At 42.2% G+C, this 111,090-nt stretch overlaps 2 protein-coding genes, 1 non-coding gene and 3 pseudogenes across 16 annotated transcripts; 4 read left to right on the top strand and 2 right to left on the bottom strand.

Annotated features, from left to right (window-relative positions):
* Window positions 1–6,474: 6,474 nt before the first annotated feature.
* LOC101095724 (P2R1A-PPP2R2A-interacting phosphatase regulator 1-like) lies at window positions 6,475–108,052 on the bottom strand. 13 transcript variants are annotated; one of them, XM_019824334.2, is made up of 12 exons: window positions 107,909–108,052; window positions 107,418–107,604; window positions 101,561–101,639; window positions 99,378–99,464; window positions 87,188–87,256; window positions 77,058–77,101; window positions 76,900–76,954; window positions 75,332–75,421; window positions 74,842–74,930; window positions 74,178–74,242; window positions 70,316–70,412; window positions 6,475–6,965 (listed from the first exon to the last, which is right to left on the bottom strand). In XM_019824334.2, coding segments are annotated over exons 2-12 (783 nt in total). In that variant the 5' UTR covers window positions 107,525–107,604; window positions 107,909–108,052; the 3' UTR covers window positions 6,475–6,964. The 13 variants fall into 13 exon arrangements, 12 of the variants coding, with proteins under 12 accessions (XP_019679893.1, XP_044906274.1, XP_019679888.1 ...); XM_045050339.1 differs by lacking the exon at window positions 6,475–6,965 and adding an exon at window positions 24,223–24,915; XM_019824329.2 differs by lacking the exon at window positions 6,475–6,965 and adding an exon at window positions 39,897–40,045.
* MOSPD1 (motile sperm domain containing 1) lies at window positions 8,183–32,322 on the top strand. 2 transcript variants are annotated; one of them, XM_019824341.3, is made up of 8 exons: window positions 12,560–13,714; window positions 13,923–14,147; window positions 19,551–20,044; window positions 20,969–21,226; window positions 21,338–21,413; window positions 23,584–23,801; window positions 28,379–28,540; window positions 30,460–32,322. In XM_019824341.3, the coding sequence occupies exons 4-8, from the start codon at window positions 21,073–21,075 to the stop codon at window positions 30,489–30,491; spliced, it is 642 nt and encodes a 213-aa protein (XP_019679900.1). In that variant the 5' UTR covers window positions 12,560–13,714; window positions 13,923–14,147; window positions 19,551–20,044; window positions 20,969–21,072; the 3' UTR covers window positions 30,492–32,322. The 2 variants fall into 2 exon arrangements, with proteins under 2 accessions (XP_011277783.1, XP_019679900.1); XM_011279481.4 differs by lacking the exons at window positions 12,560–13,714; window positions 13,923–14,147; window positions 19,551–20,044 and adding an exon at window positions 8,183–8,319.
* LOC123383266 lies at window positions 46,271–46,622 on the top strand (annotated as a pseudogene).
* LOC109496615 lies at window positions 57,102–58,016 on the top strand (annotated as a pseudogene).
* On the bottom strand, window positions 71,998–72,104 carry LOC111558913. The gene has a single exon (XR_002740023.1). It is a non-coding gene; the product is annotated as a U6 spliceosomal RNA (small nuclear RNA).
* LOC102900421 lies at window positions 91,377–92,417 on the top strand (annotated as a pseudogene).
* Window positions 108,053–111,090: the final 3,038 nt, after the last annotated feature.

Here is a 111,090-nt window from a genome sequence, read left to right as displayed (position 1 = left end):
TAAATTGTTTTAAGAAAGACTATGAGACCATTGTCCTCAGTGGGACCAAAAAGATCCAGGATTGTTCTCGGTTTAAATATTTTAAGATAGTGCTCCAACCTACCAAACAAACAGACAAAAAGGATTTGTTACCTATATCTAAATCATCTCTACAGATTTAGCCTGAATAAAGTCACTTGGTTTGTCATGATGCTTTAAGGTAATATGACCACAACTAATTACTTCCATAGTGGTCAATGTTACCTAAAATGCTGCTGCACTGGTAGATGACTAAAGGCAAGGAAGTGGTTTGCTTTCCTGATGAGTAAATTACCATAGCAGTGTTTTCTTGCTTGTTTTCAGAGGCTTGCTAACGTGGCCACAGATGAGTAGCAAAGAACCCAAAACTCCTTGGTCCTTTGCAATCACAAACAGACAGGCAATCATGGGCTCTCCATCACTGCCAAGAATATACAGTTCCGGAAGCTTGAATACCACTGGCCAAAGTGTATTTTGATGACATCATCATTTGTAATTCTGTTTTTATGGGTTAAATATAGTTTTATTTGGAGGTTTTGCTTCAAAGGCTAGGCGCTTATTTGGGTATGCGTAACCAGATTAAACCAGAATTGGCTTCATTTTTTTTTTTAAATGTTCATTTATTTTTGAGAGAGAGAGAGAACATATGAGAGTTGAGAAGAGGGCAGAGAGAGAGGGAAACAAAGGATCCGAAGCAGGCCCTGCGATGACAGGACAGAGCCCAATGCCAGGCTCAAACTCATGAACCATGAGATCATGACCTGAGCTGAAGTCTGACACTTAACCGACTGAGCCACCCAGCTGCCCCCAAACCAGAATTGGCTTCTTAAACATGGACTGTGGGTGTTTTCGATGTTGGAGTTCATTTATTTAGTAACGTTACTCATCCAAATATATATCTAAACTTTGATTTTACTCCCAATGCCAACATTAAAAATAACTTTCATGGGGCACCTGGGTGGCGCATTGGGTTGAGCGTCCGACTTCAGCCAGGTCACGATCTCGCGGTCCGGGAGTTCGAGCCCCGCGTCAGGCTCTGGGCTGATGGCTCAGAGCCTGGAGCCTGTTTCCCATTCTGTGTCTCCCTCTCTCTCTGCCCCTCCCCCGTTCATGCTCTGTCTCTCTCTGTCCCCAAAATAAACGTTGAAAAAAAAAATTAAAAAAAAATAACTTTCATGGTGTTATATAGAGAACCTCAACAGTTATATAATCACTCCCATTTTACGGATAAGAAAACTGAGGCTCTAAGAGGCAAGCTTGCCCAAGGTCACACGCAGCTCGGCAAGGGCCAGAGATGAGGTTTTCACCCGGATCTGAATGCTTCTTGTCAATGCTCTTAACCACGGCACTGCAGCATAGAGTGCCTGCCTCCTGTAGTGGACATTTGGAAAAATTCTTAAAACTGGATTACGGGGCTGTCACTTTTGAAGTCCGAAATCCCATGGTCTGGAGTGAAGTATAATTACATACAAGCTACGTCTTAAGTATGTGTTTTGCAGGATCTCCCTGCCATGGTTTACTCATCCCAGTCGTTACACTCATCTGTGCGTGTGTGATGAAATGTTCCCAGATGGGCTGTGGCGTGCGTGCTTACCTTAGAAACACTGTTTTCAGGTATATTAGTGCAGTCTGCCTTCCAAGTTTGCCCGTGAAGTGAGCAGGTGAGCAGGTGGGTGTGACAAGTTAAACATCTGGGAGCCCTGATGAAATTTTAGGTGCTGCCTTTTGGCATGTTCCTTCAACTGGGTGTCCCCAAAGTCTAAGAGCAGCTTAAAAAATATATATATATAAATATATTTTATGGAGTACCTACCAGCTTACTAGATAGAAAAGTCCCAGATTGGCCTGCCATTGATGAGAGAAGCCAAGGAGTTAAGCATGAAGCGTTGGGTCACAAGGAGTGCAGGCTTTGGAAAGGAGCAGGGTAAAAAGGTGAAGACAGCAGGAGAGCAGGAAGCTACTTCGTACCATGTGGGATCTCCCCGACACCCCTTAACATTTGCAGCAAAGTTACCGAATCTGGAAAATGCCGAATGCGTCAGGATTTCATGTGGGACGCGGTGAGACCCATCTGGGTTTGCTGTGGGAACCATGTTTCTGTGCTTGATTCTAGAAGAAACAAAACGGCACATACAAATGTCAGAGAGCACAGAGGCGCTGATGTATGGAGGATGTAAAAGCATGGAGATCCCCCCGGGAGGGTCCTGAGATATAAGCTGGAATCGGGGGTAACCTAAGCCAGTGTCTGGGCTATCCCACCATTAGATAGTATGGCCCCCCCCCCCTTGAGTTTTTGTTGTCGACTTGACCAGTGTCGGTAGCCCGTGGTTTTTATTTCTTCTTTCATCATCTCTCAGATTCTCCATAATAATAAGTAACACATCCTAAAGGCCTTCGATGCTGTAGTCTCTTGATCAGCATGCATTATTTCCTCTCTTCAGGCCATCTGAATGAAAGTTTTACAAATGAAGGATTTGAGCCCAGGGAAGTTAAGACTTACCCCAGTTTCCACAGCTCATGACTCCACGCTTCTTCCTGTAAACCACACCACCTCACACGCGTCATTCCACAGTCGTCGTCTGCAGTCAAAAGGAACTCCTGAACTTTGCATCTTTCCCCTGAACACTAAGCCTGAGACCATCTCCTTGTCTTGGCCAATTTTCTCTAGTGTGGTAAACAGAGAGCCTTGTGTAACAGTGTTGTAACCTGACAGGTGCAAAGAGTACAGGTGCCCCGGTTGCCACAACAGAAGGTAAAAATCATCCCACAGGCTCACTAAGTCACAGGCTCCTCTTGGTGTCACCGAGGCCACGACAAGCTCCTGGAGCATGAAAAATGCCCCCACCATTTCAAGAATAAAAAACAAAATCATTCATACGCAGTGTTGACATCGAGCAGGCAATTCAATAAATGTTCTTGACTAATTGGTAACTTAGTAATTTTTATAATACGGGTCATTGGGTGAAGGGGATGGGAAATACAGAACCATGTGTCTGTGCTTGATTCTATATGTTTGGGTGAGGAATCAGGGCAGGAGAAAGTCTATTTCCAGGACCCCGAGCATATATTTCTGGTCAGGCCTGCCACAGACTCGTAGTCCAACAACCTCATTGTACAGATGGGTGAATTTCGAGGCCCAGGATAAAGAGAGGGATTTATACAGCTAAAGAAACTCATACAGCTAATTAGCGGGACAATGGAACTCAGTTCCTTCCTTTGCAAAAAGTACTCTAGGTGATTCAAACTGTCTCTCTTCTCTGCCACCAAATGCCTGCTATTAGGATTCCTATTTTTTTTTTTTTTTCCAAAATGAGTTATGGCAAGAATGAACAGGAGAGGAGCTCTGGGCAAAGGCTTCCAAAAGGAATAGCAACGCACTATGTCTGAACAGTCTAGAAGTAAAGGCATGGCCTTTAATGCCTTTGTATGCCTGGATTTGCCATGTGTCTGGACTGCCAGCAGGTAAGAATGCAGTTGAAGCCTTGTTGATGTTCGACACTGTTTTAGCGACATCTTCCAGCCCCAGCCCCTGTCTCAAGGTAACGGGAGAGCCAAGCAGTATTCCCCACCCCTTTCAGAAGGCCTTTCTCAAACTGGCCTCAAAAGGCTATGAGCAATCAGTTTCCCCCGAGTCCTAATCCCAAGATTGCCAGTGCCAATGCCTAGCAAGCAGACTGCCTCTCTCCCGAATTGGTTACCCTCGGCTCTCCCCAAAGGGAGACCATTCGCTCTTGAACAGGCAGTTGCTGACCGATGACTCTGTGCGGCATGAGGCAAGGATGTGAGGATACAGCGTTGACTTGTGGCTGCCCTCAATGAGCTCCCAGTCAAGTAGGTGAAGCAGACAGTAAGCAATTTCACAGATCAGCCCAACATAAGTACTTACAATACATCAGGCACAATGCCACGTCCTTTGGATGCAAGGATGGACAAGACCAAATCCAGCCCTCTTCACCTCAGAGACAAACAGGAAAACAATGACAATAACAGTGTTTAACTGCCGTGAGAGAGCTCAGCTCAGGAGCTGGGGGGAAGGAAGTCTGAAGAGAGGGACCTAAAGGGAGTGTTGTTCACAAAACCACCGTGGCACTGGGAAAATTCTGGGAAACCACCAATGGGACTGAGGCAACAAAGGCCTCAAAATGAAAGGCTTAACACTTTGTCTTAAGTGTTGTCTTAAGAGCTGCAAGCTATAGGGCCCCAAGCCAGCTTCTTAGAACTCCAGGCAAGGACAAGGAACTTCAAGGGGAAGGTTTTGCCGATACTAAATTGCAGGCACAATTGTGACGCAGCCTGAAATCTGCCTTCTGGAGCCTCCTCCAAAGTTCTTCTCCAGTTGTGATTTCTCCCTGCCTGAAAAGACCTGTCCCAGAAAGAGTCCCAAACTAATTCATTCTGATAGGTGAACAACTGGTAAAGGCTGTGTCTCCCAGACCTGCCTGGGGATAAACCAGTCACCGGGTGTCACTCCTGACGGTACTGTTGACCTTGTTTTTCTCCTGGTGTAATACTGCGAGTTATAATAAGAAATATATATTTGGTCTACCTCCCCAGTTCTGGCACAAAGCTCCTAAAACTCTCGGAATTTCCTAGGTGATGAGAGTGATAAAGGTGTCTTGATACTTATCAACCCCCCTTCAACCACCCATGAGCTTATGTTTTTTTTTTTTAATTTTTTTTCAACGTTTTTATTTATTTTTGGGACAGAGAGAGACAGAGCATGAATGGGGGAGGGGCAGAGAGAGAGGGAGACACAGAATCGGAAGCAGGCTCCAGGCTCCGAGCCATCGGCCCAGAGCCTGACGCGGGGCTCGAACTCCCGGACCGCGAGATCGTGACCTGGCTGAAGTCGGACGCTTAACCGACTGCGCCACCCAGGCGCCCCGCATGAGCTTATGTTAATGAAGTAATTTTTGGAAAGCACTAAGGACAGGGGAACCAACCACGTGACTAGAAGGTTGACCCTTTCAGTCCCACCCTGCTGACCTCTCCGGATGGGAGAGGCGCTGGAGGTTGAATCAATCACCAATGGCCAGGGAGCCAATGATTTAATCAACCATGCCTGTGCAATGAAGCCTCCACAAACCCCCACAAGGACAGTGTTCTGAGGGCATCCAGGTTGGTGAACTGGAACCCTTCCACATGTCACCATGCTGGGCCCCAAGCTCCACAGGTACAGATGCTACTTTGTGCAGGACCTCACCTTAAGTATCCTCTCATAGCCTCTGTAAGACACTGGTAATCTAGTAAACTGGTTTCCTGAGTCCTGTGAGCTGCTCCAGCGAATCAACTGAACCCAAGGAGGGGGTCCCAGGAACCTCTGACTTATTGCCAGTTAGTAAGAAGTATAGGTAACAACCTGGACGTGCCACTGGCATCTAAAGTGGAGGGCAGTCTTGTGGGACCGAGCCCTTACCCTGTGGGATCTGCCGCTGTCCCCAGGTAGAGAGTGTTACCCTTAGGAAATAAAAATACCCATTATGTTGCTAACAAAAAGTGGGCTTATTTAGGAACAGCAGAGAATTGCAACCTGGGACAAGCAAGCCACGACAAAAACCATAGGCAAGCAAGTCTAGGGAACAAAGCCAATGAAGGCTCTTTTATAGAGGCAAGGTGGGGGGGGGGGGGGGCAGTTGGGAGGGCGGTTGTAAAGAAGAAGCCCATTGGAGTAAACTAGGAGTTCCAAGTACAGTGGCTTTTCATTGGCTGCGTTGTAACAGTCTCTCATTGGCTGGGCTGTTGCCGGGGGAGGAGGAAGCCTTCCTTCCTCTGGCCCGGATAGTAAAGTAGTGGCCACAGTGCAAGGTCCACCTCTTCACGTTGGATCCACAATTGACCAACAGTGGTAGGGTGTGAGAGCTGCCCCTGCCAAACCTCCCGACTCCATCTAAGTGAGGTTTTCCTTTAATGATTTTCACAATAGTGTCAGAATTGAGATGAACGGTAGGACACCCAGCTGGTGTCAGAGAATTGCTTTGGTGGTGTTGAAAAAAACCCCACTTTAGAATTGTTGGAGCAGAATTTTACCCGGGGATTTTTATTGAGTAGATCTGGGGTAGGTTCTGGGAATGTTTTTAACAAGGGCTCCAGGTGATGAATCTTCCCTTCAGGCAAATTGTGGAAACCATGAAGTAAAGCATTATCCTCAGGAATTTGCAATGAAGGCTTTGATTCCTAATGTGGGATCTCAAACACACCTACCTAAGTAGTAGAGTGTAAAGGTTTTTAATAATAAAACAGAACTTACATTTGAAGAGCATCCTATAGTTACATTATCACACCTGCTATAAATGTTACCACATTAGAACCTCCTAAGAGCCTAGTAAACTGGGTAGGCCAGGGATTCTTGTCCCCATTTTAGGGATGAGGAAACCCGCCAAAGTGTAGCTTGTAATATAATTAGAGCAAAAACAAATACGCATTAAGTGATGCAAGAACAACACAAAGCCAGATGCCTAACTTTGCAACAGCATATTTTATAACACGGTATTCAAAGTCCGAAGGGATATAGGGCCCAAGGGTAGCCTGAAGCAAATAGGAATCCAAAGCCTCCCAAAGGGGGAGAGAGTTCTACATCTGGAAACTCTTATTTTCTATGTCACCATGAAATTTGTCTACACTGACTTCTCATGTGAACTGTACCAGTTACATTTTCCACAACCACATATTATACCACAAACCAGTCTGACCTGCAAGGGAAGTACAGGCTTTGGGCCTTTTGCAATTGCAATGCTCTGCTGTCTAACCAGTTTGTTTTTGCAGAACGACATGTGGCTGGGTCAAGATGAAGACGTCCTAGTGAAGCCTTGCCTAGGCTCCCTTCCGGGCCTACTTTGGGCTTCAGATACAGTGGAGTCGAAGGATATCATTTCATCCAATTGTACTGATGTCTTTTCTGGATTAGGCATTGTGCCGGCAGCTGTGGGTCACTCTGAGGAATTCATAGTCTAGGTAGGAGAGAAAGGAAGACATAATACACAACCAGTGATTGCCTAAGTCAGGAAGAATTGCAAAGCAGAATAAGCAACGTTCTACGGTGATGGAGCGGGAATCAATAGTTCTCATGGAAGATCCTGGAAGGCTTATTGGAGGAAGTGGCATTTCTGCCGGGCCTTGAAAGAGAGGTAGGCATTCCAAAGAGAGAGAAGGGAATCCAGAAGCAAAGGCATCAGAAACCTGAGCCCAAAGAAGATCTACTGGCAGCCTGTTGCACGTGTGGGGCAAGTGGGGGGAATTCTCTGGGCCTTATACTTGTGGGTAGGGAACTTGTGGCAGCTGTACCTTGCTTCTCCTTTCTGAACATCATTAACATTTAATTCCGAGCGTTCCATCTTTAACGATATTGCAAGGGGCCTATGGACAGTACAGTGTGGCTTCCTTTCAAGGGGGAGTGTTTTGGGCAGGCAGTGCTGTCCCAGGACCCGCTGTCTTCCAGGGATGCCTAGTTTATTGGGTTAGAGCATTGTGTGCATCAGAAAAGGATTACAGAAGTCCTTCTATACCACGCTGAAGGATTGTAGGGACTTGCGACACATTGAAAGGTTTTTTGTTTTTTTTTTTTTTTTTTTTTTTAACATTGAAAGGTTTTAAGCGGATAAGTAACAGGTCACCTATACATCTTAGGTAAGATAAATCCCTTTGGTTGCAGTCTGGGAGATGGCGTGAGCCAAGGCAAGAGTGGAAGGAGAGAGCCCAGCCCGGAGGCTACTGTAGAGCTCCAAAGCGAAAAGTCATGGGGGCTGCACGGAGCCCATAGCACTGGGGACAAAGTGGAGAAAGGCGGTCAATAAGACGTGTCTCAGAGGTAGAATCAATTAGCTTTGGGTACTCACGGGATGGATGGATGTGTGTGTGTGTGTGTGTGTGTGTGTGTGTGTGTGTGTGTGTTTAAGGAAGAAGGGGGGGGAATCAAGCGTGACTGCCCGACAAGTGCAAAGAGAGATGAGCTGACCCTCTGTAAGAGTCTCCGGTCTCCTCAAGGGGCGGCAGGAGGGGAGGGGAGGGAAGAGGAAGGACAGGTCCTAGGCAGCAGGAAGAAATCTGGAGCGCGGATTAGGAAGAAACTCAGAAACTCCGGAGGCCAGGTGGCAGTAAGGAGGCTCCGCCCCCGGCTCCGGTCCCGCCCCCGGCTCCACCTCTTCTCCCTCTTCCCACCCACCCCCAACCGCAGCTCATCCTCGAGGGCGGAGAGAGGTGGCATTTGAGTCCTCCGGTATCCCAGCAGGCAGTGCAGCTTAGAGACGCTGACAAAGGACCGGAGGAGCAGTCGCAGCTGCTTTCCGAGGAGCCGGTGTTGCCGAGGTGAGTCCCCCCCCCCCCCGTCCCGTCACCCACTTCCTCCGACTTCGGGAAGACGTGGAAGTTACGTTGGCGCGAGACCCCGCGCAAAGAATGAGCCGTACCCAACCCCCGGGCTTGGCTCTGCGACTGACGGCGGGGCTCCGCGGCGCCGGGATGCGGGTGGGAGGTGGGTGCGGGCAGACGGAGTCCTTTCTGCCCCTTCTCTGACTGTCAGCTGCCCGGACGCCCGCGGATCCCGGCTCCGGGGTCGGTCCGGCCCGTGTGTGCCTTTTTCGTGCCCGGGCGGAGGCAGCAGGCTCGGGATCCTCCCGGTGCCTGCCCGGCAGAGTTCGGTTGCCCCGGGGATGCGACTCCAGGGACAACTCTTTGGCGGATGTTTCGAGGAGGACTGCGGGAGGGAGGTTGACTCCCCATTCGGGGTGACACCGACCTCGCCCTAACTCCTCCTTCCCCCCACCCAGTCGGTCCCCCCCCCGGCGAGCAACTGGAAGGAAATCGATGGGGCCGGAGCGAGGCGTCCCGGGATGGCCGGAGGGAGGTGAAAGTGGGGTGGCGAGGCAGGGAGGGAGAGCGAACGCCTTCGTGGAATAGTGACGGGGGGGCGGTAGTGGAAGGGGTACGTGGCCTGCATCCTTCCCCTTTCCTGGACCTCCGCACGGATCCTGATGGTTGCACCAGCTGCTCGGCTGTAAACAGGCTCACATGACCGGTTTCACATGGAGCCGGCCGGTGTGGGACGAAGGCTGGAAAGGCTGGGCCCCAGTCAGGTGGAGCTGAAGTCCTAGAACGGACCGTTTGATACTCCCTCTCCTGCCCTCCAGCCCTTAATCAATGTTCTGCGGTTTCGAAGTAACTGACATCTGCCCTCTCCGGACTGAAGTTGCATTTCTGCCCGAGTAGAGTCTAAGAGACCTCACAGCGGGGAGCGAGAGGGCAAATAAGAAAAACGGTCCCGATTGTTGACCTCTGAGGGGAATCAGAGATGGACGCAGACCTGGAAAATGGGATCCTTTGGATCTTGCCTAAAAAGCAGCCCTGTTCTATCGGAATGCATTGCGTTCTTAATGTGAATTCCAGACAGAAGGGGAAAAGTCTACTTTTTCAGCCAGGGCACACCTGGAATTTAATACATTCTTGATGATGAAAACCGTGTCCACATTTCCTTTAAGTGCTTGGAAATCTGCCTGTAAAATGCTATATACAGGATACTGACCAGGGAGTGAACACCAACTTTTAGATTACATACATATTTGATAGAAAGCAGTGGGAAGTTTGGAAAACAGGAAACGGGGCCAAAATGTGCCTTTCAAGTTGTTCACGTGTACATACCCAAACGGCATACAAGATCAAACTAGTTTCTGAAGCATTTCTAGAGCTCTCAAAAATACGAGGTTTACTCAAATACCAGGATGTTGGAAAATCTGGAGTTTCTCACATCAGTAAGGGGTAGTGGTGATAGATTCCCTTTACACGTAATATGTAATTGGATGTAATGGACAACATTCAGTGCAAAGTTACCCCCTTGTAGGCAAAGACAGAAAACAGAACAGGTAGCTTATAAAAGAATGCATGTTTCTCTCCTTGAATTGTTCATGCACATTTTCTTCCCCAATTTTTAATTTTTTTCTCCTGAAGTTTTGACATTTAAGTCTAGTTTCTGAAAACGAGAAACTACAAGAAAAGCTTCCCCATCCTCTAATAGCCCAATAAAGTAAGTAATCTGTTACTCTTCGTTTTCTGTTTTTAAAACGTTTAAGATGGAAAATAGAGGAATTTTAAATGTTGTCTAAAATCTACACGAACCGATTATCCATCCGTGTTGCTCTGAATCTTGTTTTGCCACCTTGTAGTGTTCTGGAAAAGCTTGCCCTACAATAAACAGATGAAGTGATTTGCTCTTTGAGGCCCTCTGTTTCCTCATCTATAGTATGAAAGTTTTGTTTTAATCTCCAGGGTGCCTGATTGCTCTCAACTTCCATAAAACAGTGCAGTTTTTGATCGGGAACTATTCTTGGACAAAATAAGTTGGTCAAATAAGCCAAGATATTGATATCAGCTGGAAAACATACGGTACATAATGAGAGGTATCCAGAGTCCTAGTAGAAATAGGAATTGTGCTCAAATTCTCATTAGGTAAATTAGCCGTGTGGGTTGTCCCTCTCACCTCTCCATCAGGAAATGGAAGATTTAGCCTCAGCTAAATCCTGCCTCCAAAGTTAGAAATAACAGGTACACCCGACTTTCTTGACCTTCCGGGCATCGTACAAAGTGACTCTTTCATTCATTCCAGCTTCTTCCTGAATTAAGTGGACTGTGTGATCAGTGATGAAGTTAGGATGAAAAGAAGGCTCTAGCAGGGTCTCACCTCGTCCGTGCCTTGGTTGGTTCGATCACCGGAACCGATGCCTATTTTCAGCTTTTCAGCGCTTGAAATTTAATTTTGCCAGCACATCCAGAAATTGTCAGTCAGTCTCAAGGATTGGATTCACACTAACCAAACTCACGAAAGATTTTTATGTTACTATGAATGCCAGGTTACTGACTTCCAGTGAGAAGTCGAACTGCCCAGCTGACCGGAAGACTCGTGTGGAAGCCAGGGCACCGTTTGTTTTTGCCACTGGAAACACAGACCTTGCGCTCCACCTCCCCTTTGGCTAGGGACCCCGTGGAACACTTCTTTCAGGAAACGCCTAGTGAGTGGTTGATCCCTCCGGCAAGGCTGCAGCTTTTATCTAAAAACCATTTCAGTCACACCTTTGTATGGATATAGCCTCGGCACCTGATTGAATCTGGGCCACCCGTAAAAGATCTCTAAACTCTGTTTCCTCTCCATTCCTACTGCCTTCATCTGGGCCCTCGTCTCTTCATGTCACATTCAAGCGTTGTTTGTATTTTCAAGCGTTGTTTGTATTTTCCTGTAACTACTCCGGAGTTGGGAGCCGTGCTGGCCCCGGCGGCGGCAACCGGTGCTCCTGCTTGAGATCTTATCCAGGCAGTTCTCTGCTCCAAACCCGTCTGAGCATCTTCTCATCGCCTGCAGCGTGGTTCTCCAAGCGCCGCCTGCGTCAGACTCATCCGGAGGGCTTGTGAAAGCGCAGGTGACCGGGCCCCACCTCCAGAGCTTCTGGGTCAGTAGGTCTAGCTTGGGACCCAAGAATTTGCCTTGTTAACGAGATCCCGGGTGAAGCTGCTGCCGGTCCAGTACCACATGTTGACAACCACGGGCATCCAGGATCAAGTCTACACCCCCGAACGTGGCTTACAGGATTTTTCACCATCCCTTGCCACTCCCCCATACATGCTATTTTTTAACCACACGCAGTGCCAGAGCTTCATCTTAAGAGTCCCTTTCGTGCTTCGACACATGTTCTTCCGGGAACTCACCCCCCTCTCCACTCCCACTGCAAACTCCTATTTAAGGCACACCGTCACTTTCTTTAGGCCCCTAGAGCTTTTTAATCCACCGGCATTTTAACGCGGTCACATGATACCCTAATTACTATGTATATCTGGGTTTTGTGCTAGACGGAGTTTTTCGAGGGCGGAGACCATGTTTCCATCCTTGCTCCACCTTCCCTAGCACAGTGCCTAGCGTATAATAAGTGCTCAGTTAATGGTCCCTGAATGACTTTGTGACTCTAAAACGTCGGAGAGTGCCGTAGGTAGCAACATAGGTATTTCATATAACGAAGTAATTAATGTGGATTCATAGGGATTTCGCTTTGAGAATTGCACATACATCTCGAAATAACGGAAGATCTTGAGATCTTGTAAAACAAAGGTTGGAAATAACTAGTTTAAGAAAAATGTGTTTCTTTAAAAAAATGTGTATTCATTTTCGAGAGAGCGTGAGCAGGGGAGGGGCAGGGGTGGGGGGACAGGGGAGCTGAAGTGGGGTCTTGGCCGACAGCAGCGAGCCCCATGCGGGGCTTGAACTCGCGAACCACGAGACCATGACCTGAGCCGAAGTCGGACGCTCAACCGACTGAGCCACCCAGGCGCCCCTAAGAAAAATATTTTTAGGGGCGCCTGGGTGGCTCAGTCGGTTGAGCGTCCGACTTCGGCTCAGGTCATGATCTCACGGTCCGTGAGTTCAAGCCCCGCGTCGGGCTCTGTGCTGACAGCTCAGAGCCTGGAGCCTGTTTCAGATTCTGTGTCTCCCTCTCTCTCTGATCCTCCCCTGTTCATGCTCTGTCTCCCTCTGTCTCAAAAATAAGTAAACGTTAAAAAAAAATTAAAAAAAAAAAAAAGAAAAATATTTTTAAAAAGATGCTACTGGAGGGCATCTTTATTTTTTTTTTAATCTTAAAACATACACTACTCAGCTTTCACAGTGTATAGACTGCTGTGAAGTCTTTTACTTCGGTAAGACCTCAAAGTACGTGGCAAACCTAGAAAATGTGTAAAAACCAAATGGCCTAATATTTGTACAATGAACCATTTAACCTATGGTGAACAGCAGAACAGTGCCTGTGAAACACCTGACTTCAGGAATGTACCAGCCCTTAAAAATCCTAACAGACAGCACTGGAAATTTAAAGAGGAAGAGAGCCGAGTCGATGAAATGGGAAGGAAGAAGCGGTTTTAACACTGGCGAGACTAGAGCAAAAGAACTCACTGCTCTTAACTGTTTAGTATTTAGCCGGCCACTGGCAGGCCTGCACCAAATATGGCAGAAGGAGATAGTTCCTGTGCCCAGATAAAAGGGAGCGGGCCCAGGGGTGGAGCCAGAACCCTGATCAGAGTAAACACGAGAGCCGGAGAGGGGGGGTCCGTAGCCGGTACATGGAGCCAAGCAGACGGGTCACTTCACTTGTTTCTGGGAAGTCTGCTTCAGGTTATCCTTAACCGTTTCAAACCTCAACCCACTTTCTGCACAAGAATCCCCAAGGGCCACTTACTCCATTTGATTTTCTCGCAGCCTCCCGTGTCCCCCCAAAAAAGGGGGGGGGGGTGCAAATGACACTATGCCTTTAAAGTGGTTTCTGTTCGCAATCTCCATTTGGAGTCTGTAGTGGGCAACGGTTAGGAAATTCCCACTTCTCTCCGAGTCTTCTCTTTTCCTTCTGGTCAATCGAAAGGGAGGAAAGCAGAAAAAAATAAAAAAAAATCACACTGTGGGGGGTGCCGGTCTCCCTGGACTGATAGTGGAGAGTGTGTGAGGACTTTATGTGTTTAGACTTTTGTGTGAGTGTGTGTGTGTGTGTGTGTGTGAGAGAGAGAGAGACAGAGAGGGAGGGAGAGAGAGAGTAGTTTACAAACTGGTCACAAGGTGGTGTACAGGCATCGGATTTTCTTTCAGATTTTCATTCATGGTTGTATCCCTGTGCCTTTGTACAGAGGGAAAGGACAAGGCCGTTCCTGCATCGCCAGCTGCCAGCTGCACTGTCTCCCCGTAAGGCTGGGGCTCTTCGGGAACCTAGGCGGCCACTGAGGAGCCAGGGCTGATGACAAGGGAGAGGGGCAGGAGAGCGGGCGGGAGGTGTGGGGAGAGACAGCTGGGAGCGCGTGTTCTCTGTTCTCTCACCTGAACCCCTGGCAAGCAGCCACCACAGATTTACTGCTCCCTTAACTGGGATCCTTTCCCTGTCTTTTATGGACAGAGTGTGCTCAGCTGTGAGGTACCGGAATGTTCCTTGATGGGGGAGACTGTTATCAGTAGACGCCGTAGGCAAAGCTGCTAAGTGCCCGAGGTTGGGTCCATGTAGGATGCCCCCAAACCCAAGCCGACAAAAAACCCACGGAAACACAATATGGCGTTATGCTTGAAGTCTGGGCCGTCAGAAGTAATCCACACAAAGCCAATGTCAGGATATGCCACGAATACAGTAAGTACAGTAAAAGATCACGTGACAAAATCAGTGAGCTCTGTATAGATCAGGGACGTAGAGGGGAGACCACAAAGGGGAAATGTGAAGTAGGCTTTGAAGAATGCAGAACATTTTGGTGTCCAGAGAGGAAGAATAAAATAAACCTTGGGTACGGTACCCATGCCCTAGTGAATAGCTACTGACAGCCGTAACTGTTCTTTCATAACCCGGAAAAGAAAGCGTGCTCAACTTAGTAAGTGAAATCGGCTCTCGGTTTCTTTGTAAAACTGAAGAGGAAACACACACACATCAGGACTTGAATTTGGGATCCTCCTTTTGAGAGCTCTTCTCTCCTGGAAAAGCAGGGAGGTTTTGTAGAGAGGAGGGCACGTGTGACAGGGAGCGCACCGGAGGCAGGACTTTGGGAATGAGACCCAGAGGAGATGGTTACTGTACAGGGAAGTGTGGGTCTGGAGACCAGAGATTCGCCACCAGTACCCTGTGCAACCTCGGGTAAGTCCCTTAACTCTCCTGGGCGTGCTCTCCTCTTGGGTCAAATGAGAAGGGCTGAGAGCTAACATTCTTTGACTTGGTGTGTCTTTGATTTGGGGAAAGTGACCTCCTCAACCGATCTGTAGTGAGGCTTTACCGGCTTTAGTATATCATCTCTCCCCAGAATTTTTGCACTTTATCATTTTGCGATATGGACAGAAGCAAAGAGAAGGCGTTAGTCTCTGGAAAACCATCAGTTAGAGGCAGGTGTTAGGCTTCATTATGTTTGTTGGCAAAGTCTCTAACGTTGCCCTTGGTGACCTGGTGCTAATTCCTCTCCCGTTTCCATCGGTTGGAGTTCGGGAGGCAATTTATATCTTAGCCAAGGTACGTGCGAAATGGGAACGGGGCTACAAAAAAGAAATAATAAAGTGCTAAAGCCGGCGAAACACTTCTTTCTTTAATGGTGACTGGGGGATGGACAGCCTATTCATAATTCATGGGAAAAGGTGTACGTATCCAACTCGTAGAGAGAAAGCTTCGAAACGAGAAGGATAAGAATTCTGAGCCATTACGGAGAGCTAGCAAAACTTGCACTCCGACGTATGCCAGTGAACCTCCCCCTAGGGTTAGAAGCAAGAGTTTAGTGCTTGTTCTGTGTGGTTAACTCTGACTTCCCAGTCAGATTTATAAAGCGTGTCCTACTCCTGTGTAACAGAACATTGCACGTTTTCCTCAGGTTGCCAGCCATCTTAAACCTTTGTTTTTCTCACTGTGATGTGTTTCTGTTGCATACACAATCATTTTAGGGGCGCCTGGATGGCTCGGTCGGTTGAGCGTCCGACTTCGGCTCGGGTCACGATCTCGCGGTCTGTGAGTTCGAGCCCCGCATCGGGCTCTGTGCTGACAGCTCGGAGCCTGGAGCCTGTTTCAGATTCTGTGTCTCCCTCTCTCTCTGCCCCTCCCCCGCTCATGCTCTGTCTCTGTCAAAAAATAAACATTGAAAAAAATTAAAAAAAATTATTTTAAAGAATTGCAGTCGTTGTATTTAACAGGTGAGGGCTTTCAGCGTTGTTAAAGGATCATGAATTGGAAAATGCAATTAATGGAGATTTGTCACACATTGTTTCTAAATTCCTTCTTGAGTTTCAACACTGGCACCTTTTCCGAATTAGGCCCTGGTAGAGTGGTTGTTTAATGCGAGTTTTAATTTAATTTAATATAACTTAATCTAATTTTCTTTTATTTATTTTTTATTTTAGGGAGAGAGTGAGCACACTCAGGGCGGAGGGAGGAAGGGACCGAGAGAGAGAGAGAGAGAGAGAGACAGAGACAGAGAGAGAGAGAGAGAGACAGAGAAAGAGAGAGAGAGACAGAGAGAGAGAGAGAGACAGAGAGAAGGAGAATGAGAATGAATGACTCTCAGGCAGGTTCCATGCTCAGTGCAGAGCCTGATGTGGGGCTCAGCCCCACAACCCCGGGATCGTGACCTGAGCTGAAATCAAGAGTCGAATGCTTAACCGACTGAGCCACCCAGGCGCCCCCTCAAATTTTTGTTTTAAACTTTTGAATAGGTATTCAAGGGTTCAGAATTCAAAAGGTACAAAAAGTCATCCAGAGAAAACCTCCCCTCCAACCCTATCCCCAGCCACTCAGTTTGTCTCTCCAGGGGCCGCCCTGGCTATCCTCCCACAGATACTTGACCCATGGCCAGGAAATGTCCCTCTACCACACAAGCGGCAGCATAGTCTATACTCCGCATCGTGCCTTGCTTTCCCCACCTAACACTACCCTTGAAGATCAGTCCATATCCACACTACACAAAGAGCTTTCTCCTCTTGTTTTAAAAAGTTTTTTTTAATGTTTATTTATTTTTGAGAGACAGAGCGCGAGCAGGGGAGGGGCAGAGAGAGAGGGAGACGCAGAATCCGAAGCGGGCTCCGGGCTCCGAGCTGTCCGCACAGAACCTGACGTGGGGCTCGATCGAACTCAGGGACCGTGAGATCACGACCTGAGCCGACGTTGGACACTTACCCGACTGAGCCACCCAGGCGCCCCAAGAGCTGCCTCTTGACAGACGCCTCGTATCCCAATGATTGGCTGTATCATACTTTATTTTATGACTCCCCTATTAAGGGACAGTTGGGCTGTTTCCAGTCTTTTACTATTGACGACAGCTAGCCCTTATTGAGTGTTGGGCTTTGTTCTGTGTGCTTCACATAAATTATTTAATCCTCAGTACTGAGGATTAAAAAACCTCCACATGCATAATGTCACACAAGAGGAATATTTATGGTGGATAAATTCCTAGAAGCAGAGTCTCTAGCACCAAGGACATGTGCGTTCATTTCTTACCAGCTATAGTCAGTGAGCCAGTTTATAGCCCTGTCAGCAATGTTAAGAGCGTGCCTGGTTGCTTCCACCATGTGCTATCAAACTTTTTAAAAAATATTTTTTAAATGTTTACTTATTTATTTTATTTTATTTTATTTATTTTTTTTTTTAAATTTTTTTTTTCAACGTTTATTTATTTTTGGGACAGAGAGAGACAGAGCATGAACGGGGGAGGGGCGGAGAGTGAGGGAGACACAGAATCGGAAACAGGCTCCAGGCTCCGAGCCATCAGCCCAGAGCCCGACGCGGGGCTCGAACTCCGGGACCGCGAGATCGTGACCTGGCTGAAGTCGGACGCTTAACCGACTGCGCCACCCAGGCGCCCCTACTTATTTATTTTAAAAGAAAGAGCGAGAGAGCATGTACGCACGAGCGGGGGAGGGGCGGAGAGAGGGAGAGAGGATCCCAAGCAGGCTCTGCCGTGCCAGCAGCGTGGGATCGAGCCCCGCATCGGGGATCGTGAGATCGGGACCTGAGCCGAAATCAAGAGTCAGATGCTTAACTGACTGAGCTACCCAGGCACCCCTCAAACTTTTTGATTTTTGCCAATCTGACAAGTAATAACGTGTTTCAGTATAGCTTTAGTTTGTATTTCTCTTGTGAGTGAAGTTACATGGCCTTTGGTAAGTTTAAAAACAATTTGTATCTTTCTTTCTTTCTTTCTTTCTTTCTTTCTTTCTTTCGAGAGGGCTCAAGTAAGTGAGGGGCAGAGAGAGAAAAGAGAGAGACACAGAAGCAGGGCTCACCCAAAGTGGGGCTTGTGTTCACCTGATGTGGGACTCGAACTCCTGAATTATGAGATCATGACCTGAGCTGAAATCAGATGCTTAACAGACTGAGCCACCCAGCACCCAGTATGTCAGTTTCTATAAAATATTGTAGCATTTGCTCATTTTTATAGAGTGCTTTTTCCTAGTGATTTATATTTCCTCTACATACAGTAGGGGAGTTAGACATGGCCTGTGATTGAAAATGTTCTTTTGGCTTTGCTTAAAAGTTTTCTTGTCTTGCAGTGTTTTAAGAGTTTTTATATAGTTGAATTTATCAATATATTTTGGTTTCTGGTTGTTAGAAAGCCTCAGATTATATAAAAAAAAAATGACCCATGGTTTCTGGTGTTTTATGGTTTTATTTTTCTACATTTAAAACTTGGATCCATTTGGAATTTACCCTAATAAAATTTTAGAATTTTCCAAGGTGTTAGGAATAAATTCAACTATTTTCCTCCCCCTAGTTGGATTCCTGGTTTTACCAACATTTATCGACTAACCTATTTTCCATAAATCAGAGGCCATCCCACCTTTTACCATCAGCAAAATTCTCATCCTAACATAGTTTCAGAATGAGATGTTGAATATCATTTAGTGAGGGCAAACTTGTTTGTTCTGTTTCTAATAGCCAAGCTTACTAAGCAAGTAATAGAGCTAATTATTTTCTGTCAAAAACAATATGCCAGACTTCTGAGAGCACATTATCCAAATGGACACGTGTATGGCTCTTAGCAGACAGAAAAGTCGTGAAAGAAAAGACAGAAAGTCGTGGCAAATAAAAACTCAAAATTAGAATGATTTCAGCAGATGTTCTTCAGAATGATCTTACTTTTATTGTATTACAACGGACAGTTTGGTAGAGTGGAGACGCCGGACTGAGGGCAGGAGGCCTGCTGACTTTATTGTCTCTGTCTAGTCTCTTCCTCATTTAATAACCCCAGCAAACACTTAGAACATTGCCTGGGCTACAGTAAGTGCTAAAAGCATTGCATGTATTAATTAATTCAGTATATGTAATTAATAAAAAGTTTGTAATCTGTTATGAATTATACACATATTAAATGTTATTACTAATAGAAATGTCAATAGGCCCTTTCAGCTTGGTCAAAAAAACCCCAAACCCAAAACCACCCCACAGCTGTCATGAGCTACATGTGTGCCACAGAGTATAAGGATAAGTCAAATGATGATCCAGGAAAGCTTGGAGATTATGACCTTCCCAATGTTGTCCCTCACCTCCGCATTTCTGTGACTTGGCATAGGCCGTTCCCTCGGTCAGAGAGCCTTTCCTACCTGTGGCCCCCACCCTCCCCCCAGACACAGAAGTATATATCTTTGTTTTCTTTAGGAACTACCTCAAATGTCGTCCCTTGGTCCCTCTTCCAGGAAGACTAACTCAGGTAGTCTTGTAAATGCCTAGCACTTTTATATAGAGTGGTGTGCCTCATGACAGGGGTAGATTAAATATTGTTCCATCAGTTAGACTCGAGTCTTTTGAGGTCAGGGCCCTCTGTGCATCTCTGCACAGCCCCTGACATAGTTGCTGGCTTATAACAGGTGTTCAACTGAAAGGAAAGAATAAAAACGTGTATCCATGATTACACACTATCTTCCTTGATGAAAGTTAGAAAGGCCTCAGGCAGAATCAGCACACAGGCCCCTGATAGCTGGTAAAACCAAACAGCTTAATCTTCTGTTCTATTTCTCTTTGACTGTGTGGGAACCTGAACGCAAAGTATTAAGTGGTGTATGGCCTATTTTAAAGGTATGCTCTACCGAGCGAAAAATCAGACATTTCCTGTGATCGCGTCGTTCCAGCTTCTGCATTTTCAAAAGCCACATTCTTAGGATGGTAGCTAAGTCGGAACGTTGTTGATTAAAATTAGCCCGAGAAACAAACACAGAGACATCACACACACCAGACCGTCAGACTTCTGCCAGCCACAACTATTCAGAACATACTCGAGAACCCCAGAAGGAATCCAAAAGGTCTCTAAGTTGGAAGCAAATAGTTCTCACGAAGCCTGTGTACTTGACGTAGGAGGGGAGGCACAGTGCCACTTGCATGCCACAGCCTATTTACTGACTTTGAATTTTCATAGAAGACTCCCAAGGACTCCTTAACAAGTCTGGATATTCAGCTTCCTTTCAAGACATTTTTGCTTGTCTTGGGTTTTCGGTAGAAAAAAGATGAAAAGAACTCTTCCACCCATGCGGCCAGAAAGCACTAACTAAAGCATGGTTGAAATGAGTGTGAAAGTAAGTCTCATGTTTTTCTCCCACAAATCACGGAAACGTCCTTTGTTTTATACTTTTTAGTCTTTAAGAAGTCTGGTTAGCTCACATAAAGTCAGTTGTGACAATACTTGATTTATTCTTTTTTAGAGAGGTTTGTTTATTTTATTTTATTTTTTTAATTTTTTTTTCAATGTTTGTTTTATTTCTGGGACAGAGAGAGACAGAGCATGAATGGGGGAAGGGCAGAGGGAGAGGGAGACACAGAATCGGAAACAGGCTCCAGGCTCCGAGCCATCAGCCCAGAGCCCGACGCGGGGCTCGAACTCACAGACCGCGAGATCGTGACCTGGCTGAAGTCGGACGCTTAACCGACTGCGCCACCCAGGCGCCCCAAGAAGTTTGTTTATTTAAGAGGGAGTGCGAGCAGGGGAGGGGCAGAGAGAGAGGGAGAAAAAGAGAGAAAGAGAGAGGGAGGGAGAATTTCAGACAGGCTCCATGCTGAGCGTGGAGCCTGACATGGGGTTCAGTCCCACAACCCTGGGATCGTGACCTGAGCCAAAATCCAGGGTCGGATGCTCAACCGACCGAGCCACTCAGGCGCCCCTGATTTATTCCGCTTCTTAAGAAATCCGAGGTTTTAAAAGAGTGCTGTCCGTGATCGCACCTCTTTGAAAGAGGGTGATTAATTTGAGGTAGAAACACTTCTTTATTCTAGCATTTATGTAACTTATCATAGGTTGAAATCTTGAATGTGAAGGAGTGTGTGTAAATTTCTTTGCATAGTTTGGTACTAACCGTATAAGTAGGCCAAGAGGAAAAGTCAAAAGGTATCTTTAAAATGATTTGGGGACCTATTTTAATGCAAGCTGAACATGCTTTTTTGTGGAGGGACAACAAATGAAAACAGGTATCATTCGATTTCCTTCTCTCTTCTTCTCTTTCTAGATTGCCAAAATGCTTTGGAGTTTTTAACTAACTGACTTAAGAAAAGTCCAAAATAGATTTGAGACTGTAAAAACAGAAGCTGCAGCAAGGGGGATTCAGTGCCAATGCATCAACAAAAAAGACAGCCAGAGTTAGTGGAAGGAAATCTTCCTGTTTTTGTGTTTCCCACGGAGCTAATATTTTATGCAGATGACCAGTCAACACATAAGCAAGTGTTGACTCTGTATAATCCCTATGAGTTTGCCTTAAAGTTCAAAGGTGAGTCTCCCAGGTCTATTTCATGGAGTTTTAACTAGTCCCTACTAATTTTTTACTTGTAGAAACTAATTTTTAAAAAACACTAATGGCCATTGTGACTTTTTCTTTCAGTTTTGTGTACTACTCCAAATAAGTATGTTGTCGTCGATGCTGCAGGTGCAGTAAAGCCTCAGTGTTGTGTGGATATGTAAGTCGAAATCACTTCCCGGTAACATGTTTTAAGTGTGTTCATATTTATGTGTTTAACTTGAAAAGGCTCTCGTCCTGAAGCCGTTCCCACACAGGCATTTGATATATTTTGAATTTCTGCTGGAAGTTTTAGTCTCAAAATTCTTAAGACGTCCCTAAGATTCCAAATGGGTTGACCCAATACTTAATAGTATTTCATGGTGTTGGAGCTGATATGTGTGTTAATACTTCCACGAACATTTCCTCATTGTTGTGCTTTTAGTCAGAGCAGGGTCATTTATGAAGGTAAACTTCTGACTTATTCTTTTAAATTTCTCTAGCTGTAATAGGGAATTTAGCTTTCTTCGGAACATCCTATTATAGCGGCATTTGGGAAACGAATAACACTACGTTCACAGAACGATGGTAATGTGAGTTCATCTGAAATGATTCAGCTAATAAGCCTGGAAGTTAATCTATACACACAGGAAGGAAGTGTGTGACTGCTCATCTGTAAAAGGTTATCTGAGCTCTTCCAGATAATTTCGTCTTAGGGTGTCAGATAAACGATTATTTGTTCAAGCTGTTCATATTTAATTTTCACTTTGGAGCCAGTGGTGACCAGATGGATCCATTGACCGGCTCTTTTTTAAAAAAAATTTTTTTAATGTTTTATTTATTTTTGACAGAGAGGGAGAGAGAGCATGAGAGGGGGAGGGGCAGAGAGAGAGGGAGACACAGAATCGGAAGCAGGCTCCAGGCTCCGAGCTGTCAGCCCAGAGCCCGACGCGGGGCTCGAACTCGTGAACCACGAGATCGTGACCTGAGCTGAAGTCGGACGCTCAACCGACTGAGCCACCCAGGCGCCCCGCCATTGACCAGCTCTTAATTTAAGCTACCGAGTAAACCATATTTGTTTAAATCTTCCATGAGAATGAGAAGCACACGTGTTTTTTGTCCGAACACATTTTCATCCTCTCCTGTCCGTAAGATGATATATCTTTAGAGGACGTGTTTTCACAGGTTTCTTTTGATTTTCATGCAATACACAATAAGCAAGGACTACTCCAAAGAAATGTAGTCTCTTGCCAAATAAATGTGTTATCTTTGACCTAATCGGTTTGTGTTCTCTATTAACAACGAAGCAAAATAAATGGAATTGCAGATAACTCTCATAAAAATTGAAGTGCTTTAGACTCTTTTCAGAGGAACACGGAAGTGCGTTGTCAGCCTTCTGGTTAGCCTTCTGGTTGACAGTGGTCATACTGGGTTATTTACTTATTCAATTGCTTGTTTTTACCTGTGTGCATAGACTTGCAATTCTGAGTCTACGTGAGGTTTGTTACGTGAATGATAAGTGTCAGTAGAAGTCGATGAGACTTTTGTGAGGAAGAAACCATCTTACATATGTCCTATTTAGTAACTTTTGCTGCCCACAGACATCAAGGGGAAAAAAATGCCATTGCTAAAAGGAATTTTCTTTACCTATGTTTTCTTTTACTTCAGACTTTAAAAACATTTTTTACATTTGCTTATTTATTTTGAGAGAGAGAGCGAGCAAGTGGGGTGGGGGCAGAGAGAAGGGAGAGAGAGAATCTCAAGCAGCCTTTTCAGCGCAGAGCCGGATGCGGGGCTCGAACTCACAAACTGTGAGGTCACGACCTGAGCTGAAATCAAGAGACCGATGCTTAACCAACTGAGCCACCCAGGCACCCCACTTAAGAGTTTTATTCTATGTTGCAGAGTATGTGTTCTCATCAGAGATTTTATTAAAACATTTTTTTTAAAGTTTATTCATTTTGAGAGAGTGAGATTGCACAGCATGAGCGGGGGAGGGGCAGAGAGAGAGGGAGAGAGGGAATCCCAAGCAGGCTCTGCGCTGTCAGCGCACAGAGCCCGACACAGGGCTCAGTCTCATGAACTGTGAGATCATGACCTGAGCCAAAATCCAGAGTTGGACCCTTAACCGACTGAGCCACCCAGGCGCCCTGTGTTTTCATCGAGTATTTTAGAACCACCCATTTCCTTTTGGTCTATGCTGTGATTTTGTTTTAACATCATTAGCCAATTTCTGTATTTGAGTATTTGGGTATAAGTCAGTTAATGTTCTCTTGTATGAAATCTCTGGCTGAATTCCGTTTGACAGGCCCCCAGAAACCTAAACAGCATTTATTTTTTAATGTTTTCAGTGTGATTCGTCATAGAGACGTTCGATCCTGTCACTATGGTGTAACGGACAAATTCCGTCTCCAAGTTTCCGAGCAAAGCCAGAGGAAGGCTTTAGGAAGGAAAGAGGTTGTGGCTACTCTTCTCCCGTCTGCAAAAGAACAACAAAAGGAAGAAGAGGAAAAAAGGATAAAGGAACATTTAACTGAAAGTTTATTTTTTGAGCAGTCCTTTCAACCAGGTAGTCTTGGTTTGCTTTGAAAGCCCTTTGGAGGTCTTATGCATGTCTAACTTGAAAACAGGGAGCTAAGAATCATTACTAGAAAAATGATCTGCCCCCTTAAACCTAATTAACTACTTCCAAACCGAACTTAGAGATCTGGTACCCTAACGGCGAGCAAGAGGCCTCGAGCTAGCCTTGAAACAGGGAGAAAGCGTCTCGGCAGCAGCCGAGCCGTCAGGACAGGGTTGCCATGGCCTTTTACATGTGTGTGGCCTGAGAATGCAGCTACCGCGCTCGATGGGGCTAGCGCAATTTGGCAGTTATGTACTTTTGTTTCTGTGACTTTCCCGTATCCTTTCTCATTTAATTAGTTCGAAGAAGGAGAGAGATTGTGTTTGGCAATAGGCCAAGCTTGGTGCACCGTTCATATTATTTTGAAAAAAAAAAAAAAATCTCATTAAAGTTGAAGTTAATTAAACTAAGTAGATTATAATATCCCCTGTGGGCTATTAATTGAATCCCTCTCCATTCCTCATTTCCTTCCAGCTTAGATATTCAGAAGCGTTATGATATATTCTTTCAGCATTGACACTATCCTCATATTCAACTCTTTGGACGTCAGTCCTCCTCCCTCTTAACTTCTCATTATCTTCTTCCAACCCTATTATAAGAGGGGGAAGATAAAATTTTCCATAGAAAAACATGGAAACTTTTTGATAGTGATAGATGAATGTGATAGCAGCTGTCCTTGAAACTGCAACATTATCTACGAGGAATTAAAAACAAATCTGCTTGTCATTACATTAATTCACAGATCCCTATCAGTTTGTTCATCCTAGAGTGTTTATTCGGATACCACAGGGAGTAATGCCTCTTTGATTTACTGTAGGCAAGAGTCTTCTCTGTCCATGCAGGCAGTGCCCAGATTTTCTGCTGTACCGAGACCAGGGACTAGGTAGCAGCCAGTAGATAGCTTTCTTCTCAGCAACTGTCATGGACGGACAGGACCAGATTTTCAGCTTTTGAAGCTGAAAGAGAACCTCCGGTAAATGTCGCTTTGATCTCCGATCAGTATCGCGAAGTTGACTTATAAATATTTATGAAATGCAAGATTCCCCCTGTAAAATGCCTTCTGTAGAATAAGAAGAGTCATATAATGAGTATTTGTTTTGTGATGTTAAATTCATAAATGCATAATTGGCTCATTTCTGTTTTTAACAGACCAGTTTATTTTATTAAAAAACATTTTTTTTTTTTGGTGTTTATTTATTTTTTGGGGAGAGAGAAAGACCAGAGCACAAGCAGAGGAGGGGCAGAGAGAGAGGGAGGCACAGAATGCAGAGCAGGCTCCAGGCTCTGAGCTGTCAACACAGAGCCCGACATGAGGCTTGAACTCACAGACCGTGAGATCATGACCTGAGCCGAAGTCAGGCGCTCAACCGACTGAGCCACCCAGGTCCCCAACAGACCAGTTTGATAGCCAAAAAACATAGGGGTTAAAAGTTCAGTTTTATCTATCTGTCTCTCTCTCTCTCTCTCTCTCTGTCTGTCTGTCTATCGATAGATAGGTATTTCCTTTAGTTTAAAATTTATTACAGTTCTGGTGAAAATCCTCCTAAAAGGTTAAGTAATTACAGCGTGTATTAATTGAGCATTTTATTCTTATTTTACTTTGACAGTGATCCTTTGGTATCTGAAGTGTATTAGGAAATTCTTCTAATTGTGAAATCAAAGTCGGTGAATGAATGAGGTGATTTCTGTTTTGAAAACGAAACAAACAAAACCTCCCTAAGCCAGCCGTGTCGGGAAGCTGAAGGAAGGCCAGCGCCTTACTTGTCTCACTGACCGTCACGTCCTCGGCACCTAGCACAGTGCCCGGCACAGGGTAGTTACACAGGAAGTGTGTACGTGGCCTTCACTAGGGGGCCTGGCCTTCTCATCTGGCAGGGTCTGTTGGCTTGGTTTTCTTTGTCTTACAAGGTTTCCATGGCTCTCGCCAGTCCTCAGAGCAAAGGGGACACCGCAGTGGAGCCCCATAGGAAGTCCCGACCGAGCTGTCCGGTTAGCAAGTAGTTACCCCAGTGTTTCCAACGTGGCAGGAAACCAAGTAAAGCTTTCTCCTCTAATAGAGTATAAGGGTGACTGATGGAGTCTGTGTTGACAAAGTAGTATTTGTCGCTTCTCCCGTTTATTAAATTCATAGTAAATTATGTCTGGGTTTCCAGTATGTAGAATTCGACACTTTTTCATTGAGTTTCTCTAAACCGAAGTGTTGAAACGAATCGAGATTGTTTGGGGGGAGGTTTTGAACTGTCCTTATTTTTGCACATCTTTGGCTCAGAAAGATGTCTATTAGACAGATTACAAGGGCAACAACGTTGTGAGCCTCCGCGAACCGGCCAGAAAATGGTCAAAGGCTAGATCATGAAAGATTTGGGTTTTATAAATGTATTGAAAGGCAGTAAAAATGAGAAATGTCTTCTCGAGTTGATTGTACTAGAAAAGACATAGCAGTAACAAATTCAGAAAGGAAGACAGCACCTACAGTCCCACACACTTCGCAGATCTGCTTATGTAAGTGTTCCGTGTTACTTTCCAGACCTCGTCTATGTGCGTGAATACACTCATACATACATTTTTTTCATTTAACAGAAATTTAAGAGAAACCCACCAAGCATACTTTCACAAACGACCACAGCCCAGGTTTATTAGGAAGATGTTTTGAAAAGATGCAGCTGAACCTTAGTGAGTCTGTCTTAATGATATTACTAATGAACTGCCCTGTCTATGCAGTGTTTGAGTCCGTGCCCTCTGGCTTAGGAAAATTACAGTCGTCATTACTGTTTGTAACAGTGAAAGACTGAAAACGACCTAAAAGTCCATCGATTGGGGATCGATTAAATTATGAGCGTTCATGAGATGGGATGCCAGGCAGGCATTTGTTTACAAGGATCTGATGGAATGATAGATGGTTATACATTGACCTACTAAGAGGCTCAAATATATTTCTGAGAGGAAAAAACAGTTATAGAACACTGTGTATATTATGGTCTCATTTATGTTAAAAAAAAGTTTTTACATGTTTATATGGGTATTTATAAAATCCAAAAGGATCTATATCAAGCCTTAACCGTGTTCCCTCTGGGGAGATGGGACCGGTCAGGAAACTGTTTTCTCCATCTCTGTAAAACCTTTGCAACAATCTTGTAGTTTCAGCAAAAAAGCAATTTCCCTTTTGAAAGATTTCAAGCATCTATGCAAATGTCTTTGGAATTTTTCTAAATACTAAAAGTTCCTTGAGATGATCTTCATTGTGGGTTTGTAGCCAGCAGTGTAGTTTTCACAAACAAATGTTTTCCTTGAAAGCCTATCTCTGCAGCAGATACAAAGATATTTCATTTATTAACTAACATAAGACTTGTTTTTCGGCATTTATGCTATGGTTTCATCTCAAGCAGGAATCACTACAAAATCTGAATTTGTTTTCACCTGTGTGGCTTTGGCAAGGCTCCATTAAACTTCATGCAACAGCTAAGGTGTTAATAATTTAGAAAAGCTGCATTTAATAATAAAATGAGCAGCGTTATTTCATTAATAAAACACCAGATTGTGTTGCTGTTGGCTGTTCCTTTTAATGAAAGAAGGGCGGTGCGAAAAGCTACATGACAGAATGTACTGTTACTGGGTTTCTTAAAAATATGGCCATGAATATTGTACACATACAGCCAGAACTGTCGAATAGCAGGCCTGATCGTGTTTTGTTTTGTTTTTTTAATTTTATTTGATCGTGGTAAGAACACTTAACACGGGATCTGCCCTACTCACACATTTTTAAGTGCACGATACAGTAGCGTTAACTATAGGCACAATGTTGTACGGCAGATCTCTAGAACTTACTCATTTTACTTTATGCCCATGATTAGCGTCTCCCATTTTAAACACACACCCCCCAGTCCCTGGCAACCACCGTCCTACTCTCCGATTCTGAGTTCGGCTCTTTTAGACACTTCACGTGAGTGGAATCATGCAGTATTTGTCCTTCTGTGACTGGTTTATTTCATTTAGCGGGATACTTGCCAGATACTGCTTTTGCTTTCTTCTTGGCTGTAAATGGGGTAGAGCAGAGGACAAGAATCTTCACGGGTAGCTTTAAAACACTCAAGTAGTGCCTTTCTGCTGCTTTAAACATTTTCAAAAACGGTAGCAGGATGCTACAGTTATTAGGACCACACTTGTCTGGAGACCTACCTAAGATGCTCTCAGAAGGCAGTGCGCTCCAAAATGGAGTAGACACCAGAAATACATTGGGGTGAAACTGATTAGGGCGAGGTTGGGGGCGGGGTAAGAATGGTGACCTTTCGGCAGGAGCTCGCTCCCTCATAATGCCACTTCACCACTCTATTCTGTAATGGCCCAGCAGTTATGGGCTTCCAGATAAGTCCAGCAGATAGGTCCCCATGGAATGGAAATGTTGGGGAAAGAGAGAAGTCAGACAGAACCAGAATCCTGGAGAGTGGTGGGCAGTTTATGTGAACCAACTTTGGTCTTAAGTCCTTTTCAAACAAGCAGGCTCGGGGATTTTTGTCTTTTTACAGAAAACAGAACTGTCTCTTCAGGACCTAGTTTACTAACTGTCTTCCTGGGAGTGGTGTGCATTGCGGCTTTGATGCTTCCTACGCTGGGGGATGTGGAATCGCTGGTGCCTCTCTACCTCCACTTAAGTGTGAATCAAAAATTAGTGGCTGCTTATATCTTAGGTAAGTGTTTGGAGGATGCATTTGGGTCCTATGTGTGGGCTCAGAGGTGGCGGTGGTGCTGACACCTGTTTAATTTTTTTTTTTTTTTTTTTTAGAAAAACAGGTAAGATTGCTTCAAAAGCATGTGTTGAGGTGTTGAGGTAACGTGCACTTGAAGATTTAATTTTTGGCTTTCACTGAGTTCTTTTTTTTTTGAAGGTCATTTATTTAAGTAATCTCCACACCCAACGTGGGGCTCGAACTCATGACCCCAAGATCAGGAGTCGCCCGCTCTTGTGACTGAGCCAGCCAGGTGCCCCTACAATTAGTTCTTTGTAGCCTATTGATCTAGCACCTAATATTGTATTCAGTTATCTTCATTTTGCTGACTTTCAATGGTATAAGACACGGAAAAGATGTAAAATGCATGTATTCCACGATCCAGCATTTCTACTTCTAGGAATTGATTGTAGGGAATCACCTCGACGTAGTGCATACAGTGACCTAGGTGAACACTGCGGCCTTGTCGAACCTCGTGAGTCTTTCTCTTTAAGCCCGTTCCCATATTTCCTGTTAAATTATTCTTTCAGCCATCCTAGCTTGAAATCTTATAATTACCTTAACTGAACAGTTACTCGGTACCTGCCATGTGTCGGGGATCAGGGTTCTGGTGACGACAGACCCTGTCTTCGTAGTCCCCTGGCACCTCTTCTGAGACGCCAAGTCTTCAGTATTCTTTCAGTATTCCTTGGAATGCTCTTCTTTTTTTTTTTTTAATTTTTAAAAAAATTTTTTAGAGAGCACAGGTGAGCAGCGGGTAGGGCAGGGGGAGAGAGAGAGAATCCTAAGCAGACTCCATGCTCAGCATGGAACCCGGTGCGGGGCTCGATCCTACAGCCCTGGGATCGTGACCTGAGCTGAAATCAAGAGTCAGATGGACGCTCAGCCGACTGAGCCACCCAGGCGCCCCCTTGTCTCTCTTTTTTTTTAATTGAAAAATTGTCTTCTGAATATGACACCCCGCCTTCTGTCTGTGTCCCTTCTCTTCCTATTCTCCCCCCGCCCCCCACACACCCTTGCCCTTTATTTTCTCCCAAATGCCCCATCACATTGCTGTTACATCGATTTCCCTTCTGGTCTGGTTTTACGGCCACCACTCCCTACCGAGGAGCCTTCAGTGGTTCCCCGAGTCCATAGGAAGAAGTAGGAGTCCGCAGTTCGGCATCTAAGGCTCTCCGCACTCTGTGACTTCTCTGAGCTAATCTTGTCTAGCTGGTTCCCTGGATACATCCTGGATCGGAGCCTGTTGGATTATTTATTGATTCCCCGAAAAGCTCATTCTGAGAGTCCGCTCGACCTCCTCGTGCTCGCTCTTGCACCTTTTCTGACTGCCCTGGGCCTACGCAATTATTCTCCTTCGCTGCACTTTATCACTCACTTTTTTTCCTTATGCCACTTACTTAGGACTGAGCATATTCTTCCGTTGTTACATGTTTACGGTTTTACGTACGGAGTCTCTTCAAAAGAGACAGGCCAAACAGGAATACTATGCTTCTGCCTCTTTGTGGTCCTAGAGCCCCGGGATGGGCTCGGAATGTGTTTGTCGATGAAGTTGGCGGGCTTTACTGATACTTGAAAATGCCGTGTCTGCTGTTGTGGCTGATGTGACTGGATAAAGCGGGAGGTATTTTTGATGGTTAAAAAATCAGCTATGGCCAGACATTAGTGATTTAATTAAATCTGTCCAGTGACTGCCCATTGCTATAAATTGGATTTCTTCTGTATAATATCAACTGTTCACACTGACTTTGAATTCTTGGTAGAGTGCCTGTCCATGTGCTGTATTTTATTTGCTCATTGGGGCCTAAACAATTACTTATTGAATGGAAGATTATGTAAAATGCACGGCTTTAACTTTTCTTCAATTTTTTTTCTTTCAGGTCTTATCACAATGGCCATACTTAGAACATGAGCAAGGAATTCAGTTGACTTCTGAAGTAAATTTATCTTGCAAATATGAATGTGGACTGCCTTTTATCTCTTTCACTCCATTAACATGCTACAAACTATTGAGTGATTTACAATAATTGCAAATGTATAATTGCAAACGTATAATATATATTTTAAATTACTCTATAATTTTATTTGAAGGACTCTAGCACATTATGATACAGACAGCAAGGATGCCTCTGAATTACGCCTAGGAAATTATTTGAAAAAATTCTTTTTATATCTAAACCGATTATGCAAAAGACTTTAACCATCTGTTATTTTCTCATCTTTTTTTCTAATTTACTTTGATTAAGGTCGTATGTCCTTCACAGTTAAAGGCCTGAAAGAGCAAACTGACCAGCTTAAATGTAAAATGACATTTCCTAACTACAAACATCAATGTTCCTATGTAAATTATACCTTGTCCTCTCATTATAAACAGTTGCCATGGTGTTTCTAAAATAAGTTTCACGGTTAATGTGTGGAGGGCACCAAGAGAAAAAACATAAAGTGCTGAGGGATCATGCTTATCCTATCCTAGGATCTCACAGGAGACCAGACATATTTCATTCATCTGGTGAACTACAGCACAGGTTGTGGTCCAGACACAAAGCATGTGGGGGTTTTTGCAACCCTCAGAATTAGGGTGACTTCTCTATTTGGCCTAAGAATTCTAAAGGAAGGTAGGCATTTGTTTAGTTAATTGGTTCACCCTGCCTTTACCTCTGGATAATGCTTTCTGTTAACAGGAGGAAAAAAATCACTTTATCATTTCTTCCTAGCCCTTTGCCTGACTGTAAGCAACTAGCCCAGTCTGGGGTTACCAGATGCCGGGTGGTTTATATGGAGATGTTTTTCACCTTTAAACTCCAAGCCAAGTATACAAAATCCTTGATACGTGTCTATTTTATAACAGTCACGGAGCTATTTTTTAAGTTTGTATTTATTAAAACAACTTTACCAAAAAAAAAAAAAGCCCCTAAAGCACAACTATTTACATTTCTTTGTAGCGTCTCTGATCTTTAACCATATATATGCAATTTGAACTGTTCTTATCATAATAACTGATCTTTTGACTTAGGGTTTTTTTTTTTTTTTTAAGTTTATTTATTTATTGCGAGAGAGAGTGTGCACGCGAGCAGGGGAGGGGCAGAGAGGGAGAAAGAGAATCCGGAGCAGGCTCCGTGCTGTCAGCGCAGAGCCCAACGCGGGGCTCGAACCCACGAACTGTGAGATCATGACCTGAGCCGAAATCAAGAGTCGGACACTTAACCAGCTGAGCCACCCAGGCGCCCCTTGACTTAGGATTTTTATCTGAGAGCACAATGCCTTGAGTCTCTTGAAAATCATCTTTCAGATCTTTTTACAGAACAAACTTCTGCACCTGCTACTGTAGTATTCTCAAGGAACGTACATAAACACAAAATGTATGCCTGAGGTTGGTTTTTGCAGGAAATAGTACTTTGCTTCTAAAGTAAAAGCTACGTATACTCTTTCAGAGAAAATCTTCACTGTTTAACCATTTGGGGAAGATAAATCATTAAATGGATCATGTCTGGACATTGTGTAATGACTGAAAAGCACATAAATGTAATCTATTTTGAACTTTGTAAAAAAAATTATGTTTGGAGGCTATCCTTGTTTCTCTGTCCCTTTCAAGTCCTCTGTGTGTATGTGTGTGTGTGCACGTGTGTGCATCCGCGCATGCGTGCGTCTGTGTGCAAGCGCACACGTGTGTGTGAGATAACCCGTTGTAAAGGACAAAAATTACTTTTAAAAAATAAAAGAAAATGGAGACCTCCTGAGTTTCACATTGACTTCCACATTTTATTTGAGTTACCTCTGAGGAACTCAGTTTTAGTCTCCTGTTTCCTAAAGCTGTCTCCTATTCCCGCGAGTTAAATAGGAAAAAGAAGGAGTGAGATATGTGAGCTAAAATGTATTAAGTTTCTTAATTTGCCAAGGGAATTAATTTGTTTAGATTTTTTTAATAGATAAGAGTCACATGCTTCAAAAATCAACTATAAAAAGGTATACAGGGGCGTCTGGCTGGTTCAGTCAGTGGGGCATGTGACTCTTGATCTGGGGGTTGGGAGTTCCAGCCCCGCCTTGAGTATAGAGATTACTCAAAGGTGTACAGTAAAAAAATCACTAGTCGCCACCCCTGTCCATCCCATTCCTTGTCCCCTCACCTCCTTTCAAGTGACCACTGTTGTTTAAATATGCTTCCACCGTTTCTTTATCCAAATACATTTCTTGTGTGGCTTACAGCATAATTCACTTATGGTATTTTTACCATGTAAACCTTATCCTAGGGTAGTTGAATTTATGAATCTTTTATGGCTTCTGGATTTTGAATTGTAGAAAACCCCGGACCATTCCAAAGTGCCAAATCATGGATACACACACAAACACCAGTTTGAAGATCTAATGAGAATAATCCATTTAGAGTAACAAAAAAAACTTAAAAAACCCTAGGTTTAAACTTAAAAGTCCATAATCTTTTCTAAGGCAAACTAAAAGACACTCCTGGTAAAACCAAAACTAGAACAAGTAGAAAGACCTCTTTTTGTTCTTGGACATACAGTGTTGACATGAAAATTTCCCTTGTTTGTAAGTTACATAAATTTAACATGGTTCCAATAAGAATACCAAGAGGTTTTGGTATCTCTTTTTTTACCCAGACAAGTTGATTCTAGATTCATATGGAGAAGTAGGCACAGCTAGGACAACTTCTGAAAGAAGATTAATGGGAGAAATGCCGCCAGAAATTAAAACATTTCTATAACCCCCCATAATTCTAGCTGTGGCACTGGGCCATGAAGGGAGCAATCGAAAAGAATTGCAAGTACAGAAATAGACCCAAATACATCTAGGAATTTAGTATATGCTAGAAGTGTCATCCCCAAACAGAAAAATAACACACTGGTCAATAAATGGCCTGAAAACAACTGGATAGCTATCTAGAGAGAAACTGAAGTCGGAATGACGCATTCCACCAAGATAAACCAAATGGATCAAAAATTTGAATGTAAAAAAAAAAAAAAAACCATAAAGGTGCTAGATCACCATGTGGGGGAATTTATTCCTTTATCATCTCGGAAGGGGGTTATTTTTGAAGACTAAATCTGTAACCAATGTCTTTCGTAGGCAGCTTTCCTCCTCTCTTTAGTGTGTCCTTTCCCAGTTTTGTAAAAGGACCCCCCCCCCAACCAATGAGTTTCCAAAGTAGATTCCCAGAATCATAAAGCAGTTATGATTAATTCAACTTTAGTCTCAAGTCCTTCCCTTTCATTCGAAACCTGTCACATTTGGACAGGCTGTAATCACCGAGGACTGGGTGACTGGCAGGTGATCACACACGGTGTGTCTGCGCTACCGGGACTTACAGTGCGTTGGAGTGTGGTGGGATGGGGGAAGGGAGGAACAAGATGAACCTCAGTCTTGGACCCAGTTCCGCGCTCAAGCGTGTGGCACACCCCACAAATGCTGCAGGAGTTGGAAGGATCTGAGCTGGCACTTAAAGGGGGGGCTCGATTCATATGCAGAGTTGGGTTCACAAGAAAAGGCAAGGATGAGTGTGCCACAAGATGAGGCCAGTTGTGTTGAAATAATTTCCAGGGAGATATTTGAGACCGTGATGTAGGTGCCATTATTTCCTGTCTGCCATGATTGAAGGCACTGACCACGAAGACCCAGACTCTCCAAGGGGCCATAGGTATTACAGAGTTTAATCAGGAACAAGGTAAAGAAATAGTTGTCATCGTGAAACAAATATGATTCATCCTGAAAGTAGCCGGCAAACAGGAAATGCACAGCAAGAGTTGTAATTATCTGTCGCGGCAGGTGTTTGTCACCTCGAAATCGTTAGGCCTGCACAATTCTGCCACCCAAGTTAACTTCAAAAGGACTTGTACGAAGTCGGCATGGAAAGTTCAGGTTTCTAGAAGGGATTCTGGAAATGAGCGTCTTTGCTAGATATTTTTATTTGCGAACATTTAAGGGGAAAGACAGCACAGCGGCTGCCGAGAAGACACCTTTGGGGTTTCAACATGAACACGGAAACAGCGCTGACATTTCAAAACGTTGTTATTATGAAAAAGATGGAACATTTCCAGTAGCACCTAAAGCCCTGGCATTTGGAGAGAATACGCTTAAAAGGAACAACTTAAAATGGACCGAAAGGAAACTGGAGGGAGTGGGTTGGAACTAGAAGATCCAGACGGGGAGCCCCACAGAGCCTAGCTGTGTTAGCCCAGCGGGAGAATGCCAAGTTCGTGATTATTTCATTAGGAAAATATTTGCTACACCTATAATCTGGAAGTGATAAACAACATACCAGAGCAGAACATTACTCTCCAGGATTAAATACCAAACAAAATAACAAAGAGTTGACCCAGCTACAGGCTATCGGGATGAGGCCTTGTCCAGTTACCACATCAAAGACCCTGCCATAGGCAGAAAAAAGAGGAATCAATTAGGACACTGGTTGGGAGAGGCTTTATACTTTATGTAACCAAGAGGAAAAAGAAATGCAAACAGACTAAGCTCAAGCTGGCTGCTTCCTTATTTTGTTCATTTAGTTTCTTTCTGACTTGCCCCCATCACTTGGTGAATCAAAAGACGTCCAAAAATTTGGGGGCACCTATCCTGAACTGTGTCAGCTCAGTACCTAATAAAAACCGGGCCCACTTCAAGGAAGATGATGAAGATTGTCCAGCTCACTCTGTGCGTTTTCCAGTTTTGCATGGCAATTGTTTTGTGAATCATGGACTTAATGAACGCACAAGCTGGGCAGTTCCGGATGTGATCCGGGTAGGTGGAGAAAAGCCCTGGTTCAATAAAGTGAAAAGAATAAATGATGTTATGAGGATGTGGACAGACTTTAGTCCACCAAGGTAGAGAAAAACAATGCAAAAAACATTGTGAGAAAATGAAGTGTGAGTTGTGCTAATAGTAAGGGAAAAAATGTGCTAAATCCTGGGGTGGATGGGGAAATTACTTTTGTACAATCATAGGTCACAGAAGGCAAGGTTATGAATGGATTTATTTGCAGAATTGGAAAGAAAGCTTTCTGTCTTCTAATGAACATGTTGTTGGAGGTAATCACTGTACTAGGCAACCTGTATCTCTTGCGGCTCTCACGCTGTTAGGAAACAGGTCTCTTTTGTTTGTGGGGTTTTTTTTTTTAATATTTATTTATTGTGGAGAGACAGAGAGAGACAGAGCATGAGCAGGGGAGGGGAAGTGAGAGAGGAGACACAGAATCCGAAGCAGGCTCCAGGCTCTGAGCGGTCAGCACATGAGCCCGACGCGGGGCTTGAACTCAAGAACCGCGAGATCGGGGCGCCTGAGTGGCTCGGTCGGTTAAGCGTCCGACTTTGGCTCAGGTCGTGATCTCACGGGTCCGTGACTTTGAGCCCCGCGTCGGGCTCTGTGCTGACCGCTCAGAGCCTGGAGCCTGTTTTGGATTCTGTGTCTCCCTCTGTCTCTGCCCCTCTCCTGTTCATGCTCTGTCTCTCTCTGTCTCAAAAATAAATAAACGTTAAAAAAAAAAATTAAAAAAAAAAAAAAAAAAAGAACCGCAAGATCATGACCTGAGCCGAAGTCGGACGCTCAACCAACTGAGCCCCTTGTGGGCGTTTTCTTGATTAGACTTCATCATTTAGAACAGTTCTGGGTTCACAGCAAACCTGAGCTGAAAGTACCGAGAGTTCCCATATACCCCATGCCCCCTCCCCACACGCGTAGCCACTCCACTATCCATATCCCCCAGTTGTGCATTTTTTTCAATGGATGGACCTCCACTGACAGGTCATTATCACGCGAAGTCCATAGCTTCTATTAGGGTTCACTCTTGGTGTATATTCTGTGGGTTTGGACAAATGTATGATGACCTGCATCCACCATTATAGAATCCTACAGAATAGTGTCACTGTCCTAAAAATCTGTTGGGGTTTTCTTCTTGGAAAATGTTAAACATGTACAGAAGCAGAGAGAATAGTATAATGAACCTCTCCCACATACCGATTACCTGCCTTCAGAAATGACCAACCATGGCCAATCTCAAAGAGCCATTTTGCAAAGGCTATGGGGAACGTAGCTATAGGCAGATTGGTATTATGTTTGAGGAAAAAGGGTTTCTTCTCAGTAATTTTTAAGTGAGAGATTGAATTATTTTGGGGTGCTCATGTATTAAGGCACTAGCTGTGCTGGCCCCTTTGCAAATGACTAGCAGCATGGCCATCACCTGGGAGCTTACTGGCCATGAAGAATCTCCCGCCCACCCCAGAACCTCCTGAGTCAGAGTCAGCAGTTCAACAAGATCCCCAGGCGATGTGTATGTACATTAAAGTTGAGAAATACTGACTGCCTGACCTAGGCCAGACACTTAAAATAGCCTCATAACGATCGGACAACACTTCAAGGCAGATGTTATCTTGCCCAGTTTACAGATGAGATAACTGAGGCTCAGATAGATTATTCAGTCTTCCCAAGAGCTCACAGCTAAGAAATTTAGATCTGTCTGGCTTCACAGTTTTTGATTTTACCACTTAGAGCATGCAGCCTCCCCACGAGGGAGTTTAGTTTTGGGGCAACTCAGTAAAAAAAGAAAAGATAACAGTATGTGTTTACACAACACAAAACAACGAGCCATCTCAGCAACAACAACAGCAAACAACAACAGAAAACCACACGGTCGGCTATTACGCAAGCAATCGCTTCCTCCACTGAAAGACCTTTTCGCTTTCCAATCCACTGTTATGGCATCACGTAGACAGCTCAATATTTTAGAGTGGTCACAAAACAAAACAAAACAAAACAAAACACTGGAGCAGCGATCAAAGGTACTCCCCCTTGACAGTGACTGTGGACCCACATAGGAACGAGACTGCAACCAGTCTCCCAGCACAAAGGGAAGATGCATTATCGACCCGCAGAGCTGGGCAATGCATTAAAAAAAAAAATCAGCCAGGCTGGTTTGACATCACATGGGCAGGAAGGGTAGGCTGTTGACTGACTGCTATCACACCTTCCAACCAGCGGAGTGGTCTGAGCCTATCAGACCTGTGCAGGAGAACTGCTTCCACGGAGAAGGGGTCCTTAAGTGGCTGGGTATTGCTGGGCAAGGCCACAGGACATTTTGTTTTCTGGGGAGCTTTTCGAAAAGGAATATTACAGGAAAAGGTAGAAAAAGCACAATTCCTGGATCATGCTCGTCTGAGAACTCATCAGATCTCAGGAACTTCTCCCCTGTAATCCTGGGAGATGAGGCCATCTCCTTCTCTTTCTGCTGTCCTAATGACCCTAGGGACCTGCGTTAATGGGTCAGCACGGCTACTTGGTTTTGCAACGAGTCGATCTGCTGATTAATTAGCCAGTAGCAGGAACCCGATGAAGTTCTCAGCTCAAAGCCCCAGGGATCCAGTTCAGGGCACGCTGCCCTCACAAAGAAAGATCAGGTGAAGAGGCACACAAACTGGCCCGGTCGCAGGCACCACGGGGTTATTCTGACTGACTCTCCACTTTACAACCGAATGACCTGGACACAACTCGCTGTTGTGAAACAGTAATCCCACTGAAAAGTAGCAAACCTATTGGCTCCACAAAGCTAATTGCCTTTATGGCTGAGATCAAATTCCTAGTATTTGGATGACTTTATCCCCCACTCTTGTTTTTTTTTTATATTAAACATAAAATAATATTAATTTTAATAATTTTAATAATTAGATTTAATATTAAAAATAAAATATTATGAGATCATTAGAAGCTCTGATGATTTCATAATATTTTATGGCCAACCTCACCCTCTTGCTAAAAAATATAATGAACCCTAAGAATGGAGTCATGATCGGCCAAAAAACCCGGCCTAAGGTAAAACAGATAAGACTTTAAGAGTTATTTTAAGAATGTTTTTCTATTTCAAGATTGCTCTGGCTATGCAAGGTCTTTCGTGACTCCATACAAAATTTAGGATTGTTTGTTCTAGCTCCGTGAAAAATGCTGTTGGAATCTTGATAGGGATCGCGTTAAATCTGTAGATCACTTTGGGCAGGAAAGACATTTTAACAATATTTGTTCTTCCAATCCATGAGCCTGGAATGTCTTTCCACTTCTTTGTGTCACCTTCATCTTCTTTCATCAATGTTTTATCATTTTCAGAGCACAGGTCTTTCACCTCTTTGGTTAAGTTTATTCTTAGGTGGTTTATTATTTTTGGTGCACTTGTAAATGGGTTTGTTTTCTTGATTTCTCTTTCTGCTGCTTCATTATTCGTGTATAGAAATGCAACCGATTTCTGTACATTGATTTTGCATGACGTGACTTGAATTCATGTGTCAGTTCGAGTAGTCTTTTGGTGGAGTCTTTCGGGTTTTCCATATAGAGTATCATGTCATCTGCAAAGAGTGAAAGATTTATTTCTTCCTTACCAAATCCGCATGCCTCTTACTTCTTTTTGTTTGCTGTGGCTAGGACTTCCAGTGCCATGTTGAATAAAAGTGGTGAAAGTGGACATCCTTGTCTTGTTCCTGACCTGAGGGGAAACGCTCCCACAAAAGACCTTGAATAGCCAAAGCAATCTTGAAAAAGGAAAAACTGGAGGTATCACAATTCCAGGCTTCAAGTTAGGCTACAAAGCTATACTAACCAAAACAGTATGGCACACAAATATAAACACACAGATTAATGAAACAGAATAGAAAACCCAGGAGTTCCTGAGTGGCTCAGTCGGTTGAGCATCTGACTTTTGATTTCAGCTTGGGCCATGATCCCAGAGTTGTGGGACTGAGCCCCGAGTTGGGCTCCATGCTGAGTGTGGAGCCTGCTTGGGATTCTCTATCCCTGTCTCCCTTGTTTGCTCTATCAAAAAAAAGAATAGAAAACTTAGAAATAAACCCATAATTGTATGGTTAATTAATCTTTAACAAAGGAGGAAAGAATATGCAATGGGAAAAAGAGTCTCTTCAACAAATGGTGTTGGGAAAACTGGGCAGCTACATGCAAAAGAGTGAAACTGGACCCCTGTCTTACACCACACACAAAAATCAACCCAAAATGGATTAAGGACCTAAATGTTGAGACACAAAATCATAAAAATCCTAGAAGAGAGCACAAGCAGTAATTTGTCTGACATTGGTTATAGTGACACCTTTCTAGATAGGTCTCCTTGAGGAAAGGGAAATAAAAAAAAAAAATAAACTATTGGAAATGCATCAAAATAAAAGCTTCTGCTCAGCAAAGGAAACAATCAACAAAACTAAAAGAAAACCCACTGAATGGGACAAGATATTTGCAAATGACATATCCAAATAAGGGGTTATTATCCAAAATATATAAAGAACTTACCCAACTCAACACCTCCAAAAACAAATAATCAAATTAAAAAACGGGCAAAAGACATGAAGAGACACTTCTCCAAAGAAGACATCCAGATGGCCAACAGACACATGAAAAGATACTCGACGTCACTCATCATCAGGGAAATGCAAATCCAAACCATAGTGCGGTATCACCTCACATGGGTCAGAATGGCTAAAATGAACAACACAAGAAACAACAAGTGTTGGTGAGGATGTGGAGAACAAGGACCTTTTGTGCACTGTTGGTGGGAATGCAAACTGGTGCAGCCATTCTAGAAGACAGTATGGAGGTTCCTCAAAAAATTAAAAATAGAACTACCCTATGATACAGTGGTTGCACTACTGGGTATCTCTCCCCAAATACAAAAAACACTAATTTAAAGGGATATAGGTACTCCTATGTTTATGGTAGCGTTATTTACAATAGCCACATTATGGAAGCAGCCCAAGTGTCCATTGACAGATGAATGGATAGAGAAGGTTTTATATATATATATATATATATATATATATATATATATATGTATCACACTGGACTCTTATTCAGCTATAACAATAATGAAATCTTGCCATTTGTAACAACAATGAATGGAGCTAGAGAGTATAAGCTAAGTGAAATCAGTCAGAGAAAAACAAATACCATATGATTTCACTCATAGTGGAATCTAAGAAACAGAAAAATGAGCGAAGGAAAAAAAAGAGAGAGACAAAACAAGAAACAGACTCTCACCTATAAAGAACAAACTGATGTTTGCCAGAAGGGAGGTGGGTGGAGGGATGGGTGCAATCGTTGATGGGAACTAAACAGTACACTGATCATGATGAGCACTGAATAACGTATAGACTTGTTGAATCACTGTATTTAACGAAAATTGTAAATGTTTATTTAAAAAAATTTTAAAAATCTTTTATCTATTTTTGAGAGAGAGAGACAGAGTATGAGTGGGGGAGAGGCAGAGAGAGCAGGAGACAGAATCCACAAAGCAGGCTCCAGGCCTGCTGAGCTGTCAGCACAGAGCCCTACGCGGGGCTCAAACCCGTGACCATGAGATCATGACCTGGGCTGAAGTCAGACCCTTAACTGACTGAGCCACCCAGGTGCCCCATTGAATCACTATATTGTACACCTGAAACTAATATAACACTGTATGTTAACTATACTGGAATTACAATTAAAAAAAAAACTTAATAAAAAATAAATGAAAGTAACCATTTGAATTCCAAAAAAAGAATGTTTTTCTAAACACTGAAGAACATTTTTGAACTATTTTTGATACTGTATTGGAATGTCTTGATCACTAGATTTTCCCTCTGAAACTTTCAGAAAGATGTTGCTGATGTGTTTATGTGAATGACCTCCTTTGTTAGCAGGACAGTCGTTATTTATCCCTCCTTTGCAGATGAGGAAACTGAGGCTGGGAGAGTTGAAGTTACTTGCCCTCCACAAGAAGGCCTCCCAGTGAGCAAGGGTCAGAGCCATGATCAGCTTCCAGACCAGGGAGTGGCCTTGTGTTCTGTCCATTTACCACAGGTTGAAGAAAAAACCCAAAAGTAGCCACAGAAATTACCCCCTTAAAAAACCGAAGCAGCCACGCCCGTGCCAGGATCATTAAAGCAATTGGAGATATCTTTTCACTTTGGAAATTACAAATTCCACACACAGGCTATTTAGTTAAGGGGAAAACGTTGAGACACGAGTAGCTACATTCACCTGAAGCACATATTTGAGGCCTTTTAGCCTTTGGGTTGAAAGCTGTGATGTGGACCCAGAGCCATGGCACTTGGGGTGGGGCACACAGCTAGCTGTAGTCTTTCCTTCCCTTCCTCACTGCTCATACGCTCTTCACCTAAGGGGAAGTGAGGGTTCTGGAAGGCAGGAGCCCCCACTCAGAAAGTGGTGAGCTAGGGTCCTTTGAGCCATATTTCAAGAAGGAGGAGGGTATTCATTAGCTTGCAGTGTCTCCTGGCCCAAAGTCAGATGCCCTCCCCACCACTACCCCTTGAAATCACTTCTTCTAAAGGCCACATCCTAACGGGTCTGAGTCTGCATTTGTGTAAGTGCCGCTGTTCAGTCGAGGAGAACAAGGTGCTCTTTGTGCAGAGCAAGTTCAGTTTGTGCAAAGTGGAAAGATTTCAAAACAGTACAGGGGAGAGCAGGTGGGGGATCCAAATTAATCCCAGCCATGGAACCCCCATGGCTTGACTTCTGCTAACCCCTTCTGGTCTTGGCATGCTTTTGAGTCATTATTTTCTGATGTTATGGGCTATAGAGTGCCTTGCAAAATTCTCTTACCCACCACAAGTGAGTCCCGAGGAGTTGGGACTCCAGGGCAGTTGGGTTCCACGGATTATCTCCCCGGAATGACTTATAGGTATCATGTAGATAACAACAGCCTGGGAAATAAATTCCACACAGGCACCACTTACGTTTGAAAGGCCCCAACTGCTGGAGGCCAGACTATTTCATCTATAGTTAAGGAAGGGATTTCTGGCATTTTCTGTGAGCCTTCCAGGCCTCCTGCATCTCATCCCACTCACTAGGTAAAAGGGTGGAAAGAGGAGGTGCTTGCTTGGGATAGAACAGGGTGTGATGGGAAAATCAGCACAGGAGAGGGCCTTTTGTAATATTTAGTGTAAGGGTAAAAGTTTTGACAGTTATTAAATAAGTTTGCAGGAGGAAACAATGTCCTTGCTCTCAATATTTGTATCACATACCGCGATATCCATAAGATCCTGAAGAAGGTTCTGGTTTGCATGTTGTAGCAGTTGGATGGACACTCGGAAGAACTGTAGAGGGAATTTGGGCATGGAGTGGGAAATGGGCTGGAGAAGTCACTCCTTCAAGCCTGAGATTCTGTGAAAACTGGAGATGCCAATCCATTTTCGTAAGGGAACCGTACTTTTTAAAATACAAGGTCTTTTTTTTTTAACGTCTTATTTATTTTTGAAAGAGAGAGCACGAGTGGGGGAGGGGCAGAGAGAGAGGTAGAGAGAGAATCCCAAGCAGGCTCCCCGCTGTCAGCCCAGAGCCCGACACGGGGCTCGATCCCACGAACCACGAGATCATGACCTGAGCCGAAATCAGGAGTCAGACGCTTAGCTAACTCAGCCACCCAGGCGCTCCTTTAAAGTACAAGATTATAGAGATGGGAGAATAAATTAATGGTTACCAGAGATTAGGGATGGTGATGGGGGTAGGGGGCAGGGCGGGTGTGACTACAAAGGGGTACACAGGGAGATCTTTGTGGTGATAGAATAGTCTTCCTCTTGATTGTGATGGTGGCCACGCAAATCTACACATGTAATGAAATGGCATACAACTACACATACACATTGTACCTATATCCATTTTCTGGGTTTTATATGGTACTATAATTATGTGTGATGTAATCACTGGGGGAGACTGGGTGAAGGGCAACTTCCTGTGACTCCATACTTATTTCAAAACCAAAAGTCTTAAAGGGGCGCCTGGGTGTCTCAGTCTGTGAAGCATCCGACTTCGGCTCAGGTCACGATCTTACAGTTCGTGGGTTCAAGCCCCGCATCGGGCTCTGTGCTGACAGCTCAGAGCCTGGAGCCTGCTTCGGATTCTGTGTCTCCCTCTCTCTCTGCCCTCCCCTGCTCATGCTCTATCTCTCTCTCAAAAATAAATAAAATTTTAAAAAAAGTTAAAAAAAAATCTGAGCACAACTCTGCATTTCTTGTAAGTGACCTACAAAACCTTTCATTTATCCCATTTTTCTTTTGAGAGAACCCTCCCCCCACCTCCCCTCCCCCCATATACCATAACTCTTTGACTCTTGAGAACTAAAACTACAGACTTAAGAAACTTATTCTTTTCACTGGGTAGAGAAAAAAGTCCGAGAATGCATGTGCCCTTCTTTTATTTTAATCTACGGATCTGATGTTTCAGATGAAGGCTATTTGATTGGCAACGCCTTGAGCAGACTGGGAAGATTCTATATCTGACTAAGCCAGCTCTTCTCCCTGCCATGGAAAAAAAAAAGCAGAAACACGTTCAATTCCTGCCATGCCTTCTATGTGAACAGAAGCGTAAGGGTAGGAAAGGAGGGAGAGGGGAGGCCACGGGGGGGTGGGGTGTGGGGTCTTGTGGTTCTCAAAAGAGAGGCTCCTCTCGGCTCAAAGGGGGCTGTGCGTCTGGGTTGAGAAACGTGGCGAAATTGTCCCACGAGGTCAGGCACTTGGAAGGTTAACAGTTCAGCCAGCCTCGGAGAGGGGGCAGCTTGAGTTGAAGGTAGAAATGTGAACTGGCTTCTCCTCCCCACCTTCCCAAGTACACCAGAAGAGAAGATGGACGGAGCCTGAGCCCTTCAGTGGGAACAGGTGGTTGTAGTGGGCAAGTTATAAAGGGATTTGGTATGGGAGCACCTGCTGCAGGCTGTCAATTTCCTGACACAGTCTTATCTCCCAGAGGCCCCATCCTGGCCTTCCTAGATTCCATGCATCTCACTGAAACTTCTTGAGTGCCTCTCATCTGGCCCATGCAAGCAAGTGCTTGCCTATAAGCCATCTCATATTATTCTCTTTTGTTGAGTCACAGGCCTGCTGGGCTTGAAGCCTGGTTCTACCACGTACTAGCTATGCGATCTTGGGCAAGTTGTCTCGGCCTCTCTGTTCCTCAGTTTGCTCATCTGTTATATAGGGGTAATATCTGCCCTCCCGGGTTCGTCAAGTGACTGGCACCTCATAGGTGCTTAGGAAGTGTCAACTTCTCTTTGGTCACTGTTTCCCATGTGGATGCCCACATGGTTCCCTTAGACTGGAAGATCCTTGAGAGAGCTTCCTTCTCTTCTTCCCCCACCTTCACTCCAGCACCTAGCCCATGGTTGGGCACACAGCACATTGTTACTGAGTCCTTGTTGGATGGAGCTTTCCCGGCTCCCTCAGTGATGCTGATGGAAACCCAGAAATGGGCACGAGGGAATATCAATCTTCCATTTCTGAGTATGAAGGTAACATGTTGAATTCTTTACTTCCTTGATATGTTGTTATAGGAAAACTGTCCCCGTGATGAGGCCTGCCTTTGGTGCAAATATAATCGTAGACAATTATGTAGCTCAAGTAAAATTAAAGCCAATGCCTCAGTATCTTGACAAAATGGCCTCTTGATTGGTGTATCAGAAGAGGAGCAGGAAAAGAAATCAATTAGGCTGGCATGCTCATTACCACAGAATTCAGAAGGTTATTAAACACAGCAACAGAATCTGGAATTGACCTGGTCAGATCTATACTTCATTGTCTTGGGACCACACCTCAGTCTTCAGTCATTTGTGAGGTACAGTGGAAAGAGTAATGGATCAGGAAATGGAGACCAGAGATACCGTCCCAGATTGAGTCATTCATTCACTCATTCAGGCAACAAATATTTACTGAAATTTAGTATCAGTAGTTGTGTGACTTTTTTGAAGTCACTTCATCTCTCTGGGTCTCGCGCTCCCCATCTGTCAAATGGTAACAAATCTATTTATATCATAAGTATGAGAATTCTGTGAAGGAATGCAGGGGCCAGAGCCTCGTAGACTGTTCCTGTTCTCTACTATCGTCTTCTATGCAATGGCTATGTGCATCGCTTGTGGTCATTTGAAAATTAACGTCCAAAGTCTATTTCAAGGGGGCTGAGGATGTTCTGCCTGTCTCATTTTCCTTCCTTACATGTTGGCAAGCCAACCAAGACCAGAGTGAGCAGGAAGGACAGAGAGCTCTGTTATACTGGGCTGAGGCATCATAGGGAATAGCACTCCACTTTGTGTTCCCAAGTGGGCTGGACTTCAGACATGGCTCCTGTTATGGGTTGAGTCAGGTCCCCCAAAAAGAGAGGCTGAAGCCCTAACCCTGGGTACCTGTGAAGGTTAGGGTCTTTGCAGATGTAATCAAGTTCAGATGCGGTTATTAGGGCGGGCCCTAAACCAATATAACCGAGGTCCTTATAAGAAGAGGGAAATTTGAACAAAGACACAGACACAGGGAGAATGCCATGTGAAGGCAAATGCAGACACACAGGGAAGATGGCGGCAGAGACTGAAGATGTGCAGCCACAAGCCAGGAAACACCTGGGGCCACCGGAAGCTGGAAGAGGCAAGGAAGCATCCTGCCCTCAAGGCTTCAGAGGGAGCATGCCATGCCCCTGCCACACCTAGATTTTAAACCCCAGCTCTTGGAACTGTGAGAGAATAAATTTCTATTGTTTTAGGCCACCCTGTTTGTGGTATTTTGGTACAACAGCCCTAGGAAACTAATACAGTCCCCGAACAAAAATAACTCCACCATGTACTTCCCTCTGCCTTCCATGTAGTCACGGTGCCTTTCGTTTTCTGTACAAGAACCCACATGAACATGATGCCTTGGCTCCCTGGGCTCCGACCTAGCTCGCAGCGACATGGCTAAATGCACCACGAAGGTCGGAATCGTCGGTAAATACGGGACCCGTTGTGGTGCCTCCCTGAGGAAAATGGCGAAGAAGCTTGAAATAGGCCAGCACACCAAGTAGCCTTGCTCCTTCTGTGACAAAACCAAGACGAAAAGACGAGCTGTGGGGAATCTGGCATCGTGGTTCCCGCATGAAAACTGTAGCGGGTGGTGCCTGGACCTACAACACCACTTCTGCCCTCACAGTAAAGTCGGCCATCAGAAGCCTGAAGGAGTTGAAAGACCAGTAGAAGCTCCACCATTTAACACATTGCTAGCCTATAATAAATAAATTTGTGTGACAAAATTAAAAAAAAAAAAAAAAAAAAGCAATGCCTCGATCCCACCGTCTAAAAATGTGGTCTCCGGAATGGCAGAAAAGGTTGGGTGGAATCCTGAATTCTGCTTTCTGTTTTTCAAATAAGTCAAAATGGAAGGCAAGAGTGCCCCCCATCTTTATCCTCTCTGCTCTCCACTTTGATGGAAAATAGTAAGAGTAGGCAGGCATGGGTCCCACAGGCAGGCGGCTGACTAAGCAAGCCGCTGCTGCTGGGCCTCAGCATGGAGACCATCTTGGGAAGGCCACGGAGTCCATGTGGGGTCCTGACACAGGCCAGCAGGGCTTAGAGCAGAACTGACCTCATTTAAGTTTTCCAAGCACTGCCGACTTTTCTCCACCTAGACTTCACTCTTGCAGCCAACTAGAAGCTGCTGTCCTAGCAAAGGAGGCATCCCTTCTGTAGGACAAATGAGCAATTCATTTAACCAATGCATGGATATTATGTTGAAAATTACTCTTTGACAACCACCATAGTAAAAACTGATTCAGGCAAGAGTCATCAATGGATCCTAAAACTAGTGACTGAAAGTTTTATGAAAAATATGTTATTTACATAGTCTCAAAGTATCTCCCCATACATTAGTTATTCAGTACAAAAAGAAAAATTGTATCTTTACACTGGAAAAACACGGCAGACGTCATCTTAACAATTAATCAAAGTTAACATCACCGACAATCACTGGATCCCTTTTAATGTTTGACTCATGCTAGAAATGCATGACCTCTCATCACCAGGACACATCAGGCAAACCCCAACTGGGGACCGTTCTGCAAAATAACTGGCTCATGCTCTTCCAAGATGCTGATGTCTTGAAAGACAAAGAAAGGCTGGGGACCAGGAAGAAAGTAGCTGTGACGGACATTCTTGGTACACATATTGATGTCTGCGATTTCCTCCCCAGAGCCTCACACGCAAAAATGTGTGTGTGTGTGTGTGTGTGTGTGCACGCATGTGTGTGTGTAGGGAGAATGGTCAATGTAACAAGATGCTGACACCAGATGAATCTTGATGAAGGGCACGTGAAACTTCTTTCTGCTATGTTTGCACACAATTTTCTGTACGCCGGAAGTATTTCAAATTAAAATTGTAAAAATGTATTATTTCGGGTATTTAACCATGTGCCCGATGCCATGCTCGGTGTGAGATATTCAAGGGAGAACAAAACACAGGCTTGATCCTTAACCCAGGAGCTCGTAGTCTGGGATGGACAGGACAAAAAAAAAAAAAAAAAAAAAAGAGGCCAGCATATTTTGGCGTCACAAAGGAAGTTGTGAGAGCACAGAGAAGGTATGCCAAACCTAGACTGCCTGAGGAAGGGGGTCATAGGAGGCTGTTTGGAGAGGAAGTAAAGGGGAGGCTTCAAGTTGGAGGAACCGATTAAGTTTGGGGGTACTAGGGGCATACGCAAGCAGAGTTGACCGACGGACTGCGGGGCACAGGGAAGATGCCCGGACCTGTAGGCAGCAAGGGGAAGCCACCTGCCTCCTGAGGACAGACAACAAGGCATGGATTAGCAGGTGTTGGGGGCCAGGCCAAAGTCCCCGTAGCTTCCTAGGTAACAGAAGAAGTGCAGACATAAGCAAAACAACTTAAGGCTGTATACTGAATGTCCTAGAGACATCAGCCCCCAGACGGATAAATATATGCAACCTGGACAAATGCATGGCCCCAAATTAGTTAGGATTGCTAATAATAGACCGTGAGGCAGGAAGAGAACATCAAGTGATCATAAAAAACCAAAGACGTGATTTTTTGAGAACAGGATGAGCCTCGCCAGCAATAAGGATAAGGTGGTACCCAATTAACACACAACAGGGTGGGGAGAGGTTGCTGTTAACAGGAAAAGTCCTGAAAATAGTATCGGGGAGGGGCGCCTGGATGGCTCAGTCGGTCGAGCGTCCGACTTTGGCTCAGGTCATGATCTCACGGTTCGTGAATTCAAGCCCCGTGTCGGGCTCTGTGCTGACAGCTCGGAGCCTGGAGCCCGCTTCGGATTCTGTGTCTCCCTCTCTCCCTGCTCCTCCCTTGCTCACACTCTGTCTCGCTGTCAAAAGTAAATAAAGATTTAAAAAAATTAAAAAAAAAAAAGTTGACGGGGGAATGGGACTTTATTCCCATTGAATTCTAAGATACAAGAGCCGGGATGAGTATTCCTAGCAAGAGTGTGGAGGGAGCTCACTTGTTTTTCTGTCTTTGAAAACTTTTGTATCATGGAAAATTTACAAAAAATGAGAACAGCATTAGCTTAAACTGCCTGGAATTGCCGCCACGTGGGCATCTTTGCCCTACAAGAGCGGCGATTTCGCGTTTCAGATGAAAACGAACCCCCACATACCTGTCCCCCAGCCTCAGCAATTACTGGCACATGGTCAGTTTCATGGCATCCAAATTCCCACCCATCCCCGGGGCAAACCGACTGGTTCGAAGCAAACTCTCTGGTGGGAGTTTTCGTTGTGCTTTTATTTTAATGATGTCCTATCTATAAAAGAGATCCAAATTACATACAGATACATGGATGTCTATATACAACGTTATCAGTTAATTATTTTTATTCCCTCAGTGAGTAATATATTCACGTGGCTCCAAATTCAAAAGCTGCATCACATTGTATACCTCGAATATATACAATTTTTCTCTGTTGCTTATACTTCCATAAAGAAAGACGAAAGCTACACAACAGAAACAGGAGGGCCAATGAGAAGTTGCCTTCCAAACAAACCCTGTCACCCAGCCAACAGCTCTCCCTCCTCAGAGGCAACCTGTATGAACAGTTTTTATGTATCCGTCTGGAGAGGTTTTACGCGTGGGTTAGCAAATAGACTGTGAACTATTCCCACTGATCGGTGCCTTGCCTCTTCCACTTAGCAAGAGAAACGTCCTCCCTTCTCCAGCCTCCTAGCGTCCCACTTTTATGAACCACAATTTATGTAACCAATGAAATCACTATTGATGGACCTTTCGGCTGCTTCCCATCTGTGGCCGTTACAGACAGCGCCGTCCCGACTCACCCTCAACACTCATCTTGCACAAAAGCAAGTAAGTATATCTGGACGAGACACCCCTCAAAGCTGAACTGCTGGACGAACGGGAACGTGCCTTTGGAATTTTGACAGATATTGCCAAACTGCCCTCTATCAGGTAGGCGTTATTGTACCGCTGTCTTCACCCCTCCGTCCGCACCGTTTCCTTGCTGCGCGACCCGCTTCCCCCCAGGGCTCCAGAGGAGACAGTTCAACGTGTCAAACTCAGAAACACCCCTCCGACCTCAGTTTCCTATTGGTCTCGCTCTACACTCTCTGGCCCACACGGCCACCAGCCTGTCCTTCCTCCCTTCTCCTTTCCCAGACGCCATCAGTAAGCCTGCTGGCATCCTTTCCTCCTTCCAGGTCAGCCCCATTTAGCCATGCTAGCATTGACCCCTGGACTCGCTCTCCCCGTGTCCTTCTGCAGCACCTGCTCTGCCAATCCCCAGCCCTGTGAAAATCCCACCACCCATTCTCTCCACCCCCCACTCCCAGGCTGCTGGCTATTGCTGGAGAAGGTCATGAAGTTGGCTCGGCTACAAAGCCAGGCCAGCCAGCCTCAGCGGGGCCCCAAGGGCTGCGAGGCAGTCCTTTTATATATCTGTATCAAATTTCTCTCAGTGATTGTTCCAAATCCTCTCCCTCTCCTCAGATCCCCTACCCAACCCCCTCTGCCCGACCCCTCAGTAGAGGGCCAGCTTTGGATTTCGATGATAGGACACAGGCCATGGGGCAGGAGCTCTCAGTGCTCACTCTTTCCCTAGCCCTGCGCCAGTTCTCTGCCTTTCCCCCAGCCCCCCGTCTGCTTGCCCCCCACCCCTCAGCCTCATGGAAACGAGGGACTTGCTCCTCAAGGTTGCCTCTTCCACCAGTGCCTTTGACACTTCGCCTGCACTTGGCCCCAGGAGCCATCCTCTTTCCCTTTGGGCACTCTCTCCCTCCCCACTGGTGTTTTTTTTCCCCTCTCAGCCTAGAAACGCTTCCCACAAATCTGTGTCACTGTTCCACACTACCGCCGAGCTTTTAAAAATGGAGCCATCTTTAAAATTACACAAGTAATTCACGCCTCCTGGCGGGACGTCCTCCCTCCAAGTCAGCCCCAAAACTTGACAGAAAAATCAGGAAATTATAAGCAAAAGGAAGAAAAGAGAAACCGCCCACAATCGCATCAGCCGACTGTTAATATTTTGATATATTTCTTTCCAAGTTTTTTTTTTAATGCACATCTATGCACTTACATATCTATGTGTATTTTTTTTTCTCATAAAAGTGGATCGTAGTGTACGCATTGTTTTGTCATAACATATTTCAGACATCTCAGCATTGCCTCCGTATTAGCAATTGCTACGGATTACTGACCCTGGGTAAGTAAATTAACCTCCCTGAATCCATTTCCTCCTGTGTAGTACTATTATAGGAACTACCTCACAGGGCTGTTATGAGGATTAAATGAGATAAAAATATATAAAAACACTTATCACAGTGCCTGGTACGCAGCATGCTGCATTAATGTTAGCTCTTCTGATCTTCCCACATCAATAAATATAGCCCCACATAACAATTTAATGAGTTCTGTCACTGCTGTGTCTAGTAGGAGTGACGAGTGCGCTTGAGTGAGCCACCAACACACGCTCATTTGGTACATGAGCAAGTATATCCGCGAGATAAACTCCTAAAAGCAGAATTGCTCCTTCAAAGGCTATGTGCATTTATAATTTTGGTAGATAGTGCCGGATTGTCCTTCACCCAGTGAGAGTCACCATGAGTTCTCGAATTGAACTCTGATTGATGGATGTTGAGTCTGTTGCAAAGTCTTCACTGCTACAAACTCAAGACGGTGATGGACATTTTTGTAACCAAATCTTTGAAAAAAAATTTTTTTTACAGGTATTTATTTTTGAGAGACAGAGAGAGACAGAGCACAAGTCGGGGAGGGGCAGAGAGAGAAGGAGACACAGAATCCGAAGCAGGCTCCAGGCTCCGAGCTGCCCGACTCAGGGCTCGAACTCACAGACCGCGAGATCATCAGATATTTAGTGACCATCTCCAAGGCCATGCACTGTTTTAGGCACTGTGCTCACTTCATCAACAGAACCAGTAAAAGGTTCCTGCCTTGGAGGGGCTTACATCCCAACAAAGAGACACAAATAAAGATAATAAGTAACCTAGGGGCGCCTGGGTGGCTCAGTCGGTTAAGTGTCCGACTTAGGCTCGGGTCATGATCTCGCAGTTGGTGGGTTCGAGCCCCTCATCGGGCTCTGTGGGGCCAGCTCGGAGCTTGGAGTCTGCTTGGGATTCTGTGCCTCCCTTTCTCTCTGCCCCTCCCCTGCTCGCTCTCTGTCTCTGTCTCTCTCAAAAATGAATAACATTAATTAAAAAAAAAAAAGTCACCTATAGAAAATGTTAGAAGGTGATACATCCTAGAGCAAAAAGGAAACGCAGAGCAGGCTAGAGGGGATCAGGAGTACTGGGAGGCGGGGGGGGGGGGGGAGATAGCAATATTAATAGTTAATATTAATATTTCACAGTACAATATTAAATAGGGTGGTCACTCCAGTACGGTTTGACCTTATTCTAGTGATGAGGAATCACTGAAGGAGGCATTTTACTTATATTCATCAACATCTTTGCCACATCCACATACCACGTGACACCTAACAATTCTGTTTAAATCAACTTACTTTTCCCTACTTGGATTTCTTTGTTTCTTTTCTTAAGTAGACCTCACGCTCAGTGCAGAGCCCAACGCGGGGCTTGAACTCTTGACCCTGAGATCAAGGTCTGACCTCAGGTCAAGCATCAGACGCTTAACCGACTGAGCTACCCAGGCATCCCTTAAACTTACGTTAAAGGAAGCTTTATAACCCATGTGTAAATAAAAACCAAGAATGGCATGCCGAAATGTCTAGAAAGGGAGACTGGAAGATACCTAGGATTGGCCTCTTCCTTTCCTTTTAGAGACCAGCTGGTAAATAAGAACGATCACAACAAGCACTTATAAAATTGTGTGCTTACGATTTGCCAGGAAGCTTAGCGTTTTGCACGTAGCGGATAATTTTGTCTTCACAATAACTTCCATGCTATCGGTGCCATTATTGTCCCCAGGGAGAAACTTGGGCACTGCGTAAGCCTCCCAAGTGTCAGTTTGCTCCTAAACAAATGGGGACGATAATGGAGAGAGAGGAGAGAAGGCCTGTGGCTTCTACCCACTCTTCGTTGCGTCTGGGGAGCGCTGGAGAGGGGGCAGGAAGGGGATGGACCGTCCCATCTACGTCATCTCCTGACCACTACGCCCCAAATTCCAGTGATGGAGATTAGAGCTAAATTGTTGCTTTAAAATACAAACAACCCTCCCCGGGGTTAGATTTATTGGCCACTTCCAATTTCCCGTGGAAAACTTTAATCAGGACGTACAAATTGACGTCAGACTGGCTAGGATGGGAGCTTTTCTTTTCCAGTAGAGTTAATATACAGTGTTATATGAGTTTCAGGCAAACGATATAGTGACTCAACACTTGTATGCATTACTCGGTGCTCATCAAGGTAAGTGTACCCTTAATCCCCTTTACCTATTTCACCCATCCTCCCTCCTACCCACCTCTTCTCTGGGAACCACTGTTTTCTTCTCTATAGTTTTTTGGTTTGTCTCATTTTCTTCGTTTGTTTTGCTTCTTGGATTCCACGCATGAGTGAAATCGTATGGTATTTGTCTTTCTCTGACTGACTTTTTCACTTAGCATTATATCCTCTAGATCCATCCATGTTGTTGCAAATGGCAAGGTTTCATTCTTTTTTATGACCGAGTAACATTCCATTATAGATACATACCGTGGACACTTCGGTTGCTCCCATACTTTGGCTATTGTCAATAACGCCGCTGTCAACACAGGGGTGCAGGTGTCCCTTTGGGTTAGTGTTTTTGCATTCTACGGGTAAATCCCCAGTAGTAGAATTACTGGATCATAGAGTAGATCTATTCTTAATTTCTTGGGAACCACACTGTTTTCCACACGCAACGCACCAGTCTGCATTCCCACCAACAGTGCATGAGTGTTCCCTTTTCTCCACATACGATGGGAGTTTTGATTAGAAGAGGGAAGAAGTGTCTCTGGAGCATCGGCCCTGGCCCCTTCTGGAAGGGAGCCGACCTGGGCAGATACTAGTGGAGGAGCGGGCACCTGGACAGCTGGAAGGAAACAGGCAGCAGAAAGCTGGGTGGGAAGAAACGATGACAAGCTGTATCGACTTCAACGGTCTCTGCTTCAAGTCTTTAGGGAGAGAGGAGCAGAATCTAAATACAATCAATAATACATCAGCAGAGACACAGTGCCTAGGTGCTCTTAACCTGCTTCATATCTCAAAGTGTGCTCCTGCTTTTCAACTTCCTGAGAAGTGTGCTGCGTTTCTAAAAAGAGCCGTTTCATTCACATGAAACAATACAGGACTCTGAACCACTCAGTCAAAGAATTCGAACCAGAAAAACGTCTGGGGCAGTTACCATTGAATAACAATTCCACAGAGTCACAGAGATGAATCCAGGTTCCTTGAAAGGTTTACGACCAAGAAAAGTTCAATATAATATAGTAAACCTGGAATGTATTTGATTTATACAGGAAAGACGAGCTCTTGTATAGAGTAAATGATATTTTTATTTTTTATTTATTTAAAAAAAATTTTTTTTTCAACGTTTATTTATTTTTGGGACAGAGAGAGACAGAGCATGAACGGGGGAGGGGCAGAGAGAGAGGGAGACACAGAATCGGAAACAGGCTCCAGGCTCTGAGCCATCAGCCCAGAGCCCGACGCAGGGCTCGAACTCACGGATCGCGAGATTGTGACCTGGCTGAAGTCGGACGCTTAACCGACTGCGCCACCCAGGCGCCCCAATAAATGATATTTTCAAATGGCTTCGAGAAAATTGGAGACTAAACAAAAGCTTCTCATAGATACAAAAAAAGCTGGGAGCAGAAGGGGTTAGTTCTCTGGGGCAGAGCGGGCATTGCCAAATGACCCCAAATAGCCCACAAATGCAATGTGTTAATGTGGGTCCTATATCACAGAGGAGAATAGTACTAAATCGGTTCTGTGCAGATCATCTACGATGGGATAGAAATCCTAGAGGCAAGCACACTACTCCTGATTTTACAGTGTAGAAAAGGAGATAGCAAAATCCTCTAGTCGAGAGCCTGGTGAACGTGGCACTACATTTTCTAGTATACAAATGGCTTCCTTCTCATGCCCAGCATTTGAGGAGTCCCAGACAAGACTCAAACAACCCTGGAACTTACACTAGAGTTCCTATATGCTAAAGTGAGATTAGCAAAGCTTGTTGCTTGGCAACACGTGCTCTATAAACCCTTGGATCTTGGGTACGGTGAGACAGACAAAGTACATCTAGTGTTTTGTTTCATTTAATTTTTTTAGTGTTTATTTTTGAGAGACAGAGAGACAACACGACTGGGGGAGGAGTAGAGAGACAGGGAGACACAGAATCCGAAGCAGGCTCCAGGCTCTGAGCTGTCAGCACAGAGCCGGACGTGGGGCTTGAACTCACGAACTGTGAGATCATGACCTGAGCTGAGGTCGAACGCTTAACCGACTGAGCCACCCAGCGGCCCCTGTTTTGTTTCATTTAATTTTTTTTTAAATGTTTATTTATTTTTGAAACAGACAGAGACAGAATGCAAGTGGGTTAGGGGCAGAGAGAGAGGGAGACACAGAATCTGAAGCAGGCTCCAGGCCCCGAGCCGTCAGCCCAGAGCCCGACGCAGGGCTCGAGCTCACAGACTGCCAGATCGTGATCTGAGCCGAAGTCGGACGCTCAACCGACTGAGCCACCCAGGCGCCCCCTTGTTTCATTTAAAAAGAATTTCTTCTTTGTCACCAAGATCCAAAGGCTGATACCATGCTTCATAGCTTTCCAGATGCTCACAGCCCCTAACCAACAGGACACTGGCAAATATCTATAAAGTCAGACTCTGCACCTGCCAGTAAGGAGGGAGTATGAGAGGCTACATACACACTTACTACGTCACTGGGAGTTTAGCGAGCCACAGCTTCTCTCTGAGAATGATTTATCTATGAATTTATCTCAGAGTTAACTAAAAAGAAGTGGGAAGTCATATGAAGCTATTCCTAAGAATTTTAGAAGACTCTGGAGAAAATCAGGTCAGTTTATTTTCTAAATCAAATAGGATTATCTTTTGAAGGAAGTATGCCCTTTAGCTGATCATTTTAAACAGTGATGAATAATTGCATTTGGCCAAATAACAAAACCCAAGATATACAGGGTAAATTCTTTGAAAACAAATAAAATCCAATGAGCGTTTTTTAAATAAAATAAACGTATTTAAACATATTCCCTTACTCTCACTGATGGCTTTCTTATCTTAAGGGAGATTTAACACAACAAATCCTCTAGAAAAGCAGGATCTCAAAATGCAAACACTGTTTAAATGAACCACACACATTTAGTACTCAAATGAATATGCACTGCGGGTGGGAATACAAAATGGTAACATCACTTTGGAGAACAGGCTGGCAATTTCTGAATAAAGTTAAACATGCACTCACCATTATAATATAGCAATTCTACTAGATAGTTACTCAAGAGAAATTAAAGTATACATCCACATAAAAGTTAAAACACAAATATTCATAGCAGCTTTATTCGTAATGGCCCCCAATTGGAAACAACCCAAATGTCCATCAAAAGGTGAATGGACAGGGGTGCCTGGGTGTCTCAGTCTGTTAAGTGTCAGACTTCAGCTCAGGTCATGATCTGGCAGTTGGTGAGTTCGAGCCCCGCGTCGGGCTCTGTGCTGACAGCCCAGAGCCTGGAGCCTGCTTTGAATTCTGTGTCTCCCTCTCTCTCTGTCCCTCCCCTACTCACGCTCTGTCTCTCTGTCTCTGTCTCTGTCTCTCTCAAAAATAAATAATAAACATTAAAAAAAAATTTTAAAAAGGCGAATGGACGAATTGTGCCATATACATACAATGAAATATGACTCACGATAAAAAGTAACGAACCACTGATACAGAAAGCAACATGGATGGATCTCAAGGACATTCTAATCGAAACCAGCCAGACACAAAAGAGTACATACTATGTGATTATACATGTATGTGAAACATCATAAAGAGAATCTAATCTATGGTGATAAAGAAAAGGAGACCAGTGATAACCTGAAGCCAGCAGCAGGGGTTGAGATTAACTAACTACAAGGGGGCATTCTCTCTGGCAATGGAAGTGGTCTGTATTTTGACTGCAGGCTTAAACTGGGTGCAGTTTGTGATAAGTATGTAAATTATATCTCAGTAAAGTTGACTTTAAGCATAGTATTAATGGAAAACTCTTCAAAAGTTGAAGATTTTTACAAACATTTTTATTTTTTTAATTAATTAATTAATTTTTTTTTTTTTTTAAGTAATCTCTATGCCCGATGAGGGGCTCAAACTCAACGACACCAAGGTCAAGAGTCACACGCTCTACCGAACTGAGCCAGCCGGATGCCCCCCAAAGTTGGAAGATTTAAAGTTACTTCTGCTTAGCAAGTATAAGTATTAAGCATCCTGTTGGAAACTATGCACCAAGATGCAGTCCTTGCAGTGAGGAAACTACTCTCTTGAAAACACTAGGCACACAGAACAAGGTAGCTGAGTGGAGCGGTGGCAGCAGCCTTGTGGACACAGAGATGCAGATCTTTGTGAAGCCTCTGATGGGTAAGACTATCACCCTCCAGGTCAAGCCCAGTGACACCACTGAGAATGTCAAAACCAAAATCCAAGACAAGGAGGGCGTCCCACTTCACCAGCAGCGTCTAATTTTTGCGGGCAAACAGCTGGAGGATGGCCGCACTCTCTCAGGCTACAATCTCCAGAAAGAATCCACCTTGCGCTTGGTGCTTTGCCCGTGGGAGGGCATCACTGGGCCTTCCCTCCGCCAGCTGGCCCGGAAATACAACTGTGACAAGGTAAAATCTGCCGTGGTATTCTCGTCTGCACCCCAGCGCTGTCAACTGCCGCCAAGAAAAAGTGAGGCCACACCAAAAACCTGCACCCCGAGAAGGTCAAATAAGGCCCCTCTACTGACTCTTACTTTGCTTGTAGGGCAGGCTCCTGCCCAAGCCCCCAGACCCTGTGCCCTCCATAAAGTTTCCCTTCCACTGACTGGAACAGTAAAAAAAAAAAAACAACAAAACACAACAAACAAACCAACAAACAAAAAATTAAGCACACAGGCACATACGCATGGTGGAAGGCACTGGGCTGCTGCTATTTGGAGCTGGTAGATACAGTTTACCAGGATCATTTAAATAGTGCCTACCATGTGGGAAGCATGGCGAAAGGGATAAAAGGCAAAGGAGTCATTAGGCTGGAAAGAAGACCAACGTATAGATTAGGTTGGTCAGGAGAACTGGGATCAGATCAAGGACAAGAAATGGTATTCTACATCACTCTGAACCCTAGCTTGTCACTGTCATCTTGTTAGGTGCCTCTCAATAGAGAGGCCAGTCAGTCTGGATGCAGCTCGACCGTGTCCAAAAACTGGTACAACGATTGGGACAAAGGGTGGAAAATGATACAGGACAAGAGGGTCTTCAGATTCCTTGGCCAGGCTGTAGGGACTCTCTTTGCCCTTCCCATCAGCATGAAAGCCCTCTTGTTCTCCTCTCAGTGTTTGATAAAAAGTTCTACTAAGGTTTTAACAAATACAGGAGATTGGATAAGGAACTTATCTGGAGTGTTTTATTAATCTATGTAGCTTTAGAAATTAAAAGATGGGAGGGGCGCCTGGGTGGCGCAGTTGGTTGAGCGTCCGACTTCAGCCAGGTCACGATCTCGCGGTCCGTGAGTTCGAGCCCTGCGTCGGGCTCTGGGCTGATGGCTCAGAGCCTGGAGCCTGTTTCCGATTCTGTGTCTCCCTCTCTCTCTCTGCCCCTCCCCCGTTCATGCTCTGTCTCTCTCTGTCCCAAAAATAAATAAACGTTGAAAAAAAAATTAAAAAAAAAAATTAAAAGATGGGGAAATAGCTAATTGAGTATCTACCATATAATCTTTTTTTTTGACAAATTCCTACCACAGTATATTTATTTTAAGCACTGAAAAAAATATCTGAAGCAAAATTTTTGTATTGAATATACAATTTGATAAGCTATTTTTGGTTTTACATTATATTATGAACATTTTCAAATGTCAAAAATAATATTTAAAATATTATTTTAAACACATGCCTAATCGTTTTTATAGTTATTCAGTTATCTTTATTTTTATTATTTTTTTTTACTTTTTTTAACTTGTTTTATTTTTTATTTTTTTAAATTTACATCCAAATTCGTTAGCATCTAGTGCAACAATGATTTCAGGAGTAGATTCCTTAGTGCCCCTTATCCATTTAGCCCAACCCCCTCCCACAACCCCTCCAGTAACCCTCTGTTTGTTCTCCATATTTAGGAGTCTCTTCTGTTTTGTCCCCCTCCCTGTTTGTATATTATTTTTGTTTCCCTTCCCTTATGTTCATCTGTTTTGTCTTTTCAAGTCCTCATAGGAGTGAAGTCATATGATTTTTGTCTTTCTCAGACTAATTTCACTTAGCATAATACCCTCCAGTTCCATCCATGTAGTTGCAAATGGCAAGATTTCCTTCTTTTTGATTGCCGAGTGATACTCCATCGTATATATATACACCATAACTTCTTTATCCATTCATCCATCGATGGACATTTGGGCTCTTTCCAGACTTTGGCTACTGTTGACCGTGCTGCTATAAACATGGGGGTGCCTGTGTCCCTTCGAAACAGCACACCTGTATCCCTTGGATCAATGCCTAGTAGTGCAATTGCTGGGTCGTAGGGGAGTTCTATTTTTAGTTTTTGGAGGAACCTCCATCCTGTTTTCCAGAGTGGCTGCACCAGCTCGCATTCCCATATAATCTTACAACAGGATTCAGAGTACAGTCACATAGAACCAGAAGTATTCTGAAATTGCTTTAATTAGAGAAATCTAGTATCACATTTTTTTAAGGAACTGATAATGAGATGCAAAAAAAAAAAGTGTGGTGTGTGGTGTGTGGTGGTCATTTCTCGGTCCCACACTTGAAGGATGTTGACGAACTGGACAATGTTCAGAGGCCAACGGCTAAGATGGTAACAGGTCTGGAAACCATCTCATAAAGACTAGAATGAAAACACAGAGGAGAAAACATTTGTGGCGACGTGGCCACTGGTGCCAAATATCTGGTGATGGACCCTTGAGTTGTTGCCACCTTTTGGCTGTCGTGAATAATGCCGCAAGGAATATTAGCATACCTGTATCTGTTTGCATCCTGGTTTTCAAGGAGTGGAATTCTTGGATCATCTAACAATTCCGTGTTTACTATTTTGAGGAACTGCGAAAATGTTTTCCACAGTCACTACATTCTAGCCAGCAGTGTGCAAGGGTCCTATTTCCACATCCTCACTAATACTCGTATATAGCCTTACAAAGTTTTTTTCTGTTATATATCCCCATAAAATACCTTTTTAAAACCTATACCTTTTTAAAACAAAAATGAGGTCCCATTAATCATGTTGCTCTTTCACTTGGCAATCTAGCGTAAACATCTTTCCCATGTCGAGTGACATATGACCATGTTATCATTCTTAATGGGTGCACAGATCTCCATGGAGGGAACGTACTGTAATTTGTTTAACCCAACGTTTTCCAAAGGCTGTACATAACATAGATCCCACAAGATCGCCCTCAAAAACAAGAACTTAAGTTAAAAAGTTAAAGACGCTTCATACCCTATCTCTTTTGTTGGGCTATCACAATGTTAAAGAAACGATTTTAATGGGTTTTCCTAAACTTCCTTAACCATCTTTTATTCTTCAGGACACTTAACTTATTCATATTTTATAAAACACCCTGAGAAATGGTGGCCTAACTGATCTGTGGCAAATACTAGGTTTCTTGTTTTTTACATAGAACTTGCCACTTCAACCACTTTCAAGCATGCAATTCTGTGGCATTACTTACATTCACAAGGTACACCATTCCAATGATCTATTTCCAAAACTTTTTCATCATCCGAAGCAGAGACTCTATGCCCATTATGAATAACTCCCCATTACCCCCTCCCCCCAGCCCCTAGTATCCTGTAATCTACTTTGTCTCTATGAACTTATCTGTTTTAAATATCTCACTCAGCATGTTCTCAAGTTTCATCCATGCTGTAGTACGTACCAGAATTTCATGCCTTTTCATAGCTGAACAACATCCCCCTGTATGTATGATGTAATTACACCATATCAACTGGTGATGAACACTGGGGCGGTCGCCACCTTTTCGGCTGTTGTGAATAACGCCACGAGGAACAACAGCATACAAGTATCTTTTTGAGTCCTCGTTTTCAAGGAGTGGATTGGAAGATCGAGGATCTTACGAGCATTCTATGTCTCATATTTTGAGAAGCTGCCAAAATGTTTGCCACAGTCAGTGCACTATTTTCCATTCCAACCAGCAATGTACAAGGGCCCTCTGTCTCTCCACCTCCTCACCAACACTTGTTAATATCTCTTTTATTACTGCCATCCTAGTGGGTATGAAGTGATACCGCTTTGTGGTTTTGATTTGCATTTGTTTAGTGACTAATCATATTGAACATCTTTTCATAGGCTTATTGGCCATATGTAAATCTTCTCTGGAGAAATGTCTATTCATAAAGTCCTCTGCCCATATTTTAATTGGGTTGTTCGTCTTTTTGTGGCTGAGTTATAAGACCTGTTTACATATTCTGGATTAAACTCATCACATATGATTTACAAATTTTCTGGTTGTCTTTTCACTGTCTTGTTAATGTCCTTTGAGGCACGAAAGTTCTTAATTTGATAAAGTTCAACTTATCTATTTTTTCTTTAGCTGCTCACGTTTTTAGTGATATATCTAAGAATCCATTGCCCAATCCAATATAATGAAGATTTACCCCTGTTTATCCCCTAAAAATTTAATGGTTTTAGATCTTACTATTTAGGTCCTTGATCCATTTTGAGCTAATTTTTGTATACGGTGGGAGGTAGGAATCCAACTTCACTGTTTGCCATGTGGATATTCAGTTGCCCCAGCCCCATGTGTTGAAAACATTACGTTTTTCACAACATTAAACATCCTTTTCAACCTGTCCCATATTTTTCCCTAAGAAAAATTTTTAGAAGAATTGCTGTGCCAAAAGAGGTGCACATTTTGAAGGCTTCTGATACATACCACCAAATGTCCTCCACAAAGGACATTAAGAACCCACTGCAGTGAATTTAAACACCACTTTCCCCATACTCTCAACAGCCGTGTATACTACAAACACATTTTAAATCTCTGCTAGTCAGGGGCGCCTGGGTGGCTCAGTCGGTTGAGCGTCCAACTTCGGCTCAGGTCATGATCTGGTCGTTCATGAGTTCGAGCCCCACGTCGGGCTCTGTGCTAACAGCTCGGTACCGGGAGCCTGCTTCAGATTCTGTGTCTCCCTCTGTCTCTGCCCCTCCTTCACTTGCGCTCTCTCTCAAAAAAATGAATAAACATTAAAAAAGAAATCTGCTAATCACTGTGGCATGGGAATGTATTCCAAATAAAGTTTAAGAGAGGTTTAGCTGAACTTCCCTTGATAGTCCCAACATGCTAGCCTCAGCACCTTCCTTTCCAAAGGCTTCACACTTATGAAAAGATTGTCTAAGAACAGGACTCAGTGTAATCTACTGCAGAGTTTAATATAAGTCGAGTTAAGGAAGCAAACTAAATCCTCCCTTTCAGAAGAGTGAGACTAGAAATGGAAAGTATAATTAGGTTCCTCTGCTAGATAACGTAATTTCAAAATATTTCCCTCCTCAGGGGCGCCTGGGTGGCTCAGTCGGTTAAGCGGCCGACTTCGGCTCAGGTCATGCTCTCGTGGTCCGTGAGTTCGAGCCCCGCGTCGGGCTCTGTGCTGCCAGCTCAGAGCCTGGAGCCTGCTTCGGATTCTGGGTCTCGCTTTCTCTCTGCCCCTCCCCCACTTGCAGTCTGCCTCTCTCTCCCTCTCAAAAATAAACAAACATTTAAAAAATTAAAAAATATATATATATTTCCTTCCTCAGCACAAAGTCACAAACCAGCTATTGGCGACTTTCAAGTGTGCCCTCTTTTGTGTGTGTTCAACGGAGAGTTACCAAGCACAAGAGTCATGCCATGAAATCAACCAAACCGAAGGTAGAGGGTTTTTCTTCTAGCCATATCCTAATTGTCAAGGAAAAAGAAAAACTATTTTGCTGGTGGTCTGCTATTTACTACTAGTTGAGCACTTCTGTGTGTCTCAAGCTGTAGTCACTAGAAGGAAAATTTTACGGTGAGTGTTTTGCCAGTGGGAACCTGTATTAATATGGAAATCCTGAGAGGATCGTTTATCCACACAAAACAAGAAACCAGGGGGAAATGAGCTTTTCACATTTCATCATAAAGCATGCATAATTCATACAAGAGAGGCGACTATTGATGAGGCTGAACACAATGAGTTTCTTGTTGCCAGAAAGAATCAAAATATTAGGAATCGAGCTCTCTGATCTCCTAAATACTTTCTTAAAGCCCCCAGAAGCTCAATGCCATCATGCATCTGTTACACTAGCAAAGATGAAGGCAAATGTTTTTCCAGCATCAATAAAATTTTAAGTGGCAGACCGGACCTTGTAAATATCTAGTTCAACCGTATTGTACAGATTGGAAATCTGAAGCCCAGATTGGTGAAGTGACTCTGCTGAAAGTCACGCAGAGCAGTGACCGAGCTGGAGCCAAAGTCAGGTCTTCTGACTCCTATCCTCATAATATAATTGGGTCATTCCCCTAAAAGTTTGACATAAATAGTTATGTTAATTGGGTCATTCCCCTAAAAGGTGGACATGAATAGTTATGTTACCAGTTTACTTTGAAGTCAGTGATGCCACGGAGATCTCCAATTTCATATATATATAGACTATTGGTCAATTTGTAGGATTCAGTTAATAAATGCATTAATTTAATGCATTTCTTCTGAGAGGTCATGGTCATTAAGGTCTCCCACTATTAAGAAAGTTGAGCAAGTTTCCAAGATTCCTATATATGACTCTCTCCACCCATACATTCTAGACATTTATAAAAATCAATCTCATTTACTCTTGGGTTAAGAACCACAGTGGAAGAAATCTGTAAGAGATCATAGAGTTTAAGGGAAACAAAGTTACCTTTTTGCCAGAGTACTTATTATTCTTGGGCCTTTTCTAAATGCATAGTTTCAATGATCTGACAGTGAAGTCTACCTATATGATATATTTTTCAAGCTCAACTTTTAAGATCTAAAATATTTAAAAACACTTGAGGCAAATTGTAATTAGTTTTCTCCATAGATATCCAAAGTATCATACGTGCATTTTCATCGTGGATATTTATATATAGTTGCTTCTAGGTGAATTTTAAAAATTCATTTAGGAGATGAGATTAAATATATCTTGTAGTGGGAGTAGTAATAATTCAAGGAGCAGGGACAAAGATTAATGCAGAATTAGAATCTTAACTCATCTGCTTTTAATAGCACATTTGATTTGTCTCTGTTCTAAAGAGCCAATGAAACAGGCCACCTAGATACAAATTCTAACCCCATCCCCCCTTTTTTAACATAAGAGCTTTCTGATAGTGAGAGTTGTCCAACAGCGGAATGAACTGTTGTGTGAAAGTCAGTTGATTACTGTAAGATTTCAAGCTAAGGCTAAAAGATCATTCGAGTGGAATTCTTAAAAGGATTTCTGCATTGAGAGGTCCATTAAAAGGCTTCTAAAATCCTATCATTCCAATATTGTGTTTCTCTCCTACTTTTATAGTTCAGACCTCCTTTCATACGTGTATCTGTAGTCATCTTAGATTGCCTTGTCTTGTATCATTATTATTTTTGTACTTATTCTGCTTGAAGGCAGGGATGGCATTTCACTCATCTTCATATATCTTACAATTTTAAATAGAGTTTCCTGACACTTAATTGAATATACTTGAAATTATAAGCTTGATTGGTCGATTTAGTCATAAATCTCAAGAACTGTAGTTTTTACCCTGGCCTGAGAATCTGACTTATTACCAGTGAGTCCTCATGTCAGGATGAATCCGGAGTGCTGCTCTTTTATAACGTTATAAGTAAAGTAGGAATATTTGATCAAACATGAATATATATTTAAGGCATAAAAATGATACTCTGAAAATATTTTAAAAACAGGGGCGTCTGGGTGGCTCAGTTGGTTAAGCATCCAACTCTTGGTTTTGGCTCAGGTCACAATCTCAAGGTTTGTGAGATCAAACTCCACATGGGGCTCTGCCCTGGGCACGGAGCCTGCTTGGGATTCTCTCTCTCCTCCCCTCCTCCCTCTGCCCCTCCCCCATTCATATTCTCTCTCTCTCTCTCTCTCTCTCTCTCTCTCTCAAAATAAATAAACTTAAAAAAATATTTTAGAAACATACTTCTACTTTCATTTATCCTTTTATTGACAATGTGAAAACTGGTGTATATGTACATAAACATACATATATATTTATAAACAAGCATAAATTTAAAATATATAAGAACAAGACAGGAGCACCTGGATGGCTCAGTCGGTTGAGCATCCGACTCTTGATTTTGGATGTGAAAATTAATGTATATGTACATAAACATACATATATATTTATAAACAAGCATAAATTTAAAATATATAAGAACAAGGCAGGAGCGCCTGGATGGCTCAGTCGGTTGAGCATTCAACTCTTGATTTCGGCTCAGGTCATGATCCCAGGGTCATGGGATTGAGCCCCGCATCGGGCTCTGGGCTGAGCGTGGAGCCTGCTTAAGAGTCTCTCTCTTTCTCCCTCTGCCCCTCTCCCCTGCTCACGTGTGCACTAAAATAAAATAAAAAAAAAAAGAAGAAGACATACCAATGCTATGTTCAATACGGTCACCTCTTATTCTGCTATTTTTTAAAATGGGTTATAAGATAGATGATTTAAAAAACTAACAAGAAAAATAAGTCAAAATTCTAAAAGTATCCTGCTGCAGGTTAAATTGTGTGCACAAAAAGATAATGTTAAAGTCCTAACCCCCAGTATCTGTGAATGTGACCTTATATGGACAGAGGGTCTTTGTCGATGTAATCAAGCTACGATGACGTCATAATGGATTAGCTTGGACCCTAAATCCAATGACTGGTGTCTTTATAAGAACCACATGAAAACACAGGGATACAGGGAGAAGCCCATATGATGACAGAGACAGAGACTGGAGTGATATGTCTGTAAGGCAAGGATTTTTGGCAACTGCCAGAAACTAGGAGAGAAATATTAACAAATTTTCCCTCAGAGCCGCCAGAAGGAAGATCTCTGTTGACACCTTGACCTTGGACCTTCAGCCTCCAGAACTATGAGATAATCTGTTTTGACTGTTGAGGCTACTCAGTTTGTGGTACTTTGTTATGGCGGCCCTAGAAAACAAATACGTGCCTTTTACTATGAAAACTGACATTATAATCCTCTGGCATGTTTAGGATGACAAAATAATAGTCTTACAATAATTTGAAAAAAATCAACCAGTCTGACAGGTATGAGGTGGTATCTCACTGTTGTTTTGATTTGTATCTCCCTGCCCAGCAATTGCACTACTAGGTGTTTACCCAAAGGACACACAAATACTGATTTGAAGAGACACATGTACCCCGATGTTTACAGCATAGCAGCACTATCAACAATAAGCAAATTATGCGAAGAGCTAAAATGTCCATCAAGTGATGAACGGATAAAGAAGATGTGGTATATATATACAATGAAATATTACTCAGTCATAATAAGAATGAAATCTTGCCATTTGCAATGAACTAGATGGAGCTAGAATGTATTATGCTAAGTGAAATAAGTCAATCAGAAAAAGGACAAATACCATATGATTTCTTTCACTCATATGTGGAATTTAAGAAACAAAACAGATGGACATAAGGGAAAAAAAGAGCGAGAGAGGGAGAGAGGGAGAGAGGGAGAGACGGGGGCAGGGGGGCAGGCAAACCATAAGAGATGCTTAACTATAGAGAACAAACTCAGGGTTGATGGAGGGAGGTGGGTGGGGTGATGGGCATTAAGGAGGGCACTTGTGATGAGCACCGGGTGTCATATGTAACTGATGAATCATTAAATTCTACTCCTGAAACGAATATTGCACTCTGTTAGCTAACTAGAATTGAAATAAAAACTTGAAACAAACAAACAAAATAAATCAATAAAAATCAACCACAAAATCTCATCATGTAAAAGTCAGAACTACTTTGGTCTCAAAATCATTTAAGAAATGAAAAATCATTGGGGCGCCTCGGTGGCTCAGTCGGTTATGCGTCTGAATCTTTGTCTCAAGTCATGATCTCAGGGTTCATGGGATTGAGCCTCATGTCAGGCTCTGTGCTGACAGTGTGGAGTCTGCTTGGGATTCTCTCTCTCCCTCTGTCCCTTCCCTGCTCTCTTTCTCTCTCAAAATAAATAAATAAACATTTAAAAAAATAAATGAAAATCATTTAAACAGATCCTCCTAATACCAAACCTTAAAAGGCAACAGATGGGAAAATCGACTACAAAGTCCTTGATTCTGAGCATATTATAGTAAGTGTGGCACCCTGGAGTACAACTAAATAAAAACTAACTGAACAGAGTTTAAAGGAATTGTCTGAGTTGAAAGAAGTGTATTGAGAATGTCCAGATTACCAAGATTTAATGATCAAAAGCTCCTTATACAACTGAGTAGTAGTCCCGCCCCCATTGTTCACTTTCTCCATCCTTGGTTTTTGTACTCCAAAGGTTTTGTATTTTGAAAGACTTTTTTTTTTTTTTTTTTGGCTAAAGTGTCAACCATACAGGAGGACACTATTGTCTGTCAATGATCTACAAATTCAGCAAGGAACATCACTGCCATCGCACCTCATCTCATGAGGGCCCCTGTATCTGTTCACAATTGGTCCACTGAGGGTCAGGTAAGTATAGAAGCTGAGTAACGAGGGCGATATCGATAGTTCACTTGTCCTTGGCCAATTTGTAGAATCGTGTCTCAGTTTCCAGAGACCATCATGACCTCAGTCATCTCATAAGTATTCATTTACTCATAGGTTGACAGAATCTTCCCCCACATATGTAACCATTAATTCCACTGGGGCCACTGTCAAACAATTCTTGGTGTAACAGTCTTTTTCCTATGTGGGGCATACCTATATCAGATTTTCATCATTCTGATGACTTCTAATGACAAGGAAAAACTTTTTATAAATATTTTAGATAACCATTCCTATTTTGTTAGCTGAGGAAATTTAAACTAATTCTCAACTTCATTTCATGAGGATACATTTCTATTTTTCAAAATGCTAGTGCTATCCTTAATTACTTAAAGCACTTACTTTAGATTTTACATTTTTAACACATACTTTTTCTTATTCAGAAAACCCTTAAGACTTTTAAATACAAAATTGGGGTTTAAACAAACATTTATAGCCCTTAGGGAACAACTGGAGGCATATGATTCTTGCAGAAAAACCCTAACATATTAAGCCTTATTTAATCAAATGCATAATCATGATCATGAATAAAAAGTAATTCATAGAAATGTAAAAGACCACCATTTATCAACATTGTCTTTTTTCCACACTTAATTAGAATACAAAATTGATCAGGGATAATCAGGTTAAGTACAAATTGAGTGAAGTCCCAATTACATATTATTTTCTTGCTATTCAATTAAATTTTTTTCATCTTGTTTCCCCTACCTATTCCTTCCAAACAAATTAAACATCCAAGGATTCATGTGCAAAATAGGCAATCCTTGCATCAGCATGTATAACTAGCTTAGTTTTAAAAATAAGTTTTTTTGGGGGGCACCTGGGTGGCTCAGTCGGTTGAGCATCCGACTTCGGCTCAGGACATGATCTCGCGGTCTGTGAGTTTGAGCCCCGTGTCAGTCTCTGTGCTGCCAGCTCAGAGCCTGGAGCCTGCTGTGGATTCTGTGTCTCCCTCTCTCTCTGCCCCTCCCCCGCTCATGCTCTGTCTCTCTCTCTCTCTCTCTCTCTGTCAAAAATAAACATTTAAAAAAATTAAAAAGAAGCTTTTTAGGGGTGCCTGGATGGCTCAGTCGGTTAAGCATCTGACTTGATTTCAGCTCAGGTCATGATCATGACCCGCATGGAGCCCCAAACAGTGTTACATGCTGGCCCTCCCCAACACGTGTGTGCTCTCTCTAAATAAATAAACATTTTTTAAAAAGTTAAAAACTGCTTTAAGACAGGTGATTTTTCTAATTATTGAAAATATCATTAAGAACTAGCACAGGTATTCAGTACAGAATTTAAAAAATTATTTTACTTGTTGATTAACAGAACAATTCTATTTCATCAGAACTTAAAATTTTATTTATTCAGATAGAGTTCTGAATTATGTTTTTAAAAACTCAAGGTGCAGCATGTTTCTACACATTAGCAGCTTGAAAATGTATGATTGTATCTTCAATATAGTTCTTATTTGGAAAACATCTTTGAAAATATCACTACGTTGCTTTTAAGGGCAAACACAGGAATTAGACATGCAAGTTCTGTAGATAAAGAGAATTTTAGGAAATTGAGAAAATAAGGTAATAGGAGATAGCCTAAGTTATATCTTGCAATTATTTTTTTAAGTTCATTTATTTTGAGAGAGAAAGAGTGAGCACACGAGCAGGGGAGGGGCAAAGACAGAGGAAGAGACGCAGAATCCCAAGAAGGCTCTGCACCGCCAGCACAGAGCCCAATGCGGGGCTTGAACTCACAAAATATGAGATCACTACCCGAGCCAAAGTCAGACGCTCAACCGACTGAGCCACCCAGGCACTCCTAAAACACACAATTCTGTTATTGCTCTAACGTGTGTGTGTGTGTGTGTGTGTGTGTGTGTGTGTGTGTGAGAGAGAGAGAGAGAGAGAGAGAGAGAGAGAGAGAGAGAGAGAGAGAAGCAAATGTGTGTTTCTCCATTGGTGAGAAAGTCTTGGGATGGGTGAATCACTTAGCGGAAAGTTCGTCTACTACAATAAAGGGAGAACGAGAATCAGAAGACGACACGGGAGTTTGTGACGGTGCTGATGCCAACTGGTGAGTTATAAGAAGATCCTGCGCTGCTACTGGTTCCACCAAGAGTATTTGAAGACAGACCAGGGGAAGAAAATACCATTCACTGACAACAGAATTCAAAAGATCTCTGTGTACTCCGCTTTGTCTACAAACAAATACAAAATATGTGAAGCAAAGAACTGGCCCTAGTTACAAGAGCGATTTCATACGTTCAGCCTAACAAAGCACACAAAAATCCAAGGTAGAAAAGATGGGCAGAAGATAACTTTTTTCCAAGCTTGCATTTTTATGTATTTCTCTGATACCTCTTAATCAAATGCCAAAACCCCACTTCTAAAAATGTATCCAGCATATATTAGTGTCACACATAAACGTTAGGGAGAAGAACTAAGGGTAATAGCATCCATTTGGGATATTAGTTGGATGACTTCTAAAAATATTTAATAATAGACCAGACTTCTGAATATATACAATAGTAAAAACAGACTTAAAAACCAAGTGAAAAATGGCCAACGAATGTTTAAAAATTCACGTTAATACTCACCAAACATTCACATCAGACTGTTGGGTAGTATCGGGAGAAAGCATGTTGGTCGTGCCTTCGAAAAATCTCTTAGGCGGATCTTTAGCTATCATTTCACCTATGACGAGAAAAGCAGACCAAGGCAGAATATGTTTTATCTAGCATGCTTTTTGCTTTTAGTTGCAGACAATTATTATAAAATACATAAAAACACAAAGAAAAAACTTTTACTGCCCCATTACCCAGAGATAACCACTTTCCAGTAATTCCTAAATATGTGTGTATATACATGATTGTTTTTAAACAAAACTGGATTTGTATTGAATATAATACTGATACATCGTCTACTTTTTGTTTTTAATGAGTATAATTTTCTCATATTATTTACTAAATTCTACAACGTCATTTTATAGAGCTATGTAGTAAGGCTGTATCATAATTTAATCTCATTCCTTATTTTAAATGTTTAGGTTATTGCTGTCTGTATTTTGCTAAAAATATACAATGAACTAAATAGACCAATTCTTTGATAGCATGCAATGAACAAAATAAATATATTTTTAAAGAATAAGGAGAAGCACCTAATGTCAAAAAACTATACTGCTGTAATCTTAAGTCAAAGTAAATGGTAAAATCTGCACAGTGTTACATAATCGTGTGATAACCATGTCTGGATGAGAGAAAACTAATGTTCAAGCCCATAACTCGTAGAGTGAAATATATATGAATGATGAAACACTAAGGCCTCCTACTCATTAAAAAATATCTCTAGGAATAGGAGCGCCTGGCTGGCTCAGTCAGTAGAGCGTGCAACTCTTGGTTGTGAGTTCAAACTCCACGATGGACACAAAGTTTACTTAAAAATAAAATTAAATTAAAATTAAAAAATATACCCCTAGGAATAGAAATTCCACAGACCTTCCTTACGAGTATAATCATGGCTCATAAAACTCAAAAGAGGTCCGGGTATCCTGTCCCATGCCAGATTACAATTATACCATTATGGAGAAATTACTCACCTCTCCTTTGGAGTTTAAGTTAAAAGCAAGACAAATCAAAACAAATTCATCATAGAAGAAAATGGAAATTTTCTTTGCTGAAACCATTATTACTTGTAAAATTCTCTTTACAGCTGTCTAATTTCTGCAGATTTCTCAGGATTCCCACTTGAAGCCTTATTTGCTCTTGCTTATTCCCAATGGAAGTAACTGCCTTCATATGCTTGGAGATTCTAACAGTGATCTCATACTCTCTTCCATTTTTTAGAGTTTTCATTGTTTTTCCTCCCTCACCCAGGACCTCTTTGGATTTTTTATGCCCTTTTCCCCCATATTTCATTAATAGGCTCCAAAGAGGACATCACTTATTGTTTCCCAAATGGATATTCATATTCTAAAATAGATAAATAAAATTAAATTTCCATTTAATCTGTTACTATCTCTAAAATGCCAGATAAATTTTGACCAAACTTGTATAGGCTACCTTCAGACTATGGTCTGACTTAAAATATAGACCACGTAGTACATATAGAATTTGCTTTGGAGTTCTTACGGACACTTCAAAGAAGTGAGTGAGGCAGTCATCCTCCAGAGCAACTGAAAACCAGGTACAAGAGGCTTGTGTGAAACATGACACATCCACCAAGACACTGGACAGAAACCAAGTCTATTATGTCAAAATTGTATCATAAAAATATATATTTTTTTAAATATGGAAGCTTCACAAATTTGTGTGTCATCCTTGTGCAGGGGCCGTGCTAATCTTCTCTGTGTCGTTCCAATTTCAGTATATGTGCTACCAAAGCAAGCACTAAAAATAACTTTTTAAGTCAAATTCCGGGGCACCTGGGTGGCTCAGTTGGTTAAGTGTCTGGCTCTTGATTACGGCTCAGGTCACGATCTCACGGTTCAAGAGATCAAGCTCCGCGTCGGGCTCTGTGCTGACAGCATGGAGCCTGCTTGGGATTCTCTCTCTCTCTCTCTCTCTCTCTCTCTCTCTCTCTCTCTCTCTCCCCCTCCCCCACTTGTGCGTGCATGTGCACTCTCTCAAAATAAATAAATAAACCTAAAAATAAATAAATAAATCACAACTTCTAAGAAAATTCCAGGAATTTTCAATGTCATAAAAACATTTTATGCATAAGTGTCTTAAAAGGAGAATTATTTTAATTTAGTAAAACACTGTCTTTAAGTGTATTTTATTTATTTATGTACTTATTTATTTTAAAGATTTTATTTTTAAGTAATCTCTACACTCAATGTTGGGCTCGAACTCACAACCCTAAGATCAAAAGTCACACACTCCACTGAGCCAGCCAGGTGCCCCTAAGCATATTTTATCTGAAATACTGAAATGACCCCAACTTCCTAACAACTCCTAAACTATCAATATATTTAAACGCTTTCTCAACACTAGCCCCCAGCTTCACGGCACAGACAAAATACTCCAAAGCTAGGTCATTGATCCATCATCATAAAACGATGTGCTTAGTTTGAAAGAGTGTTTTCCAGAACTGATCTTGTCTTAGTCCTAGAATACAGGAAGTACATAGTTAGTTAGATGTGTTGTTAGGGCAACTGCCATTAATTTATCCAAAAATACATGGAAGACTGAAGCACATTTCAATTTCTTTCTCTATAGTTTGCTCTCCTTTCCCTTCCCCTTCCCCTTCTCTTCTTCCCCCTCCCTCCTCTTTTTCTTCTTTTCCTTCTTCTTTCCTATCTTCTTTTTAAAGCTACTTTTTTAAAGTTTATTTTACTTATTTTGAGAGAGAGAGAAAGAGAGAGAGAGCAAGCACAGGAGGGGCAGAGAGAGAGAGAGGGAGAGAGAGAGAATCCCAAGCGGGTTCCGTGCTGTCAGTGCAGAGCCCAATACAGGACTCAAACTCACGAACCGTGAGATCATGACCTGAGTGTAAATCAAGAGTCGGAAACTTAATCTACTGAGCCACCCAGGCGCCCCTCTTCTTTCCTATCTTAATGGAATTTTCACGAATACACATTTTAAACTTTTAACCTTCTTTCCTATTTATCCATTTTCCCTCCTTATTATGGTTAAACTTTGTATTAACTTTAAAACTCAGTAGTGGTATTAACGAAAAAGGAAGAATAACCTAGCTTAGTGAGGCAGGATTGAGAAATGGGATCCAGGGCTGTGGGAGTTAAAAAAAAAACACACTACTGTTTTTTCCACTGTCCTTTTATTACTGAGTAGGTGGGTATTTTTCATTAATTTCATTAATTTCCAAAATTAATCCCCATAAAGAAGTGAACCATCAAAGGACACACACCTTAGCATATATTTTAAGTGTAGAAAGTGGGTCTGATTTGTGTCAACTTACTCATTCGATGTCAACAAGTAGGTGTGGCGGCAGGCGGGGAGGCAGGGCAGGGGTCGAGATTTAGCAGAATACTAGATGACTGATTCATTCTATCTGTTCATTCATTCATTCCCCACTTTGTTTTCACAAGTAGTTAAGGCAGCTAGCCTGGTGAATTATACTTATATAATGAAAATCCTACGAGTTGACTAAGCTGGAATTAAATTTCTCAATTCACATTTATATGGCAGTTTATGGCTTTAAAAAAAAAAATTTTTAAAGCTTTTATTTTTGAGTAATCTCTACACCCGGTGTGGGGCCTGTATTCACAACCCTGAGATCTAGTCGCATTCTCCACCGACTGAGCCAGCCGGGCACCCCAGCACTTTATAGCTTTTAAAATTGTCTTTATGTAGTTTGAGTAAAATGAAAGGCCTCTAGTAACTTCTCAAATATATTTTAAATAAATCCTTTAAAATGAAATTTTTATAGCACTTGATTTTATATAATACTTTATAAAAATAATTCAAAGTTATATTTATTTTTGCTAGTAGATAAAAGTACCTTTTCTTTTTAATGATCCAAACATACTTGGTCTAATAGTGTTGGTGGGGCTTTGATTTCTTCTTCTAAAATAAAATTATCACAATCATTACCAGAAAAAAATTTGAACAAAATCAGCTATGACTATTTCATTAGAATAGATCTAAGGACATACACTAAAAAAGGACTATGTAGTATCACATCATTTTATTGCTTTTCTCTAAATCTGGGTTAAAAACAGGAATGCCTCAGGATAGCAAACTGTCTTACAGTTTAGAAGGATTCAGGATTTTTTGAAACTATGGGGGGAAAAAGCTAGAAAGACCTACTGTTCTGGTTGTGACTTGCCTTGAATCAAGGTGAATCATCGGTAAATGAGCAGGTGCAGCTGTTTACAGCTCAAGAATTAGCTTTGATCCTTATCAACAAGCTTGGAGAGGAAGACTATGTTCAAACAGGGTTAATGAATTACTGATTCTTCATACATTCACATGTTCTCACATGTCCTTAACTCACTTGATTCTTTTCAATATACAAAATGGTAAACCAAAACAATGACATCTTAATTTAGCAAAAAACACATTACTTCTGTGGTTGTCATAGAACCTGGAGCTATAATTTCTTGTAAGTTTCTAAAATTCTTATTTTATAAGCACTTTGGTATTTTCATACAACATGAACTTACATTGGAAATTGTTGCGTAGGACTGGGACTAGGACTTGGAGACAGAGCGGTGTAATTCACATAAGTTTGTAACGATGGAGAAAAATATTGCTAAAACCAAATTAGAACAGAGGGTTTAAAACCACCACTCTTCTCAGAAAGCAGATCAGTGGTTTCCTAGTGGGGCAGGGGGTGGGGGAGAGAAGGCAATGGACTACAAAAGATCACGAGGACATTGTCTAGAGCGTGGGAACGGTTCTACATCCAGGTTATGGTTACGGCTACAGGATTATACACAAGTACCAAAGTTAATGAAGTCACATACTTCAAAGTTGGCGACTTTTGTTATATGTTAATAATAGTTCAAGAAATGAAAAGGAAGGGAAAACTGTCGTTTAGGATCAGATGTGCTATAGCAAAATATATCCCCCCCCCCCAAAGTTTGGGTGGTGAAACGTTAATATCTCATAGGTATTTCAAGGGACACAGATTCTTAGGCTCTCCTTTCTTACCTTCCCAATCCCCCTGGTGGGAGAAGGTGCTGGGGTTACTGGAATTAAACCAATGCACTTTGAAGATGGTTTCTCTAAATCACTGGCACTCTGTGTAGGCAGAAAGCAGTGTACAATTGGAGTACCAATTACTTCCCTATCAAACACTTAAGGAGATAGCTGCTGCATGGGGAAGGGAACCCTTACTGAATCAGTGAGTGCATCACGGTGAGGAGCTCACATCATCCTAAAACAAGCAGGGAACCCACGATTCACCTCAATAAGCCAAGGCACCCTTTCCCCTTTTAGAAAAAAGAGTCACATGGCAAGTCGAGGGGCTTCCCTAGTGTCCCCAAAGATGTAGAACGTGAATACGTGATATTGAGCAATACTTACTAGTATATACACAAATCCTAAATTAAAAATTTTCTCTTCTGGTTTGACCTGTACCTTGTTTTTGAAGACTACAATACCATTTCCAGGAAACAATCAAAAAGGATTTGGTTAGAACTAAGATACAAATGAGGCAGCAACGATAACTACAGCTATAAAAAATGTTGATAGATTTTATATAGACAGAATCAGTATTGCATAATTCGGGGCTTTGAAATGTGCTCTTTTCTTTTCCGAGACGCAGGTAAAGTTACGTTACGTGTTCCCTTACACATCCTAACACATTCACAGATTCACTCCCTCGTGCCAACACCTGAAGTAATTAGAAGTGGGTCAGTTAAGGGAATGCAGCAGCATCCATAAATCGTGTTGGCCCCAAACATAAAAAGGGGCAGACTCCAGAGGCTATCTACTCATTCTTTAGGACCCACTCCCAAACCAGGGATAGATGCCCGTCTAAGGCACTCAGGGCTCAAAGGAAAATAAGATGCCACTGTTTCTGCTGATGACCCATTTTCTAATCTAATCATTCCCAAATCTGGAAACAGACATCTAACCAGAATCTCTCCTACTCAAATTTCAGCTCAATTCCTGTTCTACCATTATCTGAGATGCCCATGGAAAAGAAGCCTAAACATCACTCAACTTCTACAACTAAGTAAGACCATAATGTGTACAGAGACATGGAAAAATGTTACCAGGGGATGTACTGAAATTCCAAATATGTTCAAATTAAAGGTTGCATGCTAAAATGTTAGTGTGAGTATATACGTTACAGGAATAAAAATGCAGTATTTATCCAAGAAACCCACTGTCTGTGGTTTAAGACTCTAATATGTAGTTAATCAAATATGTAGAAAGGAGTGAAATCATTTATTGTTTTGTCATGTGAGCAATTTGACCAGCAGAACTGAACTCTTCTTAGACTTACTAGGACAGAGAGGAAGCTGGTCCAAAACAACGATGGTTTTGTATCAGACAACTATTTACTGTGAACCCCACTTTCAAATGATGTCAGTTATTTTTACGAGTAAGTCATAAACTGTTTCTTAAGAGCGATCAAAAATGATTTATGCAGCATATAAATTTCAGTTTCAAACGAGAGCTTGGATTTCTAGAAATTACAGCAGAAGTAGGTATTGCCAACACCGAAAATCAGTAAAACTTTCAATAAAAGTGAAATGTTAATACCATACCAGTTTCAAGCTTTCTTCCCAAGACTGACTTATCTGTTTTGCAGTTTGTACCTCCCTACAAAAGAAGAGATATCAGTACTGCAGTTTGCCTAACCAAAAGAAAAGACATAACTGAATAGAGAAATGATCAGAATAGTAATTCAAAGTACACGACTCACCATTCATGCATTGCTTCTCTATTTACTAAATCCATGCCTTCTTCCTGAAAGGCAGAACATGAGAATAAATGAATACCCGTTCCTATGGTTTTACAAAATTGTTTCATTTGGTTGTACCTTTATCATTATTCACTGGGCTCTAGAAGAGCCAGAGTGTAAACAAATCTCTAAACACGTGTCTAGGGGCACCTGGGTGGCTCAGTCGGTTGAGCGTCCAACTTCGGCTCAGGTCATGATCTCACAGTTCGTGAGTTCGAGCCCCGCGTCGGGCTCTGTGCAGACAGCTCGGAGCCTGGAGCCTGCTTCGGATTCTGTGTCTCCCTCTCTCTCTCTGCCCCTGCCCAGCTTGCACTCTGTCTTTCCCTCTCTCAAAAATAAATAAACATTAAAAAATAAATAAATAAACACGTGTCTAGTTCTCTACTTTTCATTATTGAACCTACTACACCAAAGATCTATTATTAATGCATTGCAGTACATCAGATATGCAGAAACTTCTTAGATGAAACACTTTGTACCTTTCCTCATGCAAAAGAGAAAATGTCAAACATTTATTATTATACTATTTTTCCTACGATTCATACTATGATACAAATATTACTCATAGTCCAAAGCAAACTAAATGTCTATCAGTATGGGTTTGTTTAAGTAAATGATGGTGCAAACATGGATTTAAATCTAGTCGTTGACATTGAGAAACATGTATTACATATCAAGTAGGAAAAATCCTTACATGCTATTTATGTAAAATTATAAACAAGAGGTGTTCAGAAGGATATTCACCAAAAAGTTCACAGTACTTATGAGTAGTGCGGTTTAGGGTAATTTGTTCTTTCTTTCTTTGTACTTTACCATAGTGTTTGACCTTTTTTACAAATGCAAGTATAATTTCTCACATAGTTATTTTTATTTTTTTAAATTTGTTTTAATGTTTCATTTATTTTTGAAACACAGAGAGACAGAGCATGAGCGGGGGAGGGGCAGAGAGAGAGAGAGGGAGAGGGAGACACAGAATCTGAAGCAGGCTCCAGGCTCTGAGCTGTCAGCACAGAACCTGACGTGGGGTTCAAACTCACAAACTGTGAGATCACGACCTGAGCTGAAGCTGGACACTTAACCGACCGAGGCACCCAGGTGCCCTCACATAAATATTTTTAAAAATAACCCACATATGGAAAGATATTCTGTGTTCATGAGTTAGAAAACTTAATATTGTTAAGATGGCAATACTATCCAAAGTGATCTACAGATGCAATGCAACCCCTGTCAAAATCCCAGTGGCATTTTTTTGTTTTGCAGAAATACAAACACCCAACCTAAAATTCACATGGAATCTCAAGAGGCTCTGAATCACCAGAACAATCTTGAAAAAGAAGACTAAACGTGGAGGATTCACATTTCCTGATTTCAAAACTTACTACAAAGCTATAGTAATCAGAACAGTGTGGTACTAGCATAAGGGCATATAGACCAAAGGAACAGAATAGAGAGCTCAGAAATGAACACTCAGATACATGTTGATTTTTGACAAGGGTGCCAAACCATTCAATGGGGAAAGGACAGTCTTTTCAACAAATGGTGCTGAGAAAACTGAACACCCACATGCAAAAGAATGAAGTTGAAACCTTTCCTTATACCATATATAAAAATTAACTTGAAATGGATGAAACACCTAAACGTAAGACCTAAAACTATAAAACTCTTACATGAAAACATAGGGCAAAAGCCTTATGAATTGGATTTGATAATGATTTCACAGATGTAACACCAAAGGCACAGGTAACAAAAGAAAAAAACAGACTTCATAAAAATTTAAAACTTTTGTGCAACAAAAGACACGATCAAGAGAGTGAAAAGAAGCACAGAATTGGAAGAGATATTTGCAAATCTTACATTTGATAAGGGATTAATATCCAGAACATATAAAGAACACTTACAACTCAACAACAACAACAACAACAAAACAAACAACAAATTAAAATATGGGCAAAGGACTTGAACAGGTATTTTTTCAAAGATATACAAATGGTCAATAAGCGGGGCGCCTGAGTGGCTCAGTTGGTTGAGCCTCTGACTTCGGCTCAGGTCATGATCTCAAGCTTATTGAGTTTGAGCCTCACATCAGGCTCCGTGCTGACAGCTAGGAGCCTAGAGCCCGCTTCCGATTCTGTGTCTCCCTCTCTCTCTGCCCTGCCCCCACTCATTCTCTCTCTCTCTCTCTCTCTTTCTCTCTCTCTCTCTCTCAAAAATAAATAAACATTACAAAATTAAAACAAATGGTCAATAAGCATGTGAAAAATGTTCAACATTTGTCATTAGGGAAATGCAATTCAAAACTGCAAAGAGCTAGCACTTCACACTCATTAGGATAGTATTTGTTTATTTGAGAGTGAGAGAACATGAGCGGGGGGGGGGGGGGAAGGGACAGAGGGAAGGAAGGGGAGAGAGAGAGACAGAGAGAGGGAGAGTAAGAGAGAGAATCTTAAGCAGGCTCCATGCTTAGTATGGAGCCCAATGTGGGGCTTGATCCCACAACCTTGGGATCATGACCTGAGCTGAAATTTAGAGGTGGATGCTCAACCAACTGAGCCACCCAGGTGCCCCAGAATAGCTGTTATTTAAAAATGTTGAAAATAACAAGTGTTGGTAAAAATGTGGAGAAATTAGAGCTTTTAGACATTGCTGGTGGGAATGTAAAATGGTGCAGACTCTGTAGGAGACAATTTGACAGTTTCTCAAAAAGTTAAACATTGACTTACCATATTATCCAACAATCCCGCTCCTATGTATATACGCAAAAGTATTGAAAACAGGAACTCAAACAGAGACTTCTACACCAAAGTTCATAGCAGCACTATTTATAATAACCAAAAGTTGGAAACAACCCAGTGTCCACCACCAGATGAATGGATTAAAAAATGTGATATAAACACAATTCCATACAAAGGAATGAAGTTCTGACACATGCTACATATAACATGGTTGAATACTGCAAACATTATGTTAAGTGATATAAACACAAAAGAACGAATATTTTGTGGTTCCACTTATATATGGTACCTAGAATAGTCAAATCTTCATAGAAATAGAAAGTAGAATAGAGGTTACAGGAGAAGGAGGTTAAGTAGGAAGTTACTGCTGAACGGGCATGGAGTTTCTGTCTGGCAGGATGAAAAATTCTGGAAATGAAAAGTGATGATGATTGTCCAACACTGTGAAAGTACTTAATGCCACTGAATTGTACTCTTAAAAATGGTTAAAATGGCTTTTAAAAAAATCCTACAGTCCAAATTCACCCTGGTCTTCTTAAAAACATATTTTACACATAATAAAGTACCTAGGACACAGTTGGGCAAATATGGTGCTAAATATGATGGGGAACATGAAATAAACAGATGAGCTTTCCCGAAAATGACCTAGAATCATATTTGAGAGACAAATTTTATATACATCAGGTTGGTGCTCTCCAAAGTAAGCATGATCATAGCCCAGGAAGTATACATGGTGATTCACAGAGAAGCAAAAAAAAAAAAAAAAAAAAAAAAAAAAAAAAAAAAAAAAATTCAATTTACACATTTTAAATCTAAGATAGTAAGAAATGAAGGTTTGCTGGGGCGCCTGGGTGGCGCAGTCGGTTAAGCGTCCGACTTCAGCTCAGGTCACGATCTCGCGGTCCGTGAGTTCGAGCCCCGCGTCAGGCTCAGGGCTGATGGCTCGGAGCCTGGAGCCTGTTTCCAATTCTGTGTCTCCCTCTCTCTCTCTGCCCCTCCCCCGTTCATGCTCTGTCTCTCTCTGTCCCAAAAATAAATAAAAAACGTTGAAAAAAAATTAAAAAAAAAAAAAAAGAAATGAAGGTTTGCTAATATTAGATATACAGACTGACACAGGTGCTCTCACTCAGCCCATAGAGACCAAAGATCTTGCAAAAGAACAGCATTTGGGGGGAGGCTAGTTGTAATGAGTTGCAAGTTAGGTGGCCATCTGGATATATTATCTAGTTTTAATTAAACCGAGTTCCACAAAATAGACAAGTATCTTAACAAGATTTCTATAAAGAAATGTCGGACAGAAGATTCATAATACAAGTCTAAGCAAGTGACAGGGAGGTGACAAAGGTGGCGCTTGTGCTACTCCTAGCCCAGCACATCACCTTCCACCTTCTTGTGAAAACACAATGCTGAACTAGTCTCTGTCAAGGAGCTGGCTAAAATAATTTGAGGTCATGAACACTACTAGAAATATGGACCCATATTCCCTCTCAATAATGACTCATAATTAATACAATACATTTTAAAATGTCCTAAAAACATCATTTCGTCTTTATCTCATCCTTTCTGTATTTGTGTTGCTCATATATTCTATGACTCACGTTACATACCAGCTTGGAAGTACATATCCATAATGTAAATACAGTTTACATGTACTGGAAGGATGTGCTAAAACATTTTGCACTGATGCAGTGTATGATCAAAAGAGCTTAAATATTACCGTCTATATAAACAATACATGTTATGGGTAGTCTGGAATAGAAGAGTGGCGTGAGTTGTGTGAATGAAAATTTGACCTAGGCCCTGAAAGTGGTTTAAAATCTGGACAAGCAGAGGGTGGAGGGGAAGGTATTCCAAGCAGAAGGAAGCATGTGAACAAAAGCTTAGAGGAGGGAACGAACATGGCAGGTCTGAGGGGAGTGAGACCGGCTTGACTGAAACAGTTTGTACTGAGAAGCGATGAGAGCTAAAACTGGAGAGGCAAAATAGGGCCAGATTTCTAGGATCGTAAATAATTGGAGGGTTGGGACTTAAAGAGTTTGCACAGAACACCATAGTTGTTAGGACCACAGGCTTTGGAGCCAAACAGAACTGGGTCGAACCTGGGCTCTGTAACTTTTTACCTGTCAATCCTAGGCAAGTGAATTAACCTCAGCCTCAGTCTCTTCATTCAAATGAAGATGATAATACAAACTGAGGATAACGAAGTGGTTGTACAGTTCTTATCACAGCGCCTGGCAACCTATGTGAGTAAGTGCTCGCTACAACCTAGCTATACTTACTCTTACTCTTATTCAGTAGGTAATGGGAAGCCATTATAACTTTCTGCACAGGGGAGAAAAAGGTGCAAATGATGTCTCAGAGAAGTGATCTTGCTGTTGGTTGTGGAAGTCGGATTAAACTGACAGAGATAGGAAATCTCTTAGAATATTTCTACAGTAATCTGGATGGACCCAAGGGACAGAAGGAAGTGGGAACAGAGAGGATGTTGTCAAGGAAGAATTAACAGGATTAGATGCCTAATTAGATACAGTAGAAAAATAAGGAAGAACTGAAGGTGAACCTAGAGCTTTGAGTTCTTTTGATGTCATTATGGAAAGTGAGGGAAATTGGGAAAGGAAGTTTAAGAAGTTAGTCTTTAAAAACAATGGAGTAACAGTAAACCTTTTCAACAAAATGTAAAGTTAGTATAGTCCTTCCACCTAATACTGATGCAGACGTTTTCCTGTAGTGAGAAGCTCAAAACACTTTGTAATTTACTCAACGACCAAGAGCAATTTTTCCCGAAGTAGGACAGGATTTTGCTCACTGTTCCGTTGGAAGTTGGAGCATTACCCAACATCAGCTATTTTGAAGGTTGTTAGCAAAAGCAGGTTGACTCTTTTATCATTTATATCTTGCCTGTTTCCAAAATGGATATGAGATGCTTATAATGAAGTATGATTGTTAAAATAAGGATAAAAAGTCAAGAGGGGTACCTGGGTGGCTCAGTTGGTTGAGCGTCTGACTTTGGATCAGGTCATGATCTCACGGTTCGTGAGTTCGAGCCCCACATCGGGCTGGCTGCTGTCAGCCTGTCAGCGCAGAGCCCGCTTCAGATCCTCTGTCCCCTTCTCTCTGCCCCTCCCCTGCTTGCGCTCTCCCGAAAGTAAATAAATACTAAAAAAACAAATCAAGAGCCACATATCTCTGAGGGACAAACAGTGCTGTCTGCTAGAAACCCAGGTTAAGGAGAGTTGTTGCATTTGAGCACTGAACTTAGCTTTCAGCTTTTTAGGATCCAAGGTAAAAATGGTAATGGTGAGCTACCCACTGTGCTCTCTGAAGGTGAGTATGCCTGAAAGATTTTGGTTGCCCGGTGTCGGCACAGGGCTTAACAAATGCTTGCTGAAAGAATGAACAATTTGTGAGTTAAGGTCAAATTAAATTTCCTTTAAAACAAGTTAGGCTATTCCCTTAAAGAACATCTCTTCATAAAAAAGACCAGGTACTTAGTAGGTTCCAAGGAAGACCGAAAAACACAGAACAGAAATCTAATGCCGTTGCTTTCCTAGACTAGAAGTGGTAGCAAAGTCCATAAGGCAAAGTAACTGTGAAACTGTGATAACTGATATTGTCCCTGTTAAAATCATGCCCTCTACTCCAGCTGGCACGATGTTTTAAATGGCTGCATTTCATAAAGTTCCCTTACATTTGTGTCTAAACCCAGTTTAATTTATCCAAACCAGTTGAGATAAAACAAAGACTATAATACATGGTGCTAAAGTTTACATCTGTGAAGATATAAATAGGAGAGATGCTAGAAATGCAGAGGTAGTGTGCAAGTAGGTAATTAAACTGATGCTACTTAAGGTACTGCAGAAAAAGTCAAGTTCTTACTAGGTATCAATGATTTTACATCCTATTTGACAAGTCAGGAAATAAATGTAAAATTATAGAATCATATACCATGAACAAACTGTTATGGGTGGAATAGTGTCCCCCTAAAATCCATATGTCGAAGTCCTAACCCCCAGTGCCTCAGAATGTGACTTTATTTGGAGATAGAGCATTTGCAGAAGTAATCAAGTTAGAACCAGGTTACGAGGGTGGGCCGTAATCCAATATGTCCTTATAAAAAGGAGAAATTTGGAAACAGACAAATGTGTAGGGAAAACACCATGTGAACATGAAGATGGCTATTTATAGGTCAATGAGAGAGGCTTGGAACAGATCCTTCTCTCACAGCCCTCAGAAGAAGCCAATCCTGCCAACACCTTGATCTCAGACTTGTAGCCTCCAGAGTGGTGAGAAAATACACTTCTGTTTGGTGAGCCCCCCCGTGTGTGGCACTTTGTTGTGGCAACCTTAGAAAACGAATACACAAACTATTTCAGCAGCGCGGTTACTTATGTTTAGGGCTTTGGTATAGGGAACTAAAAGCCGAGTGCTTCCAAACCTCTTGAAACATAAACTCAATTGGTATTAGGAAAGGAAAAATTACATGAAAAGAATAGTTCCTAGGGGCGTCTGGGTGGCTCAGTCAGTTAACTGTCCAACTTTGGCTCAGGTCATGATCTCGTAGTCTGTGAGTTTGAGCCCCGCGTCTGGCTCTGTGCTGACAGCTTGGAGCCTGGAGCCTGCTTCGGATTCTGTGTCTCCCTCTCTCTCTGCCCCTCCCCTGCTCACACTGTGTGTGTGTGTGTGTGTGTGTGTGTGTGTGTGTGTTTCTCTCAAAAATAAAAATTAAAAAAAATTTAAGAAAATTAACTTCCATGGTAATCATCTCACAATACATAAATCAAATCATTACTGTACATCTTATACTTATACTGTATACTTATACTTATACTGTACATCTTATACAACCTTACATGTAAATTACATCTCAATAAAACTGGGGGGTGGACAGAAAATTAACTTCCAGCTTCATTTTCTCAAGCTCTCTAATACCTAGAAAACAGCTAACAACCCCTGTAGAGAAAAAATTACCCATTAGCCGCCTACTAGGAAAGGGGCAACTTAAACCACACATCTACTTAAATGTTGACCCAGGACCTAATATTGACTTGGTATGTGTGCTTATTTTTTTTTTTAAACGTTTATTTATTTTTGAGACAGAGAGAGACAGAGCATGAATGGGGGAGGGTCAGAGAGAGGGAGACACAGAATCTGAAACAGGCTCCAGGCTCCGAGCTGTCAGCACAGAGCCCGACGCGGGGCTCGAACTCACAGACCGTGAGATCATGACCTGAGCCGAAGTTGGACGCTCAACCAACTGAGCCACCCAGGCGCCCCAAGTATGTGTGCTTATTTAAAAGTAAAAGAAAATTTATTCAAATCAGTTTATAGGAAATACAGGAAATAAAAGAACATATTAAACAACATCACACAGAAGCAGAAGCAGAATGCAGGGTAGTCTACATGACAAATGGCCTGGTTTCTTCAAAAAATAAGTGGCATGAAATAAGAACAGGAGGAAAGGCTATTTTAAATAAAAGAGATCTGAGAGATCATAGTTGGAACATGTTTGGATCAGCAGAAAAGATACTTTTGGGAATAATGAAATTTCAACATAGACTGGTTATTAGATGACAATACAGAATAACTTAATTTTGCTAGATGTAATGATGGCATTGTGATTATGTAGGAAAAAAGTCCTTCTCAGAGATTCATACTGAGTGTTTATGGGTAAAAAGATATCAAGATTTACTTTCAAGCATCCTCCTTCCCAAAAGGTTAATAAGATCAATAGCTAAAAAGAACCCATAGTTAAAGCATACACATAAAGAAATATGCAATTTAAGATATGTGTAAGGGGGTGGCTGGGTGGCTCAGTTGGTCGCGTGTCCGACTCTTGCCTTTGGCTCAGGTTATGATCTCACAGTGTGTGAGACTGAGACCCGCATCAGGCTTTGCACTGACAGTGTGGAGCCTGCTTGAGATTCTGTCTCTTCCTCTTCCTCTGCCTCTCCCTCGCTCATGTTCTCCCTCCCCACTCAAATATTTTTAAAAAATATTTTAAAAATTAAAAAAAGATACCAGACCATTAAGTTGCTGAAAATAAGTCTTAATTTTCCATTCAATCAGTACCCAGATTGAAGTATTTCTGTTTTCCCATTTAATTCACTTTCTACTTGTGTTTCATTTTAAATGTTTATATAATGTATATTCTGTCACTATGGAAACAGAGTGCCTTATGATTTATATTACAAACCAATTAAATTAATCTTGATTTCAAGCTTCATAATCAAATAGCAACATGTAATCAATTTCTAAATATTGGTCTCATTTAGAGGAAGCAACAAAGCAAATTGCACAGATAAACCAGAGGTCATCTCACCTACTAGTTTTAGGCTCTTTTGAATTTCTAAAATAGCTCCATACTCACAAAGACAAAGAATGTTTTATCTACTAAAAAGTAAAAGAATGTTTTTACCATACTATTTTGCTACTGGATGATAAACTGGACCTTAGGGAAGTCATGGCGTGAGAGGGCGAGAGGGAAAGGAAGCAGAAGTTGGAATCCTAAACACCAGGCTCATGAGATATTTTGGCTTTTTTGCCACTGAAATAGGGAAAGGGTAGCTGGAAAGGAATCCAGTAATTTGGGGCTAAATCTGGCTCTGACAGTCACTAACCCTGGACATTGGGTAAATTACTAAATTTCTCCCATCGTTAGATTCTGATCTTATAAGGTTGTTGCGAGATAAAATGAGACCACACATGTGAAGTACCTGTTACAGCACTAAGCGAATAATAAGTGCTCCATAACAGTTAAGCCCCTCTTGAACAAAAGTCTGCTTGTAGCTGGGTCAGAAAAATCCCACCACCTGTGGAGGAGTGGGGATTTGATCTTTTGAGTTCTGTGGCTAATCTTTGGATAATTAAAAGGTTTAACTGTATTAGGCGTTTGCTATTAAACACACACATGCACACACACACACGCCTGCACAAAACGTAAGCCAGTGAAGTACAGTGTGTCCCTGAACTCAGATCACTAAGAAATGAGCACAGAACGATAGCATAAAGGCTGTTCATCTGTGAAAAAATTTCATCTGGTGGTTTAAAGAACACCATGACAACTATGGTTATTATGAACCTAAAAAATTAATTTTTCTAGATAGCATTCCTTTTCTTTGAGAGCTCTGAAAGAAGCCAGATTCAAGGTAGAAGAATACACTGTCTTTCTGGAATCTATCAGTTTATAACCCAAAGAAATACAGGACTCCATAGTTGCTTTTGTTTTAGAGGAACCATTCCTGGAATTAAAAACAGAATCACATGTGACCTCACTTGGAATTACTGAACCCTAGGTATTTTTCTAAAGAAAAATAAAGTTTCCTTTTTTTACTGAACAGCTATGAGTTTCGAAAGTCTTACCTGTTTGATTTGGTGAAGGCGACCAAAGGAAGCATGAATAGGAATGGGAACGGAAGAAGGTGGCAAAAACTGAAATTTAAAATATAAAAGTCAATACCCAAAACTAACATAACATTGTTAGTTACACTTCAATAAAAAATAAACAGAAGTCAAGCTGGCTTTAATGTTGCTGATTAATTATTTCTTTGAAAAAAATTTTTAAAGCTTATTTATTCTTGAAAGAGTGAGAGAGGGAGGGGCAGAGAGAGAGGGAGACACAGAATCCGAAGCAGGCTCCAGGCTCTGAGCTGTCAGCACAGAGCCCGACATGGGACTCAAACCCACGAACTGTGAGATCATGACATGAGCTGAAGTCGGATGCTTAACCGACTGAGTCACCCAGGCATCCCTTCTGATTATTTCTAAACATGAATGAAGTCAATGTTGAATTATCTAAAGTATCTGAGTGTCTAATCCATGCTAGCAACAGTATTTGTTAAGTTTAAAATTAAAGAAATAATAAAAAATCCCCCTGACTCTTGACTGAAAATTATAGTAATCAAAAGTCTATATACATCAAAACAGAACAAAATAACTGTTAACATAAGAAATACAGAGCAGAACATCAATAGAACATTTTGCTTATCTCTACCTTTGCTCTCCCAAGGCACTAGATCTTAAAATCACCTGATTTTTTCTTGCCAGTTTTGCCTTGCAAAAACAAACAAAAGAACCCTATCCAGTATCTTGGAACCCAGCTGAGAAAAACATACTTTCATAATACGGAATGACTTAAGGCAATCACTTCCAAGTAGCCCAGCACATTTTACTCCTGCTCGTTCAGATACCTGTTGTCTAGACTACTTTTTCCCTTTCTGCCTTATCTCAAAGCTTATGAGCACCCACACAAGAGAGACATGAAAGAATGGAGGGATTTAAAGCTAACTGGGAAAAAGAGGCTTGCAAATTACCTTTAGAATTCATTTTTCCATTCTACGTGTATCCTGGTCAGTCCTTAAAATGCCAGATAATGAATCTACCGTACCTTACTTCTACATTATATCTTAAGAGCACACTGAGTTGTGAATTTGGAAATACTTGATGAGGTAAAGCACTGTGCTAGGCCCTGAAGATTCAAAGGTAAATGAAACATTTTCCTATCCTTGAGAAATTCAAAGTGTAGGTAGGGAAAACTAGGCCGGTGCCAGAACGAGTTATGATAAGTGAGAAATCAAAGCACAGAGACTATATCTCTGCCTGGGGTCCTAGGGAAGGCTTCCCGGAGGAGGGCAGGGATTCAGTAGAGAAGAGGAAGCAGGGTATTTCAGGGAGTGGGAAGAGATGCTTAGACAGAGGCATGTTTGGAGAACAGAGACATTCAGGGTGGCTGAAGTTTGGTACATGATAGAGCATGAAAGGAAGCAAATCTGGGGAACTTTGGCTGCAACCAAATGGTAGATTCTGGACTTTAGCCTTTGAGCCCAATAGGAAACCTAAAGCATAGGTCCTTCTGAGTTCTTCAAACTCAAAGGTATTTTAAATGTTTATTTATTTACTGAGAGAGAGTGTGCACACACACGTGTGTGCCCGATGGTGGGGGAGGGGAAGAGAGAGAGGGAAAGAAAGAGAGAGAGAGAGAGAGAGAGAGAGAATATCCCAAGCAGGCTCTATAATGTCAGCGCAGAGCCCGATGTGGGGCTTGATCTCATGAACCATGAGATCATGACTTGAGCTGAAATCAAGAGTTGGACGCTTAACCAATTGAGCCACGCAGGTGCCCCTCAAAGGTATTTGAAACAAGATCATATCTGTTTTGGAAAGGCAACCCTAGCAGCATATACATAACAAACTGAGAGTGGAGGGACAAGGGACCAGAAGCAGGATCAAAGACCAGGTAAAAGATGAGAGTCTGAATAAAAAAGGATGGGAGAAGAGGAAGCGGCAGACTGGAGAAACGATCAGAAAGTGAAGAGGGGCACCCGGCTGGCTCAGTCGGTGCAGCGTGCAACTCTTGATCTCGGGGTTGTTGAGTTCGAGCCCCACGTTGGGAATAGAGATTACTTAAAAATAAATTCTTTAAAAAAAAGAGGAAAAAAGAGTGAAGAGCTGAAGACCGGCCTGAGGTTCCTAGCTGAGACCTATGGGTGGGGGGTAGCCAGGAAAGGCAGTAAGAAGAGTGAGTTGGTACGTGGGGAGAAGATGTGTGCTCAAAGAGAGTGTGTTGGACAAATGTTTTTATGAAGTAGTACCTGGTCTGAATTTTTATTCCATTTAAAAACGTATCATATGACTTTTTAAAGGAGCATATTACCTCACTAGTTACATTTTGCTTAAGGAAATATTAAAACCAGTTTGCTTTTTCCTAATCATCTGCTGGACGGTGGAGGAAACAGCAAAGGTCGAGAAGTAAGAATAGAAAAGTGATGTGCAGTAACTGAAAATTCACTATATCTAAATTACATTTGACAGTTAGCCACAACTACTTCATTATAATAATTCACTGACAGACAAATAGGGCTAACCATTAAGTATTTCAATATTTACTGGGCCCTTACTAGGTTTAAGGAACTGCTTTTCTGCTCAGAGGGGAAGGAAAGATTAAAAGAAAAACTAATAAGTCATAGTTATTACACTCAGACACCTTCCAATCCAGACACGAAAGCAAATTATTATATGAGAGACAAGGAAATGCGTGTGAGATAGAGGCAAAGCGGGGTGGGAATAGAAAGCAAAGATTAAGGGAATGGGCATAGGATGTGGGAGACAGGAGACAGATAAGGCACAAGGTGGCATTTGAGTTGGGACTCATAGGACAAGGAGTTTGACAGCATAAGCAATAGAAAAGGGAAAGTATACAGCATGTTTTAGGAAATGTGTTTTAGGAAAGATTGTTAGTTTCGTGCGAGTGCAACACCAGGTATCTCTGGAGGGATGGAAGATTCCGAGGTTGAGAGGGCAAAGATGCTGGAAAGCCTTGAATGACACACTCAAAAAATTTGGACTGTGCAAAATGATCTACTTTAGTATACACAGACGAGCAGATGATACCTAACAGCATTGTCTATTTAACTTTGGAAGAGACACATTCAAGATATTCATCAGCCCGGAGCCTGGTTCACTCTCTATCCAGAGGATGGGTATAAAGAAGGAGGTATCGAAGAGCCCATGACTGCTGACCGGCCAGAAATTCAGACTAGCCTGTTCTAAGCATGTGCCACAGTTGACAGTTCAAGAAAATTCCGAATTCAAATCAATAAGGCTACTAGGTGACCCTTCTTGCCAAAGTCAGGAAACTTTTCTCCATGAAACTTGCATAAAAGGGATTATGTTGGACATTTTATTATTATATGGAATAGTGATATGAACAATGTAACAAGACTTTCTCTTTCAAGCACCTATTTGTATGAACTGTGATAATGGCAATAATACATGTGATATGCTTAACAGAACACCTGGCACATAGTATGTGCTCAGTAAATGGTGCCTATTACTACCACTACCACCATTATCACTACCATCATCAAATATTTCTAGAATTCAATGTTTAATAACATATCAACAACAACTGGGATTATATATGGTAGCTTTATAAGACTCGGATATATCTATTCCTTCCTACCCAGCATTCTTCATTGTTTTCCCCATGTGATCTTTTAACTAATTTATTTGTAATAGGCTATTTTTTTAAACAGTTTTAGGTTCACAGCAAAACGGAGTGGAAGGTATAGAGATTTCCTCTCCTCTCACATAAACATGGCTTCTCCCACCATCAAAATCTGAACGCAAGTGGTAAATTGTTGTAACAGCTGAACCTAAATTGACATATCACCACCACCCAAAGCTCCTAGTTTACATTAGGGTTCACTCTCCATGTTATACACCCTATGGACTTGGACATACATATAATGGCCCATATCCATCATTACAGTATTGGACTGAGTAATTTCAATGCCCTAAAAACCCTCTGTGCACCACCTATTCATCCGGATCTTTTTTTTTCCAACGGAAACTGACTCACTTTTTTCTCATGATAAAACAAGATATACTCAGTATAAAATATAATGGGAAAAAACCTAGCAACACCCACCATCCAGACATGACCATAGCAAATATCTCAGTGTTTATTTTTCCAGACCTGGATCCTACCACACATACTGTTTTGTGGTTTGGGTATTTTTTTTCTTTATAATTTAATATATTCTGGCTCTGCATCTGGGGATGCTCGCAGCTTTCAGCTCCTGGGCCAGCATCTTATCAGAATGTCTATTGTCCACGAAATTCTGCACAAACTCAGCTTGGAGGGTGACCCCTCTACAGTCCCCAAATGCACACAGGATGGTCAAAACATACACCAGGTGGATGCTGAGCAGAATCCTTTGAACAATGAAATGGCATCAAGACTAAAGGTGTGGATGAGGTCACTGCCATCAATATATTGACCAACCGCAGCAATGAGGAGAGACAGAATATTGCCTTCGCCTACCAGAGAAGGGCCAAAAAGGAATTTGCATCAGCATTGAACTCAGCCTCCACTGGCCACCTAGAGAAGGTGATTTGGGGCCTACTGAAAACACCTGCTCAGTATGAGGCTTCCAAGCTGAATGCCTCCCCCCATGAAGGTGCTGAGGACTGATGAGGACTCCCTCACTGAGATCATCTGCTCAAGGACCAATTAGCAGTCTACAAGGAAATGCACAAGACTGATCTGGAGAAGGGACATTCTTTCCACCACATCTGGTGACTTCTGCAAGCCCATGTTTGCCCTTGCAAAGGGTAGAAGAGCCGAGGATGGCTCATTGATTACGAACTGTTTGACCCTAGATGCCTATGATCTCTAATGCTGGGGTAAAGAGGAAAGAAACTGATGTTCTCAAGGGGATCAGAACCATGACCAAGCAAGTGTGTGTCACCTCCAGAAAGAATTTGAAAGGTACAAGAGCTACAGCCCTTATGATCAAGGAGTAGGTCAAAGGAGACCTGGAAAATGCTTTTCTGAACCTGGTCCAATGTATTCAGAACAAGCCCCCTATTTTGATGACTAATTGTGTGATTTCCTAAAGGGCAAGAGAGTTCATGATAAGGCCCTGATTAGAATCATGGGTGTCCACAAGCGAAGCAAGGGGACATGTTAAAAATTACGTCTGAATTCAAGAGAAAGCATGGCATGTCCCTGCACTACCACATCCAGGGAGACAGCAAGGACAGCTACCAGAAGGTGCTGCTGTGCCTGTGTGGTGGAGCTGAAGTATGAACATCCAGAAGTGGTGCTCCTGTGCTTCCAGTACCAGTTCTAGAAAATCAGCTTGCGACTAAAAGCCCCTTTGTGCCCATCCCTATGAGGATGACCTTAGCACTGCCTCCCCACCCCGACCTTATTTTAGTTGCCTAAGCATTGCCTGGCATTTCCCCATTAGTCTCTCCTTTTATTGTATTTTTGTAAAAAAATGTTTACTTATTTGTTTTGAGAGAGAGAGAGCTAGCACTGTCAGTGCAGAGCCCAAAGTGGGGCTCAATCTCATGAATCAGGTGATCACAACCCGAGCCCAAATCAAGAGTTGGACACTTAACTGACTAAGCCACCCAGGCGCCTCTAGTCTCTCGTTTTAGCAAAAGAAATGAACAGTTCAAGGAGTTAGAAGTGAAATCTATGATGTGAAACACTTTGCCTCTTATATACTGTCTTATAAACAGGTGAATAAACTGCATTTTTACTGTCGAAATAAAATAAAAATAACCTAATATATTCCACATATCTTTCCATGTTAAAATTCACCTGCAATACCATTTTTATTTTTTTATTTTTTTTTAATTTTTAAGTAGGTTCCACACCCAATGTGGGGCTTGAACTTATGACCCAGAGATCAAGAGTCACATGATCTATTGACTGAGCCAGCCAGGCACCCTACCAGCAACCCCGTTTTTATTTTTTTATTTTTCAAAGTCTATTTATTTTTTGAGAGCTGGAGAGCGAGGGAGAGAGAGAATCCCAAGCAGGCTGTGTTGTTAGTGAGGAGCCCGACGCAGGGCTCGAACTCATGAACCATGAGATCATGACCTGAGCCCAAATCAAGAGTTGGATGCTTAACTGACTGAGCCACCCAGGCGACCCCTGCAATACCATTTTTAAAGGCTGAATATTATATGAATGTACCATAATAGGAAGCACCCATTATATGCCAGGCATGTCTTATTTCACTCAATTCTCACAACAACCCCTTATGTAGACATTATTATTGCCCCCGTTTTATTTTTAAAAATTTTAATGTGTATTTATTTTTTGAGACAGAGAGACAGAGCACAAGTCGGGGAGGGGCAGAGAGAGAGAGGGAGACACAGAATCCGAAGCAGGCTCCAGGCTCTGAGGTGTCAGCACAGAGCCTGATGCGGGGCTCAAGCTCACGAGCTGGCAGATCATGACCTGAGCCAAAGTCAGACGCTTAACCAACTAAGCCACCCAGGCACCCCAATATTTTCCCCATTTTAAACATTAGAAAAGTGAGGGGTGCCTGGGTGGCTCAGTTGTTTAAACTCCCGACTCTTGGTTTGGGCTCAGGTCATGATCTCATGGTTCATGGATTCAAGCCCCACGTTGGGCTCCATGCTGATGGTGAGGAACCTGGTTGGGATTCATTCTCTCTCTCTCTCTCTCTCTCTCTCTCTCTCTCTCTCTCTCTGCTCCTCCCTTGCTTGCTCTATTTATCTCTCAAAATAAATCAAGTTAAAAAAAATTTTAAAGAAGATGAGAAAAGTGAGGGCCAGAGAAATTAGGCAACTTGCTCAAGTTCATACAGCTAGTAATTGTTAGAACTGGGATTCAAACTCAGATAATGAAGGCACATTCATTTAACCTATTCCCTCTTGTTGGACATGCATACTGTTGCCACATTTTTTTGCTTACTCTTATAAATAATGTTGTGATAATAACCTTTAAGCTAATCTTTGCAGATATCCTTAATGAATTCTTTAGGAGAAATTCATAGAGATGGAATTTCTGGATCACAAGGCTGTTGATACACACTGCCAAACTGCCCTCCAGAAAGCTTATACAGATTTACTGTCTAGCAGTGTATGAGAACATCAATCTCCTCCTCTCTCTCCAACATTAGATATGATTACTAATTTAAAAAAACTGTATGCCCATTCTTAGAGAATACTATGAAAATAATCGACTCTCCAAAGTAAGCAGAAAATATTGTGATTTAGCCACAGTTTTGGATATTCTCCCCCAATGCTTCCCTTTATTAGCATTGATCACTGAGAAGTTGTTATACAGTGACATGCACCAAAACTGAAAATATAGGTTTGCCCCTAAAAAAACCCCATCAAATACACACACGCACCCACACCCACCCCCCCACACACTTTGAACAAGCAGAATTTTAATATATTTAATTCATGCTACTGATTCTCATACTGTCATCATTCAAATGCCCAGAAAGGTAATATAAAATGTGAAACACTCAGGTTTATAAGATTTATAATCTAATTGGAAAGACACGCTAAGCTGAATATAAATATATACATATGCTCTATATAAAGAAATTACGGTACTTGAGCTGTATTATGATGACATGTTATTAAAAACAAAATAAGAGAATTGCATGGTGTGGCAAACTGTTCTGAACTATGAAAGACTTCCCGGAAGAGATTATTTTTAATTGATATCTAAGGGTTGGGAAGAAACTGGTTAGTTTCAGGTAAAGGCCTAGAATTTCCCATTGTGGGGTGCCTGGGTGGCTGGGTCGGTTAAGTGTCTGACTTTTGGTTTTGGCTCAGGCCTTGATCTTCTGTTTTGTGAGTTCAAGCCCTGCATTGGGCTCTGTGCTGACAGTGCGGAGCCTGCTTGGGATTCTCTCCCTCTCTCTCTGCCCCTCCCCTGCTTGCTTGTGCACACTTGCTCTCTCTTTCAAAATAAATAAATAAACTTTAAAAAATAAAATTTGTAAAAAAAAAAAAAAAAAGAATTTCATATTGGAAAACTTTATCTAGGAAATCCCAGGAAGACTGCCTGACTGCAACTGAGGAGATCAACAGGAATGTGGTGTGAATGTCTCGGGAAGGTAGGATTTGAATCATTAGCCACAGGAAGGTTCTTACACTGGACAAAATGTGGACTGGACTTGGCTGATTCTTTTAGGAATGGAAAATTAAATGGAGAAAAGAAGGCTTTTGGAAGAGAATCTCCCACAGGTTAAGTACTACAGGTGGTGTTTGCAAGGGAATTACCTTAGATAATTTTACTACACGAAACAAGGTACTAAAATAGAAATAAAGCATTTCCTGAGATCTCAATAAACCTCACTGGTATCTTTTGTATCAATTTCTCATTGTGCCTTTCTCTCACACTCTAGGGGGAAAAAGTCCTTGGGAGGAAGCAAGAGTATCAGCACCAAGGAATGATGTCATGGGGGTGGGGAGGAGGAGGGGCGTTGGGGTGGGTGCTGGGTGAAGCTGATTCCCAAGCATTACCTCCAGTGAAGGAATTACGATAAGAAAGATCAAGCTCATTTCCATTTAAAAGAGAAACCACAGAAAATTAATATTGTGAAGACATCAAATTCTTTGGAAAGAATTTTAACTTGACTACAGTTGCTAATTTTAACCCATTTTCCTTCTGTAGTTACTAGAGATAAAGCACTTAAAAAATCCTGAACAAGAGTTGTGTGCTGTGTTTACGAATGCCTCTGCCTAGTTCCTGCAGTGACTGATTCCGAACATGAATTGAATGCAGGCTAGCAAGACCGAGCACAAAGCAGGGCCAGGAATGTATTATACACTCACTATTGGGTGGGCCATAAATTAAATTTAGTTTGTAGTTGCCAATGTGAAAAGCAAACCCTAATCAGACAAATATCAGTAGTCATGCCATTAAAATGGACAAACTGCTCAAGAAAAGCACAATCATTTCCAAGAGGAAGATGAAATATTTCTCCTGCTCTGTTTTGAGAAGGTGGGGGTAGAGATGAGGAGATGTAGCTAAACCAAATTAAACAGGGGTGCCAGGAAGTGAATTCCTAGTGGAAGAGTGGGGAACAGGCATGCAAACCCTGGAGTTCTTAGGAGATACAGCGAAGGGATAATTTGGGGGGATGGCATGGTCCCCACAGTCAGAAGAAGGCCTCAGGGGGCACCTGGGTGGCTCAGTTGGTGAAGCATCTGACTCGATCTCAGCCGGGACTTGATCTTGGGGTTGTGAGTTTGGGCCCCAGATTGGGCTCCATGCTAGGCGTGGAGCCTACTTTAAAAGAAAAAAAGAGGGCCTCAAGTTTCTGATCATCAGAAGTGGGGTGGAGTGATTTTCTGAGAGTGGGGAGGAAAATATTGGCACTTAATTCAGAAAATAATTGTGAGACAGATTTTTACAAGGTTTGGAAATATACATCTTTATCTGCATGTTAAAGGGCACCCATGGTTCTTCAATACCTTCTACCACTGCAATTTTTCCTAAAACACTTTCACCTTCACTGAAATACATGAAAAATTTTTTTTTAATTAAAAAAAAATGTTTATTTATTTTTGAGACAATGCAAGAGACAGAGTGCAAGCAGCGGAGGGGCAGAGGGAGACACAGCCCTGTCTGAAGCGGGCTCCAGGCTCTGAGCTGTCAGCACAGAGCCCGACGTGGGGCTTGAACTCATGAACCGTGAGATCCTGACCTGAGCCGAAGTCGGACGCTTAACCGACTGAGCCACTCAGGTGCCCCTGAGAAATTTTAATGGTGATAAAATATACATAAAACTTCTCATCTTAACCACTTTTAAATGTACAGTTCAATAGTGTTAAGTACATTCATATTGTTGTGCAACCAGTACCCAGAACTCTTTTCATCTTGCAAAAGCGAAACTCTATACCCACTAAATACTTTTCATTCCACCCTCCTCCTAGCCCCTGGCAGCCACCATTCTACTTTCTGTCTGTATGAACTTGGCTACTCTAGGTTCTTGCCACGCCAATTTTAAGGACAGTCCAGTATAGGGTAGGACCCTTAAACTTATGATTCATGTTATCACTCAATAATACATGTATTTTTTCAAGAATGATGTTTCTAATTTGTGATGTGATATATCAGCTAGAAATGACAACACCTGGGGGCGCCTGAGTGGCTCAGTTGGTTTCGGCTCAGGTCATGATCTCGCGGATCGTGAGTCCGAGCCCAGCGTCGGGCTCTGTGCTGACAGCTCGGAGCCTGGAGCCTGCTTCGGATTCTGGGTCCCCTTCTCTCTCCACCCCACCCCTGCTTGTGCTCTGTCTCTCTCTTTCAAAAATGAATAAACATTATAAAAAATTTTAAAAAAGGAAATGAAAACACCTGTATTGCTGATGCTTTGTGAAAAGCAAATAGTATAGAAATGCTATAAATTAATAGTCTTCCTATAATTCCATGCTCCAGAAATAACTACTGATAGATTGACACATATCCTTCTCAACATCTGTAAATACATGCAAGCTCATGCTATACATAGGATTCTGAACCCTACGTCTAATTACTAGGTACAAAGTTTAGTGAGGCTGCTGAGGGTAGCAGAGTGGAAAGACAGAAGGAACCTGGGTGTCTGATGACATCACTGAGCCACTGAATTAACCAACCCTGGAAGTTCCTTTCCTTAAGATTTCTTGTTATTGGAGATAATAAATTCCCTTAGAGTTTAAGCTGCTTCTAACTGGATTTTGTTACTTCTGCCAAAAGCATCCCAACTATCTGTCATTCTCCCAGACAATTCGGCCTATGTATCCCGAAAGCAAGTATAAACCTACATAAGTCTCACAATAATAATGAAGTGCAGACTTTGAACAAAATAAAACCTCATGCATCATGCTGTTACAGCAAGTGAAACCAATAAGCCTTGAAACTCCTGTCATCAGGTAAGTGTAAATGACGTCAGTCGTGCCAAACACAACCTGTTATATAAGATGGTTTGTTTTAAAACACACATTATATTAAACTGAACATTATGCAAATTAAAAGCCTAGAATTCCAAAGGAAAATTATGCATTTAAAAAAATGCCAGGTACATGTCTGTTCTATATATGTACCATTACTAATAAAACTAAAAAAATTAATAATATATGTGGAGCACTTAGTATGTGTCAATGCTGTGCTAAGTGCTTTACATTGATTTTTTTTTTACATGCTGTGAGCATTTTTCCCCTTTAAACTATGTTAAAATACACATAACATAAAATTTACCATCTTAACTGTGTGGAAATGTACCAGTTCAGTGGTGTCAAGTATATTCACATTGTTGTGCTATGTGCTGTAAGTTTCTCTTTTTCTTCCAGTTTTCGGATATATTTTACACTGATTAATGTACTCACTTCAACAAACCTATGAGGCAGATATGGTTACATTCCCATTTTACAGATGAGGAAATTAGCACACAGAAAGGGTAACGTGTACCCGAATAACCAAGCTAGTATACACGATGCCATTTGTAAGTCCTTTCTTCTCAGTCATTCTTCAACCCAATCCAATCTGGCTTCATTTCACCCCACCCCTCTCTCCACAGAATTTGCTTTCAAATACAAGAAATTCATTAATAATCTCCATTTTGGTAACTCAAAGGACATCCTTCAGTCTTTATAACTTAATACTTAAGTATTACTTAAGTGCTTGCTCTCTGGCCACTCGATAGCATATAACTTAATACTTTTCCGTGTCTTTTCATGGTACTACTGGTGATCTTTAAAGCTGTTTCCTGTAGCCTCTTTTCTTCTTTTATGCTTTCTGCATAGGTCATAGCATGCATTCCCAGAGCTTTAATTAACGATCCAGTGATGGTGCCTAAACATGTGTCTTTAGCTCAGATCTCTATCCTGGGCTTCAAACTGTTCCTTCAAACTGAGCTTCAAACTCAGTGGTACTGAGATCAGTACAACTAACATCTTCACTTAGAGATCCCAGAGAACTTCAAATTTAACATGTCCAACACTAAACTCGTCTTCCCTCCAAATCCATTCTTCTGCCAATGTTCCCTTCTTCTGTGGCCCCACCGACCCATCAACTGCCCAAGCCAGAGGCCTAGCAGTCATCCTTGCCTCCACCGTTGCCCACCCTCCAACAAATTTATCAACAATTGAGTCTACCTTTCAAATATCTCCCGAATCTCCTACTCTCCTCCATGCTCACGGCCATCGCAGTAGCCAGGGTCACCGCAGCTGCCTCCTATCTGATCATCCTGTATTTCCTTTTGCCCACTTCCAATCTACTTACCGCTTTGCGGCCAGGGTAGTCTCTCAAAGATGCAAATCTGGTCATGTCAGTCTCAGACTTAGAATTCTTCAGTGGCTTCACATTGACCTTAGAAGGACAAAGTGAAAAATCTTTAGCACGACTTGGAAGGCCCTACAAGATGGTGCACTAATCTATGTGTCCAATCAATGTCATCTCTCCCCACTTCATCCTTACTTCCACTTTAGCTAGAATGCACTTCTTTCAAATTCTCTACACACCATACTCCTTTTCATTTCCAGGCTTTTACACGTGTCATTTTTTACCTGGAGTACTGTCTGCTCCTATAGTCCACATCCCAAGCTAGCTAACTCCTACACATCAGTAAGATCTCAACTAAGAGAGGTCATTTCCTCCCTCAACCCCTCAAACTAGGTTAGATCTCTCTGGCAACTAGATCAGGGCTTAATACATAGGAGGTTCCTAAAAATATTTGTTGGCTTGGCTGAGTAGAAAAGAAGAATGAATAGGTAGGGAGGGCTTTGGTGGAGAGCAAGCAGTCAATAAATATTGTTAAATGAATGAGTAAATAAATGAATGAGTAAAAGCAGGAAGATTTGTTTAACGAACAATTCTATTTTTTTCCTGGTATAATATTAGTGCATTGGGGGAAATAATATTGGATACCATTCTACAAAGAGGAAAATACCCAGTTGCAAGATCAGGAGGCATTATTTTAAAATGGGTTCCAAGCTATAACATTTCACTAAAAAATCACGTAAGAGAAATCTATGAACAACTATACGTCAACAAATTAGGTAATCTAGAAGAAATGGACAAATACCTAAAAATCACATAAATTACCAAACAAACTCAAGAAAAAATAGGAAACCTCAATAGATCTGTAAACAAGTACAGAGATAGAATCTGTTTCAAAACGCTCCCAACAAAGAAAAGTCAGATATAGCTTCACTGGTGAATTTTACCAAACATTTAAAGAAGAATCAACACCAATCCTACTCAAAACTCTTCCAAAAATAGAAGAGGAGGAACATTTCCTGACACATTCTATGAGATCAGCATTACCCTGATACCAAAGCCAGCAAAGACACTACAAGAAAAGAAAACTACAGACCAACATTGCGTATGAAGAATACAAATGGAAAAATTCTCAACAATGTAATAGCAAACCAAATCCAATAGTACATTAAAAGGATCACACAGCAAGACCAAGTGGGATTTATCCTAGGAATGCAAATGTGGTTCCATAAAAGAAAATCAATGTAATGCATCATGTTAACAGAACAGAGGGGGGAAAAACCACATGATTATTTCAATAGATGCAGGAAAAGCGTTTGAAACAATCCAATGCTTTGATGATAAAAATACTCAAGTACGTAGGAATAGAAAGGAACCTCCCCAACGTGATAGAGGGCATTTACCAAAACCTATAGGTAATATCATACTCAGTGATGAAAGACTGAAAGCCTTCAACCTGGAAAACAAGATAAGAGTGTGTGCTTTTTGAAACCAGAGAGAGGTGGTAGTTGAACAACACTGTAAATGCACTAAATGCCCCTGAATTGAATACTTTTCAATTAGTTAACTGTATATTATATGAATTTCACATCAATAAAGAGATTCATTTAGTAAATCATTTGTTCATTTTGGTTTACTGATCTACAAGCTATTACCTACATTTATAGGGTAATTAGTTAAGTGAGAGTAATAATTTAGAGATTACATTTTAACACCATGAAAAACAAACTTTATTTTCAATTCAAGATAAATGTGAGATAAAAGTCAAACTAAAAGCCTAAAAACTATTCTTAAGAGAGCCTGCAAATTTTCCTCTCAAAATTAGAACATTCTTTTAAAAATTGGAAGCCAGATGGTCTTATACATAAGAACAAATCTCAATGTTAAATCCACATGGGATTTAAAAGTTAACTCTGCTGCAGCTGCAGCAAAGCAATCATAACTGTAGTCACCGTGTTTATTTTTCCTGCAGTGATGTTTAGAGCTGTGTTTCTCAAATTGGGAACTTGTTAGAAATACAAATTCTCAGGTCCCGCCCCAGATCTCCAGAATCAGAAACTCTGGGGTTGAGGGCCAGTAGTCTATTTTAATAAGTCTTCCAGGTGCACACTCAAGTTTGAGAAGCACTAGTTAAAACCAACTGCACAAGTCTTGGCCAAGTGAGGCTGCTACAAGCGTTTTCTTACCAGACATTGTTGGGTCATAAGCGTTGTGCTATTTCTTCTAGTTGTTAACGTGTCAGCTTGGAATACCTGTGAATTATCACTATGAAAAAAAGGAAAACATTTAAAACCCATTACAAAACTTTTTTTAAAGAAATAAGATTCCAAATACTTAAGAAACAATGCCATTAACGTAAATGGCTTCTTTGGGGCGCCAGTTGTGCAGATGGATAAATTGCAATATGTGTGCACGTGCACATGCACAGCCTTAGTTGGCTGAGCCTAAACAAGTGTCCCTGTAAGGGAAGAAATTTTCAAGCATGCCACTTTACCTCTAGTCATGCTACCAAGAATAAGTATAATTTATTGTGGCCTTGGAAATGCATCATTTTCTGTGTAAACCTGTAACTGACTTAAATTTATGACTGAAGCTACCACGTGCGATACCAACTCCCTCTCGACTGTGAAGCTTTCACACGAACAAGAGGGATAACCGGTAGAGGTCGACAGAACTGAGATTTTCACAGGTATCTTTTGTTTGATGAAAATGTTTTTAACTTAGTTGCACACACTCAAAACATTAAGAGGGTTCACGCAAATAATCCAGATTCCGGACTTCTAGCTTCTCTTGAAAACTCTGCAAGACGTGGCCACACCGGGCCACGTTCCCATGTGGCAACCACAGGCCAAAGCCAAGCAACCGCTGCCTGCTGAAGATGGGGCTCGTCTTTCTCTGCATCGATGGCGCCTCGGCCTTATTTGGGCTTGGGACCCTGAAAACATCTTCTCCTTTTTATGTCTTTTTTTTTTAATTTTTAAAAATGTTTTTATTTATTTTTGAGACAGAGAGGGACAGAGCATGAGCAAGGGAGGGGCAGAGAGAGAGAGAGAGACACAGAATCCGAAGCAGGCTCCAGGCTCTGAGCTGTCAGCACAGAGCCCGACGCGGGGCCCGAACTCCCGGACTGTGAGACATGACCTGAGCCGAAGTCGGACGCTCAACCGACTGAGCCACCCAGGTGCCCCTTTATGTCTTTTTTTAAAACTTTTTATTTTGAAGCAGTTGCTATTTTGAAGCACAATAAGTTGCTAGACTACAGAGGGTTCCCGTGTACCTTTCAGCCAGGTTTCCCCAAGGAGGATAAAAGTCATTGGTAACATTTCCTTCATTTTTGCCATATCCACTCAGGTGTCAAGTCTTTCAGGTTTTGCCTCTGTAGCTGCTCACAGGGCCATTTTATTCTTTTTAGGCTCCCTGCCAAAAACCAATTCAAAGCCTTTTTACTTTCCTGCGGACTTTGCAATAGTCTCATTTGTCACTTCATCTCAGTTTTGGCCCTGCCACAATCTACCTAACAGACTACCAGGTCACCTTCCTGAAGGACAGCTTGCTCTCCTGCTCACAATATTCAGTAATTCTCTTCATTTCCGTGGGCTGAATTTAATTACATTCATTACTATGACATTCAAAGCCCTCCACACTTTAGCTCTAGACTTTTGGATGTGATGAACTAGTAAGATTTCAAAACAAAATCTTGGCACAAACGTACAGTTGCTACCAACTTTCTGTTGTGAAGTAAAGTCATCAAAAAAAAAAAAAAAAAAAAAGCCCAGGGGCGCCTGGGTGGCTCAGCAGGTTAAGCGTCTGACTTCGGTTCAGGTCATGATCTCCCAGCTCATGAGTTCGAGCCCCGAGTTGTGCTCACTGCTGACAGCTTGGAGCCTGGAGCCTGCTACGGATTCCGTGTCTCCCTCTCTCTCTGCCCCTCCCTGCTTCATGCTCTCTCAAAAATGAATAAACATTAAAAATTTTTTTTTAAATCCCACCATTTACCAACTCCATCACTTCACTTACAAGAGGACATTTTTTTTTGAACCTGCGTGAGAGTGGGGGAGAGGTGCAAAGGGCAGAGGGATGGAGGAGAGGAGAGAGGGAGAAAGGAAGACTGAGGGAGAAAGAGAGAGAGAGAGACAAGGAGAGAGAGAGAGAGAGAGAGAGAGAGGGAGAGAGAGAGAGAGAGAGAGAGGGAGAGAGAGAGAGAGAGAGAGAGAGAGAGAGAGAGAGAGAGAATCTTAAGCAGGCTCGAGGCTCAGCATATTCTTGGAATGCTGTCCCAGCTCTCCGGCTCCCCTCTTCCCGTCTGTATCCTATCGATCTATCAGAATCCATCTCATATGCCTCCTCTCCAAGAACATTTTCCTTATCCCTCAATCCTACTGTCATTTCTTACTCCCTTCTTTGCATCTCCCTAGCACTTTCTTTCCCTCCCTAAGCACAGATCTTAGTCTATCATATACTTAAATCCTTTGATTATTTATTTTCCCTATTAAATTAAAAGCTTACTGAGTCACATCTTTGCAGCATAGTAATTTGTATATAACAGGTAGTAACTCAATATTTTATGAGGGGATATGTGGTATGGGTCTAATGTTTACTTCCTTTTCCAATCATTTTTCTCTATGAGAACAGGAAAATATTCTAGCAGTCACAAGAAAGCTGGAGGGACACTAATGGGTTACATATTTGCACTCTTGTATGTGAGGGTAATTCTTAAGGCTGGCAATTATATTCTCCCCTAAATTTTTGTCACTCAATTTTAATAAGACTATAACTGAAAGAAATCATTGAGGAAGCATAGATTTCAATAGGTAGGAGTCACTCAACATGAATTCATAAAATCCTAGGTGATACCTACAACTGAGTTAAGTGCTACAACTTAAAGTAAAGACACTATAACTAGATACAGGTTCAATGCACCACATCAGATGAGCAATAAGCAGCTCTGTCTAAATATCTAAGCTACAAGATGTTTATGCTAGTTATATCCCCAAAGCAATCATTCACTACAGCCACTATTGTCTTTCCAGCTTTGTACGAATTTAATAAGGCAGATAGTTGGCAAATTTCTTCTGCAAAGGGCCAGACAGTAAATATTTTGGGCTTTGTGGGACATACAATCTCTGTGGCAGCTACTCTGTCATTGTAGTAGGAAAGTGGCCATGGGCAACAAGTAGGCAAATGGGCACGGCTATGTTCCAATAAAACTTTATTTACAAAACCAAATGGCAGGCTGGATTTGGCCCACAGGTAGTAGTTTGACTTTCAAACAGTTTAAATGCAGGGCCAGACTAGAGGTATTTACAGGGGGAAGGCACTGGCAGAAATCCCAGAACTTACTAATACTCAAAGGGCCAGAGAAGTAAAAGGAAAAAAAAAACAAACTACCTTTAAATAAGGTTACTGACACCAGTAGTGAAGTCAGACAAGTAGATGGCTAAAGGGTATAAAGAACCAAGAGGTTCAAAAGTTTTGACATCAGTATTTTTGATTTTTTAAAAATTTTTTTAATGTTTTTATTTATTTTTGAGACAGAGAGAGACAGAGAGCAAGCAGGGGAGGGGCAGAGAGAGAAGGAGACATAGACTGGGAAGCAGGCTCCAGGCTCTGAGCTGTCAGCACAGAGCCTGACACTGGGTTCGAACTCATGGACGGTGAGATCGTGACCTGAGCCAAAGTCGGACACCCAACCAACTGAGCCACCCAGGCTCAGTATTTTTACTGAGCCACCCAGGCGCCCCGACATCAGTATTTTTATTAATACGAGATGTACACAAAACAGTGCAGGAACTTTTTTGAAAAAAAAACAGTAATTCTTATATTAAAGAGTTAATATTTAAGGAACAAATTCTGCGAATACTGGTGCAAGAGATTGTGTTCATACACAGGAAGCATCAAGCAAAATTGGAAAATTACTTGAAAGAAGTGCAACAATATTTAATGAGCAGTGAAAGAGGCAAGACAACAAGTATTAGAGGCTCAATTTAGTGAGAAAGCGAGGGAAGTGAGCAGTGTACATATACAACCAAAAAGAATGGAGGTGAACTTGAATTCTAGTGTAATTCTACTCCAAATTGTTTTCCCTGCCGTGTCACTTTCCTGACCATGCTCTAAACTGGCCATAACAGCACAAAATCTGCCCTCAGGAGATCATTTGGCCAAGTTCCCTGACATCAGGCATGTCACATATCATCTTTGGGTTACTTCTTTATGACACATGAGAGTCCCTGGACTTGGTCCACCTTGTGGTTTCTTTATCTTTAACTCCTCGTAGATAAATAGGTAAACTGATTCTCACCTTTCTGTACCAATTTCGCTTCATGCATCAGGAGCTTAAGCTACAGAATTTGACACTGTAAGCATGCACTAATATGATAAAAATAAAAACTTTTAATCCTCCGCAGAACAAAACAAAGCATGAAGGGATAACTGCGACCACTCTCCTTGTTTCTAGGACTGCTTGCAACTTGTTTTTTCATTTCATAAAGGCTTCCAATAAAACCAACATTCTCCTCAAGTGCTTTCTTCTAGCAGAGTGGGTCCATAGCAATTCATTTTTTCATACAATAGGATTAGGGTCTATGCTGAATTTATAGAATGTTCTCGTTTTCAGCTCAACATGAACAGCTGCCTCCCCTTTATTTTTCTATCTGCCTATTAAAAAAGATAATGCATTATTTTTTTGATTAATCTTAGTTTGCATTTCCTTTTGGAACAGTATATTCTCCTTTGCCTCAAATGACCAGAAAGCTGTATTTGGTTAGTTAATGAGCTTAGAAGTTGATTAGTAGTGGACAAAACACTAGCTTAGGAGTCAGGAGACACAGGTTCCTAGTACTGGCCCTACTACGTCATTTTAGAGACTTATGGGCCTCAGTTTCCTCATACGTTAAATAAGGAGGGTAGATCTGGTCTCTGAGTTCACTTCTAACTGTTGTGATTTATACCTATCAATTAGTATGATGCTAGCAAAAACGAGGAACAAAGTTACTAACACAGGAAGTGAATGAATTTTTCAAACATTTTTACAATACTGATAAAACTTTATGATACTATGATGTGAGATCCAAGATCTCACTTTCAAACCCTATTTTAAGAAATTATAAGCTTGTGCCATGCCAGATATTGGATATGTGCAGGAAAAACAGTTAACCATCAGGTCAGTGTTTCTAAATCTTATGTTTTCCATTATCAGTCCTCAAAGGAGTCTTCCCTCCCCCTTTTTTTAGAGAGGGTAGGGGCAGAGGGAAAGGGAGAGAGAGAATCTTAAGCAGGCTCCATGAGATCATGACCTGAGCCGAAATCAAGATTTGGATGCTTAACCGACTGAGCCACTCGGGCGCCCCTCTAAGGAGCCCCCCCCCCCTTTTTTTTTACATTTTCCCTCCAATTACTCCCTCTTAAAAATTCACACAAAATTTTTGTACGTATAGCTGTGGTTTGTACATAAAAAGGCAAGATGTTTTTCACCACCCTCCTCCCAAGAACGAAGTTGGGGGCAGTACCGGCCACTGAGGATGCAACATTTAGGAGATCAAGTTTCTGTGGTACCTAAACTTTTTGTTCAAATAAAAACTAGGTGTAAAAAAAGGCCCAAGCTTAGTTGCTTGGCAACCTTTTATGATGGCTGGAGGTGAAAGTCAGAGGTGACAAAGCAGCTGAGAGAATGACAAAAAATTACAGTCATTACAGAAGATCTGGAGGCAAAGGGTGGGGAACACTCAGTTTCTTCAAAGGAGTGGGTAAGAGATGGGGTGAAGTTAGAAAAAGTCCTGCTCCACACCAATAGGTTGCTGCTTTTGGGTCCCTGTGGACTGTCAGAAGAGTACGTTCAGGTTCACGTGTGTCAACCTCAGGGTAGGTGTGCGCTCTCCCTCCGGCCAGCCCAACCCACTCCTCCCCAAGGCTGAGTGTGAGATCTCCAGACAGCAGGAACACGGGAGATAGCTGCAGAAGCTCGATGAAGAAAGGGATGGGAATGCTATCGTAAGTCACTGTCCCCAACTCCTGCCACCCACCCCCTGCTATCTCAAGCCTGCTCACCCAAGCCCACTGATCAAAGGGGCGCTGTTGGATCGTTTCAGCGAGTCGTCTGTGGTGGCTGAACTCGGCAGCAGCTCCAAGTCTAGGTCCATTTTCTCTTGTGCCATGTCCACGTCGAGGAAGAAGCTACTGCTTGGTCAGAACTTCGCAAGGTTTTCTGGCTCCCATTCACATAAGGACAAGTCAACTGGGTGAGGAGAGCAGGGAGAGAGGAAAAGGGGAAAAAGAGAGGAAGCACCACCTTTAGACGAGTGCTCACCTTTGCACCCCTACCATCCCTAATACCAGTGGGCACAAAGCGTGGCAAGACTGGCTCGGACCCTCGGACCCCCCACAAGCTCCGGGTCCCTAACGCTGAGAAGATACCCCACCTCCAAGTCTATAATGAAAGTGGGGAATTTATCTTAGTCGCCTCCACAATTGTTCGCCCTTATTTCCCTCGGCCAAGGAAACCCCAGGGGACCCTTTCCGGCCCAAGCAAAAACTACAACCTGTCGCCTCCGAGAAATCAGTTGGGTGCCGCCCCTCCGCACAAGCGCCGGACGCGCGGCCCGCCGACGCACACTTATGACGCAAGCAATGAGGGTTAATGAGGGCGCTTTCGCCAGCCTTGCGGGGGCGGGGGGGCGCACGCGCAGTCAGAGCCGCCTTTTTATCCTTAGCCGCGTTCTCTCTTCTCTCTTCCTAGGGGCGATTAACCGTGGTTGTTCCTCCGCTCCCATGTGAACCGCGGGATGGTTTCGCTGACCGCTATTTAGGAAAGAAAGGGTGGGGAGGAGTAAGGGGTACTGGAGCGCCGTCTTTTCTGCGTCTTTTCTGCTGTGTCTAATATAATATTGTTTTCTCAGATTTGATTAGCCAGTTATCCCCTTATAATTGAGACCTACAAGCTTGTTACCTCTGTCCTGTTAAAGCCAACACTACACATTTGTAGTTTTAAAATAATGCAATACGTCTGGCGGGGGGGGGGGGGGGGGACAACCCAAGACCTGCCACCTGCTCCCAAAGTGTTCTGGTAGGCAAAACATAAGAGAACATAAGGGAAGGGAAGCAAAAATAATATAAAAACAGGGAGGGGGCCAAAGTGTCCTGGTAGGGCGCTAATCCAATTGAATCAACTGTGCAGACAAATCACTGTTTTCCATGTGGTTTCATTGTTTTTGTTTTTTACCGTAATCATAAGTGTATATTTTTACACTAAATACCATTTATCTTCTCAAAGCTATACATCTAAGAAAATGATTTGAGTTAAAGTAGAGAAGCTTGTTTGCTCAGAACAAGTGTCTCAGAATTTAATATTCATCCAAATCAGTGTTTCCATTTAATAACGCTGTCATGGCTCAAACATTTTAAGAAGTGCTCTTTTAGAATTTTTCAGCACCAGTTTAATGAGCCACGAAATACTGAAATCGTAACTCCATGCTAATAATTTTGTAAAACCATACCTCTTAAGAACCGTATAGATGGGGCGCCTGGGTGGCGCAGTCGGTTAAGCGTCCGACTTCAGCCAGGTTACGATCTCGCGGTCTGTGAGTTCGAGCCCCGCATCGGGCTCTGGGCTGTATGGCTCAGAGCCTGGAGCCTGTTTCCTATCCTGTGTCTCCCTCTCTCTCTGCCCCTCGCCCGTTCATGCTCTGTCTCTCTCTGTCCCAAAAATAAATAAATGTTGAAAAAAAAATTAAAAAAAAAAACCGTATAGAGAACTGGCAGAGAAGGCAAGTGAAACCACTGAAATGATAGTTATTAATTAAAATAGTCACTACATGGTATAGCACTTCAGAGTTTAAAAAATGTCTTCATATACTTGTCTCAATTGGTTCAATCATGAACCCTGCTCAGCTAATTACTGGTGAATGTAATGGGATTATCTTGAAACAGTTCATGACAAGTTAATGACATGAACGATCATAATCATTCTTCATTCATTCTGAGAACAGAATAAGAAAAACTTAATTATATTACCAGACATGAGGATGATTTGGAGTCTCCTGACGTAAGACAGGTTAACAATAGCTACCATTTTTTTACGCACTTAATTATATGCCAGGTACTGTCCTAAGCACTTATTAAAATTTTTTTTTTATCCATTCTGAGAGAGAGAGTGCAAGCATGTGCATGTGGGGGAGGAGCAGAGACAGAGGGAGAGAGAATCCCAAGCAGGCTCTGTGCTGACAAACGCAGGGCTCAATCCCATGAACCGTGAGATCATGATCTGGGCAAAATCAAGAGTTGGAGCCTTAACTGACTGAGCCACCCAGGCGCCCATAAGCACTTTAAATATGTGATTGCATTTAATGCTTACAGTAATTCTGTGAGGTAGGCACTATCACAATGCCCATTTTTCAAAGGAGGAAACTGAAGCCCAGAGGGGTTACTCAAGTGACAACTGCTAAGTGGCAAAGCCAAGAGTCCTCTGCCGTTCTATTTAAGTGAAAAGACAGATGAGGTGCGTTTGGATATTTCTCTGGATACTATTTCTGTACTCATAAACACTTGATAAATCTTTTTAAATTATTTTATGAATAAATGCAGGTTTAAATAACCTGCCATTCACAGCCATCTTGTAAAGAAGGCAAATTACTTCTATTTTACAGTTGATAAAATTCCAGAGAGATTAATGGCACATAATTAGGTAGCAGTAGAATCTGAGCTGGTACCAAGGTCTCCTGAAAGCCACTGTTAAAGTTCCCAGGGTACCTGGAAAATTTACGAAAGACGGTAGTTAAAGCTGAGTAAGTCAGGGTGGATGTCAAAGGCCGTGGTTAAATACAGAATGGGGGGGGGTGCCTGGGTGGCTCAGTCGGTTGGGCGTTTGATTTCGGCTCAGGTCATGATCTCACTCTTTGTGAGTTCAAGCCCCGCATCAGGCTCTGTGCTGACAGCTCGGAGCCCGGAGCCTGCTTCAGATTCTGTATCTCCCTCTCTCTGCCCCTTCCCCACTCACACTGTCTCTCTCTGTCTCAAAAATAAATAAACGTTAAAAAAATTAAAAATAAATAAATAAATAAATAAATAAATAAATAAATAAATAAATACAGAATGGGGTCAAAGCCAAATTGAATAGCAGAAAAATAGAGAGGGAGTACATGAGAAAAGAACTAGATCTTACTTCCACTCTGCTGTTCATTTTACTTTTCAAAGAGTTTGTTGATATTCGTGGCAAGTAATAAGGTTTAATAGATATCTTTTGAATGAACAGACAATATCATCATGCCTAAGCATTACAGATATCTAATTTTTAAAAATCGAAGTACAATAACACTAAGAAAATAGATTCTAACATGACAAGGAAAGAGCAACCAAGAGACTTGCAAGACAAGGGGTAGTAATATGAAACAACTACGTACCCAAGATGGCGGGAAGTTTTCAGCTATTACCAAAGAGGAGGAACTCTCTAACTAAAGTGTAGCTAAATGCCAGGAACCTATAGTACATGCATAAGTTAGAATGTCAAAAGGAACGAGTAGTACAAAAACAATTCTGTATACTATAGTGGCAAACGCAATATTTGAAGAAAGTATTTTTACTTCTTCCCATTTTTATACATGATTATACCAACCTAGCTGTGTTTCATGATCAGCTCCTGCTGTTCCACAGCAATATGCCATGATCTCAGATTGCCATTTTGCTTAGATCTATACCTTGCCACTTATGCTACGCCTCTCTTTGAGTG

The sequence above is a fragment of the Felis catus genome, chromosome X (genome assembly GCF_018350175.1).
Source record: "Felis catus isolate Fca126 chromosome X, F.catus_Fca126_mat1.0, whole genome shotgun sequence".
In the NCBI taxonomy this organism is placed as follows: Eukaryota; Metazoa; Chordata; class Mammalia; order Carnivora; family Felidae; genus Felis; species Felis catus.
This window is presented reverse-complemented; position numbering and strand designations above follow the sequence as displayed.

Coding starts and splice junctions, on each gene's coding strand:
- LOC101095724 (XM_045050334.1), bottom strand. CDS start 107,524: ATGGCACAAGAGAAAATGGACCTAGACTTGGAGCTGCTGCCGAGTTCA. Junction 75,422..76,899: donor GGGAAGAAAGCTTGAAACTG/GTATGGTATTAA, acceptor CTGCCTACACAG/AGTGCCAGTGATTTAGAGAA. Junction 74,243..74,841: donor CCTACGCAACAATTTCCAAT/GTAAGTTCATGT, acceptor ATTTTATTTTAG/AAGAAGAAATCAAAGCCCCA.
- MOSPD1 (XM_011279481.4), top strand. CDS start 21,073: ATGCATCAACAAAAAAGACAGCCAGAGTTAGTGGAAGGAAATCTTCCT. Junction 21,414..23,583: donor CCTCAGTGTTGTGTGGATAT/GTAAGTCGAAAT, acceptor TAATGTTTTCAG/TGTGATTCGTCATAGAGACG. Junction 28,541..30,459: donor AGTGGCTGCTTATATCTTAG/GTAAGTGTTTGG, acceptor TTTTTCTTTCAG/GTCTTATCACAATGGCCATA.